Source organism: Acanthopagrus latus, chromosome 1, assembly GCF_904848185.1.
Source record: "Acanthopagrus latus isolate v.2019 chromosome 1, fAcaLat1.1, whole genome shotgun sequence".
Taxonomy (NCBI): Eukaryota; Metazoa; Chordata; class Actinopteri; order Spariformes; family Sparidae; genus Acanthopagrus; species Acanthopagrus latus.
Genome location: NC_051039.1, coordinates 25348925 through 25466449, shown reverse-complemented (window position 1 = coordinate 25466449; position 117525 = coordinate 25348925). Strand labels below are relative to the sequence as shown.

The following is a 117525-nucleotide window of genomic DNA, read 5'->3' as shown; positions in this document are numbered from 1 at the left end:
AGACAGCCAAAACTCACACCGGGGAGCAAAGAAATGTGCCTTCATTTCCTTCAAGCTGAGCGCGATTATTCGATCAAGATAATAAACAAGATAATTATGTCAAACTTATTATTTTTATCTATTTTTATTTTTCAGTTTATCACCAGATGTTCAGCTCGTGTAGACATGCCAGAAAGTTTTCGTGCTGTGAAGGACTGAAGGATGTGTCGATCACCGAGAGCTGTCCGCGGTGCTGAAAGCAGCTGCGCACTTACAGTACCGGGATACAGCAATTATTATGACCATTTCACATCATGTTTTGTTGCATGAGACAACTGTGTGTTGAAATCTGAAGCCTATGTGAGTTTTATCCTGATGTATCCTCGCCATGCTGCGTCGTTCCCCGGCCACTACACAGCAGCACTGCGCCGTGCCGAGCTGATGTGATGTGATGTGATGTGATGTGATGTGATCCGAGGAGGAAACTTCAGCTGCTCCTGAACATCGCCTCTGCCTCACCGAGAGGCTCCGCTCGGATCTGACGCTCCCCAGGTGTCTGTTCAGCAGCCCCTCTGGATCGCGCTGATTACGTTTAATTTTAGCTCGCGATTCTCCACGCTTGGCTCGACGTCATCAAACAAAGTAATTAAGGGAGTGCAGTGCTGAGCCGAGCCGAGCTGAACCGAGCCGACACCAAAGCTTCACGGTGAGCGGCTGGAGAGTGAGCGAGACGCCGCTGACTGACTGACTGACTGACTGAGGGGGATGTGTCCTGGTGTCACACACACACACACACACACACACACACACACACACACACACACACACACACACACACACACACACACACACAGGGAGGGAGAGAGACTTTCCCTCTTCACTCAATGTTTATGCGCCTGTGTGCGTGTGTGTGTGTGTGTGTGTGTGTGTCCATATACATAAATGTGTATTTATGTCACATTCGGGGAGACACGTCCTTAACCTTAACAGTTCACCCATAAATCAGCATCTGTTTAGGTTTTGAAATTATTTTGATAATTTTAATTGTTACTAGTAGGGGCAGATAATCAGATAAACAATAGGCCACTGCGCACACACTTAAGACACTAGTCTGTGACAAGTGATAAACAGAATTTCACAGCATAAAGTGGTGTAGTTACTTCGATCATCAGCCCATCTCCTGAGTCCTGTGACTTTCCATAGACGAATGCTGTTGACAGTCACTTCAGTCAGAGATACCCCCGAGGTCCCTGTGCCAGCTCCCAGTGGGCCCAGTAAGCAATCATTTATTAAGCATAAATCATTTCTTAATGGGTCGGTTGAATATTTGAACAGCAGTTGAACATCTGCAGTGCTCTAAATTGAATTGAGGTGGAAGCAGAAAATGGAAATACTCAAGTAAAGTACCTGAAAGCTGAGCTCAAGCACAGAACTTCAGTTAATGACCTTTGCATTACATCCATTAAATCAGCTATTTCTTGTGTCTGTCAGATCTTGAAAATGAACTACAGATGCTCAAATGTTTTTTTTGTTTTTGTTTTTTTTTTGAAACACCTAAGCTACCTATTTTCATTTTAAAAGTGCCAAAATGTGTTTTGGTTGTCTTAATGTGTGTTTATACACTAACTCCTGATATTACTGAGTCATTCATCCAAAACACCTAGTATAGTCATATCAATTTATTCTACTTAAATATTATCTTTTTAATTACCAAGATCATGAAACCACTTCAGCATCAGACTGAATGAAACAATTATTGTATTGTAAGTAAGTGAAACAGCTAAGCCGGTGGTGTTTTGCCTCATGTGGCGCTCTACCAGATGTGACATGATGGATATAAATATCCTCTCCACGTATGCAGCATATGTGTGTGTACACACGGTGCTTTTATACACACGCTTTATGTCAGGACCTCTGCTTCACCCTCAGGCCGTCTCACCCAGGATAAACACAATCAACATGTCTGAGCATAGTCACAGCGGTCGCTGTCCTGTCATTCCAACACGAGTGCAACCATCAAAAACTGTGCGCACATCTCCTCCTCTTCCTTATTTAGCTATTGGAAGGAGTTGACTGTTACAGCACCTAATCCCCACAGACAGGCACTGCATAAAAAGGACAGATGAAGAGAAACAGAATAAGCACAACGGGGATAATGTGTTTTTGCTGTTGCTGGTGTCACCATCTGACAAGTGCTGAGCTCACAGCGTGGCGTCATGACACGCTTGTCTTCGCCAGCCTTATTAGTGAAGCGGTTTAGAGGAGGAACTAGGTGGGAATCAGTGTTTCTGCCAGGATTGTTTAGTGTGACGCACCATAGCCTGTCCTGCCGCTCTGCCCCGGGGCAATGTTTAATTCATGGTCTTCGTAAAAGCTGGATGCACCAAGTCCAAAAGCCATTAGCGTCATCCTGTCTCCTCTCCATTTTTTCCTCCACTTCTTCTCCTCTCAGTCGTCATCCCGACGATTCAACACATCTCGTCATCAATCACCCTCCGTTCTATGCTTTTGTTTCCTCTCAGTCCTCTTGTTTCACTTGATTTTCCCTCCTTTCTCCATTTTCTGTCACCTCTCTCCTTTCACCTCACATACCTCGAGCATACGTTCCTCCCCCCCCTCCCCTGCACCTGCTCTCATTCATGCGCCGTACACTGGTGCCATCTTTCTGCCTCAAGTGAAACACAACACATAAAAATATCAGTCTCTCTCGCTAGAACTTTTAGACCATCCTGAATTATTCACATCCACATATCTGCACCACATCTCCTGACCTCGAGAGAAGTGCTTTTACCCCACGTAATGAAATCTGGATGGCCTCTTTTATATATATATATATATATATATATATATATACATATATTCTCCCTGGCATGATCGTCTCACTGAGGTGGGTTTAATGGAGCGGAGGTGATCAGAGGCTTCTGGAAGATTCCAAGAGGCAGGGTGGTGGATACTATGTCTTCCTTCCAGGGTGAGAAAAGATGTAACAGTGGCGGTATGGCGGTAGAGTAAAGAGGTCAGGGCTGTTGTATGGACAGAGCAGGAGGCAGGAGGCATGACTTTCAGAGGGCTTGAGTGCATCCAGGAAATCACATCCATCACAACGACAAAGACGCAAACTTGGTCAGGATTACTGCATGCATCACAAGTCTTTTTAAAAACTAAAGAATCAATGCATCGCCCTCTTAAATGTCTTTGTTAGTTTGGTGACTTACAGTCTCTTTACACTGATCTGATTGAGTTTATTACTGTAAGGACACTTTGCTGCAGTTCGCCCAACGTAAGCCAATGCAAAGGATTTGATTGCACTGCAACAGCCTCTAAAATAATGAGAGAGTTAAATCAAACTTCCATGAAGGTAGGGCTTTATTGTAAGGATTCCATCTGGTTGTACTGGATGGAGATACATTTACCAGATGAAGTGGCAATCCAATCTATCTCATAACTAAGTTTGTTTCAGACCTGGAGGCAGCTGCATCAAATGTTCCAAGAGTTCGTACTTGACTTAGTAAGAACATAATTGATTCCTGAGATTTTGTGTCACATAAACTAGATTTTATAGAGAGAGGAGGTGTTATTATTCTTCATTGGATTCCAAGCAGTTTTTAGTCCTCTCAGGGTCCCATTTACTGTAACACACCAAGTTGGAATAGTACACATTAAAATTGCACAGTGGTAATCGATGAAATAGCAACCAACAATGCTGTTTGACTGTGCACACAGGAGCAATAACAAAGAATAGAAACAAAACCATAAAACCATAAAATCTGTATTGGTTTATTCAGTATTTTAATCTCATTGATGTTGTTACATAGTTTTGTTCAAGAAGAAAAACCTCTTTACAAAGAAATCCTCAAAGGTTGTCATAGTTGTAGCTAAATATTGACATTAACCATCTCACACAACTATGTTGCCATTATTTGACCTGCTTAGTGTTCAGAGGTGATACATGGCGGAAATATTCTATGCATAAGAACATATTGGAGATTTTGGGAACATATTGGGGGCAAAGGGCCACAGGCTGAAATCCAACAAGGGCTGCTGTAGTAAATGTGAAACCACTGCATACTCTCGACAAGACCTTAGGGCATTTTGCTGTCTTTGTGGCAACAAAACCGGTTGTTGTTGATGAGATGTTCGAACATCTTCCAGCTGTGTTTGTGGCAAAAGAACAAGGTAAGTCAAAACTTGATCATGATGCCTCTTCTGTCTTCTTGATGCCTCTCTCCGTCTATTACTAATTATCTTGTGTGTCCCGCCCTCTTCCAGGTCACCGGGGTGGACAGGAGTTTGTGTGATGGTGATGTTTCGCCCTGCGCAGTCGTCTCCTGGATCCACTCACATTACATATAATTTGTATTGGACTTTCTGTTAATGTAACTTGTAAACTGTGATTTGTTGCTCTTTTCTGTATGCGTGACATCTATTGCATGTCTGTCCATCCTGGAAGAGGTATCCCTCCTCTGTGGCTCTTCCTGAGGCTTCTTCCATCGTTTTTTTTTTTTTTTTAATCCTGTTAAGGGTCTTCTTTTTCCATCAACATGGCAAGTTTTTCCTCACTCGAATCGAGGGTCTAAGGACAGAGGATATCGTTCACTGTACAGATTGTGAAGCCATTTTAGGCAATGTGATTGTGATTTTGGGCTTTATAAATAAAATTGATTTGATTTGTTTGTCGATCTTTTTCTAACCCTAACCCTATCCAAGTGTCTTTTTTTGTCTAAACCTAACCAGACCATTAGCACAGGGCAGTCACAACATTAAATTCAAAACTGAACCGAATGAAACAGGAAGTTGCAACATAAAGAGATGTTGGGGTTTCAACATCTCCATGGTTTGCAGAGATGAACATTGTGAACATTTACTCTGGCACCTGGGTTACATTTCCAGTGTATTTACACTCAGTAATTATGTCTCTGTAGAGTGGATGTAAGTCGTAATGGCAGATTCTGCACACAAGGCTGTCACAACAGCAGCTTGATTCATGTCATTATCTTCTCCTTGTCTGCTCATTTCCCTGTAACACTAACCCTCTTCTGATTTGCCCACCTGCACACCTGTCCCCACGTCCCTCAGCCTTACTGTATATGTGCCATCCCGTTTCCACCTGTTCCCTGTCAGATCACCTCATGTGTTCCTCACAGTAACCTGCCTGAATCTGACTCCTGCCCTTTGGCCTCATCTCTTCCAGGTTAAGTCTGTCTTGTTTTGTTTATGTGGCTGACTTCCTCTATCCTGCCTTTTCTGACAAGTGAGGAGGAAGTCTTATATAGTCTTATTATGTTTGCCTGCTTTTTCTCTGGGTCTAAACCCTCCTTTTCTGAGTCAGTGCAGTCTGCCTGTAATCTCAACAATATAAACTTCCCTGTTTCAACTGGCTTTACTGTGTCCGGCTGGTGTCCCACTGCTGCTGGTTGCATTTATTTGATTTACTTCTTTATTAAACTGAAATGAGTTTGTAGCTCCCCCATTTTATTCTCAGCAAAGCAGCTATTCAACTAGCGATTGCTGTAAAATTGAATCATAGTTCCTGTCCTCCTTGTAAGCACTGCTTTTGGCAACCCAGGCCTGCGGTCCATATGTACTCAATCATTCTGCACACTGCTGACCTCTGTCTGCTTCAGGTCAGCATAATGCTGAGCATAATAGTTCCGGAAGAGATTCTGAGAGGTTTCTGAAAACTTTGGTTGTAATTGGGTGCAAAATAAAAAAGACATTTTCTTCACGTAAGAAATATATTAAACACTTAAAACTTAAAAGGAACAGTTAAAAGTTTCAGTCTTTCCTCACCCCCATGCCGAGGGAAAGACGGGCAATGTTTTGTAGTCAACAAAGCATTGTTTAGCCCAGAGATCCCACATTCTTTTGTAAAATATGTTATTTACTAGATTTACTAGAAGACTGATATCTTCCCTGCAGCTGTTGGGCTTAAAGCACATACCCCATCTGAAGAAGGTGCACAGGCTTGCCCATGTGTCGAGGGTGTAAATAATGTCTTTTTGAATCAATTAATGATCTCTGTGAGGATCCAGAAATGTTTTGTGGGCTACGAACCTTGACCCAACTTTTCCTTTGGCATGAGTAGATAAACTAACTAAACTAAACTATTCCTTCAAGTGTACGGTATGGTCAGACTAAGAGATGGGACCTCAGTAAAACCTTTGTATGATTTCTCTAAACACGTGGTTGTGTCTAAATCAAGATGTCTCCCCACAGTAGCAATGTTGTTATTGAACAAAGGATTACCAGCTTAACGCACACACCCGCTGACAAATGCAGGCAGAGGGGCACATACACACACCTACACAAACACATCTGCTCATTTGTCTGATTAAGGAAAGCAATAATTTGATTGACTCGGCCCACGTAGATCTAGCACTATAGTGTGAGTGCACTGTTGTGTGGCTTTATACACACCTGGGCGCACAGAACACCTACATAGGGATGATTTACGTCAGCAGCAAGGAGCCATATTTTACACTGGAGCGAAAACGTACACATAGGGACACACACATGCTGCTTTTGCAAAACTAATTTCCCATGGGACAATAAATGACATGTAGTACAAAAATGGGTTAGCTCACACTATATTGTAATGAATCAACCTGAGGTTGAACCTGGTTTTTGCCCCAAATAATATGTAAAAGTCCCAGATTTCAAGTTTAAAGTCCTGAAATCTGTCCTCACCTGGGGCTTTGCTGCTCAAACACTCACTTATATGCTCTGCAGGTCTCTGCGCAAGGAGATTGCAAGTCTAGGAATTGTAAACTGATGGGTATGAATCTGAAATGAATGTGGCAGCTCACCAGTCTGGCAGTCCTTTGACTGTTACAGCTTGTGATAGCGAGGGAAGGAGTATATGACACTCGTACGTACTCGAGCCAAAGGCAAGAGGAATACTTAAACAAGCTCAAACCTCTGTTAGTACATCGTAAGTGCTGTCTAAGAGCATCACACTCATTACTGTCTGCAGAGCTTGGTATCTTTTATTCATCGCTGTGGTGGCAGAAGGGGAAGGGGAGTATAATTAGAGACCAAATGTACTGTCAACATTGGGGATGTTTTTACATGGTTTGGATATCCGAAAAGAAGTAAAAAGCCAAACTTAAAACTAAACTGCCAGGAATGGTGAGTCAGTGATGCGCAGATTGTGAAATAACTGAAAGGAAATGTCTTTTTAAAAAAAAGCCCTGACATTTGTCCACAGGATGGAAACGTTGGGCATGCGTTTTTCATCTTGAATTTATTAGTCAGGGCAGTGTTTCTGTGCTGGTGTCCTTTTTGGTCATCTTCAGCCAGCAGGCCGAACACACACACGCAAGCTGACACACATGGACGATCAAATATTGTGTTCTGCTGAAAGTGGGTTATCCTGGTGGACAAGCTGACTTAAACCATCATGCTTAGCAGGCGATATCTGGAGAAGCCACACAGTGAAAACGCAGAGAGAATAATTCTGCAGGGTCATCTCTGACCTATTGCTGCACTGGCTCAACTTTATCTCGCCCGTTTCTCTCTCCACTACACTTCTCCGGTCCGAGAGAACAGTTGTACTCAAAGTCTTTTTTGGTTTCTCACTCTCAGATGCTGTGGTCATTTGATTTGTAGGTTCAGACTGCTAACAGTCAGCCGAATCTGCGCAATTACTTCAACACTCAGGTGGAGGAACACAAAATAGCAGGAATCCACAGTGAAGGCTTGTATCTGGCACACAGCCCATCCCATGTTCTAAGCTATTTGGGCGTGTAGCGTGAAAAAGGACAGATAATTGGGTTTATCACTGGCGTATTTTTAGTTCCCATTTCTCCACACGCAATTTACAAAAGACTTTTAAAGGGGCGGAAACGAGGGAAGGAGAGCAGAAATAGAGCGAGGAGAAGGAGGAGAGGGAAGAGAGGAATGGAGGTTAATAAAGGGAAGAAAAAGAAGGAGGAATGGGCCGCAGAGATGGAGCCTGGCACGTGTCCAGGTCTGGTGGAGTGTGTGAAGGAGCAGTAGTGTTTCTGCCCTCAGGCACGAGCGCGGGCAGACGGAGCAGAACGAGCCTGTCGGATGACTGCAGGGGTGCCTGAGAATCCTTCGGAGAGCGAGCTCAGGAAAACTCAAGCATCGCAGAGAGCCAGATTTTCCAGCATGATGCAGACCTCCGTTAACCCAGACAAATATCACAGGGCACAAGAGTATGAATATGATGGTTGCTGTGTGGTTTGAGACATCAAGTGAGAAAACAGGTCAAAGTGAGTGATGGGGATTGTTTCAACAGTGGAATTTACATTTAGTCTGAATGAGAAAAATCTAAGAGATATGAAACTAGCTCCAAATAAATGGAAGATGCCATAGGCAAATTTTTTAGGAATATTTGATAGATCTTTTTCAAAATGATAAAATGCATTGCTCCAAACCCATCCGTGGTCCTGAATTTCAGCTGTCTAAAAGTCACTTGAGTGAGCTCTACTGAGAGCAGGCTGTTTCTGTGCCTGCACCTTTAAATGCCTTTAAATGACAACACCTGCCTTGCCTGCTACACGTCCCTCTCAGGGAGACGATGTCGCTTATGCTAGTGGTAGCATGTGCTAATGTTTACGGTGGATGTATCGCTATGGCTCACCGAGATGCTGTCGTTCAACTATGCCACTTTGACCCAGAATGGGACCCAGAAGGAGAGGCTTCTGAAGAAGTACAGACTCTGTGGCTTTTTTACTGTGACAACCAAACTCCATCGTAATATTATTAACATTAAACTCGCTTCAAACGCCATTGCATAGCGGACCAAAGCAGAGCTAACTAGTTAGCCAGTTTCCAGCTGACTTCACCATACTCAAAGGCAACTGTAAATACTATCATAACGTGGCGACACTTGCCTGTGGCTCGGGTGCAGTTGCTGGGTCTGGTATGGTTGGGACTGATCCTTTAACAAGGGTCAGTGTTGAGGCAAAGCCAGCTTTGTACTGATCCTCCTTACTGAAGCAGTCCAATGTGAAGTGGTTAGCACACACATACAAGGTCTCACAAAGCCGGCAAGTTGTCATTAAAAATGAAACGCAACCACTGTCTCCTCTGTTCTTCTGTAGCTGGGACAGAATATAGGCACTGATGTTGATTTTCACTCACCTGTGGTGCTTAATGCAATGCTTATTAATCACAACCCACTATATCTATCACCTAATAAGCTATTAGCTAGGTATCTGGCTGACTGCCGTATAATATTATCAACATGAGACTATTCATTAAGTCAGTCTACAGGACCCAGGAAAATGAGCCACAGCTTAACCATGTGCGTACACGCATGCCTAACCATGTCCTAACTGTAGCTTCATATTAACACACAACAAAATGAGACTGGAAGCAAGGTAAAAAAAAAAAAAAAAGAAGTTCCCTTTGACAAATCTCTTAAGACAACTTAAACAATGTGTGGAGGTCCTCCTGAAAATGATTTGATGTAAATACCTTCACAGAGTTGAGCCTACATCTATAAACTATCTCATTTCTACATTCATCTGCGTATGGCTCTTCATGCCAGGCTCAGGTACTAGTTTTTTTCCAAAGAGCTTATAGTTTGATGTTTGTGAAAGTCCATGACAGCATGAACCACATTCACTAGGAGCTGCAGCAGTTAAAAAAAGACACATGCACTGCAGCCACTACATATAGTCCTGAACAAATGGACAAAGTGCTCATGGTGTACTCGTGTGTGTTGGACAATAAAAGCTGGGTTCACTTAAAGTTACTCTGCTGTGGGTCAGCTGAGGCCAGCTCTGCCTGCAGAGATCGGATGAGTGAGGGCCAGGTGTGGCATGGAAAGAGGAGCTGGATAGAGATCAGTTGAAAAAGTCCTGTCCTGGAAAACTGCTGCTCTGTGAAAAACACTGTAACCATTCAGAAATCAGAGCCACAGACGAAGAGACATGAAACCACTGAGTCGAGTTAGTTCACTGTTAAAGCTACTTAAGGCAACGCTTAAACACAATTAAAGTTAATTCATTCACATGAATACTTTAACACAATAATGCATGATTCATGATAATTAAAATGAATCATTAAAAAATGCTTGAGCTTATTGTGCACCATTACATCTTTTCTAAACGTTTCCAAACCACAAACAACTAATGCACATGTTTCATAAGTATTTATGACACTGGGTCATACATTTTTCAGTCATTGGTTTTAAACTACTAATTATATAACAGGAGATATTATTAAATATTTTTGTGCAATTGAATTGTCACGTTGATGCTCCTTGTCTAGATGTTTCAACCATTTATTTATATCATCCATCCATTCATTCAGTACTTTTAATAAGCAGTTCATTTGTGTATCAGTGGAACAAACCGTCAGAATTCGAAGGCAGCTCCAAAACTACAGGGGGCAGCACACCCGCTTACTGCTCCTTAAGCTAAAAGTAATTTTTTTTGCAAAGTTTAAGTGTAAATATTTAAGTGCCTTCTGCAGCATTGAAATACAAGGACTACAATCAAGTCGACCCACAGTGCCCCTCCTCAAGCAGTGACAGCCAATAGCAGACCTCCAGATCACACGGCACAGCTGTGTCCTATCAATCATCACATTTTATTTATCTGATTAAGATGACCCAACATGCATCATGTCTAACATTATATGTGCCTCAAAATATTAGCATGCACGAGAAAAGCTTATATATTAGTTTAATGAGTGTGATCAACATGTGTCCTTTGTTTATAAGGTAATGATGAGCCTGCTACATGAAGGCTGAAACATTTTCCAAAAATGTTTTTTTTATTCACACCACCACAAAAAACAAAACAAAAAAAAGACTGACTCAACAACAACAACAGGTGTGGATTCAACCACATGATAATTATTGAAAATGTAATTTGTGGTGCAGTTGCTCATACTGATCACATCAGGTGATATTTAATCTCCTCTTGTTTATATAATGGGGTGAACAAAACATTAGAAACATCTCTTAGTGTGTTATCACATAAATGAAAATCCACATTTAAGCCTGATTGTGTGCAAAGAGAGTCGAAACTGAGGTAGAATTTCATTTGGGCCACTGAAGCGAGATCCATCTGGGAGTCTCTCTCTCTTGCTTGATCCTGTAGTTGGTAGTGTTTAGTAAACACCTTACTATGCAATGCAATTCAAACCACAGCCAAGAAATGTCCACAGCATACCAGAGAATGTATTTTCTCTTTAAGAGAAAGAAGCAAACTTTTACATCTCCCAGCTGATCTCCTACTTTTTGTTTTTAAGTGACATCAAAAATACTTAAAAACAGCCACTGGCTCCACTCCATGAGTTTGACAATCGCATTTCCATAATTAAGGCAACAAATAGAGTCATAGATCTTTTTGTGTATTGTTGGACTGATTGTCTTTCACCTCTGCACACTTTTCTCAGAGTCCTGACTCGACATGAATGTATCATCATGATGTTCTGGTAGCCGATGCTTCCCTCTGACAGAAAAGTGGCTGTATAGGTCTTTATTTTTTTCGTCTTTCATGTCCATGCATATGCTTCTTCTGTTTTCCATGATGATTAACCATGTCAGTCACTATCTGTTCATTGTAATATGACCATTATACCAAAGATGTATTCATACACAGTAATCAAAGTGTAATGTACAGTATACTGCCTGTATACATTACACCGTTCCCTCCTGCCTCTAGACAGCCATCATCATTTCCGTACCTAACTGGTCGGCTGTGTCTAGTCTTAACCACTACCATCCTATGGTTGGTTCTTGCCCAAATCCCTGCAAGCCTGAACCCTCACCAGTATGCTTTCATAGCCAACAGATCCACAAAGGATGCCATGTCCACTGCCCTCCACACTCAGTCTTCATACACCTGGAGAATAAGAGCAGCTACATCAGGATGCTGTGTGTTGACTGCAGCTCAGCATTCAGCACAACCTCACCCATAAAGCTGACTGGAAAACTAAACGCTCTGGGCTTGAGTATAAACACCCTGCAACTGGATATTAGTCTTCCTCACAAGCAGACCTCAGAAAGTACAGATTAGCATTTTCGTTTTTCTTCTTGTGTTCTAAAAGATGACAGTAAATTTACCGGGTGGGTGTATTTTGTCGGCTTTTTGTCATATTCATAGGTAAAATGCTCTATCCAAATTAATTTACTGGCCCTTGGTAATGTGTTTTTGATGTATTATCTAAACTGCACTGAACAAAATTGCATTACACAATCTAGCACTACTCTCTGACAGCTGGCCTTCCCTGTCCTCTTCTGCCTTTCTCCCAGACACACCAGCATCACATCTGTCACCTTTATGCTGTAGTCAACCCCATATTGACAGGGTGGGACACCAGGTAAATACTGAACACACACCCACACACATACACACACTCAAACCGAAAGGGGCCACAGTAAATATGTGTTTTGTCGATAGCTGTCCGCACAGCAGAGAATCAGTAGTAGTAGTATTTTTGCTGATGTGCTGACTTCAGGAATCAGAGCCTCACTTTTGCTGAGATAAAGGATTTGAGCCAGTTAAATCTTATCATAGTCTATTATATGTGTGCGTGTTCATTCATGCAGTGGTACATAAAAAAGTAACAGTGTGCTCTGTCTTCAAAGGCTGCTGACAGTTTGAAGGTGATGGTATTTTCACCTGATATTACCTTAACCTTGGCAGATGCAGCACGGATTTGGGTACATGCACTGGCAAACACACACACACACACACACACACACACACACACACACACACACACACACACACACACCTCCAGTGGAACAAAAGCACATTAGTGCTGGCGAACACATTTCCTCTTGAGTCAGGCTGAGGAAGGCTTTCTCGTACACACACACACACACACAACCACCAGAAGGTCCATTAACAGGATGTGACCCACTGTGTGGATTCATCCTTTTTCCACTTCAGATAGATCCACTGACCAGAGCGAGGGCTTTAAAAGGGTTTTAATTGTGCGTGTGTGTGTGGTTAGTCTCGGAGGGACACACAAAAAGAAAGTCTCTAAAATTGTTGCTGTTCATGTAATCTTACCAATAAAACATATATCACATTTTAAATAGAACAAAAGGAGTTTGAATATATATTCTCAGGCAGAGCAACACTTAAACATACATTCACAAAATCTCTCACACACACACAACTACTGTTATGCTGCTTGATCAAGAAAAACAAGTTTGAGAGAAGTTCAAGATGCATTTGAGGTCATCCAGATGAAACGCATGTCATAACTGACACATGAGTGTGATTATCCTAACTTTGAAAAAGTATAAAAATACTTACACCACTGTCTAACCCCGTCAGCCTCCTCCTGAGTCTCGAACACCTCCTTTTATCATGTCCTGTCAGGACTCAGCTGAGTCTTTTCATAATGTCACTTATCCCTTCCATAAAAGCAATAAAAATGATTTCTCCTGCTCTAATAGTTTCTCCCCCTCCTCTGTCTTACTGAGAGGGTGCTTCAAATATATTTACCATCAAGTTCAGAACTCCTGCTGTCAGTGTTCAGTTCAGAGGGAGTCCAGCTAAATTATATTCTATACCACACTTAGACTGTCCCCTAAATAACATGAAGCTGTCAAATAATGATGATGATGATGATGATGATGATGATGATGATGATGTTCTTGGTTAAATTTCACCATTTGTGATCCTCTGGAAGAAAACATATGAGGTATTCATATTAATGATTGTTAAAAAAAAATAAAGGTTTGTGCCAACATACAATACTTGCCAAGACTCGTCAGTGCAGAGCCACCCAACATCAAATCTATTCATTTGGTGCCCTTTTTTATTTTTATATTTTCTTCTCTATTCCTTCTGTGGTGACAAATAATTTTTGGCCTCCATAAATTGTTCAGCGTTTTTTTTTCATAAAGTTGCCTGTAATGTTGGTGATTTTTTGTGAAATTACCCAGGATTTACTGGGCTATCATGGTTTGGGTTTCTGATTTAGTTGTCTCCTGTTTTATTTTGTGGATTATATCATTGGGTGTCATGCTGTTGTCGCGCCCTTTTTTCTGAGTACACCTGTGTTTGGTTAGTTAAGCAGTTTCAGTGTAATACAGCCTGTGTTTTCACTCGTTGTTGATTTGTCTGTGTCTACTGCATTGCTCATCTATTCACAGACCTGTGTTCCTCGTGTAACTTTGGACTGTGCTGGTTTTTGTAGCCAGCTCTTTGATTACCTACCTTTTGGTGTAAGGACTACAGCCTTGCTTTCATTAAAGCTTGTTTTTTGTTTTTCAACCTGCCTGCTTCTGTGTGTCTTGCATTTGGGTCCCATTTTAATAATTCATAACACTGGTTGACTATGTAGAACTGGAGGTATGGTCCTATTACTTCATCTTGAAATTGATGTAAAAGTATCCTAAACGTCATCGTAGTCTAGCCCAGAGTGAAATTCAAAGCTATTGTCTAACCATTTGGAGAACAGGCATGGTTTTAGGCTCTTTCGGGAGCTTATACAGTAAGCTGATTTTGTTCTCAAGCTGTCAGAAGCTCTGTAAGTGTTCTGGCATTAATCTATAAATTTGAACAAACTGAATTACTTACTTTTTCTCAACTGACTTTTGTCATGCAATAAAAAAAACTGACAATGACCTGACCTGACCAGATAATGACCAGAACCACCCCTCTTAGCTAAAAATACAACAGGTCCACATCATATAGAATTTAAAGGTCTTACACTGTCAAATTCAAATTAGACAACAATATCACTGAAAATGGACATTTAACACATTTTTCTAAGGAAATATTCAGGTGCCTGTCAAAGAAAAAATTAAAAATGTGTGACCTCAGAATGCCCCTGGCTGTGAGTAACAGGGCCAGAAACTCATTATGGTTCTTTATTTCCCTTGTTACATAAGCTAAACTTAAAATGAAATACAATGATAATGCTTTGGTGGAAAAAACAGCCTATTAAAAGGTCAAAATGCATCAGTAATAAATGCATAATTTCCAAGTTTTGGGCTTTAAATACTGATATATACTATATATCAATAGCTCTCATGGGCTTAATGATGTGTCAGTCACCTGGAGGCTGGCGTTTAAGTGGCTCAGGAAAGAGGAGAGAGAACTGAGAGTAGGTCACTGGTCTTCAGGATCACTCATTGGCAGTTGTAGACTTTAGGCCAGGCTTAGATGCTCATATCTACTGAAATCAGCTTTCAATCAGCATCCATGATGGCAATTACATTGCCACTTTGTCACTATTCAATCATGGAATGCTGTGTCTTAGACTAAATATTTTGCTGAAATGGGTTTAGTGGACATGTGGCAAAAAGAGAAGACAGTTTTTGAGTTTGATGCACTACTGAAACACCCAGACACTTAATTTGAGGGTTTGCAAAGCAATATGCAAATGTGAGTTTGTTAGCTTGTTTGCCAATTGTACCTTTGCTGATCTGGTTTTATCTTGAAACATGAACAGAATCACAGAAAAAAAGAACAGAATCTTAGCTTTCTAACAATGTATTGCATGAATATACACCTAAATTGCTTTGCTGTGTTTGTATTGTTTGACTAACTCACTGAGGGAAAGTTTAAATGGTTTACACAAATTTCAGACAAAATGTGAGGATAAAAATGGGGAGGATGTAAAATTCACATTGATTCACAGCTTTTTATTAACATAATATGTAATAGAATACAGAATACGGTGTCATATTTATTGTTAACACTGAATGCCACCTGGTGCTGCTACAGTTGTGACGTGACAAGGTAAACAAAGGAGAGATAATCAGAGAACAACTAAACAACCGAGAGAGAAATGGGCTGCGTCCGAAATTCCAGGCCAACATGCAACTGAGCACACTGAAAAAATATGATTTTTTTATTTTTTAGTTATGTCAAAGACCTTCGCATGAAGCCAGTTGTATGTGCTGTGCATACTATTTGCAACTACATCGGCATGAATGCAGTGCAACGTACTGATGACTACGACAACAACATAACAGACAATGGCGAACAGCAATCAAGGCAGCTCTGGCATGATGTCCATAACACTTCAAGACGTGTACGGTTTCACATAGCTCGGTGTAATCTAGATTTAAAATTTGTTCTTCATTGGCACGTTAGTCTGGTTACGCATCTGCAACCGACGTGACGTGATGAGCAGTGGCATCCCAAAGATACTGCTTATTCACAAAAAGTAAGTTGAACGATAGTACACAGGTTGGGTATGTCGGCCTACTGCACAGTATGCAATTTCAAACGCAGTGACAGAAAGAGGAAGCAGGAGGAGAGTACACATTCTTCAAAATAAGACACTGCATTAACAATGCATAACGATTACAACACTGCTCAGGAGGTGGATGGAGGAGATGAGGCACAAAGCTCTGAAGCAGAACAAGAACAAGACAGAGTGAGAGGGACGATGCATTAATATTTTTATGAAGAGAAAAGGTAGATAAGACAAAGTGTCCTCAGAGCTTTGTTCAAGAAGTGTGGAGAAAAAAAGAAATTACGGTTCATTGTGCTGTGCCATCAACAACTGGTATAATGTTTTATTATGTCTTATTTTTCACATCAGCAACGCTACAGAGGAGAGCGGACCTCGTGGGTTCATAGGAGCTTCGCTGTGTAATGAACCTTTGTGCCTCAATTGCACAGAGCTCCAACCGTTCCATTAGCAGCCCAGCCAGTCCAAACTGAAGGGAAGAAAACAAATAGCCAGTGTTTTTCCTCAGCTTTGTGAATTGTGGTTGGGGAGAACAGTCTGCAGCTTTCCTGTTTGTCGTGTCAAAACCTGTGAACAGGCACTATCTCAGCTCCATGAAAATGTCATCTTGCTAGAGGTTATAAAAAGTATAGCGAGATTTCCATGCCTGTGGTGATGGCCGAGTTTGGATGGAGTCCATCAAAAATAGAAGCCATGCATGAAGATAAAAAAGAAAGACAAAGTTTATTCTTTCTTTGTTCAAGGTCCACTGTAGCAAATAGAACCAATGTGGCTGGATGCATCGATTCGGCTGGTCGTGAATCGGATCCGATCAATAAAGACAGATCAGAGCCAGACCTGGCACAGCTTCCCCGTCATACTTTCTTTGACAGACGATTATCCATCACAGAAATCCTAGAAATCTCCGTACCTGTGAAAAGAAAAACACAGGATAGTATATAGAAAAGTAATTGTAGAAATACTGAATTCTGCAAAAATCACCTAGCTCATAAACTTATCACTTCACTTATCAAGTCCTGATTTTGCAAATCATTTCTGGTTGCTGTGATGGTTAACAATTAGTTTAAGCGAGAAAATAAACTATAAAACTTGAAGGAAGTAATTACCTTTTAGGCTTTAACAAACAGCCTTTCATCATGAATGAGAAACTAGTTTGTGATTGTGAACCCACTGGTCTTTATCAACATCCAGACAAGAACAGGTTAAAAACCATTTTATAACCTATTCTACTTTTATTTTGAAACAACTATAGCTGCATGCAGCCTTAGTCATGCTTCTTACTGACTGCTTACTCAATGCTGCATTAATATAGGTCTACATGTTGGAGACATTTTGCAGTGTTTTGTTTTTTTGGTTGGCAGAATACTTGAACTTCATCTTCACCATGCTTAAAGGTGTGTTGTTACATATCTTAAAGTGTCAGTGTGTGTATGTGACTCACTCTGTGTCATCAGCAGTGGGTGTGTTGTAGCTTTGGAACAGCGGCTGCATGAAGAGCCCCAGAGTTCCCACCACACACACCAGGATGAAGATCCACAGGAACAGACGGTCTATCACCATGGCTACGTACTTCCAGTCCTCTATGATCTGAAACCAAACCAACAAGATGAGACTTTTATGGCTTGTTAAGACAAATCCAATTATGACTTTACACGCATGTGCAGACCCTCAGGGAAACACCATGATGGAACTTTTTTTTCTGTCAGCTAATGACCTTCACAATCCAGCTGTTCTATAACTGATTGTCTGCCAAATCGCTGAATAGTTTAGCTACTGTGAACAGGTCAGTCAAGCTTTGGCTTTTGCATCAAATACATAAGCCTTGTCAGGAGCCCTAAACTTCCAAGCATGATGCTGAAGTTACCCCTGTAGCATGACTTCTGGAAGCAGCCCTCTAGTGTACGTACTAGTATAAAGAGAGTCAACACTGATATGTTTATAAGTGTTGTTGTGCAAGTAACTAGATGTAAATTATGAAAATAAAAGTGACTTGAGGATGTTTTTTTCTTAAACCAAACCAAATAGTTTTTGTCTCTAAACTCTAATCAAGTAGTGTTTTTTTGCCTAAACTCAACCAAATGCTAACCATCGGACAACACTGACAACAGTCCAAAAGTTATAGCATATATGGGAAATGTTAAGTCAGTAAGCTTTATTTTGAAAGTAGTTTTTGTGCCTAACTTGAAAGTGGAGCCCTTCACGTGAAAAACTGGAGGGGTGAGTACAGCGGTAAGTGTAAAGCATGCATTAAGCTGTTCATCTGCTCTGAAGTGACAATGTTAACAAGTCTGTCTAACTAACTTAATAGCCACAATAATAACCTGACTTCCATGGCCATGGAGCACATCACTAACAAGAACTATCTACAGTAGTTTGTGGAGGAGAAGTTGGAAAACAAAGATGAATGTTGTATGTCCCCAGTAATATAAATAAATCATTTAGACCTCGTGATGTTAAGATGTAAAAATACACCACTTTAAAATATAAGCAAGCACATAAGCTTTCTCCCTCATCACACTTATCTAGGACTAACTCACTACACTTCAATCCAATACTGATGGATCAACACTAACATTATACCTGTTACATTAGTTATGCATTAGCAAGGCCTTTATTTGGATTCTTCTTTTTTAATACAAGTCAACTGGAGACATAAAGTGCTGACTTTACACAATCCACGATTATTTTGTTATAAGCTGTTAGAGTTTCTGTGATCAGAAGCAGTGTTGTTTTAACTGCTGCTGTGGCAAACAAGATTTTTTTAGGATACCAAATGCATATCAGTGTGTAATTTTAACTTGCACTGCAGCCGGCAGTGCTGAGAGCAAGAGAGGCAGCCTGATGAAAAAAATGTGCCATTAGCAATTACAGCTGCAAAACTTGTTTGTAATATTCATTAAGTGTGGGACTTCTGTGGAAGTTTGGAGGCCCAGGGCCACAAACATGGGGTCAGGGTTAGTGCTGAGATAAGTCAGTTTGTCTACGTATCAGACTGTGCTTAAGGTTTACTGAGGTTGTCTGGTATTTTCGGTATGAAATAGGAGATTGACCGACTGTAACAATGTCACAGCCATACTTAATTGAACACTGAACAATTTAAGACGGGGCATGTTTGGTTCTCATGTGGCCCTGAAAACCCTCGTCATTCCTTGCACAAATCTTCTCATTCTCCCATGTAGCATCTCCATAATCTGTTTTTTCATGTCTTTACCTCTTCCATCTGTCCCCACTTTAATATATTCTATCCCTCCAATCTTTCATCCTTTGATCCTCCCAGCTCATCATCACTTATCTGTTTTTTTTTTGTTTTTTTTTAAACCCCACGGCTTTGTCTCCTCACCCCCTCATCGTCGTCCTCTGTCTTCATGTGTTCGGAGATGTATTTCACTCCGTCCACTGCCTCCTCCAGGTCTGCGTCCCACTGAACAGTCAAACGCTTCCTGTATTCTGGGAACCCACCACCCCCATCTGGCAAGTCGCCCGCCTTCCAGCAGAACGTTTGTGCCAAGTCCTCGTTCACGTAGAACGATTCGGAGTCCTTTGGAATCCCACCGAGTCTGATGTTGGAGTACTGCCTCTTGTCTGTGCTGGACTGGGGGTAGCTTTTCCCCACGTTACTCTGGTTGGCGTACTTCCGGCGGAGTTTGTCGCGGACATTGGAGGAGCCTGGACGCCTCATGAGGAGGAAGGTAGGCAGTCGGACTAAAAAGAGGCGTTTGACCCAGTCGGGCATGTGGTGGGTGGACGGGGAGCGGTGGTGCACGTTGAGGACGCAGACAGTGCATACAGTAGAGAAAGTGACCAGCACCATGGTGAACATCAAGTATTTACCTTGGAGAGAGTGACAGACAGAGAGGGAAAAGATGAGATGCCTCCAACAAATACGTACTGTTGCCGCACACTTTTAATCACTCTGCTCACGGTCAGGCATCAGTTATGCAGGAGTCAAATATCGGTGCCTGAAATAACAGCTGGTAGCATGTGCGACATGGACGAACAAGTTTGACGATCAAATAATGGCTCCATTTTTTAGGATGTACATATCACTGATTACTTCAACAACAGAGCCAGGTTGCGCTCATCAACTTGTTGTTCTCAGGTTCAAACTTTGAATGAAACACTCCAATTCCAGAGGCTTTCGACTTTGTTTTGCTCTCGCTGTTAGGCTGCTGTCAGTAACAGTCAGCACTTCCTGCAGATGTTTCACATTAAACAACGACCTAGAAAAAAAAGGAGATGATGCTTCTCAGGCAGATGTGGCGCCAGCGTCTTGTTATCGGAACGTCGCTGGTTCGGTTAGCCTGGTCTGCATGTTGAAGTGTCCTTGGGCAAGATACTGAACCCCAAACTGTTCCTGATGTGCTGGTCGGCACCTTGTATGGCAGCCACCACCATCAGTGTATGACTTACTGTAAGTCACTTTGGACAAAAAGCGTCTGCTAAATGTAACATGTTCTTTCATTTCATTTTGGGTGTCTACTGGATTAAGATTACATGTTTTAATGTTCAAAAATTCATCAGTCATCTGTAGGTTCATATCCCTAAATTTGATCAAATTCTACACACAGCCGCGAAAAGACACACATAACTGTAACTAACCTATGAGTGGCACTGCGAGAGAGGTGGGCGGCACTATCTTTGATATCAGCAGCAGGAACACAGTGAGCGCCAGCAGCACCGAGATACACAGCGTCATCTTCTCCCCGCAGTCCGACGGCAGGTAGAACACCAGGATGGCCAGTGACGTGATCAGCACACACGGGATGATCAGATTAATGGTGTAAAACAGCGGCTTCCTCTGGATCACGAAATCGTAGGTGATATCCAGGTAGGTGATGTCATTGGGGTCCTCGTTTTTGCGGCCCGGGAGCGAGACGATGTCCCACTCCCCACTCGGCGTGAAGTCGTCGCGGCTGGCGAAGTCGCTCGTGAGCATTAGATCCACTTCGGTGTGGTCGTAGGTCCAGGAGCGGAACTTGAGGGTGCAGTTTTGCTGGTCGAAGGGGAAGTTCTGCACCTCGATGGCGCAGGCCGACTTGTAGATGGCCGGGGGAAGCCAGAAGATGTCTCCTGTGTTGGAGACCACCGCATTACAGTAGAAGGAAACCTCATAAACGCCATCGGCACTGTGAGAGGTTGTGGATGAGATGCAGGATTAGATCTTACAATTACAATCAACATTTAAATAAGACATATTTGAAGTCAGCCAGGCAGAACTGTCAACCTTATTTCCCTTCATTAGAATTCAGCAATCAGACAAACGCTAGCTCTTGATTGGCTGAGAAGATATTTAAACCAGATATTGTTTTTAGCATATATTAATCCCTTTCACCTCAGCAAAACAAAAAAAAAGGCTCGGAAGAAAGAGAATGCAGAACATTTTAATTTCAAAATCCCTGAAGAAAAACATGTTTATTTTAGCATAAGATGTTCTGATGCCTTGGTGGTAAAGATGTGAAAAACCTCCTGATACTGTAACTCCACCACAAAGGCTGTGTTTCTTTTCATTACGCTGATTTATGAGCCATATAATAAAACCAGATCGACTAAATCAAACATTGACAAGCTGCCTCTCTCTTCAGCTGGAAGACATGCACACTCTCACTTGTTGTAGAGCACTATGTCAGGAAGCCAGATGTGTTTGGATGGTATCCGAAGTTTCTTGATGCCTTCATACTTCTCTGGGTCCCATCTGAGCCTGTAGTCATTCCACTCCTGCAGAGAGAGTGAGAGACCCGTGCTGACAAAACACACCCACATACTGTGCAGTCATTATATATTATATAATTACTGTATATGTGCACAACATTGCATCTTACCTGAAACAGCCACAAGTTGGTCGTCATTATCTGCTCCCGCTCATTCTGCAGGAAAACAGCAGTCAGCTTATCAAACTACGAGCATCATTCTGATAAAAGTTTCACTCGACAGTGTACATGGTTGAATTATTATAATGCTTAAGCTCCACTGGGCACTGATTTTAGCAAAACACATAAAAGGTCAGACTAAAATACCAAAGCACTGCCTCAGGGAGCGGACGCAAAAAGCATAAACATTTGTAACACCTTCACAAATGTCACAAATGTGACATAAGTGCGCAGACTTCATGCGGAAGTGAGCTGCATTTTATCGTGCAGAAGTTTCAGGGTGCGGACAGTCCACATGAACGAATATGCACAGTCACAACTTTAGGAATTTAACACTGCGCTTGTCGTAGTGTTTAAAGCTGATCACGGACGTCAAACATGTCAGACTGAATCTCACAAAAGGTGTCAGAGTGGGATGTGGGGGGGCGGCTGACCAGGGCTGATGTCAAGTCAGCTGATAGGTGAATACGATGCAGAAATCCAAAGATTTGTGCAATTTGATGCCCAACGCAGTTTCTGAATGTAACACCACTGTCTGAAATACAAATCCCAGGTCTGTAACAATTCATCAGTGGGTGCTGACTACAAACAAAACTCATCACGACATAACAAAGTTGTTTGCTGAAAAGTGGTATGTTGAAATAAACATATATGTAACGCTGTGATCCCACCCACTCACTGAGGTTACATAGTGCAGAAACAAGTGATAGGGGGGCAGAGTGGGTGAGCCAGAGACACCATTCATCCTGTTACAAGACACTGTACCATCAACTTGATTTTGAAGCTGTTTAAGCAAAAAAGTTATCGTGTGGCTTTAAATCACTCCGTCTCCTTCTCTACCTCTGCATGAGCAATACAGATAATAAGACTTGTCTCTGTGGATTTGGAATCGTAGGAGAGCTCTTGTAGTTAAAAAGGTAATGTGACTGAATATATCTCAGGCATAAACATTTTATGGGAAATCCTGTTCAGAAGCCCATATTATGAGACAGAGACTTAGTCGCTAAAATGTGACAGATGTTTCAAAATGCCTCTGATACTTTGGCATCTTGTTTACATCTTGTTTACGTCTTGTCTTGTTTGTGGGAACATCCGTTTGCCGCAGCACAGCCTTTGAAAACCTCGGCTGCAGTGAGGACTTCATTCAGTATATCAAAAACACAGATCATCCAGGGATGGATTACTTTAAATAAACCAAAAGTCCAAAATATTTCATTTGCTACTTTGCATGTCCTGTTCAGGGTGGAGGGAGGGCAGCCTATCCCAGCACGCATCCTCGATGGCTCACCAGGCGATCGTGGGCCTATCTCAAAGAGACAGAGATTCAGACTCTTTCGCACCTACAGGCAAGTTAAAGTTGCCAGTTCGCCTAACTTCCATGTCTTTGGATTCATCATCATAAAGTTTTTATTATAGCATAAACGATAATGTCATTTTTATTCAGCGCTGTTGAATTTTTAATTCAGTTGTATTATTTAAGTTTAATTTAGGAAGGACTGGGGCAAGATATTGTACTGAAGCAGTTACAAAGTTACCACACAGTTATAGACACTTTTCAGGGCAGATAATTTGACTAATCAAAACACAGAAACAAATCACAGATACAGTCTTTACTTCTAGAATTTTTCTGTATCATGATGTGGTTGAGCATCATTTCTATCCTACACGGTTCAAGTAACATGAAATAAAGTCATTCTTTAACACATTCAGAATAAATTTGATAATTTCACATCTGTACTCCAATGGATTGTGGGTGATTAAATAAGTCCAGTGAAGACTGCAGCCCAAGCAGACTCTCTGGAGTCAATAAAATGTGACTTTGGACAGCCCTCAAGACTCGCCGACGCACCCGCAAAGTCCCCGAGTTTGCAATTGCGGTGAAGTCCGGACATTTGGACGCAGCCACACAGATTTCTTGAAAGAAGAGTTCGGACTTCGCTGACAGAGCAGGAGCCTAAAGAACAGAAGACTGCACTGGACCTGCACACCAACTGAATGGACCAGCTGAATGGACCTGTAGCCTGAATAGACTGTAGTCTGGCTGAAACAGGCTTGTTTCACATAAAACATTTGGACATGTCACAGCAGAACGAGGACAGGTGCAAATGATGAAATAATGAGGTCTGAATTTCATTTAGCTGCTTTAGTTTCAGGGTCCTGGTGTTGTGCATGCTGGCTCAGTGTCACGCTGCCGTGGCTGACTGGTACCCTCAAATGGAACAGAGCCGTTCTCAATGTTGTTAGGAAGATCTGCAGGTTCTGACAAGCCAAAATGCCTGCTGGGAAAAAGGTCTGGAATTACATGATGTAACCAAACTAATAACAATGATTGGGGTCAGGGTGTCCTGGCCTGATGGAGCTGTCCATCAAACCCACATGGTTTTGTAAAGAGCACTAATCTGGCAGCATGAGTCAGAACACCTGTGTGGGGGACTGGGTCAAATATATATGTACATTTTTTACAAAGTTCTGATGCAACTTTTGCTCTCAGCAAAGATGTTAACTCAAGACCCAGTATTTGAAAAGACATCTGAAAAGCAGAGTGGACAAAAATCGCTAGGGGCCATAAAAGATATGTATCCAAGTTGTCAGTTCCTGGTGACAAAACAAAACAAACAGGGTTACAATTTACGCTTTGTGACCACGCTATGAAAAATGAATTAAGCTAATATGTGTAAAGGGGCAGTGGCGGACTTCGGGACGTTTGAGGGGCAGGGGCGAAGAATATAAATAAAAAGGGCACCAGCGTGCAGGAAGTCCTGATTCAGGGGCATTTCTTCTTCTTCTTTTATTCTGAACAAAATAACGATAACAGAAAGCAAGATACCTACCACGCTGATGAGCTGAGACAGAGACACCTGTATGGAGATGGTGACCTGTTGGCTCTTATTGACAGCTGGTCTGATCAGCTTGTTGTAGCGCTCCGGACCCAACAGGTAGTTCACCAGCCGCTCCTCTGCATTCTCTGCCCTGCTGCCTAAAACAACGCAGAGACGCGGGGAGTGACAAGTCATTAGCGAATGTTTTGCTTCACTGCTATAAGCCCTTGGATGCATGCTCTGTTTAAAATCCACACAAAGCAGCATGAGCAAGTACTGCTCTGCTTGAAAGGTACGGTCTATTAGCAAACCATAAGCTCTGTTAGCAGGGGCACTTTGTCGCCCTTTCACTGTAACGCCGTGTACAAAAATGTCAACACATTATCTATGTGTCTGTAGTTCCAAGCATGATAATCTCTCCATCGCAGTGTGTTTTCAGCCCAGTGTCATCATGAATGATGAACAATAAACAAGTTGGCTGTAAGTGAAGTAAATCTTCCAAAGGGTAGCGAGGCTGAATCACACGTCCTCATTCGAACGTGTGTGCGGTTGTGCGTCTTGCGGTGTCATGCTTCACTGCGGGGTTTTAGAGCAAGAGAACAAACAAAACTCCAGTCATGCATCCATCCCTGCGAGAGGATCCCTGAAGCTTTGTGTTTCCTCAGCCCTAAATCATTCGTTATGTAAAAGTGATCGTATGAATAAGTCAGAGGCAGAGCGCTTTTGACCCTTTCTCCTGGCTTCCGCAGCCATTACGTCTGCATTGTCAAACAAAGTGACAACAGCGCGGCGAGCATTTAATATCTGGAAGGCTTCACCTCCTCTGTGCCACATGAATTGTCTGTTTTTCTAAGATTGCACGCAGGGAAGACCGAGCAAGCGTGGACGTTCTTTTTTTTTTTTTTCAGAGGCACCCTGCTGTTTGGAGCCTTCATGTGACAGTGAACGCCAGTGTTTTCTTGAAAGTGAGAGAGGAGAGGGAATCCATTAGAGCTTAATGGAGTCTACGGTTTATTTTAACTTCGGAGGATAAATGATTTGCCATACAGTACCTGAACCTGAATACTCTGCTTGTTTAAATAAAAACAAGTAAAAATGTTTGTTAAATTGAGGGTTAGCCTCATAGTTAAAGGTAACGATTTGATTACAGCCTGCAAATTACTCTGTAATTATTGAGAACAAGCAGCCAGGGGGGAAAGGGTTGCACCTTTGTTTTAAGGGCCATATAAACAAAACAGAGACCCGAAATATATCTGTCTTCTTTCTTCTTCTTCTATATCAAAACCTGACATCTACACTACCATATCTAACTTGGCCTCCTGAGCAGCTACACAGGTCTAGTATGAACACCTCTTTCATCACATACATGGACAGCTGTGGACAGCTGCCAGTGCCACAGACACGTTGTATTTCTGTTGTTTGGTTTTTTTTTCAACTAATTTTCTTGTTTCCGCTTTTTGTCACAGACTCAAGAATGAATCAAATAATATGCGGTTCCTCTTGGTACTGAATGACATTATGATCCCGCGTGTACATGTGTGATATATATCGGCCTGCTGTTCATGTGCTCGTTACAACATATATCATTGCAGTCATCATTACATAACTTGTTATGAAAGTACTTGTTATGGGGCTGTTCTGTCAGGTACTCATGGTTCCCATTATGAAACACACTGCAACAATTAATTGATTAGTCTATTGGTTGCCGATGATTACATTCATCGCCAACCAATATAATAGCAAATCAATGAGTACCTGAGCAATTTTCACCTGGGCATCATTTCCCTTGATGTCTCCGACCATACTTTGACACTTCACAGACCATACATCCACAGATATGTTCTTTCACCGCTACTTTCTGAAGTCCTTGCGGAGGACGCCTTCTCACATGCACAGATTGGGTCACAGATTGTGACCAAGCAGACAAGTCCACACAGTCACAACAAAGTTGAGGTGCACGGATGTTCTCAGAAAACCTGCGTATGCACTCAAGAAACTCACAGAAACCATGGATTTCGCTCAACCCTCCAAACCAACATATTATTAATTCTTAGACTTGACACTGTTCCAAGTGACTTCACCTAATGTGTAAATTGGAGCTGCCCACTTTAGGTGACCGTACACATCATTAAAGGGGTAATATTCATCACCACTTCTACACATTAAAGTGTGTTTACAGGTCTTAGGGGGTACTAATGCATATATAAAAATAGTAGTATATTGTGGCCAGTGGCAGTTCTAGACACGTTTTAATAGGGGGGCCAGGTTGGGGCGAGCTTTTTTGAGGGGCACACACAACCTGGGAAAAAAAGGCAAATCCCTCATTCAGACAAGGGATAGATGTGACTTAAAACAGTATTTACAATTTCAACAATTTTGACCTTTCCCTTCAGCACAACATACTGCAGGAAATCTGTCAGTGTACAACTGATGCAGACTCCCTGTCGGGGGGGCCACAGGGGGGTCCGGACTTAGAGTTACGGGGGCACCAGCCCCTGTCGACCCCCCAGAACCGCCCTTGATTGTGGCTACAGAGGAAGGCCTCACTGTTTGAGTCATTATGGGCAGTTTGAAAACAAATGATCAAACTTGGTACAGCAGAACCAGAGATATTGCAAAGAAGATTTGTTGCATTCTTCTTTCTTTTCAAAACCCGGTGCCTACATTATCCACAATGCAGCTTAGCCATTTAGTGACATCAGTGCATGCATTGCAGCTTCCTGTAGAGACACTTACGGCTATAAACTTTTTTTTTTTTTTTTTTAAACTTGCAGTATTACTCCCCAAGATCTGTAACCACACTGTAATTGGCCAACCCAACTTACCCTTTAAGTAAAAGGAAAAAAGACAGGGAGCTGTTACCATTGAGTCTGTGACACAAGTAGTCCCTTTTCCACCAAATTTCCACCTTTGCAGTCAATATTTATTGATATGTAAAAAAAATATTTACACCGCAGTTTATACTATTGATGTTTGAGTACAACATTGGATATTTAAACCCATTAAAATCATTGTTTATTATACTGGATCTGGTGGGGGGGGTTTCATTTCTATCTTTCAAGACAGCTTCGCTTAAATCAGTGATGCAGCATCTGAAGAACCGTGCCAAACATCATCACATAGTACAAGGTCTGGGCTTCTTCTTCTGGTCTTCAGGGAAATACAAACACTCAAAACAACATGGCGGAAGACACAGAGAAGTGCTATGTGCCTTCTTGGTGTATTACACCATTTAAATAATTTAAACCTAGGATTTCAGGGTATCTTTGCCTTGATGGATGTTGCAGAATAGCGCTCGACTATATTGCCTGCCATACCTGATCTTCGTCAGGGTCCAACTGTTTTGCGGAGCAAGTATGAACACTGATGAGTTCCTTTTATTCTTGTTTCTGTTTGTTTTTTCTAAAGCTTACTGACAGATGACAGCCTACGAGCTAAAGCTAGCCTCAACCACAAGCCAAAGCAATTTTACGGGCTTAAAGATGCAAAAGTGAAACCCTCCGCAGAAGAAAACTTGAATCAAGGTCAGGTTGATAAAAGGACGCTTTTCTTTTAGAAAAGTAGTGGAGACATCCCTGTGTTTTGCCTAAAAGACAGGAGACTGTGCTTCTTAGCAGTAGGTATAAAATAAGCCTCTGTAAATTATTCAAAGAGCCCATCTGCTTTTACTTACAAGTATTTTAGGAATGTGAACACCGTTTTAAAACTCTGTCTCTGAGGGGGGATAAAAGTTATGCCAAGCAGTGTTGTGGCTGCTTGTAATTCAAAAACTCAAAGACACAACAAAGACAGGCCACATCCTCCCCCTGTGGGATACTCAAGGGCCCTGCACGTTTCTGGGTCGTTCTTTAGTTTCAAAGTTTTACTGTTTAGCTCCACACCGGCAATGACAACCAAGAACCACAGAATACACATATAGGTAACAACTGAGTAAGATGTAAGATGATCTCCAAGATGGTTGTCTGAACACACGCGCACTTTGGCACACATTGGAAACTGAATTTTTTTCATCATATTGTTTCCAGAAGTTTTGACAGTCTGAGGTTTTGTTTATATTCTACAGAAACACGTTATGGCTTATTTAATGCAGATGTTGAAATCTTTTTGCTCCCATTATATTCACACTTGGCTTTTCTTTTGGCTGTTTCTGTCTAGGATTCAAGTAAATCAAATTAAAAACCAAATAAATGAAAAGGGATTTGGTGGTTTATTACCTTGAATGATCCTCCTTGCATGTGGAGAAGGGTTTCAACAACACTTTACCATCATGAAAGATGAAACGGTCGAATGATTAACTAGAATGACAGTCAGTAGAGCAAATACCTCCACCAAGGCCCATGTCTCCTTTTGTATTCACTCATAGATACCAGAGATCTAAAAACATCTGATTATTTTCACAAAGTTTATGTATATATTTCCTGAGAAATTGATGAAAAAGTTAAAAAATAATAATAATACTAATAATTGTCAAAGGCAGAGAGGAAATATCCCTGGATCCATCCCTTTTCTGGATATGCACTAAAAGTCAATGGTATCTATTCTGGGCCGGGGGCCGCCACCCAGCCAAGTTTGTGGAAGTAATTTTGTAGTTTTTGTGTAATCCTGCTGACAAACCAACCAACCAACAAACAAACAGACATGGACAAGGTGGAGCTGAAGAACGAAAAGCAATTTTTAGCGAATTTATACCACGGTGACATTGGCGGCATGACGTGAAGGTTCTGAATAACATTTCACCATCATAGGGAGGTAAAAAAAAAAAAGTCAAATTGTTAATTAAATGTAAGAAGGACAGAACAAAAACAAACAAAGCAGCATGCAGAATGGTGTAGAGAACATGAGGTTAGCGCTCGTCCTTCAGGACTGTGTCGGGATTGGTTCAGATTTTCTTGCATGTACCCCTCTGCTTCTAGAAGAATATGACATTTTGACATCCACGCATTCACATCTTACATACAAACAGAGGACCATGTTATCCCCCAACAGCTTTATGTTAAACCTGTAGCATGAGTTGCAGCAATCAGTTACTATTAAATGACAAATGCATGGCATCTTTTAAAAAATTCAAAATTGAGCTGACAAAAAAGGCTCCAGATTTAAAGACATTTTAGGTCCCGTCACTGAAATGAAACACCTTTACTAAACCCCAGCCCGGACCCCTTTGGTTGTTTATTTAAAGAACAGTAAAAAGAACTCACTTGTGAGAGAGAGAATGGAGAGCAGGAGGACGGTGTTGGTCGTCATCTCCTCTCTGCTGCCCTGGACGAACTTGTTACTTTCTTATATCGTCCTCCAAAAGAAATAATCGGTGCTTATATCCCGTCGTGATGTAGTGATTCTTCTCTTCTCTTCGCTGCTTGTCACTCACCTGCTCCGGCTGCTTCGCCCGCTGCTGTGAATACTGAACAGCGCACAAACACAGGAGGAAACTTTGGCTATTGGGATAAACGGGCGATTTGCAGAAAACGTTTATTTGCCAAAGACAACATGTTGGTGATCTGTTTTAAAGTCCACGGCCAGAGGAGCTGCGCTGTCCTGTGCGCCGCCGCTTCAGCCTCAAACCAACCACGGTGACATTTAAAACGCTTCGGTCCAACAACAAATCCCCGCAGTTCAAAACGAGTGCAAGGCTGTCGTCTCCAGATCAAAAAATCCCCATTCAACTTCTTCTGAAACAAACAAGAAGCGGCGCTCACCTGCTTTACTCTCGCTCTCCTCTGATGGAGCGCAGACAAGTTAAGAAATTGGCGCAGTTGCTCGAAGTGCGGCGCGCACCGCCAGGACTCAGCTCGTACATCTGGTCCTCGGGGTGTTTACTCGCAGTCGAAGTCCAAAAAACAGGCCGGGAGCGATTTATTCCATGAAAAGTCCGTGTTGCCCGGAAGACAAGCCCGGAGGAGAAGCGGGAAGAGGGTGTGTGTGTGTGTGTGTGTGTGTGTGTGTGTGTGTGTGTGTGTGTGTGTGCGCGCGCGCGCGCGCGCGCTCCTTTACGCGTCTGACCGGAGTGTAAAAGATGCGCGTCACGGCTTGAAGTGATGTTCAGCTGCCAGTCTGCTCTGAATGGCCTCTGTTCTGCCGGTGGGGCTCTGATAGCCTACTTACCGCAGCACCAAGTGAACCCGGAGTTGAACAGAAGAGAAAGGGAAAAGACATGAGAGGCCACAGCACATGAGCCAGGGGTCCCACCTGAGACCTGACCCACCGGATCTGTTTGCTCCTACACATTTACTTCAGAGCCATTATATGAAGGCTAATGTTTAAAGCTCACTGTTGAGGCTAAGTTTTCCCAGAGTAATATTAGTCCGAAGATAAGATCACTGGAGTGTGTCTGGAAATGGTATTAGCAGACAGCCTTGAGCGCCAGCTGTGAGCAGATGTAGTCATAATGAGTCCATCTTGAAAAAAAACGTTCGGAAAAGAAAAGAGCAGAGAAGAAAAGCGCACAAATACAACATGCATTAAAAACAAACTGCTCTTGCAAATACTCACGGGAACACAGGAACACTATGCATGGCTGCGTGGCTTTTTCTTTTTCTTTTTTTTCTTTTTTTCAGTTCAGCCAGCATGAAAACAACACTGCAGTGCTGTGAAATGTGGTTTAAGAGGGGATATCTAACTGAATGCTAGGCTACACGCCAGCATCACTCCCTGCCAAAGTGTCACTGAGCAAGACATCCCCGCAGGCACGGCTCACTCACTCTGCACTTTGACTTTCACGTGTATTGCAAAAATATCATATTTTCCCCCCTCTGGACATCAGTGACATATAAAAACACTGGGCTTTGAATTATAATTTGTGCATTTATATCCTTTAAAATCCTTATAATTAAATGAACTACCTTCATTGATGAAAAACAAGATCCATAGAAAAATGTTGTTTGTTTTAGTTAAAAGGTGCATTTACTAAATGCAGGGTGTCTATTATTTCTCTGACAAATCTATTTCTCAGTGTAGGAGTTTTGAAGTTTCCACCTCACACTTTTACATTCTGGACCACAACTGTGTTTTCACACTAGTTGTGAATCCCACAAAATCATCATTGCACACACCATTAACCGAGATTTAAGGTGATCACAGAGCAACTGCCTCTCTTCAATGGATGAACTCAGCCCCTGCATTATTCTGCACAGTGAACTAGCAATGAGTAAAACACATTGACGGCTTTGAAACCACACACACACACACACAAAAGAAACGTCTGGTGGAAATTGCAGAAACCACAGATTTCTTTATTCATTCATCATCAGCAAGCTTTCAGCTGGAACATTTTCACATCTTACCCAGTGTACTGAGGATTTATTACGGCCACACCAGGGGCGGTTGTGGAAAGACAATCCAGGATGGGGTCGGTGAGTTTTATTTCGTTTATATTTTTAAACAAATTCTCATATAGGATGAGTTAACCACAGGGCAGGCACATGAGGCACGTGGAAGCAAACAGATGAACCAACACAGAGCAAGGCTTTAATGCAGTCTAAAGCAACAAGCGGATGAGGGGCAGGTGGAGGGACACTGGGAGCAGGACGGTGCTAACGAGACTGGTGTGAATCAGACTGAGGAGGAGCAAAGGAGGGAAACAGAACACTGGGAGCACAGGTGAGCAGGAAGTTCAAAGTGAAAGATCTAACTACAAAATAAAACAGGAAATAACTCACCAAAAACTGAAACCATGACAGGTACAGTGTGTTCTCCTGTTTAGTGAGGAAAATAGATCTAATAAGTGGTGTAAGGAGACAAGACAGGAAGTGGCTAGCTGGCAGTTACTGTTACTATTAAGCACACTATACAGAGTAGCTAGTCAGTGATGTTGCATACATGTGCGTAGGAGTGGGGGGTTGCTTTTACGCTCGTGCCAGGGGTATTTTTAACAGTTGGACTGGTTGCACATGGCTACGATTTGCCATCACGCTAAGAGGAGAGGCATGTCACGGCCACTCCACTGCAGAGGTCGCAGTGAAGAGAGAGAAAGGCTTGGTGGGTGTGAAAGCAATAAGGAGGAGAGGACGTGAGACGGCTGCACCTCTTTTAGACATTTCTGCATGTCACACATGAATAAACTATTGCAGATTCAGCAGCTTACACTCGCAAGCATAGATATTCCTCTTGGCCAGGGGGATGGAGAGGTTCTTTGATTGTGATGTTGTAAAAAATAACAATGTACACAGAGGATTTATATATATATATATATATATATATATATATATATATATATATATATATATATATATATATATATATATGATGTGTTGTTTTTTCCAAAGATATACCTTATCTTTGAAAAATACAACACATTTTCATGATTGAATCTTAATCACTTTTAATTTTTCAGATGTGATTTCATGCGTACACAACCACGCCCCCCCCACCCCCACCCCCACCCACACACACAAAAAAAGACAATCTCCTTCAACAGAAACAGTGATGTCAAAACAAAAAACTGATGGCTGATTTACTCCGGTGCCATCATTTAGAGGTTTAGCATGTGCATAAATCCCTCACAGTCCGGGCCATATAACTAACATATTACTCCTTTACACGGCCCACTGGAGATTTCAATCTGCCTTAATGGAGGTGTGTGTCTGCTTCAGCCAAGTTAACTGGCACGAGGGCGTTGCAGCGTACAGCGATTCATAACAGCCTCCCTCACTGACTCCAGCTCCATCACTTACCTTTCTCTCTTGCACAGACAGGTTCAGGCTGCCAAATAAAAAGTGCCAAGCTGATACCTGTCATATTCAATATTTATAGTCAGGACACGTTGCTTCCGTGGGACCAATATATCAACATATTACACAGAGGAGGAGTTACACTGTTAGAGCTCCGTACTTGTTGGTGTTTAATCTTTAGTCATCTTGATAAGGTCTGCTGAGTGTGCGTGTTGGAAAGTTTGCTGAGCCTGCAGCAAACAGCCTCCCATTCATAAACACACACATGGACACACACACACACACATTCGCACCTGGGTGAGGTGCTAATGTAAGGCAATGAACAGCTCCGGTGAAGAACTGTCATTCTCTCAGAAAAAAAAATGGAAAGACTAGCTGCACGAGCAGCAGCCTTGTCACAGACTGAATCTTTACATGTGTTCAGTTTGTGTGATGCATAGTTTCATTTGGAAGAGATCATCTCTGAGAAACACGCACTTAAACCTCAAATTCCAAATGCATCACATGTACAGAAATATAACGCTTGAAAATGAGTGCAATGGAGAAATTCAAATGAAGGAATACAAACCTGCAGGATAGTACAGTGCTTAAAATATTCCACTATTTCTGATACCTGTCATATTCCAATATTTCAAACTGGTACAAGAGGACAAGAGGCATACTGACAGGTTCACCAAACAGGTATTACTAAAAAGAAAAGAAATCCATGCTAAATCTGAAATTAAAGAAAGAAATCATGGCAACTCCCACCAAATGGTGGGGAAAAAATCTTATCTCTAACATATTATGTTAAATAGAAAATGAGTCAAGTTAATCACTAACAATGTCTGTTTGTCTCTTAAAGGGGCACTTTTTAGTATTGCACTTTCTTTAAAATTGGGAACCGGGCCACAATTGAGGCAGCAGAAGCTGAGATATCCTGACTTTCACCACTATGGGAGAAATTTGAAAAAACCTTGGATCCTACATTTCCCATAATGCAACTCATTAGTTTCATTTCATTTGACCTACACTTCCAAAGGAACAAAAAAGATCTTCACTGAGCTCCAATCCACAGGCTTTTAGTTATCAAGTTGTTGTCTCCGAGCATAAACTGAGATTGACCCTGATGGCATTATTATCTCTGTTTACACCTAGAGTTAACACGTGACCTTGTTTAATCATTTGTGCTTAAAGTGTGATTTCATGAGGCAGTTCAGAATCACTCTCTGTGAGGGAAACTTGATAGCTTCTGCTCCTATTTGTAGCTTTGTAGCCAGGCTAGCTTGAGTTAGCATAGGATACGGAGTTAGTTTATAGGTCACCATGTTTGCTGGTTTGTCTGACAATTCATCTGGTGACATAGAGAGGAGGGAAGGGATTGCTTCCTGCAAAACGCTGAGGAAGTTAGCTAAGACAACAACCCTTCCAGCAGCTTTGGTCACTGTGATTTTATGCACGATCTCTAGTGCCTCGTCTCAGGGCCTCTCTCTGCTCCACAAACAGAGAGCAACAGTAGGTAAGGTTTGTTATGGTGTGAACACCAGTCCCCTTGAAATCAGCAATGAAATGATGCACTTCATGGCGGACAGTGGTGCAGCACATAAATATGCAGTCCTATCGGAGGAGCGGGCTCGGCCGCAGATCTGATGCAGACAGCTCGGAGGCAGGGAACAGGCCAGACAGCACATCAAAGCATGACATGTAATCATGAGGAGAGAGTCACAAGAGTCATACGGGGGAATGTCTTGAGTGTAAACAAAAGTTAAGGACTGCATGAAGGTTTTTCCCAAAAACACATCAAGATCCCCAAAAGATGTGGCTTCACAAGTTCTTATGTAAAGGTTATTCAGAATTACCTCTCACACACATTTGAAATGCTTTTATATAAACTACTGAAACGCTCACACACACACTACTGAAACACTCTCACATATAGTACTGAAACACTAGCATACACACTACTGAAAAGTTCTCACAAACACTACTGAAATGCTTTCACAGACTACTGAAACACTCTCACACACACTACTGAAATGCTCTCACACACTACTGAAACAATCTCACACATATTACTGAGCTGAATGAAGTCAGCCTGAAAATCACAGAACTTATCTGTTGTGGGGAAAGAAGTCAGGAGTATGAATTTGAAAGATGTGTGCCTCTGTGGTACAAGTACAAGAGCTAGGGGGTGAGCTTCGTGTGAACACGTGCTTCCTTCGCCCATCAGGCCATTTCAGATGGGGGCAGGACCAGGGAAAACACATCTCGATGACGATACGGACACCGGCCTTATATATATATATATATATATATATATATATATATATATATATATATATATATATATATATATATATATATATATATATATGGAGGCGGCTACCCACAGCTACATGAACATAGGGAAACGTGCATGTCTTGTACAAGGAAAACATGTTTCTAAGCATTGATCTATACACATCAACGCTTAAATTTAAAAGTAGCTGGTAAAAATGTTGAGTGGCTGGTAGATTTTAGAATTTACCAGCCATCCCTGGTAACGTTACAATTTTTGGCTACTCTAACGTTACTGTAAAAATATAATGTATGTGTGCTCCTTTGACTGTTATTTTTGTAAAGATTTAAATGAAAATTCTTTTTTTGTGGCAGTTAAAGTTTAAAAAGTGTGTGTGTGTGTGTGTGTGTGTGTGTGTGTGTGTGTGTGTGTGTGTGTGTGTGTGTATACATATATACACATATACATACATACACATATATTTATGGTTGGCTGTAGCTCAGTAGTGTGTGTGAGAGTGTTTCAGTAGTGTATGTAAGAGCATTTCACATGTGTTTGTTTGTGCAGGACTCCTGTGCTCCTGTCAGCATAATTGATAAGCATGATGGTCATACAGATTGAGCGCAAAACATCAAACCCGAGGGCCTCAGTTAACTTTCATGTAGTTTATCAACATAAAGATTCATCATCTGGGCATTCTTTTTACAGTTTCCTGAATTTATTCTATAAAAAAATAGCAATGAAATACAACTACTACTTGGAATTGAATACAAATGTAACAGAGATATGTAATATTTCGTAGTTGCAGGTGTTGCAGGACATTGTTAGTATTGTCCAATGAGAACAGAGCTGACACAGACAAGCTGGCACAGGCCCACACATCCATACACACACATTTAAGGGGAACAGTTGTAATATGTCACCGCAGTCATCAAAGTCCCAGAGCGTTTACCCTGCAGTCAGTCCTCCCTCTGTGCTCTCACAGCATCACATTAGCCCAGGTTTCATTGTGGGTGCATGTGCATCCAAATGTGGCTTCTTACGCAACACATGTGAGCGTGTGTGTGTGTGCAAGCGTGTGTGTCTGACATTTTGTGGGAGTGTGACTGTTTTTTTCATACTACAGTTTCAGGGCTGGAAAATAATTAGACTTATGATATCTAAGCATTTGTGCACGACAAGACCCAAATCCTACATACACCAGGCAATATGTTGATCAGCCCACATGTAGGTTATTTTACAGTGTTTGTTGTGTATAAAGTACCTTTTCCTGTTCACTCGACATATGATATTGCTCACAACAGATATTACTGGAGGTGTACGTGCTCTGAACAGTACAACAAATTGTAAAATTTGCATCTGATGAGAATCGCAGTTAATCTATTTCCTTTACTGACACAATTTATTTAGTGTAACAGATTACATTTTCCCTGGTGTTTTGGAAGCCTTTCAGTCAGTTCAGGCGGATTAGCCGACTGGATGCAAACAGCACACCTACATCTTTACTTTGGACTCCTTTCATAATCGTCACATCAGATGATTAACATGTCATGCAGTTCTGTGTGTGATGGCTTCAAAGAAATGTATCTAGAACTGAATTTTATCCACATCAGCAGGTTAAAATTAACACTTTATATTTCCTCTTTCATTACTTTTTGTATCCTGGAAATAAAGTTTCAGTAAAATGTAAAGATCCTGAAAGCTGCAAAATCCTGAAAAGGGATAGAAATAGGTGGACTGATGTTGTGTGGTTATGCATATGCTGTATCATTATCACCACTAGATGGTAGCAGCAACTTAGTCACAAACACAGAGGTCCCTGCTGATGTTACATTGCTGCAGTCTGAAGCCAAATCCAGAACCAGATGGTTTTGAAGTCTTGAAAGTGTGGTTAATGGATTGACAATAATAGCAGTGTTCAGTTATTATGCACCATATATCTGGAACAAACCCCCAGAAACCTGCAGGTCTGCTCCGACTCGCAGCTCTTTTAAATCAGCGCTGAAGACCTTTCTGTTTGCCACAGCTTTTCACTGAAGCAATGTCAAGGCTTTGAAGCTTTGCTTCTTACAACTTGTATTGAATGTATTTTAAATGCAATTTTGAACATCTTTTAATGTAATTCTTATGCCCCTTTAAAGCACTTTGAGTTGCCTTGTGTCTAAGTTGAGCTATACAAATAAACGTGCTGTGCCTTAATCCTAACCCTCTATATGTCACGTGTGAGCACACTATTAAATGAAACAGTGAAATCATCTGATACAGGGTTTCAAGACCAGGTAATAATGGAAGACCCACCCAATCCACTTAGAATGTACACAAACCTTTTTTTTTAGTTTGATTACAATGAAATTGGACTGTGAATCTGTTGTTAGCAAACTTTTATCCAATCAAAAGCAACCAGAATCAGAAATCAGAATCAAAAACACTTTACAAATTAAACTTGTAAATGTAAATGTTGGTCTAGTTACATTTGGTTATACATGTAGAAATGTGTGCATTTCAGAGTAAGCAGAACTCTTCACCTGACCACATTTGATGTTATTTGGTTATCAAGCCAAATATTATTAGCGTTAGTGTGGTCAAAAACACTGAAATACTGATAGGTCATTTTAAATTGTTTGAACATTAGTTTTTCTGAAGATGCACCAGTACCAGCTGAATTCTATTACTTCCTGACAGTTGACACACACACACACACACACACTCACCGCTGCAGGTCCACCTCACTGCTTAGAAGACTATTTTGTCATCTGAGGTATGTTGTAAGTGATTTAAAAAATAAAAATAATCTAACATGAAATTTAAAATTTTCCCAATTTGCATCCCTATCAACAAGCATTTATTAGTGGTTAACGTCAGCATTGTCAGTTGGTTCAGTTGGCTATGCAACACTTGCGAAATCCAACCCATTCCATTAAGTGACATGTGAATCATCCCTTAGCAAACACGTCTGTTTTAACTATGCTCCACATTTTAAAGTTGACTTGAAATAACTGATGTTAACCGATGGTACAGGTGGTAACGGGTTACCACCAGTAAGACGTTAGTAAATCCTGAAATTGTTAGTCTGCTCCACTTGGTTGCTTTTTAAACTAAATACACTGTCAGATTGTACAGTGTTGAGTTTGAATTTAGGAGGAGCTGGTGTTACCTGTTCCAGAGTTGCCTGCTCTGCCAGGTAGGTGATCCATTCAGTTAAAGTCCTCATTTACTGTGTCTGTAATACAGATCCCAAACACACAAACACGTGGATGTAAAGGAGCTCTCAGAGTCACTCTGTCTCCATCCTACAAGCCTGTCCACCAGGGCTAGTACAGTTCAAGTCTATAGTGTGATACTTAAAACCAAATGACACTCCATCTTCTTAAAGGGCCAAAAGATGAAGGCTGACTCATCATCGCACTGTTCTTTTCCTTCACCTGAGCCTTGAGAATGGGGACATAATGGAACACAAATGAGACGACAGTGGGCCAGCAGAGGACAGCAGCCCAGTGTGTTTCAAGTGAGGGACTGTCTTATGCAAGACAAATGGAGTGTTGCGCGTCTGACATTAAGGAAGCCGAGCCAAGAGCCTCAGCAGCCTTCCTCAGAGAGGAAGAGTGTCCACAGGTTGGAACTGTGCAAGGCCGTGACTCCTCACCCAGAAAAGTCTCTGCAAAGCTGGGGAATGAGGAGGATAAAGCACGGTTGCCAGCCTGGTTAGATGTGTCTGAAGCCCTCTCAGTCCCCTCATGTTCACAGTTTGGATCAAAATTAAATTTGGTTTCTTTGCGGTTTTTCAGAGGCCATAGTGGAGAGCAGCAGCAGGAGGGCAGGCTGCTTCCAGAGTTTCTTTTAATAGGATCAGAAAGGTTTCCTCACGCTGGTTCCACAGCGATGACAAAATGTCATGAATCATCAATGTCATCAATGTCATCATGTATTGTGTCATTTATTACTCTGTATGTACTGTATTCATTTCACTTTTCATAATCATCCGTCAATAAAACTACTGACTGACTTTAAAAAAAGGGTTTTGTGGTATAAGAATATCAAAATAATCATATTCCCCTAAAGGAATGATACCGTACAAAAATACATTTTTAAAAAGTACAGCAAAGTGCAAAATACAATAATGAATAATCATTTATAATTTAGTTATTCAATATTTTTAAAAGATTATGTGATCATACACATTATAATCGTCTCCTCTCTATTCTAACAGTACAAGTTACCAAAGCAGGGACCATGGGATAAAGTAGCTACACCTGTAATGACTGAAACCGTCCCCTAGATGGTGTTAGATTCCTGGTGTGTTGGTTAGATAGAGTGATCGACCATCAGGTGCCAGGACTCCACACGCAGCTCCAGGATGAGCACTGGGGATAGTGGTCCTGCCGTGCTGAGTCCTCCGGTCAGTGACCTCTTATTGTAATATAATTATGGAGACGTGGAGACTCAGTGTTATCAGACCTTCATTCCGCTTCCACAGTGATCATCATGTTGCTCTCAGACACTAGTGGGCTGTGTTAGGTAACCATCAGCTGAACATTGCAGTGTTTTGAATTTAAAGTCATAGCACAGGATCTCAGTGTGTCTTCTAACTTTTGTAATTTGGATGGTTTGTGTTTGAAAAAAAAAAAAAAAAATCTCACTGAGTGGTCTTTGTATTTAGCGTCTCATCAATGAAGGAACTTCCTTTTACAGTCTGAGAACAGCCTTCCTCCGTGCTTTTGAGAACTTGTAGTGTTGTGTTCTTAGTAAATGAGCGTGATCCTGCCCTGCACTATCTGCATTCTTCTGAATGAAGAATTGCAATCACTTGCACTGTATCTAAAATTAAAATTCAAAGGCGAATAAATCTCACTCATGTCAGAGGTCATGTGAGCTAGCATTTACAGGAGGTATGCCTCTTGGATAAGAGAACTACACTGCCACCAAGTGGCTCGGCCCAACTGCACATCCCTCGACTGTCTCTGGCGCTTCTTCATCAAGAATTTCTTTTTGAAAATGTGAACAGGAAAGAAAAACTAGAGGACACAATGTCTTAGAAGAGGATGTTATACATTTATTATTGAACCAGCTTTTGAAATCCAAAAGACGGGGTAAGGGATTAAAAAAATCATTGCACTACTTAATAAAGTATTACTAGTAATAACTCTCATACAAAATGTACAAATGTTTGTTAAAAATTTCATTATCGTCATACCAGGCCTTCAAATGATTTTGGTTACAGATATAATACATAATGAAACTACTATGACACCATTTTAATGACAGAGTTTCATAGAGTTTAAAAGGAAAAAATGTTCAAACAACCCAACAACTTGCATGGAGAAGATTAGCGAAATAAATCCATAAGCACTAATCATACTGGTTGCGCCTTTTTCTGAAAAGACATAAATAGTGGGACTGAGGTAATTGCTAGTGTACCAAGCAACAAAAAACTGTCCAACATAATACAATCCTAAGACACAAAATGGATGCATACAGTCACATTTATGACCTTTGACCCCAAAGAAAAAAGATGACAGAAAATATAATTTCCCTCCATTCCCATGGGTATTATATGATTTTATACACGGACAAAAAATAGAAGGTCAACTAAACCCTCTGGACACTGATACACTGTTGCAAAAATCAGGTTTAAACAAATGTCTTGGTCTGATGTGGTGACACTGGACAGATACGAATTGTACCTGGAGAAAAAGAAGGTGTATTAAAGGCATCTCAGATGCAAGACACTGTGGGTGCCTGGCAGAACTTTTCAAACCAAACTTTTGTCTCTGCGATCTCTATAAGGCCTATGTTAGATTTTTATCTTGACACAAAACACCAATTGTGATAAATAGTGATAAATTCCATTAGATAGCCTGCTCTGTGTATGAGGTGAACATCTCTGAGTTACATTATCACATGCTGACATAGACCTTACAGAGATATATTATTATCATCATCACCAAACAGAGCCCCCAAACCTCTGGAAACGAAAAGATGTGCAGTGAGAAGAATATAAAAATTCGACATATGGGAACACTGTAGCTACTGGAAGTTGAAATGGAACTGTTTGTGGTTTTAATGCATTCTAATGTTTGTTATCCGACACACATGGGCTGTTGGAAACTGATCAGTGGTTCGTTCAGAATGAAAAAAAAAAGCATGTAGGTCTTAAATCTACTTATTAAAGTGCTCAAGTGTCAAATCCACAGTGTGGTGAAACAGTAGATTTAGCTGTGACCTTGCAAGTCCCTTCCAACTTGCTCCTCATCAATGGGGGGCAAAACATAGCATCTATATCTGTCAACACTTGCAGAACGCTGCTTAGGTACCAAGACAGATATAGACACATGTTTCCAAAGGCCTCATTCTCAGAGGAAAGCTAGCAAACTGAGCATGTATGAATGTTTCGGGGACATTTGTAATCCATTTATTTGCATCCACATTGTCAGATCTGTTGGATTCAACTGTATTCACAAGATGTGCCTTGGGGTGAGCTCAGTGGATATGTTGAGAAACATAAATATTCCTGATCAGTTTCCTTTAGGTTTGGACGTATCACAAAGAAACTGTCTTTCAAAAAGCTTCCAAGCGTTACTAGTTTAAGACGAGAACAACACAGACGGGCAGACATGGAGTGATGGAATCAATCAATGTAAAGCATGATCATGACACAAAAGCATTGTTGACTTCCCTGGAGGTGTTCTTGGTCCTACACTTTGATTTTACGATTTGCTTTTTGAACAAATTTTGGCTATATAAGGTCTGAAGTAACCCTCGATCTCCAGTGAGTGTAAATGTTAAAAAAGTAGGATAAAGGTCAAGGGAGTCAATGCACTGTACCACATGAACTGTATAAATACCACAGGAGGAGTAACACACACACACACACACACACACATTTGCATACAAACACACATATAGAGAAAATAAAGTATATTTTTCACTGTTCCAAAGTAGCTCACTCTTGGACACACAGTGTACAGTATCTTTGTTTCACCCCATACAGACTGCTCTCATGCTCAATGCAAAGATAAACAAATGGAAATTAAAATGTTCAACCGCAATTATAATGAGCCTCGTAAAAATGGCCAGAATAATAACAACAACGTTAGCAGAATCTTTGGGTTGACAAATCTCCCTAAATGTTTGTATACGGAAGTCTTTTTACTCTGTCCATCACCTACAAGACTGAACGGGTCGTATCAGTTTGGAAGGACTTTTAAAAGAAATATACATCTACATGTCCACCTGCACATGACACTTTATGTGTTTCAAAGGCCATTCATAGTAAGGAGTAACCATGAGCAGAAGGCAGGGTAGTAGGAGCGTAATAGTCCAAAACAGAAGGCCTAGGAAGTCCAGCGATAAAGTGAGCATGAGTCAGTAGAAAGCTGCTGTTCCCAGGTGAAAATTACTGTTAAGTGTCATGGGTGATTAAACCGTGAGGGAATAAGGAGCACTGGTCCCAATTATGTGGCAGAATGTGTGAGCGGAGGCGTACGATGGAAATTGTTCACTGGTCGGTTGGTGCATCCATAAGGTTGTCTGGGACTGTGGGTGTCGGGTGCTGCTGTGAGGTCACTCAGAATCCCGCTGGACCTCTGAGGCATCGGCTCGACAGATGGGACAGGTTCGGTTAGCCTAGAAAGAACAGAAAACAGGGAAACAAGGGTTAAACAGGTTAAATGTATACCTTTAAGATAAAATACATACAAAGGATTGACCAATATGGTTCACGACGGCCGAAACTGATTATTAGCATCAAGGAAACCATTAACCTTTTGACCATTTGAGATAAAAATAGAAACTACCTACAATGCACTTAAGTAGGGTACTTGAGTACAATTTTGAGGTGGTTTATTTGAGTATTTCCATTTTCTACTTTATATTCCACTCCACTACATTTATTTTGTTTTAGCTTTTTCAACTTTCGTACACTTATGTTACTTTGCGACATGTAACCAATCAGATAGTGTTATGCCTTCAATAACTCCACACACTGGGGTAATTAACTGCTCCATGCTGGGACAAGAACAAGCTCAGACAGATGAGCACTAACATGTTCCATGACTTACATTTTTTGTGTTGATGAATTTTGTTATTTTCCGCGAGTGTGACTGGACTTTAAAAAGGTGCAGGGGGAAACGACTGACAAATTTGCATCCATCCAAAAAGCTTACTCACCTTAAGCCACTTGTCGACACACTTGGTGTGGAACTCATGATTACACGGCAAGACCCTTAGGACCTGGCGAGACTCGAAGTCACACATACATACCACACACCTGTAAGACAAAGCAAGTTTGGTACCATTTAAAAACAGCATTTTGAACAAATTTATACCAACTCAAACATACAGCCACCCACAAGACACAATTACACACACATTTTTAAGGTAGAAAGGTACTCACAGTGTTTGCTCAGACTGATGGTTGTTGGGATTGAACCTGTACGATGGAAGCTGTTCAATATCTGCTTTAGTTAGACCGCGGGGCTTGGCTTCTCCCAGACGTTCTGCCAGATTCAATAGGGCCTGAAGGTGTCACACAAAAAAGGCATCACTTAAAGGACAAAGTTCATAACGGAAACACATTTCGAGACAAATGGCAACTGGTTTTAATAGCACCTACGTGTACATGTCAACAAAATAAATCATGTTTTGATTTTCATTAATAAACAATCTTTATGTGTATCAAGTAGTAACATCATTCTTGGTCAAATGCCGTTTGTGCTACCTCATAGTTCTCCACTTCTCCGTCGTCCACATCAAGCTCTAGACTGATAGTGGGGGCCACATTCGGGGGCACAGGAAGCATGGAGCTGTAGGTTATTAGAGACAATGTACACACATTTTAGGAGAGGTCTCTGAGGCATACTCAAATCTACGGCAATTACATCTGTACAAAGTTCCAACATAAACTCGAGGAGGTGAAAAAACCTACAGGAAGTAAGGCAGGAAGCTGGGGTGGTAGGGGGACGGAGGTACAGCCTGCTGAGAGCGGTAACGCCGGCTTGTGAATCGGCGAGGCATAAAGTGGGGATAGGGCTGCAAGAAATGAGACAAAGAGAAAATGCATTTATTCCACCAAGGGTGACCACATCATTTTGACATAATCGTATGTTACAATCCAAGCAAATGATGATGTCATGTAATGGATGAACTCACCACGGTAAAGAGCTCCTGCGACAGAGGGTCATGGTGGGAGAGGAACTGGAGTGGTGTGGAGGGTGGCAGGGTGGAGGGAGGCTGGTGGTGATGGTGGTGGTGATGGTGGGCGTAGCTGAAGCCTCCACCTACTGACAGCTGTTCTCCCAGAAGCTCAACCTCATTTTCGATCCTCTGTAAAGGCTGAGAGGAAACACACAAGGTTATCCAATGAGACAAATGCATGACGGGCGTTATGGTGGGACAGTAACTGGGCCAAAGATCTGCGCAAGTAGGATACTTAAGCCAAACTGTGACAGCAGAAAATGACAGAGGTCTGTGTTTGATGGCTTCATTGTTCTTAATTGTTTAATGGTGCATTTACTGCTGAATGTTGCAGTTACTATGATCAAAATGCTACGTCTACATTGTGATGATGAATATGCCAATTAGTTTTAAACACAAGAAACAAGTTATGTTTAGATTTGTTGACTTAACAGGAAGACAAGATTATAGTTCATTTCACTCTGCTAGGACCATCAAATAATGTTAGAAATGTGTCAGTTAACAGTGATGCAACCTTTAAAACCAGGCAACACTGATTTGATCTAAATTTGTAATGTGGAGAGAATAAACAAATCAGTCGATACCTTTTTTAGTAATCTTGTGTGCAGAAATCAGAGCAGATGTACCAAACTGATCTCTAAACAAAGTTGCATGACATGATGTAACAGTTTTTGTTTTACAAGAAATCACATGTCTGGTGTGAGTTTCCCATTTGGACATAAAGTAAACTGACTGCAAATGTCATTTCTGGGTAGAAGACACCCCTCTCTTATCTGAGAAGACAGAGAGAAATTTAAAAAGTTTTTATTGACTCTCTGCTGAAGTTTATAAAACTACTAGTATCAAAACTGACCACATCTTCTCAGGCATTAATGGCTTCCTCTCAGCATACCATAATCCTTGCCATTATTTTTAGCTCAGAATGAAGCAAGTAAATATGATATCATTAATGAAATAAAACATTAATCATTCACATACCGATCGTGGCTGTTGCGTCTGAAAGGGCAGGAACTGTCCTGGTGTGGGGAGGTGGGGCGGGTGGTGAGAGAGGTGAGGTGGATGGGGAAGCAGGAACTGAGGGTCACTGGACAGCAGTGAGGGAAAGGCGTAGGGCACTGGCAAATGTTGCATTGAACATGCCTGAAGCATCTGGAATAGGGAAATATGAGACAGAAGACATAAGAGATGGAAAAGGAAACTTTAAAATAGCATGTTCTCTCATCACAGTGACTGCAATGTGCCAAGTCTGCCACAAGGTGGCAGCCAACACCTGGAAGATGAGCAAGCCCTGTGGGTCGTTGCTGCTTTCTACACACTTTTCTTTTGAGTACCTTACTTTTTCTATGGTTGAGCCATAAGAGAGGCTGTACAGCACAAAATGAAGTTTTGTTATTAACAAACAAGCCCACACACTGCATACTGCTGTGTCCTTCTTACCGGGTGGTAGTGTTGTCCAGTGCTAAAGACCACGCTGCAGGCAGGGACTTGTTGTTGTGAGGAACAGGTAGGGGGAAGGTGCTGGCCACTACACAAAGGCCCTGCAAGACCATGTGGAGGGACTGGGGTCACTGTGTAGGAGACTGGTACACTAGCCTGCTGTAACTGGGGAGAAAACACACCACAGTTAATATGCAGCCTCACACACGCTCACACACACACACACACACACACACAGTGTCTCCTGGCTGTCTCGCACATAAATTATTTGCAGACTAACCTGTTCGTGCAAGTCCATGACCATGGCTCCCTGCTGCTGTTGCGTCACGTGATGCTGTTGCTGATGATGATGGTGATGGTGGTGGTGGTGAGCAGCCGGGTGCAGTAGTCGCGGCGACAAGGTGGGGGGGTGGAAAGCTCGGGGCTCCTCCAAACCTGCTGCGCCACCACCGGCTGTGGGAGGCTGGCCGTAGGCGCTGGGTGTGTGTGTTGGGTACGTTTGGTGTGTGGAGGGATGTGGGTTGCGGTGGTAGTTTTCATCCTGGAGCTCTGATGGCGACAGGCGAGGTGTGGGGCCCTGGGTGGAGGGGTAGTGATGGGGAGGGATGTGACGGGCAGGTCTGGAGAGACGGCCACGCTGACGCCTCGCTGGTGGGCTAGAGGTGGGAAGGGGTGGGAAGTTTCACATTTGGACACTCACTTTGATAGTTCACCCACAGACTGAAACATTTATTTTTCCTCATACCTGGAGTGCCATTTATTCATCTAGACTGTTTCGGTGAGAGTTGTAGAGTTTAGAAATACACTATATAGAGACCTCTGCCTTATATCGAAAATAATGTAACTAGATGGCACTAAGGTCGGGCTGCTCAAACACATTTGATAAACTCAACAACAATGTGCTCAAAATAAACCACAGAAATGCCACGTGAAACTGCTCATAACAAGGTCTGTTATCTATATATATATGGATAAATAGCACTCAGGGAAAAGGGAATGGTTTAGATTTTGAGGTGTACTGTCCCTTTAATGAACCACAGTGAAACTAATTCATAGAAATCAAGAATCCCACGATACCTGCGTCTGTGCCGAGCAGGAGTGAGGCATCTCTCCTGGTGGTAGTGTGTGTGGGGGTGAGGCTGTCTCCGACTTGGGGGTCCTGACTCCCAGGGCCGGATGGGGGGAGATGGGGTGGACGGAGGGGGGGCGGATGAGGTTAGCTGTTCCAAAACAGATTGACTGGACAGCCTCTGGCGCTTTGGACTGGGGCTTTCCTCACTCTGCAGAGGGAAGCAGGGGTGGAAAATGGGGGAGGAAAAGGAGGAAAAAGAGAGGGTAAGAGAGAGGACGGGTATTGTGGTTAATGACCCATAGCACTCGGATCAAATCAATTTCACCATGCTTTGCAGTCCGGCACTCTGGCTTACAATCCATACTAATGCATAGACACTAGGTTCCTTTGTGACTCATGGCATTTCCTGTATGATCCGGTACTTGTGTGTGTGCTTGCTTGTATGAATTGTGTGCATGTGTGTGTGTGAAAGAGCATATTACACCACTAGTGCTCTGAGGCCCTGAGGGTTCAAAGTTACTTCCTCTTGGAGTGAGGAAATGCAAGACAAGCACTCACAGGCCCCATGTGCGAGTCATACGAACACACCCTCGACCGGAGAGCGTCTCAAATACTCAGAGACAAAATAAGTCATTGATACACACAAGAACAGTGACATAGCTGAACATACAGTCATCAAGGTTCGGACTGAGTAAGGAGTTATCATATATCAGTCTCATGTGTGAGTCACTTTACTTACTGTCAAGCGGTGACTCTCACACTTGGCTCTTGGTGAGGCAAGAACACACACGCTCATGTGTCAGTTCTTAGTCATTCTGTCGTACACGGACCTACGCTGTACCCTGAACAACACCGGTTCTTTAAGATGCCACAAACACACACACACATATTTCCTCATAGTTATCATCTCAACACTTTCTTTCCTCTACTTACTTGATCCCTGCTTCTACCTCCCTTCTTCGTGGGAGACACACGTTGTTAAAGTGTGATAAAAATGACTCAGCGGCTGTGACTTTTAACACACACACACACACACACACACACACACACACACACACACACACACACACACACACACACACACACACACACACACACACACACACACACACACACACACACACACACACACACACACACACACACAGCAACCTTGAGAGCAGTGTGATAGCTAACAGGAAACAGCTGGAGAGCAGGCTGCAGAAACACACACACACGGTTATGGAAACGCCTGCAGACATGCGCAAATTCACACATGGGCAGCTGCCACTGTTTGAGTTCTGCAGCCTATAAAGAACAATACCTTCTGAAGCTCTTTAAAGCACACTCTGCTGTTCTAACCAACCTGAACACTATGTTTTTTGACTGTCAGGCCAAATGCACAGTTCACTCATGGCTCTATCACTCACTGGCACTGGATATGACCTGAGCTGGAGCAGCTTATGGGAAAAACAAACAAAAACAATGACTTCATTTAGTCTTGACTGGAGTGGACTACATGACAGGAGCAGAGGGATGGAAAGAGGGAAGGGCAGATGAAATGAAAGGAGCAGTAGAGAATGAGTGTGTAAGCCTGGCACAGATGAAAGAGAAGTGAAGCTCTGCCTAGCCTCAGGGTGCACCAGACCCTAAACGACAGAGCAAATTTAGGTCGTAGCGAGGGCTACACGCCACAATTTTGAGTGCATCTGTCTGTGTCCTCCTGTATTTCTTAATGAGCCGTGTAAATTACCGTGCCTGAGCAGTCGGCTGGTGCTCCAACTTTTTGAAAGCCGTATTACATCTAAATTCATCCTGTCCTCTCTTACCAAAAAATTGTTCTCTTGTTCTTTCTGGAAGTCATGGTACAATTTATTTCCAGATTTTGAAATGGGTGATCGCAAAATGGGTTGCAATGACCCAAAAATATTCCAGCAGACAAAGATTATTTTTTCCTTAATCATACTTTGTTCTGCTTAAAAGGGAGACACTGCGGTTGAATAAGGTAAAAAAAAACACAAGGATTATTTTGTGTTTTGCGAGTTTGATGATATTCCATGTTTAAATATGCAATGAGGGTATCTAATTAAATATGCATTTGTTTGCATACATTTCCAGAACATGCATTTTAATTAAAATAAAGACCTAAATGTGTATTTTTGGATATATTTTTCCCTCCACCATGCACTGAAAGAAGATGCGTTATGGAAGCAAAAAAGCCCAAAATCTTAAAAAATTCTTAAAGAAGAATTTTGACATTGAAATGACAATACAACTTTTAATAAATGATCAAAGTAGTTGGCAATTAATTTCTTACCATAGACTAACCAGGAAGACACATTTAGAGATTTCTGCATATTCCTTGAATTCATCATCTTGTAAACACGATGATACACAAGTGAGTGAGTTATTTTATCAAAGTGATTTAGAAGACACATTTTTATCTATGCCCATTTCTACACAGGCTAGAGGGCATCAACAATTCACCCCCACCCCCAAACCTCTCCATTCCTCTCAGTGACATCCCCCTCTCTTTTCCGACCTGACACCCCAAAACCCTCTCTACCAGTGTAGCGTCAACATCAACACCCCTGGGACATCTCGTGCCCATTTTCATATCTTAACCACCCTCCTCCATCCCAAACCTGACATATTCCCTCCTCCCACCCTCCTCAAAAACCAACTCCCATCCCCCTCTTTTCCTTCCATCAGATAAGCTGAACCCCTCTACAGTCCCCTCTTCATTGCTCCCTCCCCCCTTTTTCCTCTGTATGTCCTGTTCGAGACCCCGGCCTGCAATCTGAGGGGACAAGACAAGAAGTTCTCAGACAGGGCACACACATGCACACATGGCATGCAAACACACACACACACACACACACACACACACACACACACAGTCTTAACACATGCAGACTATTGCCCATTAGTATGAAAGTTTGATGGGCCTGTCTGCCCGCGTTAGTGGGAGGGGAGCAGTGTCAGACAAAGGAGTGTGTGTGTGTGTGTGTGTGTGTGTGTGTGTGTGTGTGTGTGTATGTGTGTGTGTGTGCTCTCATGTGCGGTCCGTGTCCTCGAGCAATATGCCTTAACGTGGCCTTGTGCTCTAATAGAGTGCTTGTTGTCCACACACACACACACACACACACACACACACACACACACACACACACACACACACACACACACACCAAAGTCCAAACATGTTTCCACTAAAGCCAGAAAAATGATGAAAAAAAAACATGCTGAAGTTTTAACACACACAGACAAATGGACACATACAGTAACTTCCCAGCTTGGCCCAGAAATATTGTGAACTGCTCTGTGGCTGATATTACAGCACATTCTGCAGTGCACACAGTGTAAGGACCACACACATACACACCCTCCATTCCTTTCACTGTGTCCACATTCACAGTGTGCACACTGACAGACACACCAGGCTGGGCAGACATCCTGAAGCACAAGTACAGACACACCCTTCCAAGTTCTATTTCACCATGTCCACATTTGGGATATGCATGCATCCACTCTCTCACACACACACACTAGCTGTGGCAGGCAGCTGTTGTGGCTTCGCTGTCATTGCTGAGAACCAAAATAAAGAGAGGTCTGCAATGTGCATGCAAACACACACACACACACACACCTAAGAAATACAACGGAGCCCAGGTCCCTTCTGGTGCATGCATGTGAACAAGGCGAAAATATGGTCATTTGCTTTTACAGATTCATTAATATTTGCAGACATGCTTCCGCTAACACTCAAACACTTCTCCCTCCCCCACTTATTTTCTTTCCATCAACAAGATTTCAAAGCCCATTTTGTTTCCTCTGCCACTGTTCCTCCCTTCCTCCCCCTCCCTCCCTAGCTCCTTCCCCTCCTTTCCCTTCTCTCGCTCCAACCAAGTCCCACAGCTGGAGGTGAAATCATTAGCAATACCCCCTCCCTGTTTTTGGCCTCCCCTCCCTTCCGTCTCACCCTCCAAGCTTTCTGCAACACCTTCCTCAGCATCCTGCCTCCCCTCTTCTACTTCTTCCTTTTTTTCCTGCTTCATCTTGCTTTTTACACAGGCCTTCGCTTATGACGATGACTATCATTTAGTCAAGTACACTTGTACACTCTGTTGGGTTTTAAATTACGCTTATGCTGTATGAATTACTTAAGTGTTTATACAATTCTGCCACCATTGATATGGTAGAACTGCTGAAAATTCTAAGTCATACCATGTTGAAAATATACAAGATGTTATTTTTCTCCCCCTTAGATTGAAGTTTAGTATCTAAGAAAGACTAAGCAACTCAATTAAAAAGGGAGTTGCATAATGTTTGATTCAGTCATCAGCTGATTAATTAAAAGTTTCAAGAAGTGACCACCAGCTGATGAACACGTTCAGTTCCTCCACCGTTATTTAATATAAATGAAAAAAACAAAACAAAAACAACACCTGGAGTGGTGTAAGCACAACTGCCCATAAGGACTGTGCTTAAATGACAAACAAGCACACTTTGCATTTCTTCATCCTTAGGGGGCTTACTTGCCACATGCGTATGCTGCTGAAGGCACTATAAACTTGTATAATGTGCATAAGGTATACAGTGTCAATATACTTCAGCATTTGTGAAACATAAAGCATAGTTGCAAAATTGCAAATAGTGCTGTTTATAGAGTTTCTCAAAGAGGTACTACTGTTTAAGTGTATGCAAACAAACATGATTAAAATCCTGAGAGTGGTGTGTGGTGAAGTGAACAATATCAAGTGTTTTTCTGACTAAAGCTAAACACCTCAAGTTCCAGCACTGAAAAAGCTGTAATTTTAAAGTTCATGATTAAGTTATTTCAGCCGTGATATCCAGTTATTTGTTTTACCATCACTTTTTTATTTTAAAATTATCATTATTATTTGACTGTGGATGTCTACATTACATCTAGTCAAAGTCATGGATTACTAGAGTGACCATGACCATGGCAGCACCACAACCAAAAATCTAGTCATATTTATTGGTGACAACACCCCCACCTCCTATTCTTAGACATCTAGGCATTCACTGGGGGAGACACTCTATGGCTCAATCCTTCAGACAGCGTCAGCTTAGAGAAGATGTCATCTAATACTGAGTCATAGTGCAGCATGATCTCAATCAGCGTGAGTGTGCAACTTAAAAAAAATCCCCAGACTTCATGTGTTAATATGAACAACCACCGTAAGCTAAAAAGGTGCATGGCTTACCTTATCGCTTTCCTCTCCGTATGTAAGGTCTGGGTGGCAGTGGTAGGACCCGCCAGAGGCTCCTACACAGAGAAGAGCAAAATACAAGGTCACACATTGAGACAACATATGCCTCAATCTGTAAAGTCAGATGTTTATTACACACAACTCACATTCATATGAAATGTTTCCTAGGGATCGCACATGCTCTATCATTTTATTACTGTATCACATATTAATATATAATGTTTAGTTACAGTGTGTCTCTAAATCAAACAGAGCAACAGCGTTTTTCAGAAATGCCTAAACATACTGAGGTTAAGGCAGCATCTAGCGCTTAATTTCATTGTAAACTAATCTGCTGCTATTTTAACGATAACATTTCCTTAAAATGTCAAAACATTGTGACAAATGTTCATCAGTTTCCCAGAGTAAATGGTGATACCTTCAAGTTCCCTCTGTTGTCCAAACAACAGTTCAACTGAAATTTTAGCTTGAAAATGACAGAAATAATAAATCAATAGCAACAAATTTTGTTAGCTGACTAAATGGCAACCCATTGCATTGAGGTATTGATAAGAGTCACTTTTAATGCATGTTTAGTTCAGTAATATTCAAAACAATATTGATACTGGGTAGAGGAGAAGAGGCCCAGTTTTTTCTTTAAATGTGAGTACATTTGCACCATTGAGCACTGACCATTTCCCACACAAACAAACAGACCCTGACAGGCTGGATACCACATTGCTGTGTATTATTTTACAATACAATATACAAAACATGTTCGTAATACCGTCTGTTGAAACTGATAGCACCATTACAACAAGGCATTGTAGGGAGACCCATGTTTATCTCAAAAGAGTATATTTTATCCTGTTGTTGTTATTGTTCTCGGGTTTAATGGACAACAGCAAAAAAACAATGACAACATGTTTGTGAGATGGGTTGCTGACCATGTGTCCAGTACAAAAGTGACTGAAACCCATATGGTAGGCTCTTGTCTCAGATCAGAGGCAGTGGATGTAGGCACACACACACACACACACACACACACACACACACACACACACACACACACACACACACACACACACACACACACACACACACACACACACACACACACACACACACACACACACACACACACACACACACACACACAAAATAAACACAGTAATCCTGGATTAGAGAAGCTTTCTGATGATACCGCTGCTTGCATCATGGCTTAGACTTTTACTCTTTTGTTTTTCCACAATCCCTTCATCTTTTTATTGTCTTTTCTTTATATTCTGGCTTTTGTTTTGCCTTTTTTTCCATGGACACGTCCTGAGCTGGGGACGTTGTCACCCCAGATGGTGGCAGTGGTATACACACCAAGGGTAAAGCACTCCCAAGGGCACTCCAGACAAGGCTACCTTCACGATAGAGGCGAAGAAAGCTAATGTAGAAGGAAAAGATGCAAAAAAGCCTTTTAAAAAGCACGTTTTTCACCTCTCGGCTGTTTGTTTGTGGGATTTTTCCTGCTCACAGCCTCCCTCTTTGAAGAAAAGCTGTGATTGACAACAAAGAAGAGAAGGGGGGAGAGAAAGAGAAAGAGAAAGAAGAGGCAGACAGAGTGATGTTTTCACTACTGAGTTCCTCAATCCTTAAAAAAAGCATCTCCTCTCATACTCAAATCCCCAGAGCAGGCAAAATAAATGATTTGAAAAAGGTTGAGGTAAGTAAAGCTTACATTAGTGTAGTGAAACGCAGCTAAAAGGTTATTTTCACCAAGATGATTTTGGGACATAGTACTGCTGAAGCATTCACGGGACTCGCCGGCTGCATAGCACTCTTCTGTACGACACTCATTCAGTGATCACAATAGGCAAAAATCCAGCTCCCTCCCTGAATATGGTCTCACTTGCACTTGTCAAAGTCTGGTAAATTGAGTCAGAGACGAGTCATTCAGTTGCAGTCACTCTATAGAGCACAATGCAGAAGCTACAGAACAGGTTTAAAATGTTTCGGTGACATCATGTACCCTGTTGGCCTGACAAATTGCACACAGCTCAGTACACATAGTTTAGTTACTTCACTTATGGCCTCAGGGAAGTTGAATAGTAGGATTGCAGTATGAATTTAAATGCCTGTGTGACTTTTTCAAATAAGAATCTACAAATGTGCCATTCAATGAATACTGAAAAATTGTATCATGTATCATGCATGTCCTCATTTGTGATACATCTACTGTACATAAGTTGCCACTACACAGCTGAGGCAGGCAATGTTGAGATCTATATATCTTATTATTCCTTTCCGTTTGTGTGGTCTTTTTCTTGAGTTAATAGAAAAAGTCAAAGCTGGACCTTGAGACAGCAGCACAGCTCAAGAATAAGAATGGACTCAGAACAACAGCACATCATTGAGTCTTGATGACAAGAATCAGAGTAGGACGGTTTGTCACACACACGGACACACAGACGCACACAATTTTGCAAAGCGAAATTTGATCTAATTCCTTAGCATGGTGGAGAAGAAAACAAGCTTAGAAAGTATAGACATGACATGATTTAACCATACTACCGCAATAGAATGCCAAGTTGTAATATTCTATCCATAAAGTTGGGTTTGTATGGTGTCTGCCATAGAGGGAGAGGGTGGGTCTGAGTAGGATGCAGTCACAGTAATGAAAGATAAGATAGTAACAGCAATGTGACATTTCTTTTGACAATTACAATAATTATGTACACATAATACTCACACACAATCACTGATGAAGAGCAGCAGACTGCACAATGTTGGACATAATTATAATATGAATTTCCCTTTTTGAGTTATTAAGCAGACAATATTAAATATGTTGACCTAAAATACTAAAAAGGGGTATTACTTTACAAAATGCAAAAAAAATAATACACCACAATCCAACATCTCGACTTTGAAAGCTTGATTCTGTACTGAGGTCACAAGATTTACAGCATAGTTTGACAAAATTAATAAGTTCAAGCAAATAGAGAAAAAAATGAATTTCCTGTTGTGTGAGTTTAAATGTAAAAGTGAAGCATGATACAAATGTATAAAGTCACTAGTTTGTCAAAACCTTCGAGTAATAATCGGGAGAAGTGAGATTGTGCAGACCACATAAAACCATTCCTATTTTCGCACCCAACCACACCTTACCAATGCTTGCAGAAAATGACCATCTACTTAAGGTGTTTGTTTTGTCAAGTTACAGAAAATTGTAGATGTACAAGTGCACAATTCCCGTTACTGCATCTAAAGCATAGCAACGCCTTCAGAAGAGGAGAGGATTTCTTGGAAAGAGAGTGAAAGGCAAGGGCAGAACAGCAGTGATGGGAGGTAAGGATGAAGAGGGAGCATGAAGGAGAGAAACGACCAGGGGAGAGAATGTGGGGGGACAGGACGAAGGCAAAGTGGTGGTACAGAAGAGGAGGGCAAGGTTGGAAATGCACATGAAAGGGAGAGAGCACTGAGGAGGAAAGGGAGATGGGAGGAGATAAAGAGTGGAGGAAAAGACGACTGGAGGGGGAGAGAGCAGCGGAGGGTGAGAGAGCAGTCAGAGAGAGAGAGCGAGAGAGAGCGAGAGAGAGCGAGAGAGCGAGAGAGAGAGAGGGGTGGGGGTTGTGGCTTCCCCTCTTGACTGCTATTGATTTTCTGTAAGCCTCAGAGTGCATCAGCTATTTCTATCCATTTCCTCCACCTCTTCCTCCCTTCTCATCCCCCCACCCTCTGCACTCAGCTCAGACACCCTCCTCACACATCCACCTCCTCCTCCTCACACTCTCCATCACTTCATCACCATCCCTCCCCGCCACCGATCTATTTCCCTATCTGCCGGCCTGTCTCTCTCCCATATATTCCTGCTGCTTTATCTCACAGCATCCACATTTCCTTGCTTTCCCTATCACACCATCTCTGTCCGTGATCTCCATCACCCTCTCTCTTGCAGTCTTTCTCTATTAAACTATCTCTTCCTTTCTTGAGTCAAAACGGAAAATGGGAGAGTGGTGAGTAGAAAGGGTGTTTGATAGATAAAGCGACAGATAAGTGACAGGCCGACTTTAAAAAAACAACAGCAATAAACAGGGAAATGGACAGAAATCCTGTTGACAGTTGCAGAACTTGTTCTGATTTACATAACATATATATGAAGTGAAGACAATTTCAGCCAAGCATATGTATAAGACAATTACATGCACATATACAATAAGCACCTCTCACATCACCCCGCCTCCTAAACACATGTCACAGCACACTTCACACCCTCGCGCAAAGCAGAGTCGAGTAACAAGCTGGCATACAGGCTTAAAATAGGCGGGCATGTAACGCCTGCCCAGCCATTACCTGTCTAACACCACATCACACAAACCTGATGACATGAGTGTGTGTACACACATATAGAAATGGGAATGATTCTACCTCTCTCTCCCACTTCATGGTCCTGCTCCATCTATTCATTGTTCTTTCCTTCCTCATTATCTTTCTCATTATCTTCCTTTCTGTTCTGTTACTGCAGCAGCCCTTGAGGTTGCTCCTCCATCCCGCACTTGTTCTCAAGTCTGAAAACTGCTTCTGCATCTCGCGCAGGTGTTCGCACTCAACATACTTGATCACAAAGTTATTTTGTCTGTTGGCGGACAAACAGTACCTTTTTCAAACTTAGGAAGTATATAAAAAAAGACCAGAGAACAAATGAAATGCTATCGCATGTTGTTCCTTGACCAACAAATCAGAGCTGGCTTGATACACACAGCATTGCAAGAACACACGATATGCAGCTGAAATTTCTAGGCGAATATGGTATCTAATTTAAGCAGAACATTTTTTGCATTTTTGGCCGTTTTGATTTTGGTATGTGTAAACTTGTGTTTCAATGCAAATACTGGTCGTCAACTTTGCATCATTATAGGATCAGTTAATCTGATACAGATTATAAACATTCTGCGTTTTAGCTATGTTACTTTACTTGGATGATCGAGCTTCACTGTACAGAATGAAGTTTGTAGAGAGTTTGACCCTGAAATGAGAATGTTTCTGTCTTACCTTAGAACTGAGTTTGAGAGGGGTCTGTATCAGGATAATTATCCAACATCACAAGTAGCATGGAAACCAGTCATGACCAAGAATGCAGCTTATACAAGTCTGACGTCAAAAACTACCATTTCCTGTGCACATTTACCAAGAACACACTTTTTTGTGTAATAAGAGGCTTCTTGTTTTCAGCAAGTACATTATCTAAATGAAAAATACTTGAAAGTTCTTAGAATAGAAATTAATGTATATAATATATAAATGTAAATTAATGTATATAATATTTAGACCCTTTTTATGCAGTGTTACAAAATGTGGTTCTGATGACTCATGAAGTCCATCATGGAAGATTAATGTCCTGTACAAATAAGAGAAATTCAAAACCGTTGACGTTGACTGCACAGACCAAGGTGTCGGTATCTGATGACCTAGGAAGGAGATCATCTAATCATCTATATATTTTTCCATCCTAACTCCACTTTTATACAACCCAAATTGTACTTGGAGGGAATCGGACATTATGACATAAAAGATTTATATACGTCTATGTTCAACCTCAAAAGATTTATCCAGGTAAAAAAGCCAAAATAACTAGACAACAGAGACCCTGGTGACAGTATGAGGGCTGTCTTTGGCAACTCCTAAAATTAATTACATCTTGTGATCTAGTTATATTTTTGGTCACAAAACTGAGAAGCCGTGGAGCAAGAAACAGTTGCTAAATCTAACACATACTCTGCAGGCACACAGAGATATGTTAAAAAAAACAATCCTTCAAAAAGCTTTTTCTTTGTGCTTATAGTACTAAATACACACTAGCAGCTAAAGGCCAATACCTGCATGACTGAATTGTGATTCCCATACAGCCTCAATGCCAACACCAGCTCCACTGTGTAAAGTCTATTAGTGGATTAGAGTATTTCTACAGGTTGATCTTTTAGTGAAATTACCCTTTAAACATGAGTTTTTATGACATCTACCTTTGCTCTCTTGCTTTCACTTCTGAGTGCAGTAAAGCTTTGACAGTGATGTCATTGTGTATGTTTGCATGTTTCTGACAGCCCTGTTCCTGCTCCCAGCCCACCCAGCCACTAAACATGGTATGTGCATACACACACAGTCAGCAGAGGTGCATGAACATGCACAGAGCCAACCACTCCTTCAGACTCCTTACTATTTCTCACTCCTCCTTCTGTCCTTACATCTCTCTCTCTCCTCCTTATCCCCCATTGAAAGACAGAAACCAGCTGAGAAAGAGAGTTTAAGGGGAGAGAAAGGAAGAGACAGATGACAGTCTTAATTCTCCTCCTCGATCATAAATCCCGACACTATCACCACAAACTGAGCCATCAACTCATTGCAACTACATTCAGAGGAGCTAAATGGAAAAAGCTAGTGAGACACGTATTTGTTCAGTGCCTTTGGGGCAATGAATGCACAATTTATAGACCCAAGATAAATGTCAGCACATAGAAAATAGGCATTTTTTGAATCACTATATCATTTATTCTGAATTGAGATCTTTCGCTCCTCAAGTTTTCGTCTTTTTGAGCTCAATAAGAAAACATAGATACTGCACTTCACGGCTGTATGATGCTAACAGGCAGGTGTCGCTTAATTTAGAAGTAGAAAAATGTCATGGTGATGATACAAGTATACACACACAGTTCTAATGGCTTTTGCATAGGCTCAAACACCTTGTGAATGTCTGAAAAGGTTTGTCCATATGAATACATTTAAAAACAAGAAAAGACAGATGTTTCGCTAAAGTGATGCATACACTGGCACTTTGGCATTTGATAAATTCATAGGCTGAGAAGTGTCAGTCTCTTAGTGCAACTACAACTCCAAGAATTAACACAATTTTACAATCAACAAAAACAAAGAACATTACTCCACCCAAAATACAATATGAACAAAATATAATCATTAAGTATCAAATAATATTCTCAAGATGGTCATTAAAATTTGGCATGTTTGTACAACAGAAAACACCATCAAAACCTGTCATACAGACTTGTCATTCATAGAGGTATCTTAGTAAAACTTCCCGGAGCATTCTTGCCACATGTTCTGCCTTGCTGCCAGCCAGTGTTGTGACTGTGTCCCAAACAATCCTTTTTCCAAAACACCACAAACAAAGGCTGTTTTCATACAACTGTGAGTCTACAAAACAACCAAAACAAACTTATTTACTACGTCACTCAACTTCTATACAGGCTAGCAGTGGGGTGCTTAGTCCATGTGTGCTGAGCTGATTGACTTTGCATAACTGTTACAACAGAGGAAGAAAGAGGACAACAAGTAGTGGGAAAAGGGAAGGATGCAGACAGGGGTTTTGTTGAAATGGCCAGCCAAAGCTGAAGATGCTGTGAAACAGTTGAGACACAGAATTGCTACAAGAGCTACTGGGGGTTAAAATCAGGTCAGCAGGATATTTTGTTGTGAAAATGTTGTGATTATTTTGCGATATGATTTAGGATTAATTGGAGTGATTTCTTTGTGAAAATTTAAGTTTTCCCTGAAAAAAATATCAAAATCACGATGATGTGACATTTGTTGGGGTCTGTACCAAACACGCGTATTTTCTTACATCTGGAGAACAAGAGTTGTACTTAATTTTAATGATGTTTTGTCACACTGTTTACTTTAAACTATTTCAGCTTCTGCAATTTGGATTTTGCACTAGGCCCTATAGCAAGTTTCAGCCAGCCCTAGTTCAATAACAAGTAATAAACCAAGAAACAATAGAATTGTTGGTATCCTTGGCTCATCTTTAAGCTGGATTCAAATGTCATGAGAGGTGTTAACGGCAGATACCTAAGGCATAGGTTTGACATAATAATATGAAGGTAAAATAAAGCTCCAGTCAGTGAGGGAGAAAGCTGAAAACAACAATCAAGCTGCAAGAGGACCATCTAAAACTACATCCAATGGACTTTGTAACCACAGATTTGCACCCATGACACAACCAAGCCACATCCGCTGGACATTCCCAGTTATACCAACAGGGACAGGAGGCTAACATGCAAACAGAAGACGTAAACAACCACTCCCTCTTTCTCTCCCTTCTCTTTAAAACACACAACATTCATTCATGACCTCTCACACATACCTGTCCCTACACTCATAATCTCAAATTCCTCAAATCTGCTCCCAGCCAATCATTCTCATCTTCATCTTTCCAGTCAATGCATCCACGCCTACTCCCAACTGCTGTCTATGAAGCATGCTTCCTCTCTGTGCTTTGCTTGCAATAATACTCATGACGTCCTGTTCTTGAAACTTGGTCACATCCTCTTGTTGCCATTTCTCCTGCCCTTCGGTCTAATCATCTCTCCCTTTCCTTCCTCAACCTCCCTCTGCACCTGACCTTCCAAAACCTTGTGTACTGCACTTCCACCCTCAATCAACTCTTGTAACTCCCTAATCCATCCCACAACTTCTTTTATAAATGACTCTCTTCTTCCAGTTCATTTTTTGCATTCCCTCTGCCCTCCCTCCTCTATAGTCCTATTCTGAATGTACTGACATTTAGCATGCTCTCTCCCAGTCCGTCCTAGTAATACATCTTTTTTCAAACCAGATTAGAGCCCATTCCTTGGATTTAAAGCTAATTTGAAGTCACTGCCCTCCACCCCCAGGATCTTCTCCTACTGACCAAAGTGACTGCTTTGTTGTTTATTTGGAGTGACGGAGTAGAAGGGAACCCCTGCTACTTGGTCAATCCAAGTGAAAGAGTTTCTCCCCAAACCGGAGGGGGTTGCCTGGGCGACAAGACAAAGGAAAGTAAAAAAAAACTCTGAGTGCATGTTTCCACTTCTGTTGCAGACAGAAGGATGGAGAGGATAGGAGTGGAGTGGAGGGGTAAAGGTAGAGTGGCAGGAGCGTCTGCTCCTCTGCTGCTTTGGGCAGTCCATTAAAACGATCCCTCCATTAGACACATGTGGGGGAGGAGGCCAGAGAAAATGGACCGGAGGGGTACAGAAAGGGTTGACTGATCCAAAGGGGAGGGGGAAATGTATGTGACTAAATGAGGACAGGCTGCGACAGAGGTGGGTCAGGACCAGGGTAGGATATCAACTGTCACAGAGGATGTTTTTATCCACTCGGACCAATTTGGCAGTGGTTTTAAGCGTTTGGTGGGCACTTTTGATGAAGTACTTTTGCATTTCTGTCTCAGTTTCAGCAGACATGGGCTCTCATGGGTCTTTTTACCTCGCAACCCATGTTGGTTTTGGAGCTGCAACGAAAGATTGATTAGGTGTCATCTATTAAAATTAATCGACTACCATTTTCAACAAATCATTTAAGGATGTCATCTTAGGCTTAGGGAACACTCAACATTTCTCACCATTTTCTGAGAGCAAAGTAATCAATTAATTGACAATGAAATAATCATTAGTTACAGCCCTAGTTAATTTCCTAATATGGTAAGCAAAGTTATGCCTACTGTACACGGGATAGGATGTCAAAAAGAGGAGCAAGAGAAAAGTATGCACTTCAAACTGTATAAAAACAATCATGAAAGAACAAGCCACAAAAGGGGGGTAGAATAGACTACAAGCAGAAGAGAGAGAGGGAAGGATTGAAGAGTAGAGGATATCATTAGCTTTCATGCCCAACGCAGGTGACTAGCATGGGAAGAATGGACTAAGTATCTCTCTTGTCTCTCTCACTCTCTCCCAACAAGCAGGACCCATTCTGAGAGTGGGAAGGGGGTCTAATCAAAGGTGTGTAGTGTTGGGGAAGGTCCAGCTAACCAGCTGCTTCACTTGTGAGTAAGTATATTCAAGTATATACTAGCCCTAAGGCTTCCTCTGGCAAAATTAAATACAAAGTAAATAGCATTCAAAAATAAAACAAATGGTGCAATATTTTTTTCCATTTCAACATATAGGCACTGTTATACTTTTGAAATGCTTCACGGGTACTAAAAGAAGCATAAACTTTGTAGCTTTAGCATGTTTGCCAAAGCAAGACTTTACATTTCTACTACTTAAGAAGCACAAAAGTGTACATGCTTACACACACCTGTATTCTTTACCATTCTTTTGTATGCAAAGAATTTCAGCCAACTGAAATTAATACAGATAATGAGTGAGTGTCTATAGAATTTCTAGCCAGTGCCTCCCCTCCAGATCGAAATCCATTTGGATGGAAATACAATACAGTCATTCTATCCATTGATTTGTACTATCCTGCATGTCATACCCGAGCTGCTGTGAGACAGTATAGGTCAAAGGTCACAGAAGACCAATGAACTCTGATGATGACTAGTTTACTGTCTGTGCAATGGCAATGTGACATGGCACACTGATCTGTATTTTTTTGTCTCAGTTTTTCCTAATCTCTCAAAAACACAACGCTCAACTGCCTCTAACCAAGTAATCTCAAACAAAGCTAGAAAGATCTCTCACACTCACACACACACACAAAAAGGTATGGGCCTTTGTTTGTTTATGTGTGTTCAGCTGTTTTGTTTTTCACTCTTACTCTCCCAGACAGGTAATTCCAGTCTCCATACACAGTCTCTCAGTCTCAGGGGCACATGTATGCAGACACTTCTTGTTTTAAAGGTGTCAGTAGAGACATACACTTTAGGTGCATTTGGATATTGCGTTTTGCTTTTATGCAGATTCACTTCATTCCACTGTGAAGCTGAACTGTATAGCTGAAACATAAGTTGCCCAATGAGAGACTGAGACTGGTTGGGTGTATATTCTGAGTGTGTTAAGTTATCCTTACATGCACAAGAACCAGTATGAACAGTCAGATGTAGGCAGATTAAATAATTCATGGGAAGGTTTTGGATAAGCAACTAAAAACATTCCTCTATCATTTAGCCCTATTTTGAGGGACAATAATTATAATGTATGCTTGATATAATAAAAATGAAATAATCTGTCTCACGAGTTTGAACCACTTTGAAAATATTAAAATATTACTCAAAGCGCCACAGGAGACAGCTATCAACCAAGCATGTTCCTAACCTGAGAAGCCTGTTAGGTGTGCTGAAAGAAAAGCTTTCCCACAGCCTCACTGAATGTGAAACTCTAGCTGTGCTGTTTCCATGTTGTGTGGTTCACTGCACTGCATTCGCTGTGTGAGAGTGCCCTCGCATGTATTCTACACCCAGCACCGGTCCATGAATACTCTCGCTAAGTTTTGCTTTGCACTGCAGTGAAGCACAAATATAAAAGCATGGCTCATCCAGAGAGTTACAGAAAGAGACCCCTGCAGTTATCTGAAACAGACTACAGCCATTCTAGCTCCTGGTGTGTTACTGTAGAGATCATGACTGTTTTTCATACAGTGTGACACATCCTAGTTTGACATTTTCCTGGTTGTCTTAACAGAAGTACAACAGTAGGTGACTGTGTAAAGTACTGTGCTTTTAGCCCATGAATGTGAAAACAAACCTGCATCTTAAACAGTTAGTGCCACCTATCCACCTTTACTTTACAATTACATAAGAATTACTTAAACATATGAGTTTGGCCTGATGTCTCTTAGTTCTTGTTCAAAGCTTCGCATTTGCAGAGCATGAAGCCAAGGCTATTATCTAATCATCGTTTTAACCCCAGGTACCTCTAAGAAAGTCTTTGAAAAATAATATATAGTGCCTAGTTTAGACAAAGATCAGCCTGTACACAGTGTAATGCTTGTTACCTAGCTACATCAATATTTGTGTAGTTGACTAAAAGTGGACATGCCACAGTGCCTTAAGAAACATAGTCTGGGTAACTAACTATGCACAGCAGTTCACAAGCTTGAGGCGACCCCAGTCCACACCACAGACTGCTGTTGTTCATTTACCTACTATGTGTGCTAACTGTGCACCACATCCACACTGCAGCTCTGTGGCAAGCACATAAAACTCCCCATCTAATTAGAATACAACAAATGTGTTCACACATGCACAGACACTTTTGTTATGCCAACCCCAGGACATCCCCCTCCTTCTCTCTATTTGCCTGTTAAAACCTCCCAGCAGTATCAAACACGTCGACTTCTATCACTTCAACTCGCTTGCAACGTGCTTTCGCACATAAGTCTAATAAAACGTGTGATTCATCTGCCTCTTTTGGTCGAGGATACACTACACATGCACAATCAGTGACAATGACAACTGGGGACATTTACCTGCCGCCGGGACGCGGTGCGCTCCGGGAGCCGCTGACAGCCTCTGAATGCCGGGAGAGGCGTTACTTCCCGGGGCTCGCGGCTGGTTCTCCGAGTGGATGCTGTGAGCTCCAAGTGGTGCGCAACCGGCACCGTGCTGCTGCTGTGGATGTAGTTGCTGCTGCTGCTGATGGTGGTGGAGGTGGTGGTGGTGATGGTTAGATCCCATGACTCCGCTGCCGGTAATTCCGTTGCCATTCGCACCACCGTACTGCTGGTAATATCCAGACCGAGAACGCGATCGAGTCCTTGGGGGCTCCATGGCCATTTGGTGGGGGTGAAGGGGGTGGAAGAGAAAAGAGGAGGACGCGGCTGGGGACTGCGGCGGAGAGCCGTTGATGGATCCGGGCTGTAAAAAGCCCCTAGCGCCGCTCTGGCTGTAACTATAGCCCCCGAGTCCTCTGCCCCCCTCCGCGCCCCCGTACTCTGTTCGCTCCGCCGACTCCGCCGCCCCCGCCTCGTCGAATAAATCAGCCCCTTTAGGGACAGGCTCCGGGGTGGAGGGCAGCCGGGGGCAAACTCGAGGCTCCTGAGTCGTTGGCTGTCCAGCGGCTGCGATTGGCATTTCCTTTCGGGGGATTTCCTCCGTTTCTTTTCTTTTTTTCGGTCCCCTTTTCTCTCGTTTCCTCTCACAGAAGAAGCTTTCAGTCACTGTTTAAAAATACAAAGTTGGAGAGTGGTTACGAGTTAAACTGAGCTGCGGGGCACCCTATGTTCAGACTGTTTACAGGCACACTTAATGTTGACCACCGCCGCTTATTTTGACAAGCATGCGTGTGCGTTTAACTACTTCCCTTAAGTTTGTCCAAGTAACGTTACTAAATACAGCGTGATTCCCCAGACTGGTTCGACAACTAAAACAGCCTCTTCCACCCGAGATATGGTCGCTGTCCCGTGCTTTCAAGAAAACACGGCTGTGGCCAGGGGTCGGCAGCCTCGATTTAAACACAGAGAAGCTACTTTCACAGGACAGCACCGTTAAATATCTCACGACTCGCGGGCAATGTTTAGTTCACAACAACCGAGCAAGCGAGAACGGCAAAGGCTCGCTAGCTCACGAGAGGCTAACACTGGGGGGGACATGCTAACGTTCGTACGCATGCTGTGGCAAAACCGTTGTTAAGCTCATTCTAATCGCACAACAACCGTGGTATCGTCCCCTCTCGCTTTTTCACAAACGTATTTATCCCCGCACTGAGTTTAAGGCAACTTTGTCCACTTTAACGACCATTTAAACTTGTTTAGCCAGTCTGCGTAACGCCGTTCGCTAGCTTGGCAAACCATACCAACCCCTCCTCCTCCACCGACCAACACAGAGAAAAATCCCGTAGCTAGCCACCCACGCCTCAAATACCTTTAAATTGCTTGGTTATTCGTAACAAAACAAAAACCCTTTCTAAAACAACTTGTCCGGGGTGATTTCGTTGAGTTCGGGCGAGCCGGCAATGTTTTCCCAACTGGGAAGAGGGCAAACACGAAAGCGCACAGAGAAAGATAAAAAGTGGTCAACCTAAAATTACAAAGAAAGAACCACCGCTAAAATTAACACGATCTTACGGAATGAACCCGCCTCTGAGTCTACCGCTGAAACCCGGTCTATTTTCCCTGCTCTGAGTAGTTTTTTTTTACAACAACTTACCTTCAATGTGCTCTCCTCGACTGTACTCCTGACTCGGATCTGTCGATAATATGGTGAGCCCTGCCTGTGAGTATATGTGGATGTGTGTGTATGCGCCCAGTGTTCGCTTGGTGTCAGCGTGAAATGTGACAGACCGTCAACGCTCAAGTCGGATTTCACCAGGCCTGCCCAATCGATACCGGAAGACAGGAAGCGTCTGTAGTTGTATTTAGCACACGCTTTCCCCCACGTACTATCAAACAACAAAATAACGCGAAATAAAAACTACATGTGTTGAGAAATGCTCGGTTTCCGTTCGCTTTGCTTTAGAAACACGAGTTTGCTGGTAATATGAACGTGTTTAGGATCGGTACTCGATTATGCCTCCTGTTAAATCAGAAGCTGTGGATAGCAGAGAGGCAGGCTAAAGGGGGCTTTAAATTATTTATTTACAAATACCAAGCCTTACCATTGCAGCTGTTTCCTCTGAAGCCCTAAGTTCGCTTTAAAAGAAGTGTTCGCTGTGTGTGTGTGTGTGTGTGTGTGTGTGTGTGTGTGTGTGTGTGTGTGTGTGTGTGTGTGTGTGTGTTTGTGTGTGTGTGTGTGTGTGTGTGTAAAAGTTGCATACCAGTTTGCAGTGGGCTGAAAAAAAATGACAGAGAGAAAAAGAGTGACGAACATAGAAAAAAAGAGGTTTATTCAGCCCACGTCTGCAATAAATATACCTAATTCAGTCCTCTTCAGTACTGCCTGTGTGACCTGAACCACGTTTCTAACAGACATAACAGGTTTTGTGCATGTGCCTTTATCTCTACACAGACCAGTTGTGTTCCATGTGTACTTAGTATAGTGCGGCATGTTAGTATATGTGAGTTGGTGAATATAGAGGGGGCTTAACACTTTTCTGTGTAACATTTAAGGGCCTTTTGTATCAAAGGTCAAGGATATGGTCTACATATAACATATCCGACATAAATAATATCATATGCAAGTGGGTGTGGGGTGTGATGGATGGCATGTGAGGGGAAACATGGATGTGATCTCTGTCTGTCTGTCTTCACTCTGTCTCTCTCTCTCCCTCTCACACACACAAACACACACCTAAACCCATCACAGTCCATCTCACCTCCCATACCCTATTCCCTTGGTCTTGTTCTCTCATTTCACACACACTCAACCCAACCCATCAGCACCACTCCTAATACACACATACACCCAACACACACACATTCTCTCCTCATTACACTCCCTTCCCTACTTTGATGATATGCAAATATCCCTCCCACCCTCCACCCCCCCTCCCTCCCTCCTCCCTCTCTCCCGCAAGCAGCAAGCCTCCACTCACACACACATCACACACTCGCACACAGGCTAATGCGCTGTGGCAGCGTCCACAGACAGGCGGGGAGGATCAATTTTTCACCCAGTGTGCTACCGATATTCATAAGATAAGGCCACAGAAGAGAGAGGGAGGGAGGGAGGGAGGACAGAGGAAGGTGGAGGGAGGAAGGGGAGCGGCAGGGATGGGGATAAGGAAAATGGCGAGTGGGTGTAATAATGAAGGGGAGGGAGATTGGAGAAAGGGTGTCCAGGAAAAAAAAAGGGGGGTGAGTGGGAAGCAGAGTGAGAGGAAAAGGGGGAAGGAAACCAGGGAGTAGTTAGCTACAAGGGAGGGTGAGCACGGGTGAGAAAGTAGAGAGGGTGGGGAAGTCTCGGGGGTGTGTGGGAGGGTGGAGGCAGGATGAGTAAGTGGGTTAGGGGGTGGTAGGAAAAGGGGGATGGGGTGTAGAGTGGGCTCTGGGGGATGGGGTTGGGAATGGATGGGGTGGTAAGGGAAAACGAGGGATGGTGTGTATGTGTGTGTGGAGGGGGGGTTATTTTGCTGACGTGCTCTCTTATTGGCTTGTTCAAACGCTGGGGGAGGGGCAGCCACAAAACCATACTCTCACCAGCTGTAGGGAAGAGCAAAGAAACAAAGAGAGAGAGGGAGAGAGAGGAGGGAGGGGGCCAGATATGTGTTTTAATGTTGATATTCTGGTCTAATTAGATTCCTGTCTAAGTGGCGGAATGAATGGTGCTGATCAGATAGAGATGGGCGTAGTGGAAGAGGGAGCGGGCTTTGTTTTAGTTGCAGAAATTCTGTTTTTTAGTGCACACAAGGGGTTCTTGATCTATAATTCAATTTCACTTGAGAGACAGAGAGGAGCAAATTGCCAACACTGTCTCTCATGGATACATTCAAACTCACATTTGTTCACATTGTGTAGAGAGAGACTGAGCGTCTTCTGAGGAGCAGCTGAAGCACCATTGCTTCAATACCTCCAGCGTTACCCAATCATTATGCAATGTGTTTCTGGAGGTTATATGTGACAAGAAGGGTATTTAAGCTCACCCAAGTGTAAGGAATTCGTAGGCTAAATACAAAGTTCACTGCAAAAAAAGAAACATATGGCCGTACACAGTATGGCGTCTGCCTAGTCCATACGTATGAGTGCAAAAATATTTAATTTTTCTCCAAATATGTCCGTAAAAGGAAAAGAAGATCGAACAGAAAGCATGAACAGCACAGAAAAAGAAATACCATTCCAGCACACACAAGGAGGCAGATTGAGAGCCATGTGTTTGTGGAGCCCAGCTGAACCCCGCCTGCTAAACCAGTCCGCTGGCTGTGACAGACTGACAGGCAGGGAAATAGAGAGGGTGGTGTGTATGTGTATGTGTGCGTGTGTGTGTGTGCGTGTGTGTGTGTGTGTTAGAAGAGAACAGGAGAAAAAGGGACGAGAAATTGAGACAAAGAGGCAGATTGACCAATGCAGACGGACAAAAAAGAATGAAACAGACGGCGAGGAGACAGATCGGAGACACATAGCGACATAGAGAAACGTACAAAGAGAAAGAGAGAGGGACGCATACTGTAGTCATACATGGGGAATGAGAGAGCAGAGAGTAGAGGAAGCCAAGCTTTCTGTGGCTTAGCCAGACTGGAGCGGTGGGACTTGGCTGGCTGTGGACCCTTGGCTTCACTATTAAAGCAAGGGAGAAAAAAAAATCACAGTCAAAAAATGAAAAGGGCAAAGAGCTATGCCAAGAATGCACAGGCAAGAAGCAACACATTAGGTTCTTTCCTTCTGCCTGCCTTTCTGTTTCCCCAAGCAGATCTAAACAATAGGTGGGACCAGCCTTGAGAACCGAGGGCTATACACTCAAAACCCTGCTGAGTGACTGAGGTCCACTCTGGAAGTTTGAAATGGTGTATAATAAGCGCATCGCCCCCTTAACACACGGCTTCAACCTTGTTTTGTCATAAAATACTTTGTATTCTGTTATCACTTCGTTCCAACTCATCAATGTTAACACTGATATTTACACCTCCCATGTTTTTTGACCACATCATTCAATCAGGTTTTTAGATTTTATACTCATTTACATCAAATTCAGCCTGACATGTTCAGCTCTCATAGATAAACAGTCCCTATTAGGAATTAAAACACAGCATTGTGGGTTTGATTAATGATTTGTTGCATGGTGTGAGTTTGTGATGACTGGCCCACCAGCAGACTTACAGTGTGTTACCAAAAAAGTAAAACATTTGGACATCATTCGTCCCACAAAAGATATTCTCTGGTGTGTTGACAACCAAAGAAGCAAGCTAGCAGCTCTGTGAGCCTGTAGGTTTGAGGTACCTTGATAGTTTAAGCTAAACACTAACAACTGCATGCTAGAATGCTGAGTACCAGTGTTAACTGTTTAGTAGGTTTAGTGTCAACCTTGGCCACCATGTTAGTTTAGCATGATAGTATGTTAACATGTGCTTATTAGCACTGAACAGAGAGTAAAGGCCAATGGGAATGTCAGTATTTTTGCAGATTGTTTGGTCATAAATGAAGGCGCTGCACGTATTGGAAACTTGACCAGGGCTAAATTCAGGAGAGTCTGCAGGAGCACATACATGTCTGTGTGCCAGAATGCTTGGCTTTTCCATCTTGGAGATGTTGAGATATTTCACAGAGTGAGTTGAAATTGTGACCTGCTGGTGGTAGATGAAAACTACCAGATTTCAAAGCCGTCTGTCCAAGGGTTGTGGAGATAGTTCAGTCTGGACCAAAATGTTGGACCCGCCAATAGATTAGCAAGACTAAAGATGTAACAAAAATCTCAACTTGGCCTTCGCTGTGTTTAGCCAACTCTCTTTTGGTAAGCAGCTCTTGAAGTTAATACCATCACAACGATGAGTGAAAGCCACTAGTTTAGTTCTTGCTGCATGTTTTTTTAGCAAGATTGGCATTGTATAACAGCCCTATAGAGAACTGAGAGCTGGAGTGGCATAAACACATGTGTAATTTATGCTACTAGCACACACACACACACACACACACACACACACACACACACACACACACACACACACACACACACACACACACACACGCACACACACACACACACACACACACACACACACACACACACACACAGAAGAACATCCCTGTTTTTTTGTTTTTTGTACAGGCTATACAAAACAACAAAATATCCCCTAATGCCATCTGACTGACCCAGCTACTCACAGCTACTAATCACGTAGTAATAGTCACTGTGCCATAATCATATCACTACATAGAGGCATGAGGGGACTTATAGGCTTTGCCAGATTAATAATGAAAAACAAGGACTTATTTTCTTGACTTTTCCAACCGCTCATACCCTAAGTAGAGGATTATAGCCTTTAGATCGGCTGACTCCAGAAGGGCCGTCACAGAGGGGGATATTTGTGGAAAACACACCCCCAGAAATGGCTCGCCACACCATGGTGCACAGCACACCAAAATACCCAACTGGCTGTGCCAAATGTGCACCAGAATGTCTTTGAAACAGTGAAGGGTGAGAGATTTTTTTTTTTCTCTTTGGCTCAGTTAGGAATCCTTAAGCTGTTCGCCTTTCATTGACAGTCTAATGATTTAAAAAGAAGCAAGGAAAAGTAATTCTGAAAACTGATATTTTCACATTGGCAAAAGAAAATATCAAAGGGAAAGCAAAAAAGTTTCTTCAAACAGGTACCACAAAGTAAATCACCATGTGGTCCTTTGGTTATCTTCATCTGTCAAACGTTTGAAACGCCGCTTGATTTGGTTTGCCATATGTCTTGTACTGTGAGGCTGATTGTGTGTATGCAGCTGAGATGTAACCCCAAAGCCATGTCATATTCTGGGCTCGGAGGAGAAAAGAGGATGCCAAGAACTGAAACGTGATGATGAGTGGGTGTGTGAGAGTGAGTGGGGAAAAAAACCGAAGCCTTCCAAAGGCTCCTTTTGCTCCGTGTGTGTGTATGTGTGTGTGTACTTTCATGTGTACGCACATGTGATCAAGAGTGCATTTATGTGTGGGAAGAAGGAATCCTTCCAGCCGTTTTCTTTCCTGAGCCTCTTCCTGTGTCCCCCCCGCACACAATTCTCAGAGCCGGCATCGGAGGGTTTGGCCTCGGCAAGATCCAACCCACCAGAGGAGACGGAGGAGCAGAGCCAGTGTTTCTCTCCCTCCTCCTCCGAGCTCTGTCTGTTTCCATCGCTCTCTGAATGTTACTATAAATCCTGCTCACACACACACACACACACACACACACATGTGCACACATATCCCCGCATCTCTCCATCCAGTGTGTGTCGGTGTATCTCATATGACTTGGCAGAAGTTAACCTTGCATAGGTGCGTGCCAGTGCAGGAATGTGTGTTAAGAGTTTTGGCAGTTTTCTCAATGCAGCTTTACCAAAAGATCCTCTGGGAAATGTGGTTTTAACGCCCCCTCTCTTGTCTCCTCTTGTTTCCTTTCTCTCTCCATTTCACAATTGCATTGCCTCTGTTTCTCCATGCTCCGCTCCCCCTTTTCTTTTTAATTTCCTTTACATTTCCTCTGATTCAACCTGTGGAAATCATCTCTGCTTCCCCTTCTAGCCATTTCCTTCTCACTCCAGTGATTCCAATCTTATCTTTTTTATTTTTTTGGTGCATATTCACTATCTGCTCTCTATTAAAATCATGACATCATCATTTGCATGTAGAACAATGTAAGCTGCGGATGCATATAGGCCTCAGATCCAGGATGTAACTCTCCTAGCGCTGTCCACACACAATGAATGCTGATGGAGAGACATGATAGGTTATCCTGTAGGGAAGGCTGGTCAGATGAAATAGCTACTTGGTATTCCATCCCTCTGCAAAGCGTGACACACAGGAGAGGGATGCTGGCAAATATGCAAATGACGAAATACTTCATATATTTCATAGCCCTCTGAAGTTCATCAGCAGCTGAAATGATACGCAGACGTTTTTGTGATGTGCGAGGGCTTACAAAATACATGTTAAAACATTACAAATATTGCACACGTGTATATATGCGTGTGTGTGTGTGTGTGTGTGTGTGTGTGTGTGTGTGTGTGTGTGTGTTTTGTTGCTGTGGGTCAGTTCAAAAGTACATCAACCCTATACTTTATGCTTTCACTCCACTACATTTCAAAGGTACAGGACATTTTGATCATACATATTTGTCAATTAAATCAATGCAAACTTTCATTTAAAGTTCAAGTTCCAGAAATTCACTCCTTTTTTTTTTTTTTTTTTTTTACATTAGTCCATACCCTTACTGAGTTTCCTAAACATGGATATTGAAAATAAAATAAAGTTTAAAAGTAATACACAGATTTGGCATTTACATCAGACTCATGGTGGACAGTTTTGTAAAAAGAATCCTTTTTTAATTGTTCTTCACTGCATTTATTCTCCTTTCTTGTTAAAACATGGTGCCTTTTATTTCCACAATGCAGCTCCCAGGCCCAGAGTTCGGTTTGGTTCAGTTTTCCCTCAAGCAGAGATGAGCAGCAGGCTTTAGAGGTTCCCCTTTAATGTTTTCAAACAACAAACCAACATGGAATGATACATAAAAGGTTACAGTTATGCAGAAAAGAGCGATTTTTTAAAATAACAATCTATTTACCTTTAAATACTCCAAGGAAATGTTGCTGCTAATACTCATTAACTTATTCTTAATTCAAATTTTCGGTTCCACATTTTTACTTTTGAGGTTTTGTGACTTCATTAAACTATCCAAACACTTCTTCCACCACTGTATTTTAACGCCTGCTATCATGCAGTTGTACGTCTCTTTGAGTCCTTCATGAGCAAGAAACAAGTTCCGTGGACTGTGCTAGAGATCGAACCACACAGACGTTTGCCTGTCCTCCACGCTGATTTCAGCAGGCCCTGTTCAGCTCCGCGAAGTTCATCTGAGTTCATCTTCTTTGTCCCCGCTGAGCTGAGGCCGGCTACTGTCTCCATCCTTGTCTCGCTCATCTCTTCTCACCCCTTTCCCTCCCCAGGTCCACCTCCATCACCTACCCCGAGGGATAACCGCCTCCACACACGCACACAAACGCGCACACAAACACACACACACACACAGACACACCTCCCCCAGTCTGTCCCTCAACCAACCCAACCTCACCCTGCCTCTCCCTCTGCTCTTTGGCTGTAGCCTCCTTATGTGATGTCATTGAGGAGAAGTACAGCCTTTTGGTGTGTGTGTGTCTGTGTGTCTGTGTGTGAGAGAGAGAGCGTATAAATGGGTGTATGGTGTGAGTCTGTGTGAGTCAGTGAGCGTGGGCGTGCATGTGTGTGAGTATGTGACAGGGAATGAGAGAGGGAGAGGGGATCGGCAGGGAGAGGGAGAGAAAGGCACAAGTGTCAGGTTTCCCTTTTCAATTGAAAGGATCAACTCCTTGTTTTTAATCTAGAAAAGAGGGTGAAAACAGCAGGAAAGGAGAGAAGATAGCTGGGAATCTGAGCTGCTGACAGCTGTTTTTGTCCCTTCCCTTCCTCACCCTTCTTTCTTCCTCTCTTCTCTTCTCCGTTCTCCCCTTGCAGTGTCACAGCCGCCCAAAGCATCACTATAAACATATATACATTGACTCCAAAATGAGGCTTAATTATACGCCTTTATATCTGTCATCATTTATAAAAGAAGTCATTGAGGATGCCGGCTGTCTCCTGTTTTTTTTTTTTTCTGCTGATGATAGTATTTACATCTCAAATCACATTTTTCTCTCTCTTTCCTGTGACGTCTCAGTCACCACATCCTGGTTTTGACTTCACAGGACGCCGACATCGCTGCAGTTTAACGGTTTTCCTGTCAATTCTCAGCTCACACGTTCATGTGCACTCGTACGCTCTCGGGGGACGAATTCACTCACCGTGCCGGCTAAAGTGCACCCACCCCACACTATACAATAAATAATTACATACCATAATGGTAGGCTACTGTCCAATCTGTGGGAAGCCCGTTTACTTTGGTGAGTCTGAACTCTTTCCTTTTTTATTTTTTTATTTTTTTGGACTCTTCCTCTGTGTCTGTCTGTGTTGCTCGCTTATTTTCTCTCTTTAAGGTTGTCTCTTTTTAGTCGCCGCGATAGGAAAAAGTTGATGAATTTGAAAAAATAAAAAAGTTGGGGCGTTAACACAGAACTCATCACAAAAACAAAAAAGTTCATAAGATTAAAGGAAGGGAATGAACGGGTAAAAGACATATTTACAAAATTCACAATAGGCCTTTGTTACAGTGGACATGACCTGCCGATCACAGGTGTACCTCATGATGCTAATGATGGCTGCATTCCATTTGGATGCGCCGGTATTAAAGGTGCACTATGACAACACAATTCCAATGTGTTTAGCTTTGTTTAGATTTGGCGGAACCCTGCCACCTTTCTAGCTCCAAAAAACAATGTTCTGGGGACCTTGTTTTTCTGATTTTATATTATTACCTCAATTCTGTGTTTGAATTCAATCTTCCAAAATGACATAGTGACCCTTTTTAGGACTTGTTTGTCATGCGTATAGTGACTCATACTGCCGCTACTGACAAGTCAAAATATCTGCCCTATAAAAGGGGCTTTGATATTCATGCTACAAAGGTTTATAGGTCTATTCACCAATATGTCTGGATCTATTCTCTGTTAAGAGGACTAAAATAAGGCTTCTTTCTGCTTCTCTTTCAAGCACACACACGCACACAGAGACACACGACTACATGTACACGTATCCATGATAACAACAGGATGTGGGTCTAGCCAGACAAGCTTGCACACTGCTCTCTGGGTTTCCTCCTTACCTTCTGTCTCTCTATTACACTCCAACCTCATTACTAGACGAACAACAGCACTTACGGCAGCTATTTCAAGTCTATTTTGTTATCTTGTTCTTTTATTGTGTGTTTTGCTTGCCTGTTCAAGTGCCAGCTAAGTTCAAAATTCTCTGATGTGACCTGGCCTACTTACCTCTTTTCCTCCAGCACCAGCCCTCTTTGGTCTAGTTGCACTGATGAGAGTAACGGTCTGTGTTCTGAGGCAGACAGTCGAATCACGCTGTTTCCTGTAAATTCATTGACAAACATTTTTGATTTAATTGCCGTGATTGTCCCACATTTCCAGAGTATCCAGACATGATGTTATAAAAATACAATGTCTGTGTGCAAAATTCCACTGACCTTTTGGTCAAAGGAGACATATCGTGCTCATTTTTTTGGTTCAGAATTTTCATTTGTGTTACTACTAGAATAGCGTTACATGCTTTAATGCCCAAAACACACGTCAGTTTTCATTGACTGTCCAATGCTGCAGGACTGTATTCCCCCTCTGTCTGAAACGTTCTCTTTTTTTAAGCTACTGTCTATTTAAGGCAACACTTCTTAATACCCACTCGGCCCTGATTGGTCAGCTCACACACACCTGAGCCAGCAACGCTAACGACAGCAGCTGAGCTGTATTAAATTAATTCTTAAATGACTTAAATTACATTTAAATTGGCTTCCTTGGCATAGATTGGTGGCGTAGTGTGATGTCACAGAGTCACAGAATTAAAGGTCGGGACTGCTGAGGAGGCGTTTCAGGAGCAGTGTTTTCTGTGGGAGAGAGGAGCTCCTCTTGGTGTGGACTCAAGACCTTTGACACGCACAAGAACATATACAATAAAATGAAGGAATGGGATAAAAAAAAAAAAACAAGATAGAAAATATTTGGTCTCCTTCAGATATCCCACCCTGCCTTTCTGAAACACAGTCCTCATTTTTTTTGTACAGGTGAGAAGAAGAGGTCCTTAGGGAGGGACTACCACCCTCTGTGTCTGAAGTGTCAAAAGTGCAACAGACAACTCACAGCTGGACAACATGCCGAGGTAAGAGGAGAATGGATGAGGAACTGTATAAGAAAAACAGTGAAAACGTGTTTGAATAGGAGCAGGATATTGCAGTAAATATGTCCTGCTGGTTGTGTTTCAGTATGACGAGAAGCCATACTGTTCACACTGCTACCTGAAGATGTTTGGTCCAAGAGGTACTGCCTTCCCGCTAGGAAGCGCACACACACACACGCACAAGCACACACACACACACACACACACACACACACACACACAAGCACACACATACACACACACACACACGTGCAGGAAAGGACTGCACACACATATTATTTCTGAATGTCTTCCTCTGTGTGCATCTCTCTTGACAGGTAACAGGTGACTGCAGTGCAGTGCTCCTTCACAGACACCAGCCTGATCCAGAATGGACTGAAGCTGACACACAAAAGACACGCACAGCCTCTTTATTGGCCCCAAAAATGAATAAATGAATATGAATAAAATCAATTATTTATAAATGTGTGATGATCCCTTGAAGTCACGTAAGTGTGTGATTCACTTTTATAATATACATGGGTTTTGCATGTAGAAAGTTGTTAATATCAATAAAGGCATTTTTAAACATCATAACAGCAGATCCTGGTGGATGTCTCCGTCTCTGTGGTGAACTTTGCAGACACTGTAATCAGGAGCCCACATGCTCCTGCTTTGGCATTCCAGAGTGGATGTATTTGCTCGCAAACCAACAAATCAAATCAAATTCTCTAATTTCCAACAACACGCATGCACATAAAATGAAGTCAAGCCATAGGGTTGTCCCCCATCACACAGCCAGAGGAAGGGGAAGGGAAGAAAGGAAAGGAGGAAAGGAGGGAGGAAGGTAGAGTGGATTGGTGGTTGTTTTTGGCAGAGTAAACCAGATCTTATGCCAGCAGAATCTGCTGGAATGGGTACTACAGTCAGTGAGGCACAGACAGATCTCACACACATACACACAGGCATTCATGCACACTGCTGCAGGGGCTTGTCACCCAGTGGTGGGTGAAGTACATAGGTTTGACAGACACACACACACACACACACACACACACACACACACACACACACACACACACACACACACACACACACACACACACACACACACAGAAAGAGAGAAGTGTGCTTCTCTATAAAGTGTCATGTGTCACACAGGTGACATTTCAGGTATTTGTCCTTGAAGCGTAGATGGGTACAGAAATAAAGCATTTCAAGGATAAAGGAGGCAGAGGCAGGAGCAGTACAAAGTGAGCTGATGGACAAAGGGAGAGAGGGCTGATGGGATTATTTAAACATCTAGCAAAGAGCTGGCACAGGGATGCCTGTGTATCTTTACAGCATGTCTTTGAACCTGTCCATCTCCTTCTCATCCCCCTCAGATCCCTCCTTCATCCTCCTTCCTCCTCTGTCCCTGCACTCTCCTCCCCCCTCGCCCTCCTCTCTCCTTCACCCCATAACCCCCTACCTTGATAGATCACATGACTGCTGTGATAGCAGCTGGCTGACTGCTCATTTGCATGTGTTTCAGCTTCACTCCCTTATTAGAGAGATGGGCGGCATGGAGGGGCCGAGATCTCGGTGGAGAGGGGCTGAGGGGTTAAGGGAGAGTGAGGTGCTCTGGGGGAATTACGGGCTCCCTGAGAATATAAAGAAAAGAGAGAAACCATACAGGGGACAGAGGAACAAGGAGGGGAAAGTCGAATAGGGAAGAGTTAACTGTATTACGTCTGGCAAGTTTAAGAACCTGCATTCATCCTCCAGGGACCCAAACTAGAGAAAAGTTCTCTCTCTGGTGACGGTGAACCAGATAACAACCACTGGTGGTTCTGAAATTAAGTTTAGAGACAGTCAGTGGTTAGGCCAGGAACTCGTGTGCTGGCCAAACATTAAGAATAACGGCACCCAATGAGGAACAGACAACTCCAAATCGGTCTATAAGGAGCATCAGTACTAGTTTACATGAAAGGAAATTAATGAATGAATAAAATAGGCCAAACGTCGAGGGAGAAGTCGTTTTGCGTGGCACTCAACACGCTGCACTGGTCTGTATTTGTGTATCACTGTCGTCATCTAGTGGCCATAAACGTCACTGCTACATTTCAAAGGCAGTCAATGAATGGGCAGTGAACGCATCATTCTACTCTGATGAAAAATTAAACACTTTGAATTGTGACGGATTACATAGCGATATAATAGTGCCGATTGTGCAACAGAGCGTCGCTTTTTGATTATTACCAGTAATGTAACGTGCACTATTATTTGATTCCTGATTAAAGCAAGTCTGGCTGCGGTCAATGTTGCGGTGTGCTGTGAATTATTTATAGTGTAAATTGCCTTAGATTAGAGACGCAGAAACGGAAGAGTTGGGCAAGGAAAGTGCAACGCTGTTTTCAAAGCAGGCCAACAGGTAATCCAAACTAAACCCAGTGACTCATAAACCCATGAAAGCGGCTTTTTACCAGCAATAACTTGCCATATTTGTCTTTTGTTGGTCCTCTGGTCCTCCGCATTTTTTATATAAAAATGTATATTTCGCTGTAGTCCAGTCACGTTAACTTTGCACGTGTGGACTGTTTTCACCGGGTGTTCGAATCAAGAGCGAATTCGACCGAGAGAAGTGCTAACGTCTTCAATTTTCGAGAGGGCGGACTTCACACGGAGCACCTGAAGGCAACCTCAGCCAACGGTGTACCTTTGTGGAGCGCATGCGCAGTGAGGCAGATAGGAAGCAGCTGAGAGGAGCTTGAAGGAAGGATTATGTGGACATATGAGGGAGAGAGACCAGCTGCTTTCCAATCATTTATTTGGGCTTTATGTACTCGTGGAAAGAAATGAGTCTTTTAAAAATGGAAGGCTGACAGCTTAAAGGAAAATTCAATGTAAGTTAACGTACATATAACTGTTTGTTTAAAAAAAGGGGGGGGCAACAATGATGTCAGAATGCGACCCGACAGAGGCAACCGAGCCAGCGCTGGACACCGGGGCGACAGCGGTGCCTTCTTCGGAGTGTAACTTTCACTCCTCGGACCCTCCGACGGTATTATTTGACAGGAATAGGTTAGGTTTGGGGCTTGCGGCGAACCCTGGAGTCGCCGTCCGCATTTCGGACTCTTGTGAAAGCGTCTTGACCGAGCTGGAGACGGACGGTTCCGGGGAAGAGGCGCTGTTGTTACCGTGCCTAGCAGGAAGCTCGTCGTCTCCGCGGGGTGTACGAGAGAAGAGGAGCAGGCGGAACAGACACAGCTCGTCGTCGGATAAAGACACCTTGTCCTCCCCAGGTAACTGTGATCGATGACTGTGAAATCCTACACAGGACGTACTGGTGGATAAGTAGGCAGCTATCACAGGAACCTATGTTCAATAAGGTTATGTCATGAGGAGCATTTGTTGTCGCATATCGCTCAGTGTAAGATTGCAGAGGTTGATTACTAGGTTAGGTTACGAGTGTGGCTGACAGTGAATGCAACATGGTCTTCACTGGGAGTCAGCCAAGGGCCCCTGGAGGGTCTGGGGCCTGACGTGGGGAACCTAGATGTTGGATATGAAGGATCAGAAGTAAAAGTAAGAAAAACTACCTGGTTGCACAGACAGACATCTGTGTGAAGGTTATGAAAAGTATCCTTACATCTGTCCTATGCTGAAGGGATCTGGCTTGTGTTTGCATGGAGATTGGGTGTATCAACCTGTCTGTGTGAAGACTGTGTTAGTTTTCCAGTCAGCTGATGTAATGGCTGCATGTTATCATCCATGTGTCTGATATGAGGTGGCACTGGAGCACTACACACAGGTCCAAAGTACTGTTAATAGTCATCGGTTGTGAAATGGCCCTACTGTAACCCCCCTTACAACAAACTGTTATGATTTATTGATTGATTCTTCTTGTGTTTTTTCTTTTGCACAATTTTTCTTTGTTCATACAAGTTCAGATGTGTTTAGTGTTCAGGTTTCTTCCTCTCAACAACAGATTAACAGAATCTATTCTTTGCCAGCCTTATCTGTTAGTATGTCAGTGTTACATATTTGCATTGCCAGGTCTGTTTTGGACTATAAAAAGAAAAAAAAACATGGTAAAGGAGAAAAGGGTGATCTAGTCACCATGGAAGCGGCACATATCCTGACTTGACTGCTAATTGGATTTAACACCTCTCCCCCTCATACCGCCCACCTTTCTTTGTAACCTCGCAGTATAGTTTCGAGCATTTTTGTTTCCCTTTTATGTTTACTTCCATTGGTCTTTCTCTCTCCGCAGAGGTCTATTGTCTGACCAGGATCTATCAGGGCCAGAAATCTAGGCCACAGACGCGCTGAGCCTGAATTCGCAGGTGTTAGTGTCCCGTTTCCTGTGGCCTTTTAGTATAATAGCATTCAGGTGTAGAATTGCGGTACCATTTTTATTCAGTGCATTATAAATTAGGAGCCACACAGAGGGAGGGAGAGCTGAGATAAAATGTCATGCCAGGTTCTCGTATTTGAATTCTACCATGCATATCTCACGCGAGCTGACCGTAAACCAGCTGATATTTGCATTCATATAATCTTCCAAGTCTATGTTACGCAAAATATGGTTTATGGTTTGAGTTGCTTACACTGACATATTTATTCATTTATCAGTGTAGGCATAGGACTACTATATCTCAGTATGTATATAGGGTATATATAAACTTGTGTGTAAAGTTTAGTGTGGCCTCAGGTCTTCTCCGAGTGCAGTGTTGCAATGGCTCACGCTGTGTTCACTGCAGGTCAGCTGGTCTCTTGAGCTCTGAGTGAGTTGCACTCCGCTGTGAAAGCGCTCTGCTGGGGCCATCAACTGACCAAGGGCTCCGGGGCCGACATTAAATATGCATGAGGTCTTTGTGCGAGCAAACACACACAGGCGGACAGGCAAACACTCTGTAGACTGGTACAGTGCGTGATGATGATGCTGATGATGATTGCGAGTGCGTTTGGGAGGGAGAAAGTATGCATGTGTATTTACTCTCTGCGGGCTGAGAATAATGGAAAGGGGGGAGACATCTGTGCCTCCTGCAGTCACACTACACAATGACATTATCATAGACTTTCATCAACACGAACAATCCACTCCAAGCATACATCCTCCATCAGGCATGACAGCTGAATAAATGCACTGAATCTATTGTGGGAAATGAAATGACGATGATAAAATATTGTGTCAGCTCTGTCGAACACGCAGATGAATTGTGTTGTAAATCAGAGGCATCTAGCAGGACTGTATCGCAATCTATCTTTAGCTCTGTGTTGACAGCATATTACACCCGTATTAGAGTCAAGATGGAGCTGTTTTTAGATAACGATCAGCTTCCCTTCAGATCAACAGAAAGACACCTTCATGGCCACACTTATTGTACAGTGGCAGGGTGGCAATAACAACTTGCTGGCTATACATCAACTTGGATGACATACCACACACAAGAACAGGGGATCACCTGTGGCATGTCTTTCAAATATCAAGCCTTTTCCAATCGGTATAGTACAGTGTCCAGTGACAATATTATATGAACAAAACCAGTTGTGTTGGCATTTAACACTTAAGACTTGATATACCCTTTATGTTACTCCAACTCAAGATCTGGGATTGAAATCTGTACTGATGTAAATTGTGTGTGTCAGGCAGTGGTTTACAGTTAATAGGTTGGGTTCACCAGCTGACAGTCAAAATTTGACTAAAGGATAATCTGACCTGTTGTTGAAGTTTGCCCAAGTTAGTTTTGTTCTTAAAATCCTCAGTACTTAACTTTCAGGTTTACTCTCAAAGCAGGATTTTAATAATTTCATAGTATAAACAAGACTTACTGAGTGCCAGTGTCGCACAAAACACAAGCCCAGCCCAGCCGCGTAACCCCTAGCTCTATCTTGAGCTGCACCTCATGCACAGACCTTGAAAACATAAAAAATGCAGTGGTGTGGTTTTTTTTGTTTTTTTTTTTTCCAAGAGGGAGCTGTTGGTGATAATATTGTGGCCGGCTCTCAGCTGGATGAAAATGGGCTTAACTGGAAGTCACAAATCACCCAACATGTTAACAAAAACAGTGTGGGTGGTAAGATATTGTAAAAGTCCAACTGAATACTTCCTGTCTCACCCTCACCTACGGTGGACACTAAGAACACAAATGCCCCACAGACAAGCCACTGTTTGGTTTGGCGGTTCTGGGCTACTGTAGAAACATGGCAGTGCAAAATGATGGCTTGTCTGGGGGACCAAAAACCAACAAAGCTTAGTTTCAGGTAATTATACAGTAATAAAAACACCGTTGTGAAATAAATATTTCATTTCTGCAAGTAGATCCCCCTTAATCCCACACAATGGACCTTAAATGTATCCAGTCAGGCCTCATGGGTTATATGGCTAAGTAAACCCTGACATGTATCTGCTTTTGAAATAACTCAGGTCTCTGATGTCATTTTTGCATATCTCCATCCTTCTATTCTCTCCTTCCTCCTTTTTAATTAGGTTCTCTCAGCTGTCTTCAAGAGATTTGGCTTCAAAGCTATCTTTGTTTCCTCTTATCTCTCTGTGACAAATGGCATGTTAACTGTCCTCACATCCCTTTGTCCATTCTCCCCCCTCCACCCTCGTTTGTCCCTTCATCTCTCCCCACATCCCACTGTGACTTTAGTGTGACTGATACAGAGCATATGGAGCCTTTCTGTCAGCTGACTGCTCTGCCCAGTGTGAGGAGGAGAGGGTAGAACATGCCATGTCATACGACCAGGCTTTCATCAAAGGAATAATCAGCACCCCATATCCATTAGAGAGCAGTCACATCCAGATAATCATATCAGATCTGCAAGGCAATAGCAAATGTTATTTTCTGACTGGTAGCAGTAGGAAGGTTCATTTGCATGTTCCATCTGTGCCTGCAATCAACCTGTATGACCAAAGATGAGCAAGACTGTTGAAATGGTGATTCTAAATTGCCCGTAGGTGTGAATGTGTGTCCAGGTTGTGCCCCACCTCTCACTCCATGTGTGCTCGGGAACATTTCCAGTCTCAGAAAGGATGATTGGCTCTGGTTTCCTCTCGCATACAAACTGTGTGCATATAACGAATGGGTTATTAGAGAAGAGACAGTAGATGAAAAGATTGGATAAATTATTTGTACCATAGCGATAATTTTCAGTCGAAAAAAAAATGATCAAACTACAAATTTGTGTGGGGGGCTTTTAAAACATCTCTTCACCTTTTTAAAAGCTTTTTTTTATATAGAGAAATATCATCTTTGTATTTTTGACCAGGCTCTCCTAAGATGACCTGAGGATTTAAAATAAACAATAAACAACATTATTCAGTATTCACACATAAATATATAATAAAATCTGTAAATGCTATGAAACGGGTGAAAACAGGTGATGAAATTGATTGGGTGCTGAGCTGCAATGATCTGTGATTTTAACTTCAGACTTGCAAATCATTCCTCCAAATTTCACTTTTTGTTACCTTTCTCTTTGAAATATGCTTTCTACTCTTTTTACGATTTTGGATTCAGCATGCAACATGTAGATAAGGTACCAGGAACCTTAACAATCTGTTTTTAGTTGTGACTTTTTCCATAACCGTTGAGCAGCGATCCTGATGATGAGGAGGAATGTGAATGGTCCTGCTAATGTATTTTTGCAGCATGACATTCATTTAGCACCACATCTTTGGAAGTGGCACCAATGTGTTGTAGATTTTTTCTGTAGCACACTCTGATTGCCTAGTATGATAATGAGTATTAATGTTATCTTCGTAGGTGCCAACGGTGGGGACTTCAACCACTTCCCTGATGATCCTGAGTTTGCAGATATTATCCAAAGGGCAGACCAAGCTATCGAGAATGGCGTCTTTCCAGAGAGGATTTCCCAGGGTTCCAGTGGGAGCTACTTTGTCAAAGACCCGAAAGGGGTGAGATAAAGGAATGACACTGATGAATGAGAAGGGGAGCAGAGGAAAGACCACAGAGCTTTTGAAACATTTTAAAAGCCTTTTTTAATTTACTGCATTGTACATTAGGTTTTGTTTTATATCGGTTTAAAATTACCTTCCCGGCGTTCCTGATCCAGTTTTAAATGGGGATGCTACCAACAATCATAATTATTATCAAAATTGTCACAGTTAATGGATTGATCGATTAGTCAAAAAAGAAATGTAGAAGATCATGAGCCAGTGTGAGTCCTTCAAATTAGCTTCTTTTGTCCAACCCAAAGACTGCACATTTACATTAGTTAGTGATGAAGAAAAGCAGTAAATCTTTAAATTCACAAAGGTAATGTTTGACGGTTTTGCTTAAAAATGATTGAAAGTATGAATCCTTTATCAAAAAATGTATGTCAATCAATTTTGATTCTATGGAGTAATTGATTAGATGCGAAATCACTGATTGCAGTTATTCCCCCTTGAGGTGGCTCTACATGGCCCTGGAGGAGAATCCAGCAGCTAACGCAAGTTGTAATGTTCACAGGAGGAGGACTCTACAGCCGAAACTGGCTGAATCATGCAGCCAGCGATGCCCGCATCGATAACAGATAGCCAGCATGCACGATTAGTCTCACATTAACAAGTTTAATGTATGCTACAGAGAAAGGTTATTGATCTTTAACTTGTTAGCGGCGCCTCTGTCACTTGACATCTTCTGCTTATAACTTTACACGTCTCGCCTGTTGTTCTTTAATCTGGCTCTTTAAATGTCCCGTAAAATTACAAAATGTATCTTTTCCTTCTGCAGAAAATCATTGGTGTTTTCAAACCAAAGTCAGAAGAACCTTATGGTCACCTGAACCCTAAATGGACCAAATATTTTCACAAGGTATGTTGTGTGTCATGTTGTATCTGTGTGTAAACAATCTGAAGTAGTATTAGGAGAAATTTAACACTGTTAACCAGCTTTTTATAAAAACAGTTTTCTCAAGGCTTCCTGGTGACCCGCCTTTTATCTCCTTCTGTTATTAGCTGTGCTGTCCGTGTTGTTTCGGCCGAGGCTGCTTGTTGCCTAACCAGGGTTACCTCTCTGAGGCTGCTGCCTCACTAGTTGACACCAAGCTTGGCCTGGGAGTGGTGCCCAAAACGAAGGTGGGCCCTCTGAGTGCATGCACGTTCTTGTGTTTGCGTTTTTTTCAACAGCAACATTCCATCAGTTTAAATGAAATCCATTCCCCCTTTTTTTGTTGTATGAGTTATTGCGCAGCAGTCACAAGATAAATCTAAACTGGTGTTAACTGAGTATCTCCTCCTTTTATCAGGTGGTATATCTGGCAAGTGAGACGTTCCACTACAGCGCCATCGACAGAGCCAAATCCAGGGGAAAGAAGTACGCCTTAGAGAAAGTCCCCAAGGTGGGACGACGATTCCACAGAGTGGGCCTCCCACCCAAGGTAACAGAGAGCGGTAACCTCCTACTGTCTACTGTCTCTAGCTCTTAGCTGTTTTGTATCAAGGTTAAGCATCAGCTGGAGTCTCTGTTTTTGCTCCTCTTGTGTGATAGCTTTTCTTTTTCTTTGCTCCATGTTACTGAGTGAAACACATACTAGCCTCGCTTTGAGAAAAATAATAATACAGTCATCTTTTTTTGTTTTCAACACGTTTAAACAATTTCTTCCATGGTGCTTTTTATATTTTATATATACACGGTCTGCTGTATCATCATTATGTTATAAGAGGTGTTGTCTCAATGTGCGGAGGACTCAGAATAGCTGCTGATGCAGCCTTGGCAGAGGACAGTATGAGGAATCGTGCCACATTGCCTGACTGTGTTCCCTGACAAAAAACCCAGGTTTATTCAAATAAATAGGTCAGAGAACGAATAAATGTCATCTCTGCTTTGAATTATATTCTTTTACCAGGCTCTTCTTTCATATCTCTTTCATAGTGTACTGTACTCACACCCAGGGCCAGTTTTGACATTTAATCAGAAACATGTATAACACCATAGTATGTTTCTGCAGCTCCCTGTTTGTCATCTGAGGCAGCCTTCAACATGATCGATAGCTTTGTAGATACTGTGAAAAAGTGACAAAAGAAAATCTGATTAGGAAGTAGAATGAGGAAGTTGGCTTAATGTTACAACTGTTACATAATGCTGACATTTTGGCCTGTTGACATCACAGTTTCCCTTATTGCATCACTGCGCCACATGGCTTCATTTCCATACAATCAAACTAGCCTCTACAAACACGGAACGCTGCAGTGCAATGTTTCTTGTTTTTTTTATGCAAATGTGATGTGTTGTGCGTTCGCAGGTGGGCTCATTTCAGCTGTTTGTGGAGGGTTACCATGAGGCGGACTACTGGCTGCGCCGCTTCGAAGCAGAACCTCTGCCAGAGAACATCAGGAAGCAGCTGCAGTCCCAGTTTGAGCGGCTGGTAGTGTTGGACTATGTTATTAGAAACACAGGTGAGGGTGTGTCTGTGGTGACATGCAAGTAGTGTTTACTGAATGTAAACACAGCTTTGTACAGTCCATTAGTCCAACTTCATTACATTCACTTTTCCTTTAATTTTGTATTGGGAATTCTAGGACACAAGCCATTTACAGCCATTGTCACCAGTGTTCTCTTGAATTTTCATTGTTTGTGGAAATTGTTAGCATTTTTGCAGGTTAGCGTGTCATAATTAAATTTACGATCGTCGTCACGGCCAATTATTTTAATAGCTTTGTGGTTGTGCTTTCTTTTCCCAGCTACATATGTTTATATGGAAACTTCTTCTCACGCTACACTTTCGTTTTCTATTTCCTCCTCAGATCGCGGGAATGACAACTGGTTGATCAAGTATGAGAAGCCAGGAGAAGGAGGAGAAGAGGATGGACAAAAGGTGAGGTTCAGGCAGCATGTAATTAAGGTTTGTTCACATTCATTATATAACAAGCTCTCATCCTGCTTCAGGCAATTGAGCTGCAGTAAAGTTGGCAGGACGCACAAATAACAAAGCTTGAACAAACACACACACACACCTGTGTACTTACACAGGACACACAGGGCCCCATACACACAAACAATAGCTTGGACATTGCAGGTCTGGAACAACCCAGTGCCCCTGTGACTTTGCTCGTTACAGCAGCCAGAGCACTATCTGACTCCCTGTCATCAGTCATTGTTTGCCGTGTGCTGATTAATGAGCAAAGGTTGTCATCTCTCTGTCCAATTAATCAGGGATTTGGACAGTGATCAATAACTGGTCTTTGGTCATTAATCATTCAGTCAGCTGGTGGTGGTGACGTCTCTGATCCTGTCTCTCTCTCTCCTCACTGCAGGATGCAGAGTGGCCAGAGAGCAGCTCAGACTCTTGCATCAAGATAGCAGCAATCGACAACGGCCTGGCCTTCCCCTTTAAACATCCGGATGAATGGAGAGCCTGTACGTCGATCTCTTTACTCCCTCACCTGTCATCCTTCATGTTCTGTCTTCACTACTGTCTCTGTCAACACATTGTCCTCACTAATAATGGAGTGAACAGTGGATATGGACGCACCCTGGAAAAAAATAGGAAAAAAATGTCAAATGGCTGTAACAAGCAACCAGTGAACAATATGACAAAAGTATTTAAATCACAATGATAACAACAGTAAAAGTTTTTAACACTAGAGAAAAGTTTTAGATTACTTTTGTTTGTAATCAGGCCTGTGAAAATTACAGAAATTGTTCGAATATTTGGGAAATACTGTTATTTGCCTCCATGCTGAGATTTAGATTAGAAGATTGATATAACGGTCATATGTTTCCCTAAATGTTTAGCCTAGAGTCAGCGAACAATTAGCTTAACTAAGCATTAAAACTGGAAACGGGAGGAAACGGCTAGCCTGGCTTTTTTCAATCGTCAAAAAACATGCATGTAAAATCTGTTGTAAAACTACAGCATTTTGTGATAATTGAGCTCTGGTGGTGCAGGTAGTTGTATTTTATTACCTTCAGTCATGCTAGTGTTTGTGCTGAGCCAACCAGCTACAGGCTGTAGCTTCATGTTGACCCAGCAGACCTGAGTGGCATCGTTTCTCTCATCTGAGCTCTCAACAAAAAAGTGAATACAATTATTTTTCCTTTTGATATCCCGTCCACCAAATGGCTTAAAATGGGTTATTTATTTTTCATTTCTTGCCTAAAGAGATGCCTCTCTGGATCCTCCTTTTGAGTGTCTTCTGGCTAAGAACAAAGGGTTGTTTACAGTACACATGTGTAACACAACAAGACAATGTACACTTACAACAGAAATTAGGGATGAGGGAGTTCATTATTATCTCTATCTGTTGAACCAATTAAATAATCTGTGTCTGTACTTGGAAAAGGCAGATCTTAGCCCAGAAGCAGGTTGTGCTTAAACCAGGATTGGACAGGATAACAGGAAGTTGAGTTAATCCTGAAATCGATATGGGCTGATCAGAAGTTCTTATTTGTATTATTTTCAGAACAGCCTCAGTCTTGAGTTTCAGATCAATGTTTTGATCACAACGGGTCTTTCTCAGCCCTCAGCAAAATGTTTAGGAGCAAGGCTGTGACTGTGGTGTCAGGTAAAGGTTGTTTCATGTCACGCAGAGCGTTGTGAGGGTTGTGTGTTGTGATCATGACAAACTGTCCTGTTTGCCCATCAGACCCGTTCCACTGGGCATGGCTCCCGCAGGCTAAGGTGGCCTTTTCCCAGGAGACCAGAGACCTGGTGCTGTCCCGCCTCTCTGACATGAACTTTGTCCAGGACCTCTGTGAGGACCTCTATGAGATGTTCAAGGTAGAAGAAGCCTCATAAATTTCCTCTTCTCTCCTCTCTTCCTATGTTTATGTAGATTAAAATGAATCCTCTGTAATAGTCATGTGAACAAACAGCTCTCTAGCAGCAAAGTGACATGTGTAGAGACACAGGGAACCCACTAACAGGAATTATGTCTTTCTCTTCAGACGGATAAAGGCTTTGACAAAACCATGTTTGAGAGACAGATGTCTGTCATGAGGGGACAGGTGGGTATTTTTGTTGTTCCTATCAGTTCTTTCTCTCTTTCTTCATTATGTCCTCTTTTTAGTTCTTTCCTTTTTTATCCCACCTCGTTCTCTTTTCTCTGCCCCACTTTCAGTCACTTAATTTTTTGCTCCCATATTGACCTAGTTTCTCACCCTCCAGCCATGTCTACTGCCCTGCTTCACCTTTCTGTTTGGATGTATAACCACTGAGTGTGTTATAATGATTACAATGGCCAAAGAGAGACAATTACGTCCATGTAATAAGTCCCTTTTTCGTGTAGTGCGAACACTGTGGTGTTAACAGAGCCCCAACCATATGAATCATATTCTACAGATGAGAGGGGAAATGCTTGTCCGGTTAAAATAATCACATTATGATCAGTTTATTTATTTTTCAGTAAAGAAAAAAAAAATAGAAAAGCAAAAATTACCATTCCCACTTCCCACTTGTGACACCGTATCTGTGAAAATATCTGCAATATTATCATTATTTATTTCATTTTTATTTTATTTTTTTCTACATATCAATCAGCTCCAGTTCTCATAATGTACCATCACCAGTGTTGCTGTGATTAGACCGAACATGAACTTGCTTCATATTGGCCTCAGAGACACACTCAAGAATAACCAATGCACCAGGATTAAGAATAAATCTGACCTGTCCTTTTTATCTATACTTGCCAACCTTCCTGATTTTCCCCGACGGCTCCAGTTTGCTTTATTTCCCCCTCCTGGTTTACTTCAGCGGCTCCCAATTCTCCTATATTTCTTCAACTTTTTTCCCCATTTTAGTTATCACAGCCTGTTTCTGGCACTGTGCAGCGTGTAGTCTGCTGTTATGTTGCGCCTCCTCCTCCTCAGTGAGTGGGAGATGGACAGAGAAATGGATGAGAGAAAGAAATACTCAAGCACATTTCAGATGTCCTGGAAAGAAGCCTTCATGCCTCTGTTTAGAGAGTTAGAATGGAGAGGGGCATGCATTTCATAACTTCTGCCCCGTCGATTTCTCTGCCGATCACAGGGGTCACGCCAATGTCAGTAACCACTGGGAAGCTGCCAAACCACAGGCCAGTTGTTTGCAAAGATTCTCTGAGGGCAAAACAATGAATGACTTAATAAAAACTGATGAATATTCATTTATGCTAGATATTTTAGCAAGTTCACGCCAGAGGGGCGATTTATTCTGTATTCTTTCCTGAGACTCAAAAGTAAAAAATGCTTCTGCAGTGAACTCACAATGTAATTTTTTTTTCTGTGGGAGGACCCCCCCCCCCGAGTTTCCCTTTATTTCACGTCTCATTTACAGCGCATGGTTTCTGCATGTCAGTGTTTCATGCATCATGAAACCTGTTTGTCGCCAGGTGCTGAACCTGACCCAGGCGCTGAAGGACGGGAAGAGCCCCATCCAGCTGGTTCAGATGCCCCGGGTGGTGGTGGAGCGCAGCCGATCGGGCGGCCAGGGACGTGTGGTCACACTTGGCAACGCCTTCACACAAACCTTTCACTGCAAGCGTCCATTTTTCTCCTCTTGGTAGTGAGAGACGGCTGAGGGAGAAGAATTGAAGAGCGACGTCTACAACAGCTCTGTTTTTGTCCTGAAGTCGGGAAGCGAGAAAATGTGAATCCTTGGTGAGAAGAGAAATGACGAGAAAAGATATAATGACAGAGAGTGAGAAAGAAGAATTTGCACTCCTGACAATTCCTCATTTTGTGAAGAGAAGAGAGGAGCATGGGAGCTGGGGACATTTACATACCAGTGTCTCCCAGAGACCTTGGGGCTGCTTGTGGTTACCATGGTGACTTGATTGGATAATCGGCTTTTCCACAGAGGTGGGCTTTGTTTTTTGTTAGGAAGCAGATAAGATTTTTTTTTATACCCACCCAAAGTACCTACTGAAGTAATCTCCTGCAAGGTCTCGTAGAGGGGCTAATGGCCAAAGAACAATCACTTACAAACCACAAACCAACAGGACTGTGGTCCACAAGTGTTTGGGGGACTAAAGGACTGGTTTCACTGAGTGCTCCAGAAAGTGATTTTTTTTTTTTTTTTTAATCTAGGACAGTGTTGGTCCTGGCCTGGAAAAAAGTCTAAAAATATTTGCTTTGCCTTGTAGGATTACTTATTAAAACATAGATGTGCACTTGCACTGCTGGAAGTGTTTGACTCGTGCGTCATCGTACGGTCAAACAGCTCTTTACCCAGTGTTGGCTTTCAAAACCACATCTGTTGAACAAACCCAAGCTCAGTGTCTTCAACTCTCACTACTGCCAAAATCTGTTAGTGGAAGGAACATTTAAAAGCCTCAAGAAGTGAATATTGAAACTTGAATATGAAGTCCGGAGGAGGAGGACTAGTAATAAACACGTTGCTTGAATGTAATCTGTTTACGGTTTCTATACAGACTCTTGCTCCTAAACATTTCAGTATGAGTGACTGCTGTCAAAAAAAAAATCAACTTTTCTCGTAACAATGAATGTATTTGTTGTATGACTTGTATTTAATTGCTGGCAAGCAGCTTTCTCTTGAACCTCATGGTATGAGGGATGGCGCCTCGTCCCTCCCCGTTATATGAGAAGGAAAAACAAAACGGTGGACGTTTCACACTTGCTCGATGCTGTTGTGTTTTCTTATGTATGCATCTTGAAATTTCTATTCCAACTCAATGATTGTATGAGGAAAAATTGTATATTTAACAGATGAAAAATAAAATTTGGGAAATTTGAATCCCTGGTCTCTGTCGCAGTTTCACAGTGAAAGATGAATGAGGAGAAAGAAGTGAGGAGGTTTCGTCTAACTGCTGTGAGGAAACAGCACGACAACACAAACGCTGTCGGCACAGGTGTGTGGAGCAGGGCCGAGGTGACATGGGTGTCACAGTTTCCATACACCTGTGAGAGGGCCAATGAACAAAAGGAAGACTGGTTTATGATCGACTGACAATGGGAGCAGTAATGCCTCAAGGGACTGTGCGCTATTAATAACTGAATCTATGAGATGAAAAAAAAACACTGTACATCACGAACTGTGTGTATTTACATGACATTTCCATATAAAACAAAAGAGAAATTACACTTCGCTTGGTGGGGTTTATTGTTAACTCAATACTATAAATGTAAAAAAAAAAAATACAGAGACCAACACTAACAAATAATAGCAGTCATGGAGCTTAACTGCTAACTGAAGTATATTTCTGAGGTACTTGTACTTAACTTGAGTACTTCCATTTTTCTGCTGTTTTATACTTCCTATCCACTATCCTATCATGCAAATATAGGCAAATATCCTGCATTTTCATGATATATTTGATTTGATAACTTTTAGTTACTAGATGCTCTTCTGATTGAACCGGTAATGTGTTTAATCAACAATCAGATGAATAAAAACATGAATTCAGATAATCAGAAAACCGCTGAATATGAGATCTGATAATCTGGCCGGCAGATAATTAGTCAGTTAGTATACAACTTTTACATGTATGGAAATACCTTATACTTATAATATTTAAATACATTTAATATCAGCTACATCAGGGCTTTTAGGGGCGGCTGTAGCTCAGCTGGTAGAGCAGGTCGACTAGTGATCGGAAGGTTCAAATCCCGGCTCCGGGCAGGGCTGAGCTTCATGTCGAAGTGTCCTTGAGCGAGATACTGAACCCCACGTTGCTCACTAGTGAGGGCCCTGCGATGAGCTGGCGACTGGGATTGGCTCCAGCAGCAACACCCCGTGACCCCATGGAAAGGGATAAGCGGTTCGGACAATGACATGACATCAGGGCTTTTACTCAAATACTATGTGTATGGGTGATTTTCACATTTCTTAAAGTAAAATTTTAACATGGTATCTTTACTTTTACTCAATTATGACTTTTGTTGTACTTTACACAACACTGACTGTGATCACTGTAGTGCATCATGGGTCCTTCTCGACTGTTGTACCCTGGGGATCAGTGCGGCCGCCCTGCTGTGTCTTACCTAACTTATCTTTCTGTACATGCAGGGCTGCAGCTAACAGTCCATGAAAGGATTGACTGTGATTGATCTGTCAATCGTATCTTTGAATCGTTGTCCATAAATGGTGTCCACATGATGTAAGAACATCACGAACAGCGACAGCACATCCTCACATTTGAGGTGAAGTGGTGATGAATTAAAGTGTTGGAAATCATGGACAAATTGAAGAAGTGGGGATTGCCCCTTAGATCCCCACTTCTTCAATTTGAAGAGGCTCTGATCCCCAGGGTGCAACAGTCATCTAAGGTCCTGGAGACACCTGGTACCTCGTGACCTTGTGGAAAGCAACGATACAGAGCCTCATACGGACAGCATCGCCGCACAGCTGTGATCCTCATCCTCACAGCTCATGCCGCATGTTTCACTGATCAACCGTTTTCACGGAGGCGACAGTAAGCAGATGTTGTCATTTGGACACAAACACGTGCATAATTTACCTGCTCTCGTTACAACATCTCCACATGCGTGTGCAAATGAAACACGTGCTCCGCCGCACACCCACGTACTTCCTCCACGGCGCGCTCCTCCCCCAGCCATGACACCGGGAGTGAAGCAGTGTCAACCACACACACACACACACACACTCATCCGTGTCTGATGCTGTCCATTGTCCAACATTCGATGTCAAACCACCCTTTATTTTGAATTCTGATTAAAAAATTATCATTATCTTGACATTGGAAAGTCAGATGCCTGTCAATTACACATTTCTGGAGCCTGGCAGCGTGGCAGCACTCTCCTAAACAACTGAAGTAGATGGGGACTTGTTCTCAAACAACCAATTTGACAACTAATTTGAAAAGATGTTACTTACACCCTTTTTAAAGCTGAAATCTTCACTTTAGCTCCCACACACCCCATCTGAAGAGAGTGCAAGAGCTTGACCATGTGTTTAGGATAGTTAAAGTTGGGATCTTGAAGCTGTATGGAGCACATTCTTTATTTAATCCCACTGGTTTTCACATTTTAAAACAAGTCCCGTCTTCTTGAGCTGTCAAGGAGAACGCCGTAACGCTTGTTTTCGTGCTGCTAAACTCCAGAAATGTTTTGTGGACTGCAAAACTTCACCTAACCTTTCATCTGCACGAGGATGAGCTGATAGTTACTGCATTTTCAAATGTTGTCATGAACTGATCCTTTCACAATCCTCTGGGTTGGATCTGTTTCAGTGAGCCGGCTTGCACAACGCCAAGGCTCTGAAACGGACGTGACTAAACGGGATACAGCACACACCCCAAACACACCAGCCATAAAATATCCAGCTCTAACACTTGCTGTCTGCAGAGAGTCAGACTCAAACCGGAGCAGCTGCTGCTCACCTTGCCTGTAGGTGGCGCTATCAACATGTTTACAGCTGCAGAGCTGAACTACTGCTGCTAATCTCTCATTTTCAGGTGGTGTGTGCCAGTGTGTGGGCGCATTTCATCTGAACATGCCCATCTTTTAGTGAACCTCTAACCTGCTAAACTGTGAAAGAGTGGATCTGACAGTTTATGTGAGTTAAGAGTTTCATGAACTACTGATTCATCTGAGAACAATGTGTTGGAAATACATTTACACTTAGCAGACACATTTGTCCAAAGGGCACTTGAACAGTTATTCAAACATCCATACACTGATGGCGGCGGCTGCCATGCAAGGTGCCGACCAGCACATCCGGAGCAGTTTTGGGGTTCAGGACACTTTGACATGCAGACCAGGGGAGTCAAACCAGCAACCTTCCGATGGCAAGACGCTGACTCTACCCCTGAGCCACAGCCAATACACACAATGAGGTCAACGTTGAATTTAAAGCATTCCTCAGATTCTTATTTTAAAAATACAGGAATACTATGGTATTAATAAATAATACATGTTGCCAAGTTTTGTGTTCTCTTGTTCATTGTATGGCCATGATACAGCATGTCATTCACTAAGTCAACTAAAAATAATCTACTTTATCTGACTTTAGGTCAAAATGGGCCGGTTTTAGTCTGCTGAACTGCAGAGGACTGGAGGAGGAACAGGCCCTTGAACTCACCACTGCGAGTGCCGGGCTGTAATGTGCATCTCTGGCCACTAGATGGTGCTCTTTTATCGGCACCATGAGCGGCTCCTGAGCTCCGCTGCGCCTCTTCACTTGTTCCCCAAAAACTAATGTACACTCGCAGGGCTGTCAAAATGTGCGGGAGGCGATGACCTGGCAGTGTCCGGAGTTTAATCTACAGAGCGCTTAAAACACGAGCGTCACAGAGCCAGTCACGTTAAAGCAGCGGCACAGACCCGTGGAAGGAGTGAACACTTTTTTATTTCTGCCGAGTCTGAACACAGAGAGACAACTGGGTGTTTGGAGATAAACGTTTAAAATGACGACATAAGGAATAAATCAGTTTTCAGAGCACGATGCAGTTCCTTTTACTCACAGCCGCGATTCTCTTTACGCACGACCTGTCCGGAGCCGTGCGCCCCGACAAGTGCGCCTCCCGGTGCGACGTGAGCTCGTGTCCGAGCCCCAGCTGTCCCGGCGGGTACGTCCCGGACAGATGTAACTGCTGCCTGGCGTGTTCGCCGCGGGAGGGAGACCCCTGCGGCCGCAAGAACGACCTGCCCTGCGGGGACGGCCTGGAGTGCAAGCTGCTCGCCGCGGGGAGGCGGCGAGGCTCCAAGGGGGTCTGCCGGTGCAAGCTGGAGCATGAAGTGTGTGGAAGCGACGGGAAAACGTACGGTAATGTGTGCAAGCTGAGGGCAGCCAGCCGGAAGGCCGAGCAGAAGGGGAGAGCTGCAGTCAGCCAGGCGCACAAAGGAGCGTGTTCACCTTCAGGCGCAGGTAGGGACGCAGTGGGTGGTCCACAGGTCAGCTCTCTGGGGTTTGGATCAAACATCATACAACTTCACAAAACTACCTGAACTGACTATCAATGTTTCTGTTTTTATTTGTGTGGTGCAGTGTTACACATGTTATATGTGCTAATGCTGCGGTGTCATACTTGTTTTGCACATGAGGCATCTTTCATCTCCTCAGATCTCTGAGAAGCCAAAGGGTTTCTGGGTATCTTGAATGAATTGAGCTGCTCTGAGGTGTTTGTAGGGCTGCAGCTAACATTATATTCATAATCGTTAATCGGTGAATCATTAAAAAAAACATGACAAACACATGACAAAGACAAGCATCAAATTCTTGCATTTCTGGAGTTGGATCCAGCATACTTTTGACATTTTTGCCGAAAACAAAATAAGAACAATGATTAAATTTTACAACTCTGGATGTTTGTTCAGTGATTCATTTTATTGGCTCTAAAACAATATGTGGAATAGATCTGCAACAATTAGCTAATTGATCAATTAGTCATTGTAAGAAAATCAATCAGCATCTATTTGAATCACCGACTGAGCTTGGAGAGTACCACCTACTCTCTGATTTCAGCTTCAGGATTTGCTGCTTTTCTCTGTGTTATACTGCTGTGAGATGAACATTTTCAGGAGTTTGGAAAAAGGGAATCTGAAGGCGTCACTGCGAAGGTCACTTTTATTTTCTGGCATTTTATAATCCATTTATCAACAATAATAACCGATAGATTCATCGACAAATAAGACAAATCTCATTTGCAGCACTAATCTGGAGCTGTTCTTTTTAAACTTCTTCAGCATTGAGCATCTCATTTGGCATTACTGCAGGATAAATGGCTAACTTTAACAGCGCCAGAGGTTCATCCTGAATGTGACCTTTTCTCCTGATACTGTGTGTGTGTGTGTGTGTAGGTGGTGGTGATGGGTATTTATGTTAACACAGCATGTTCTTCATGTCAGTACAGGTCCTTCATTGGCCTCATCAGGCAGCCTTCGCTACAAGTTCAACTTCATCGCTGATGTGGTTGAGAAAATAGCGCCTGCTGTTGTCCACATTGAACTGTTTATAAGGTGTGTGTGTGTTTGTCTATCACATGGCATACATTTCTATTTATGTTTTATTATTTACAATATGTCTCATATAGTATCTTATTGACTTTTAAAGAAAATGTTAACACGGGGAGGGTTGGTTTAAGTTATTCTCATGTCATTGTTTGGGTTCATACATGCATTTTTAAGAATTCACAAGCTGTGGCCTTCTGGGTGATGAAGACTTCAAATTGAAAAACGCTTCCTGCCAGACTGTGCCAAACTGCCTTAAACACACAAAACAAGATTCAAATATGCCTGTCCTCTTCCTGCCTGCCCTCGGTGTCCAGACATCCTCTGTTTGGTCGCCACCTGCGTCTCTCCAGCGGCTCTGGTTTTATCGTCACCCACGCAGGTGTGATCGTGACCAACGCTCACGTGGTGACCCCGACTGCCACCTCGACGGGCCGGCCGCAGCTGCGCGTGCAGCTCCACGACGGCGACGCATACGAGGCCTCGGTCAGGGATGTAGACAGGAAGGCTGACATCGCCACAATCAAGGTCAATCCTCAGGTGAGAGCGTCCACAGCGGACACAGGACCTTTTTTAGACCCAGTCAAGATCACGATGACTCTCTTTATCCACTTCTTTCAATCCAAAATGAAGTAAAAGATAGTTTTCCAGACATTTTCTACATCCCTGACCCTAATACAAAAAACATTTGAGCCACATCCCGAAACGTCTGTGTGCCAAGTTCTGACAGCCTCCCTCTAGACATTCATGAGGCTTGCAGGAACACTTTCATAAACAGCAGCTCTGTGACTCAGAGACACAGCGGTGCTGTGTGTATTCTCACACCCATACCTCAAATAGTTCAGCGGTTTTGTAAGCATTCAACTTCTCTTCATTTCTCTCCCTCTCGCATTTCTCTCTCTCTCTCTCTCCGTCTTCTCTTATCTCTATCTGACACATCCATCCGTGCGCATGTTTGAGCAGAAGAAGCTTCCCGTGCTCTCTCTGGGCCGTTCAGCTGATCTGAGACCAGGAGAGTTTGTGGTTGCCATTGGCAGCCCCTTCGCCCTGCAGAACACCGTCACCACTGGCATCGTCAGCACGGCTCAGAGAGACGGCAAGGAGCTGGGCATCAAGGACTCAGACATGGACTACATCCAGACTGACGCTATCATTAATGTGAGACACACACACACACACACACACACACACACACACACACACACACACACACACACACACACACACACACACACTTATATATACACACTGTGGCCTACTCACGGCCTGATCATTTCTTTTGTACGGGTGTCAAAGTCATGATGTAATTGTCTCTGTTCCATATTTCATGTTTCCTATGAGAAGTACGGGAACTCTGGAGGACCTCTTGTTAACTTGGTGAGTGGAGTGGTGATAATGAGTTACATGACTGTGAATATGACTGTGAGGGATTATTCAGTCAGACTGTCAGGGGTCAAACATAACGTCATGTCTAAACATGATCCAGGGACCAAATTCCAGGCCTCCAATTTCCCTTGAATAAAAATCCGCTGGTGCTGGTAGTGTCACATTTCAAACACAAGCGAAGCTACTAATGGTATTATATTATTATTATGATATGAGTGATGAATTTCGAATATAACATTATTTATTTGTATTGTTTTTTCAATAAAACACAAAAAAAAGTTGAAATAAATCAGTCTTTCAACTATTGGAAACCCCCAACCTGCATATCAAGAACATACACACAGGCTTCTGAACCTTGGGATTATAAAACTCAGTCACTGTAGTTTAGGCTTGAAATGAATCAAGATGCTTCTGAGGGTCTGAAAAAACAGACTATACCTGATAATGCACTATTTGTTCATTGTTATAAAGGCTTATGTTAATCCTCCTCCTATTACTACTGTGGAAAAAAGTTGTAGTAGTGAAAAAAAAGACTTGATTTGACTTATTGGTTGTTCAATTGTTTATCACATCCAACTGGAATTAATCAAAAATAATAAGAGCAGCTCTGATGTCAGCATATCTTTGCTCCAGGTGTCCAAATTTCACCCACATCTGAAAAAGTTAAGTGATTTAACTGAAAGAATTGAGTGGAAACGAATGACAGTTCAGACTGAATTACAGGCAAACATTTGCATAAACATTTTGCATCTGTGCCTTTGCATTTAATGTGCTAAACTGTACACAAAATTCCTTTAAACCCTGGGTCTTCCACAGGGGCTCTGCAGTCCCCTGCAGGGGGTCTTCAGAATAACTGCAGGGGGGTGCCAGATTGTATTTAACAATACATTTTTTAAACAAGTTTTAAAACAAGTTTTATTAAATGTGTCTGAAAACACACATTAACACAAATCCAACAGATATAACACCATGAAGACACATTTGTTTGATAAGAAAATAGATATTTACACACATCAATGATACATCACCCATTATCCCTGGTGCAATCATGTGTACAAGCTAACCTAACATAAGCTAAATCAATGGCTAGCTAATCAGCTAACTGTAATTAAAATATTTTGTGAAATATTTTGGCCTGTTATTTGTGTCATTATCCCAAGTGTACAGACACTCTTGTCAGCCACAATTGATCATTTAACAGCATATCAAGCAGGAGACTCTACATCACACTACCCCTCACACTGGCTTCTGTGTATTCTCTCGACAAAGTTGTCCTTTGGCTGAAAGAAGCTGACAGAAAGAAAAATAAAAAGTTGAAAGACTCCTACTTTGAATATTACTTGTTGTAATCTAATCAAATTCTGGCACATATTTGTGTCTCAGCTTTACTTTGGAGTTTTGGAGTTTTGGCCTAAATGTACGACCAACATCTTTACAGTATTTGATATGCAGTCATCTGTAGTATTTACTGTGTGCTCTGCATACGTGTACGTGTGTATTTCTGTCAGGATGGCGAGGTGATAGGCATCAACACTCTGAAAGTGACGGCGGGGATCTCCTTCGCTATTCCCTCAGACAGGATCAGCCGCTTCCTCAACGAGTCACAGAGCAAACACAGCAAAGGTCAGAGGTCAAAGCTGCAGCAGCACCTAGGTAGCAATAAACAGCAACTAGACCCACTGTTTGTAGTTTGGGATCCTAATACCTGTAGAAATACTTTGTATGAAGTGGTTATTTCTAAGTGAATCCCTCCCCATGTTTTCGTTTTTGTTTTGACAGAAAAGACAAGACAGCAGCGACGACTCACAGAGGAACCCCAGTCTGATGCAGGTGAGAGCTGGAGTTGGAGAATGGGATTTCAGTGGCTGTGTACATGTCGGAGGGGCTGTGCCAGGCAGCTTTCTCTTCTCACTTCACACTTTTCTGTTGTTTTCAGAGTCGTCCGAAGTCAAGAGACGTTTTTTAGGCATCAGGATGTTAACTATAACTGAAAGGTGAGTTGTCACATCCACAAACACGTCAGCTTTGAGCATTCTTTAAACGGTGATGGACGTGTTTCATTCAGCGAAACTCAAGTTGAAGAATTAAACCTTACTGGTGTCTTTATTAATGTTGGAGTAATCGCTGCTCGTGTCGATGTCTCTGTGTGTCTCAGTCTAGTAGCGGAGTTGAGACGTCGGCATCAAGACTTTCCTGAGGTCAGCGGTGGGGTTCTGGTGCAGCAGGTCATACCTGACACTCCAGCACAAAAGTATGTTCACACACGCATGCTAAACCCTGAGCACACACACACACACACACACACAGCGCTGAAAGCACTCACAAGGAACGAGACTGCTATTCATCAAAGTAGCTGTTCAATTATTACTGTTGTTATTATTATTTATTTATTATTGGGTTGATTTTTAATGAATGCTTATTAACATTCAATAAATGATTACAGTCAAACTTTATAATAACCATCATTAAATAAATGGGACATGTATAGTTAATCTTCTCATTCATCATTAATCTTTAGTTGACAGTTATAATGCTGCTATTTTATTTATTATGCAGCTATATGCTGTTAAGCTATTTTATTGTAAAGTTGCAACTTTATAAATGATTAATAAATACTGTGTAGTTCAATGAAAAACATTAATTGAATAGCCATTATATAGCTGCAGCTGATGTTTATAAACCTTTACAAGTGTTAAATGAATGGTTTATAAAGCATTTCATTGTTTGTTAACAGTCAAATAACAATTAACTAATGTTCGATTAACATACATTTACCATTTATTAAAGGTGCAATACGTAAAAATTGAGCACCTGTCAAACTCAAAACAATTAGGGGCAGCATATGGCTAAGGTAACCGCTAACTGCAGCTAACTGTAGCCGTTATAAACTAGTTAGCTCAGTTAGCCCTGCAGCTAGCAGTCCAGACTGGGAGTTTGAAGAACAGGGTAGGAGCATACAGCTTCAAAACTGGGACGGGTCAGGGCTTGCGTGTTGGTATGCTAACTTCCGTAGACATCTTTGCAACACAATAACGTCAGAATCGTTGTTTCATCACGTTCTTCCGATAATTTAATCTTTTGAATGTTGTCAGCTAGAAGTCTCATGTATTACACTGTTAATGATGGCTGGTATGTGATTTCTTGTCCACAAACGATGACTCATGACATTAGCTATGGTCAGTCACGTTGTGCTGCATTAAAACTCACATTGCATCAGAAGGCGACTACAGTTTCCTTGTGTTTTAGTGGAGGGATTATGGAAGGTGACGTTATAGTCAAACTGAACGGACGACCGGTCCGGACCACCGAAGACATCCACGCGGTGCTGCAGCAGGACGGGCCTCTCCTGCTTGAAGTTCGTCGAGGCAACGATGACCTGCTGTTCAACATCCACCCTCAAGTCATTCTACACTGAAGAACGGCACATTTGATTAGATTCGAGTGTGAACAAGGCTGGCATTAAAAGTCCCATTTGACCATGGACAACAAACACACTGCAAGGGAATTATGAGCAAGCCGTTAATGGAAATATGAACTGATGTGAAGTGTTTTCAGTTCAGATTTCTGGTAAAGCGAGAGAGAAAGAAAAACAGTGTTTACCGTCGGATGATGTATATTTTGTTCTGATGGATTTTGCTGAGCAGAATATTTGGGTGTGTTTGACAAATACAGCAGTTAATCACAGTACTCGAAATACTGCAGAGGGATGTATTGCACTGCCAAATGTATGTAAGGTGAAATCATTTCAGAATAAAAGCTTCAAATCAAGGAGCTGTACTGACATTTATTTCCTCTGGCCTGCAGCTGTCGTCCATCTGCGCAGGCAGCAGGTTCCACTCCTCTGTTTATGTCTTCTTGTCCCTCCTCCCTCCTCTCTGCCTCGGAAAGACGTTCTCTCAGTTTAAACAAACCTAAGCCGACACCGCAACACACACACACACACACACACACACACACACACACACACACACACACACACACACACACACACACACACTGGGTGAAGTCCTCTTACTGGAAAAAAAAACATTTTTATCCTCTCCTGTTATGGAAATGGAAATCGTCATGCGTAACATTTTGTGAACCACGAAGTTAAGGACAGGAAACCTCCCCAGGCTGCTTTGTTGGTCTTCAGAGAATCCAGAATAAAACTATTGGCAAAACTCATATTGGCCATGTTTGGGTCAAAATATATATAAAAAAAAAAACAATAATGCCTTGTTGATGTGAGCAAACTCTCTTCTTCGTGGCTTCGCCGGACACAGACACAGATTTCTACTGGTGTTTCCCTACCATGATGGCATTACCTGAAAACGACCCCACCTGATGCGTGTGCACAGGTCATAAACTTGACCCAGACAGGCGATCCTCCCTGCTTGTTTGAACAGAGACTGTGCCATGTTGCTATTGGCTGTGAGAGACAGGAACAGAAGGACGATGGGGGGAAAAAAAGAAATGAAAAGGGAAAGAGACCAAGAGAGAAGGAAAACTGTTCCGAAAAAGAATAACAAGAGACAAAATATTACTAGCATATCACCCAGCAGGAGTCGTCCTGTAACATGTGCTTCTTTGAGTCTGGAGTGTGTGTGTGTGTGTGTGTGTGTGTGTGTGTGTGTGTCGCTGACCCAGTTGTTTGAGTGTGTGTGTGTATGCTGTTTTCAAGTCTTGCCAAGACATGCTGTCATAGCCGAGCGCCAGACTACTTTAGCGGGGACAGAGCGAGGACGCGGCTGTTTGTCCTCACACGGACAAGACTCCACATTAAGACCATATGGAGCCGAACACACACCCAACCAAGACGACGAAGACATTACACGTTTGTCTGCATCACTTTACAGTGCAGTGTGTAAAATATGCAGTGTGCTCTTCCCACAAGGCCCTCACAGTTCAAAGCCAGTGAGCGTATCGCCATCTGCAGGCCTGACGGAGTTCAAACTGAACACTCACGATCCTCAAACAGACCTCTAGATGGCGCGTTGGGCATAGTGTTCAGCTCCTGACGTGGCAGCGGATGCTCAGATCATAGGGACTGCTGTGTATGTGAAGCCTTGCTGGGAGCAGCAGTCTACTTATGGCTCCGGCTTCTAAAGTCGAAGTGAAAGTAGAGGGCACTGTTAAGCAGCTCAAACCACATGAAGGGCTCTTATGGATGTTCTGTTCACAAGCAGAGTGTCTCCAAGCAGCTGTCCCGTGGCCCTTCATTTCCCTGGACAGAATGTTGTTTGTGGAAACCCTGTCTCTGTCACTGTAAACACACCGAGCCTGTTATTTATTACAAGACTTTTTGACGCGATCAACAAACCTCCGCTAAAGGTTTTTCTCTATCGCGTGGACCCAGGTGTTGTTTACTGGAGACGTGATCATAAATACGCTGTTACCACCAGATGTGCTGATCATTCTGTGGCAAAAAACAAGTAACACATCTCAGAAGACCAGGGAATTACTCTTTTTTTAGAAGTGAAGAGAGCGATAATAACCACCTCACATCTAAACTGTTTAAGGTTACAGGTGATTTACAGGGATATCCGGATGCCACTGGAGATTAGGATGGGAGTTTACGGACTCTTCTGAGGACTACTTGTGTTCTGTCTCCCATCATCGACAGTTAGACACCTTGATTTCCTAATGCGGTGTTTCATCTTGTTGCTTCAGCTAAGAGTTCATGTTCACGTACAGTGTGCGTTCGGATGCTTCAGCTCTCTCTGCAGAATCCTCTCTGCTCAGACGCACCCCTCAGTCGGCGAGGCCTCCACAGCACTTTACTCGAGTCAGTTCTTTTCATGCCACTTTGTTCTTCTTCTTCTCCGCCACATCTCAGCGGGGAATCTGCCGCTTCTCACTGCAGGCATTTACATTCGCCTGACAGCGTTGGTTACTGGTTTTCCTGACAAATTGAGATTGCCGTAGCCTATGCAATACGAGCTTATGAAATATGATGTATGTCTTTTAATTCGACTACCCTGCAGGACCGGCACAGCTGAAACAATTAGTTGAGCGATCGTTTCTAATTAAGAAAATCAATTGGCGGCCATTAAGATGATCTTTTAAACCATTTCTCATGAAAAAAAAAAAAAAACATAACCCAGCTTTACAAATGTGAGGATTTTGTACTTTTCATTTAAAATCATTCCAGCAGTTTTACCAGCCACAAATGTGTGTGTGTGCGTGTGTGTGTGACATCATGATAAAATGTCGTCCAGGAGACGTATTTGTTGTTTAGTTGTTTGGAATAGTTCTTTGGAAATACGATATGATTGGTTTTGGTATTTTACCAGGTCTGTGTCTGTCCGTCAGATTTTGTTTGCAGTAGAGTCACAACCGTGATGCAGTCATGTAACTTTAAAGATGGGTAGCTGAGATCAGAATGACAAAATGCCAGTCTGAGCAAGTCATTTCTGTTCACTCTGGCAGTTATGCCTGGTGATTATATGTCTGTTTATATATGTGTTTTTTCAAAAATCAAACTTTGATTGGGACACATTAATCAGCATTCAGTGTTAAAGAGAAAACATGACTGAGATCTCAAACCATGTCTGCTTCACGAGCACCAACACTAAAGCTGTCTTCAGCTCAAGCTGTCTTTTTTCTTTGCTTCTCATATTCAGTTCTCATCTGCTCCACTTTTCTACATTTCTCTTTCATCATTATTTGTCATCCCAGTAATACTGAGAGCAGCCATCCGTGCTGTAAGCCCCACCGGCTGGGAAGAGGCTGAGGTTAGGTCCACAGCCCTTACACCTCCAGGAGTGTGTGTTGCGCAATTATGGCGCCCTATATAATGTCAAACTGTGAGTCATCTGTGACCTCAGAACCTGATGACATTCTCAGTGCAATCAAGAGCTCCTCGATGGATGCTAATCAGCATCATCTGTGTGCTGTTTGCAAACAAATACACACACACGCACACACACGCACACACACACGCGCGCGCGCGCACACACACACACACACACACACACACACACACACACACACACACACACATTTTATGTGTCACTCAAATTACCTGATGGAAGCATCTGCAATCAGGGGACTACCTGTTCAGCTGGTTTAAGTCCTATAATAAATAAAACCCTCTGGATTTTGGCAGAGATGGAAAGTGACTACAAATCTTTTTTTTTTTTTTTTTTTTAATTTTGAGGTACTGGTCCTTTCCTTGTGTAATTCCATGATATGATTTAATTGGCAACATAAGTTACTAGTTACTTTGAATGATAAGACTGATATAAAACATAATCAACAAATAAATGATTATTATAATTCGGCTACCTAGAAGTCTACAAAGTAATTAACATTAGCCTTTAACAGCTGCAGCATTGAAATGAGGCTTACACGAAAATGCATAACAAGGGTCACAAAATGTGGAGTAGTTACTAGGCAACAAATGAGGATCAAATAAGGAGCTAATTGCTCAATAACCATTAGATAATGAGTAACTTATTTAAATGTATACTCAAACTTAAGTCACAGTTTTGGTGCACTGCAACTGAGTGGTTACTAATTAGTCCCTCATCGCTTCATCGTTAGCTTATGATTACTTCCCTTTTTTGTGTTCCTTCAACCAAAGTGGTCCGTCACACTGCGGGGCTGCTGAGGACTGAATCATAGAGCTGTTCATTAGTTAACAAGTCTCCTTTTCCCCTTTGTTCTTCATTCTCTCCTCACTGCATTCCTCCCTTCATCAACTAGGTACACTATAGAATTGGATTAGGCGTTACTCGCCAACTAATGCTTCACCAGCAGCTGGTTCCTAATTAATTCCTAATTTGTTCCCCAGGAAATACTCAAAATGGTGCATCCCTTATTGTAAAGTGTTGCCAATAATTGCAATCTGATAATAAATATATGATTCTGACACAGATTTTTATGCATAATGAGTTATGTTATGTCTTGTACTTAAAGGTCAAGTAGGAAAAACATTTAAAAAGATATTCATACATAAACAGAGCTTGCAGAAAGGAGCAGAGACAAATGATTTCAGCATCAGTGGTGTTGTGACCTGAATGCAGTAGTTGGGGGAAAATATAAATATAAATATATATATATATATATATATATATATATATATATATATATATATATATATATATATATATATATATATATATATATATATATATATATATATATATATATATAAATATCGCTTTTTTTAACTGAGTAAATTCTAAACTCAGGACTTTTATTTGTAACTTAGTATTTCTGAATTGTGTTGTTGCAGCTTTAACTTGATGTAAAAGCTCTGAGGACCACCACTGGATTTTATGTCTGTGTGCTTGTGGGTTCTCATGTGGTCAAGTGGAATGTGTAACAAAGGACTGGGAAGCGCTCCAAGAAAATAAGACTGCAAAAAAAAAACAGTAAACTCACAGTATGTGGCTTCGGCTGAATCGTGAGCGAGCCCCACAGACTCACAGCAAAGTTGCGAGTTGGAGGAACTTTGGAGGGACAGACTGCACACTGGGGCATCTGGCATGGCAGCAGAGCCATAGACAGATTGGACTCAATTAAAAAAAAAAAAAAATCCTGTTAAACTGTGGCATTACAGTAGTACAGGCCCTAACTACTTCCATCTGTCTGCAGTCCAACTCTCTCGCTGCATGACTCAGAGCATTACTGACCAAAACTACTGTGGGAAACTTACTGCTAGAGGAGAGGAGAGGAGAGGAGAGGAGAGGAGAGAAGAGGAGAGGAGAGGAGAGGAGAGGAGAGGAGAGGAGAGGAGAGAAGAGGAGAGGAGAGGAGAGGAGAGGAGAGAAGAGAAGAGGAGAGGACCTTTGAGTGGACATTTGGAGAGAATATAAAGTCTCTGAACCCACTTCACACACATACGCCCACACAAAACAACACAGTACAATACAGCTAAAGGCAACATCTCTTGCACAATGAGGCTCCACAACTGGACAATTAGTCTCAGAGAAGGCTAAGTGGATCCATGTGTTGTTGTGTTGGTGTTCGTCCTTGAATTGTAATCTGCGCCTCCACCTCCACAAATGTGATGAGATACATTAAAGTGTGGAGATGCCCATTTTCTACCTTCATGATAGCAGTGACACGGAATATCTTCTTTTTCGAAAGCCATAGTTTTTGAAGATTTAACTGGAGCTGGGATTCCAGGGATTCCTGGAAGGGTCTAATGTGCATTATTCTCTGGAAATACTCCGTCCGTCCTCAGTCATTTTTAAGTTGTTGTTTGACTGCAGTGAGACAGGGGGACGACTCCTCCCTTAGTTTGTCCCCGGCTCACTCTCTGTCCTTCCAGTCCGAACATCTCTCTGGGGGCGATTGTGCAAGAAAAAGGGGGTGGAATTATTTTCAGCCCCAGCCTCAGCTCCCACTCTCTGTCTCATCTCTTTTTGTGTACTTTTAGTTTCTTACCTCCAACATCTACGTCTGTTTTCTTCTTCACAGCTCTCGGAAGTTTTCTCCAAAGAAAGAAGAGTCTCCCCTGACTCTCTCGCCCTCAAGCACAAGACTAAGAACTGAATTCAGTGCGAGCTGAGGACGCTGCGCTCGTATTCCTCAAAGACCTTTCACTTCTTATCTCTGAGTGTTAATGTGATTGACATTTAATCCCCCAGTGAGGGAAATGTTTAATATTGCAGCACACTTAAACATTCTCTGGGCTCCCAGGCGTTGAACAAAGAGGAGTCGTGACATTAGACATTCGCGCATAAGGTGAAATTCACCAATCCACTCTGGTACATTTTGTGGTTCTCATAGAATAATTCATCATAGAGCCACTGAAGAGACCACTGTTTGTAGAAGACTACTGTAGACTTATAGTGTGTTCCACTGTATCATTTTAGCTGTATTTTAAGCAGCTGTAATCATTGTTTTGGTTTGCTCGCCGAACCAGCCTGCTGCTACCTGCCCCAGTACCAAACAGCAGACGCACGGCTATGACTAGCTGGTGAACACAGTGAAGTGTTTAGGAGCTAAGGAACCACACATTTCCCTCAGGAGATTGTGGAGACCCGAACAGAACTAAAACGAGAGCAAAATATTGGTCTCTAGTAAGGAGAGTACACTTGGCATCAGGGTCAGTATAAAGGGTTCATTAATTCATCCTTCTATAACACAAAATGTATACAACACGCTGCACGTTTTAGTCCCTTTGTGCTACTGACAAAACAAAAATTACATAATGGATGAATAAATGATAAGTCACAAGTCAAAACACTGTTTGCGGGGGAGCGTGGAGAATGAGTTGAGTCTCTCGGCCTGAGAAACGAAGCTGCTCTTTACTCGGGTGATGCTTCTGTATATCTTTTACCAGATGGAAGCATGGTGACCACCCTGTGGCTGGGGTGGGTGTTGTCTTTTAGTATCCTGCTCTGTGCAGATGTCCCACTTCATAGATGTCACTGATGCTCTGTAGATATGTGCCAGTGGTGTTCTGTGGGGTTTCATTAATCACCCTCTGTAGAGCCTTCCTGTCCTGGTTCAGTCGCAGACGACACAGCACCTAGATTGACCATGACCTGGATGACTGAGAACCTTCATCAACATCAATCGGGAGCCAGGATTCTCTCTAGTGCTCCTCTTAAGGTTCATTGCCTTAAGAAATACTTTGCTTATTTACATTGAGAGCTGGATGAAATGTTCAACTTAGCTTAGTATAAGGTCTAGAAGCTGGGGGAAACAGCTAGCATGGCTTTCTTCAACTGCAAACCTGACTAAAGAATACACTTTGTTTCATTTCTGAAACATGTAATATTTAATTTTACTACAAAATTGTCAAAAAAATGTACTAAAATGATCAACGCAATGTGAAGAAATATCAGTTTTGGTGACATCTAGAAGTGACCATGCTAACGTGCAAGCTCTGCCAGTCCGAGGCTGTTATGGCACTCACCTGCTGTTATGGGCTTCAGTTTTCCAGTTATCACTGGTGATATGGTGATTTTTTTTTAGTATTAATTCAACAGTTGTCCAATTCCTACATATTGCATCTTTAATTATGATACAAACAGACATATAAAAAGGACTGTTGTGTTTTTGAGTTAAATGCCGTGACTGTTTATTTACATCCAGCGGCCAGGAGCATTGACCTCATGGAGACTGTATGATGTAACGTCGAACCGCAGATGGAACCATTTACATTTCTGTTTGTGTGTGGATGAACATGTAAAACAGTGAGCTAGAAAGCTGTAGGCAGGTCTGTTTTGTTTTTCACCTTGCAGAGAGCCGTGCCAGCTGGATTCCCCCCGCCGCCATGCAAGGCTAACGTGTCTGCTGGCTGTAGCTCAGTGCTCGGTGCAGAGACGCGATAGTGCCATCAGCCTCTTTCATCAGAATCTCGGCAAAAGAAAATGAATAAGCGTACTTCCCCAAAACGTCTACTCCTTTGAGATTAAGGTATTTGTCATACTCTGAGCTAAACTGTTGAGCAAAACTCTTTCAAAACAGAGACGGGAGCCAGAGCTTTGCTGTGGTTTTTACACAGATTCCTCAGATTTGGATGGCCTCGCACGCACACCCTGCTGAGGAAATGAGACAAACACGCACACGCAGACACACAGACACACAAGCGGTCGCACAGTAAAGTGAGCCCAGAAATTCTTTTGTCAGGGCTCCAGTGATAGCTAAATCCTGTGAGCCCTTCCTCTGTCTCTCAACTCCCTCTTTCTGGCAGACTGCTGACTCATGCTTTCTGTCCCCCCCTCCACCACTCCCTTCTCCATGTCTCTCTTTCCTTCTAAAAATCCAGTCTGCAGCCTTTTTTTTTTTTGTCAACTCTTTCCCTCTTCTCTTCCTGAGGCATTTCTTGGGATTTTGAATTATTCAGCTGCATTTGTGACCTCTGCGCGTGTGTGTGTGCGTGCACAGGCGGAGATATTTTAACCGTGCGCGTTGGTTAAGGACCATGGATTGTAAGGTGTGGGTGTGTTGATGTGTGCAACCAGTTTTAATCACCCTCCCGCCTGTGCAGTTTATTTAGTGTTTGAAGAAACAGTAATTGCCTCGTACTAGCTGTATAGCCGGCTGAGCCTCTTAATGAGAGTAATGCACGCTGCTCCCGAGCCAGAGGCCTCGTTCTCTGTGGGTAGAGTTGGCACATGCATGGAAACCACAATTTTCTGCTTTACTGTAGTTGGAAAATGTTCCTTGTGCCTTGAATTTCCAGCTTTATGTCGGTTTGTCTGTCTGACAGAAAGGGATTTGTTTACACTGACACCATCACAGGTGGTGGTAGTGGTGGTGCTTGCGGCATGCAGTAGAGTACCAGGTGGTCCTACACCTGGTTTGCAAGAAGTGGCAAAAATAATGCAACCTTTTTTTTTCTCTCTACATTTTAAGAGCTGAAAAGGAGACATAAGGGGTGCAAATCTGTGAAAATAAACAACAAGGCAGCCAAGGGAAGCAGGAGCTGTAATCTTCGAAAACTGCAAAGTAGAGAACCACATGTTCTCTAATGGCCTGAGAGGGTGCCAGGATTGTCATACCTCAAATCAACAGGCTCCACGCTGGACTGTGAAGTCAACAGGAGTCCGAACTGAGCCCAGAGGACGGTTAAGTACAAGGAAACGGACTTCTGCAAATTCTGCGTAAACAAAGGCAGAAACTGTTTGTTTGAATTTTGCAGAAAGAAAGGTAACTATTTCCCACCGGTGGCAGGATGTGCACGATGCAGCCCGGTCACCACGGATGAAATGTTGGCAATTAACGTTTCTGCAAACCATTGATACGTTTGCATCATGTCATGTCACAGGCTACTTACAATACATTTCATCTCTACAAAACACCTCATATCACATTCACATAACAGGTGTATAACCAGGGTTATATCAGGAGGTGGAGGGGATAGTGGATGAGTCACAGGCAAGAAGGCTGCCAGAAATCAACACCACAGAAAATAATAATGAGAGCATAGACCTTTACAGGCGAGTTGGTTGTGGCAAAAACAGGTATTTTAAGCCAAAACATGATTTTATTGCTACCCAAAACCAACTGGTATTTAGTATTTACCATGAATCCAACTTGATCACAGCATAAAACATAAAGAATGGTAACATTTTAACATATCAGTGGTTTGCAGGGTCATATATTGAAAATATTTATTCTGGCAAATGGGTTGGAAAACGATTGGTTGACCAGTTGGTTTGTTCCTATCAGGAGGGTGTATGTCAACACTTTTTGTCAAGAGCAAGGTATCTCAACGAATACTGGCCAAACTGTGGTGGTTGACCCAGGGGAGACAAGGTCAGGGCATTTCAGCTTACTTTATCCATCCCTCAAGGGGACAAACAAGACAGTAAACACAACAAACAATGGGATAATGTTAGAAAAAGATGAAATACACAATCTGCAGCTGACCAACACCATTAAATAACACCTCAAAGGCACACAGCATTCTAGTTTTACATGCTTTTTTGAGAACTCATTCAGTATCAAGATGTGCAATGGATCTTCATGTTATGATTTTCATATTTAATACAATTAGCTGAGCTTACCAGCACCTTTTGACAGCCCCCTGTCCTGTTGAGAGAAGAGAAAATGGTTAAATTCTTTCAATAAAAGGGGAACAAAACACTGAGAACTTTACGAGGCAGAAGAGACGCTGCCAACCCCTTTTTCATAATGACATCTGTATATTCACTTAACCTCAATCTGTCATCATAACTGCGGGTCCATGAACTCGAAATGCTGAGAGGCAGCACGCAGAGAAAGACTTCCCTACGCAACAATACCAATCAGACACTCAGAAAACAAAACAGAATTATCTAATTGCATTAAAAAAAACAAAAAACAACACCACGCGCTTTAATTGCAAAAGCCAGCCGAGCTTCACGTGCTAAACACTGCAGATGGTCTCGGTGCATTCAAACAGAAAGAAATCCATCCAGCTGATAAAAGACTGACATCCCTGCTGCTGAGCCGCGGCACGTGAAATTCACATGGCATGGATTGATGTTTTCCAATGAAATACATTATTAACATGCTTAATCTACACTGCAGGAAAGCAAACGGTTCTAAATATTAATGGCAAAGATAAAGAAACATTGTTGATATCAGTGACATTTGTGAAGATGGAGAGCTGGTCCTGGATTTGACTCGACCTGTGTGATGGTATAGGTGTCGATAATCTACCGCGTTCCCTCCCCAGTCAGTTTAAGAGAGATATAGTACTCGTGCTATCATCAAACGTGTGGAAAAGAGGCTCTCCCACCTTTATCTCATCACACACTCGCACACAGTCACTCCCCCAGTCAGCCTCCCATACTGCCAGCACGTGACTGTGAGTGTGTAGGGGGGCGAGGCGGGGAGGGGAGGGGAGGGGAGGGGAGGGGGAGAGAGTGACAGAGAGCATGGATGAAAGTGAGTCTGTGTGTGTGTGGCTGGACATGTGAGTGTCTGTGTGAGTTAGCGTTTTGTGTGCCGAGCGCTTGCTCCGTAGCTCACAGGGCTGAGACCTATTTATACACCCGGACTCCCACGCTCCAGAAACGCTCACCCGTGACATTTTGTTTTTATTTCCATTCTTCCCCCCCCCACCGCCACCCCGTCCTCACATCATCTTCTCATGTCTCATCTTTTATCACGTCCCCCTTTCGCCTCTCATCACCGCCGTCCGCCCTGACAGGTATCACACTGCCGGGGGGCATGCTGCCATCACCCCGACAAAACGCTTGCTCTCGGGTCACTTTCGAGTGCAGAGCAGAATTGAATAAAGCGGACAGATCAGGGTCACTGCTGCCAAAAAGGTGTGATTCTCTTCTCGCAGTCGCTCAGAGCCTAACCCCTTTCCTAAAGAGCTTGTAGACTTGTAGGTGTAGACGGTTGGACCCCTTGCCTGCTAACAGGACTTCTTAAGTGCTTCTGCCATCAGTGTTCTGTTGCTTGCATAACAGCCTCTCCAGCCATGGGAACCCAGAGGAAACACGTGATCACTAAGAGGGTTCCTTCTGGCTGAGGGGTGATTTCTCATTCCCTCTCTTCCTCTTTTCTCTCTCTCTCTCTCCTTTTCAGCGACAAAGGGGTTTTTCCTTCACGGCGAGAGAGCCATTAAGTTAACACGCTCAGGGACAGCAGTTCCCCAGAGGATGAGGATGAGGATGAGGGTGGAGATTATTCGGCGTGCAAGTGTGGATACTGTCAATGTGCTCGTCTCAGAACCATGGAATGTAAATTGCACCACAGGGTGCAGCAGGGTTAGAACAACACCTGGGGAGCTGAGGGGAAGAAAGGCGACGCGGCACACCTTCATGCCCATAGACACACACATATAATGTGTACATAGGCTGCTGAGGGAGAAAGCTGCCCACGCACCGGCACACACTAGCTCACTCAGGCTTGCCTGCTCGCAGAGGTGATAACTATAGAAGACTCTGAATGCCTGGATGAAAACGAATAAAGTGAACACCATAAAATAAAAGACATCGTGAACAACAGCCTCAGCTCCCCAGAACAACATGTTTAACTTCAGGAGATTCGTCCCTCTAACAGTCACAGAAACTATGATGGGATCAAAGGAGGGAGCCGAATGACGCTGAGAAAGTTGACAGATGGAGGAGTTCTAGGTGGAGGTTTGAATCAACAAAACATCAAGCTTCAACGTGGGCTGCTGTTCCTTTTCTCTTCTCCAACCTCCAGTTAGAGTATTCTGTAGGCTGCAGTCATTGCCAAACGTTAACCATGCTTATTATTCTAACCATGATGATGAAAATCACTAACCCTTACAAGCAGCCCAGTTGCCAGGAAAACACCACTGATGCATTCACATTTGTACCTGTCAGGCCTACGTCCCATATCGATGTTTCAACAATACCTGTTATTTGATGTCCACATTACCGACTAAAAAAAGATGCTGGTGGAGGCAAGAAAGTTGACAAGCCAGCGACCAGAGTTCGAGACTGTGTTTCAGCATTCGAACACATCATCCCCACAGGACAGTAACAGGTATTATACCCCAAAATATGATATTTTCCCGAGCCTAACCATGCAGATTTCATGCCTAAACCTAACCTTTGTGGTTTGCAGAAACGTATATTGCCAAAAATCTATTGGGTTGCTGCAGCAAGTCATTATCTTTCAACATATCATCACTAACTTGTATATATCATTCTGGTGGGCGTGGATAAACAACATTTTTTTATGTTTACATTGGTGGGCTTGTGGTATTAAATGCATGAATTTTTATTGATGCATTTCTTGGCTTAAGATTACATTTGAAAGCTATTTCAATATGACGGTTAATACACTTTTGTCCTGAATGGCTGAATGTTTTTTTCATTGCCATACATTTTCATACAACATCAAAATGAAATCAGAGCGGAAAAAAACCCCCCAAAAAACTAACAAGTTGTTTTTCATTTCACTCCTGCCAGCACCAAATGCAATGCAAAAGAGAGCTCTGTCCTCGCTGACATGGAGGCACATCATCCATGTCAAAATGTTAAACACATCTTTGGAGTGAGACCATGTTTCATGAAAAATTCATGTCACAGTGTGAAGCAATGTATTCATCTATCAAGCTAAATACTTATGTTGACACCGACTTATGACACTGGCAAAAGCACGACGAACTGGAGTTGTAAGTCTTGCATGGAGGACACATGCACGTGGATGCACAAAAATTCACTGCAAGATCCTCTTTTCATCTCAGTATTATTAAAACCATTAACACGATGCAGAAAATAATGCCTATGGATGTAATTCAGACTGCAGCTGCCTATAAAGGATTCTAAAGAAGGCAGTCCACCGTCCATTTTTTCCCATCCATCCATCCTGCACATGTCCATCCTCCCCCTTAATTTCCTTTTCAGCCTCGGGTTCCACGCATCCTCTCAACCCACCTCCTCAGCTCGCCCCACTCTTCAAACCCTACACTTCTGCTCTAAATCATGACACACACACATACACAACACTGTCTTATATTATCAAAACCGTATTTTGATGAACACGCCGTGGGAGAAGAAAATAAAAAAAGGCTTTCTTGCAGGCATTTGAGGGAGGATCAACACAAATCAGCGGCGAGGAAGATGAAGTTCAAAGAGTTAAGAGAGCCACCAGAGATTTGGTGTTGCTATGGAGATGAGGGATTCTCTGCGTGTGTTCTTGTGTGTGTGTGTGTGTGTGTGTGTGTGTGTGTGTGTGTGTGTGTGTGTGTGTGTGTGTGTGTGTGTGTGCGTGTGTGTGCATGTGTGTGTGCATCACCTGGGGGATGGAGGGGGGGTGGACTAAATCTGTCACTGTGGTCACAGCTTAACTTATTTGCTGGTGTTGATCCAGTGGCAGGTGATTCAAGGAAATCAAGGTTCACTTATATGTCAGTCTACAAAACAGGGTTGTAGGTAAATTGGTATACTGTGTTAGAGAGAGGATACACACACACACACACACACACACACACACACACACACACACACACACATTCCACAAATGAGTATCTCTTTTATTTCATTACTGTGAGCATTGAAACGGACACATGACTCCAGGACCTTTCATGCAAAAACAACAACATTTTTATTTTTTTAGGGGGGTAGGTATTTGGAATATGCGTGCAAACACAGTGCCAGTTTCCATCTTTGATATTAACTGCTTGCATGAATATTGCTCAGGCGTCACATGAGCCAGCAACCGACCGCACGTGCGGGGCGCACGGCATCGCCAGCGAGAAGAGGAGGCGCTGGATAGTGCGCATGATCGAGCGTAAACACAGCGCACTTGAGCAAACTGAAGTCATCATTCCCACTGTTTATCTCGCTACGGGCAGCGGGAGCAGGGTAATTACTGGGGGACGGGGGAAGAACACCAACACTTAATGAGTTTAAGTGACATGTTAAGCGGACACTGACACTGACAGGAAGACTTGTTTGTGCGTTTCAGCACCGGACAGCTCTCTCTCTCTGTCTCCTCCCCCCCTCCAGCCCCTCTCTCCCCGCGGGTCTCCTGCTCACAGGCGCGCTTCTGGCATGTGCGCCGAGAAAGTGTCCGTCAGTCGCAGCCGGTGCGGGTCACGGGCGGAGAGCATGGCGGACTCCCCACAGCATCCTCCCAGCAGCAGCTGCCGCTAAAACCTCGAGAGATGAGCGGCATACCGCAGTTCCTCCTGGAAGTGTCCATCGTGGTGGTAGCTGTCGTCTCGCTGCTGACAAACTTGTCGGTGCTGCTATGTTTCACCCAGAGCTCCGAGTTGCGCGCCCACGTGCCCGGCGTCTTCGTCCTCAACCTCTCCTTCTCCAACGTCCTCCTCACGCTCATCAACATGCCCGCCACGTTCCTCGGGGTGGCCACGGGCGCGCAGCCCTTCGGGGACTCGTTCTGCCAGGCCGTCAGCTTTGCGGAGACTTTCCTCACCACTAACGCGATGCTGAGCATGGCCGCGCTCAGCATGGACAGGTGGGTGGCGGTGGTGTTCCCGCTCAGCTACTCCAGCAAGATGCGCTACGGGGACGCGCTCCTCATCGTGGCGTACTCCTGGCTGCAAGCCCTCACCTTCTCCCTCACCCAGCTGCTGATGGACTGGGGGGGCTACAGCCACACGTACGCCTCGTGCACCGTCCACCTGGACGCGGGGGAGAGGTCGCGGTTCGCCGCCTACGCGACCTTCACGGCGCTGTTCCACTGCAGCAGCTTCGCGCTCTGCCTGCTCGTGCTGTGCTTCGCCT

General features: G+C 42.7%; 6 protein-coding genes and 1 long non-coding RNA gene across 10 annotated transcripts in view; 4 read left to right on the top strand and 3 right to left on the bottom strand.

Moving 5' to 3' along the window:
* Nucleotides 1-15565: 15565 nt before the first annotated feature.
* Nucleotides 15566-30739, bottom strand: chrnb5a (cholinergic receptor, nicotinic, beta 5a). Of its 2 annotated transcripts, XM_037116355.1 has the most exons (9): nucleotides 30514-30739; nucleotides 30016-30218; nucleotides 24830-24975; nucleotides 21951-21995; nucleotides 21737-21846; nucleotides 20731-21257; nucleotides 19472-19962; nucleotides 17573-17718; nucleotides 15566-17041 (listed from the first exon to the last, which is right to left on the bottom strand). In XM_037116355.1, exons 2-9 carry the CDS (start codon nucleotides 30059-30061, stop codon nucleotides 17026-17028), a joined length of 1527 nt encoding a protein of 508 aa, XP_036972250.1. In that variant the 5' UTR covers nucleotides 30062-30218; nucleotides 30514-30739; the 3' UTR covers nucleotides 15566-17025. The 2 variants fall into 2 exon arrangements, with proteins under 2 accessions (XP_036972250.1, XP_036972241.1); XM_037116346.1 differs by having other exon boundaries at nucleotides 30016-30739.
* Nucleotides 30740-40767: 10028 nt separating this feature from the next.
* Nucleotides 40768-66649, bottom strand: rnf38 (ring finger protein 38). Of its 2 annotated transcripts, XM_037102345.1 has the most exons (13): nucleotides 66492-66649; nucleotides 64814-65503; nucleotides 52652-52713; nucleotides 47447-47649; nucleotides 46650-47025; nucleotides 46370-46534; nucleotides 45911-46081; nucleotides 44888-45070; nucleotides 44664-44767; nucleotides 44457-44541; nucleotides 44133-44254; nucleotides 43907-44006; nucleotides 40768-43363 (listed from the first exon to the last, which is right to left on the bottom strand). In XM_037102345.1, the coding sequence occupies exons 2-13, from the start codon at nucleotides 65415-65417 to the stop codon at nucleotides 43301-43303; spliced, it is 2238 nt and encodes a 745-aa protein (XP_036958240.1). In that variant the 5' UTR covers nucleotides 65418-65503; nucleotides 66492-66649; the 3' UTR covers nucleotides 40768-43300. The 2 variants fall into 2 exon arrangements, with proteins under 2 accessions (XP_036958240.1, XP_036958247.1); XM_037102352.1 differs by lacking the exons at nucleotides 52652-52713; nucleotides 64814-65503; nucleotides 66492-66649 and adding an exon at nucleotides 48181-48252.
* A 6557-nt stretch (nucleotides 66650-73206) lies between these two features.
* On the bottom strand, nucleotides 73207-79621 carry LOC119025378. 2 transcript variants are annotated; one of them, XR_005076802.1, is made up of 3 exons: nucleotides 79148-79621; nucleotides 75791-75884; nucleotides 73207-73358 (listed from the first exon to the last, which is right to left on the bottom strand). It is a non-coding gene; the product is annotated as an uncharacterized LOC119025378 (long non-coding RNA). The 2 variants fall into 2 exon arrangements; XR_005076803.1 differs by lacking the exon at nucleotides 79148-79621 and adding an exon at nucleotides 76000-76408.
* On the top strand, nucleotides 74466-77276 carry zgc:195282 (uncharacterized protein LOC100192223 homolog). Its single transcript, XM_037108868.1, has 4 exons — nucleotides 74466-74806; nucleotides 76591-76685; nucleotides 76789-76843; nucleotides 77021-77276. Exons 1-4 carry the CDS (start codon nucleotides 74764-74766, stop codon nucleotides 77029-77031), a joined length of 204 nt encoding a protein of 67 aa, XP_036964763.1. The 5' UTR covers nucleotides 74466-74763; the 3' UTR covers nucleotides 77032-77276.
* pi4k2b (phosphatidylinositol 4-kinase type 2 beta) lies at nucleotides 79618-92351 on the top strand. Its single transcript, XM_037108856.1, has 11 exons — nucleotides 79618-79966; nucleotides 84440-84591; nucleotides 85412-85492; nucleotides 85636-85755; nucleotides 85926-86057; nucleotides 86922-87075; nucleotides 87424-87494; nucleotides 87934-88036; nucleotides 89266-89399; nucleotides 89567-89626; nucleotides 90988-92351. The coding sequence occupies exons 1-11, from the start codon at nucleotides 79618-79620 to the stop codon at nucleotides 91159-91161; spliced, it is 1530 nt and encodes a 509-aa protein (XP_036964751.1). The 3' UTR covers nucleotides 91162-92351.
* Nucleotides 92352-95761: 3410 nt separating this feature from the next.
* Nucleotides 95762-102680, top strand: LOC119022179 (serine protease HTRA3-like). Its single transcript, XM_037102779.1, has 10 exons — nucleotides 95762-96443; nucleotides 97429-97534; nucleotides 97843-98065; nucleotides 98489-98683; nucleotides 98870-98902; nucleotides 100420-100534; nucleotides 100691-100741; nucleotides 100848-100905; nucleotides 101067-101162; nucleotides 102158-102680. Exons 1-10 carry the CDS (start codon nucleotides 96020-96022, stop codon nucleotides 102324-102326), a joined length of 1470 nt encoding a protein of 489 aa, XP_036958674.1. The 5' UTR covers nucleotides 95762-96019; the 3' UTR covers nucleotides 102327-102680.
* A 13691-nt stretch (nucleotides 102681-116371) lies between these two features.
* Nucleotides 116372-117525, top strand: part of gpr78a (G protein-coupled receptor 78a) — a 3420-nt gene continuing 2266 nt past the window's right edge. The window contains exon 1 of the mRNA XM_037113868.1: nucleotides 116372-117525. This exon is cut by the window's right edge and continues 94 nt beyond it. Within this exon, the coding sequence (XP_036969763.1) occupies nucleotides 116943-117525 (583 nt within the window). The 5' untranslated portion in view covers nucleotides 116372-116942.

Bases quoted from the DNA above. Each gene is read 5' to 3' on its own strand.
- chrnb5a (XM_037116346.1), bottom strand. From the start codon at position 30,061: ATGACGACCAACACCGTCCTCCTGCTCTCCATTCTCTCTCTCACAA. The intron at 24,976-30,015 runs GTGAGTTCTTTT...GCGTTGTTTTAG, and splicing joins CTCCATTCTCTCTCTCACAA to GCAGCAGGGCAGAGAATGCA. The intron at 17,719-19,471 runs GTGAGGAGACAA...GTTTGGTTTCAG, and splicing joins CAGAGGACGACGATGAGGGG to ATCATAGAGGACTGGAAGTA.
- rnf38 (XM_037102345.1), bottom strand. From the start codon at position 65,417: ATGCCAATCGCAGCCGCTGGACAGCCAACGACTCAGGAGCCTCGAGTT. The intron at 47,026-47,446 runs GTATCGTGGGAT...TCCCACCTCTAG, and splicing joins CCTGCTCGGCACAGACGCAG to CCCACCAGCGAGGCGTCAGC. The intron at 44,007-44,132 runs GTGAGTACCTTT...TTTGTCTTACAG, and splicing joins CATCAGTCTGAGCAAACACT to GTGTGTGGTATGTATGTGTG.
- zgc:195282 (XM_037108868.1), top strand. From the start codon at position 74,764: ATGGTAGGCTACTGTCCAATCTGTGGGAAGCCCGTTTACTTTG. The intron at 74,807-76,590 runs GTGAGTCTGAAC...TTTTTTGTACAG, and splicing joins TGGGAAGCCCGTTTACTTTG to GTGAGAAGAAGAGGTCCTTA. The intron at 76,686-76,788 runs GTAAGAGGAGAA...GTTGTGTTTCAG, and splicing joins CAGCTGGACAACATGCCGAG to TATGACGAGAAGCCATACTG.
- pi4k2b (XM_037108856.1), top strand. From the start codon at position 79,618: ATGATGTCAGAATGCGACCCGACAGAGGCAACCGAGCCAGCGCTGGAC. The intron at 84,592-85,411 runs GTGAGATAAAGG...TTCCTTCTGCAG, and splicing joins TTGTCAAAGACCCGAAAGGG to AAAATCATTGGTGTTTTCAA. The intron at 85,756-85,925 runs GTGGGCCCTCTG...TCCTTTTATCAG, and splicing joins GAGTGGTGCCCAAAACGAAG to GTGGTATATCTGGCAAGTGA.
- LOC119022179 (XM_037102779.1), top strand. From the start codon at position 96,020: ATGCAGTTCCTTTTACTCACAGCCGCGATTCTCTTTACGCACGACCTG. The intron at 96,444-97,428 runs GTAGGGACGCAG...ATGTCAGTACAG, and splicing joins GTGTTCACCTTCAGGCGCAG to GTCCTTCATTGGCCTCATCA. The intron at 100,906-101,066 runs GTGAGTTGTCAC...TGTGTGTCTCAG, and splicing joins ATGTTAACTATAACTGAAAG to TCTAGTAGCGGAGTTGAGAC.